The sequence below is a fragment of the Colossoma macropomum genome, unplaced genomic scaffold, assembly GCF_904425465.1.
Source record: "Colossoma macropomum unplaced genomic scaffold, Colossoma_macropomum, whole genome shotgun sequence".
In the NCBI taxonomy this organism is placed as follows: domain Eukaryota; kingdom Metazoa; phylum Chordata; class Actinopteri; order Characiformes; family Serrasalmidae; genus Colossoma; species Colossoma macropomum.
Genome location: NW_023494786.1, coordinates 9,548,279 through 9,671,010, shown reverse-complemented (window position 1 = coordinate 9,671,010; position 122,732 = coordinate 9,548,279). Strand labels below are relative to the sequence as shown.

At 39.5% G+C, this 122,732-nt stretch overlaps 1 protein-coding gene across 2 annotated transcripts; it reads right to left on the bottom strand.

The window, feature by feature from the left end:
• Positions 1 to 4,502: 4,502 nt before the first annotated feature.
• Positions 4,503 to 108,985, bottom strand: igsf9ba (immunoglobulin superfamily, member 9Ba). 2 transcript variants are annotated; one of them, XM_036560507.1, is made up of 21 exons: positions 108,749 to 108,985; positions 88,866 to 89,063; positions 78,549 to 78,695; positions 54,852 to 55,003; positions 45,708 to 45,825; positions 35,739 to 35,880; positions 31,805 to 31,950; positions 26,681 to 26,823; positions 26,444 to 26,584; positions 25,918 to 26,037; positions 24,515 to 24,665; positions 21,305 to 21,428; positions 20,241 to 20,416; positions 18,105 to 18,331; positions 17,561 to 17,645; positions 16,131 to 16,292; positions 15,944 to 15,989; positions 15,168 to 15,254; positions 12,930 to 14,591; positions 10,761 to 10,891; positions 4,503 to 5,168 (listed from the first exon to the last, which is right to left on the bottom strand). In XM_036560507.1, exons 1-21 carry the CDS (start codon positions 108,810 to 108,812, stop codon positions 4,966 to 4,968), a joined length of 4,425 nt encoding a protein of 1,474 aa, XP_036416400.1. In that variant the 5' UTR covers positions 108,813 to 108,985; the 3' UTR covers positions 4,503 to 4,965. The 2 variants fall into 2 exon arrangements, with proteins under 2 accessions (XP_036416400.1, XP_036416405.1); XM_036560512.1 differs by lacking the exons at positions 4,503 to 5,168; positions 10,761 to 10,891 and adding an exon at positions 12,046 to 12,336.
• Positions 108,986 to 122,732: the final 13,747 nt, after the last annotated feature.

The following is a 122,732-nucleotide window of genomic DNA, read 5'->3' as shown; positions in this document are numbered from 1 at the left end:
ACACTGGGTCTGAAAGTAGGTTTCATGGAATACCTCGAACCCAATACTAACCCCTTGTAGTCAAAGAGTAAAGGTTCGTTTTTACTGCAGTCTTCAGTAAAAAAGTAAATAAAATGGTCACCAACATTCCTCCTAGAGATCTATATTCCTGCAGGTTTCACCTCCAACTTAAATCTAACACATCTTATACAACTTATCAAGGACTTCTTCAGGCAATAATTAGATGGATCAGGAGCTGAAGTCTGCAGAAAGGAAGATCTCCAGGAGAAGGGTTAGTGACCACTGTAGTACAATCAATGACCACCCAAGAATGAGAAACAAATGACAAGCAGACGCCTCAATACACTCTTATGTATTTTATTATATCAAAATACAAAAATTTTAGAGGGTTATTAGATGGAACGAAGCATTGGAAAATGTCAACTTAATAGAACCTGCCAAAATGTGCATATCTGGGCATCAGGTGATGTAAACAATGCTATTTTAACTGCTCCACATTACATTACCTCAATTGGACCATCTGAGACAGCATACAGACATAACAGCCTAGATCTACCACAACCTAACCTGCTTCTGGAAGCAGACCTCAGACAATGTGTTAGGATAGTTAGGATAGCATGTTTGGTTTTTAACGTGCTCATATGAAAAGAAACAAAAAAACAATGGGATGCTTCCCTTGTTGATATATATATAATGCCATTACTTTCTACCAGATTGATCCCTTTTAGTTACAATGCTGCTCCACAAAGTCCAAATGAGTAAAAAGAGTGGAGACCCACGACATGGTTAAGGTAATGTTATACAGATATGAGACACCATTTACATTTACTCCTAGCAGCAGGCATGAAGAAGACACACCAGGCACCAAATCGTACTGTCTTACTGAGCATGTGGTAGTATTTTGAAAGTCCCTGACCATACCGAGAAGTATTATTCAAGGACGAGGAGTTCGAGGCACACTGCACCGGAGTCGTATCAGTCGGTTTGGCTAGCAACATGTCACGATTTTCTTGGAGAGTGTTCACTTGTCTTAACAGCAGTGGAAGAAGAGTCAAACAATACAGCAGAATAATATTTTACATAAGGCTTTGGTACAGCACCATACTGTTCAAGAATAATACCTGAAATAAATCAGATTACCAAAACAAAAAAGCCTCAAATTAATGAAGTCATTCAGTCATTCAACCATATAAATCAGAGAAAAGAGAGAAAAGAAAGTAAGAACGGTCTATTATTTGTGTGTTTTGTAACACGTGAACAGTCTCAGTACACTGCATTTGAGGTGGAAAAACGATGAGCAACTTATGCAAAATAAAAGTCAGCCCAGAAACTGTCTACGAAAAAAATCTGTAAACAAAATTAAAAAACAAAAAAAAGACACGTACGACACAAATCAAATGCAGTTAGAAAACGCACGATTAACGCAGTTTTGACATATGCTTCCAATGAGCACTATCTCTACATATGAGGTTTAAATCTTAAAACAGTCATAAATTAGTGCATAATGTAGTAGTACATTCTAGATTCTCAGTGCTGGTAAACATGAAAAGCAATGAAAAAAAAATATAAAAAAACAACGCATGAGTGGACGAATGAAAGCTGAGCGTATGCAAAATTAGTTAGAAATGAAACATAAAAAAAGTTTGAAGAGTTTCACACAGCACAGTAAATAAGATCATTAATTATAAAAGAAAGCACAATAAGCGAATTCAGGCAAAGAGTTGATATGACAATTCCTGCGAATGAGCCCTCTTAAGAGTTAGTCTTTTTTTTAATCATAACAAGCAAAAAAAGGGGGCGTGTCTACATGTACAGTTTTAGTTATATTCTACAAGAGAGACGTATTAGCTCTGGTCTCCATGCACATACTGGAGGCAAAAAAAGAAAAGAAAGAACAAAAGAAGATTCCCATCAACTATCTGAAGAACGCCTGTTTTGGATGGACAGCGATACTGTCACCGTGTAGCAGTGTGACAGCCGTATCACGTCACTGTGTTTGTAAAAATCACTGTAAAAACATTAGTACTGTATTTGATTCTCCAGACTGCCCTTTGCTAGGTCCTGTCCCTGCTCCATGGAACATTTTAAATATACCCTGCTTACACTGAAAAGCATCAGCGCTTCGATTTGCTCCTTTTTTGGTTCTAAAGGTCAGCAAATCTTCGTCAATCTTTCTAGAAATTCCTTGTAGCTTCAAGCAATCCCCTGTGTTTAACGCTGAAGATGAAATGCCTCGAGCCTTGTTTTTTCCGTTTCTGTAGCGAGATATGCAGTGAGAATGCAGGTTCTGTCCTGTTAGAATGGTTTTATTATTGCTTACAACCCTACTCACTATGAAACCTGGACGAGAGGAACCACAATGGAGCTATAGTTGAGTTAGTTTAAGACAGAGGACTGTGCATGAATCGTTACGTGTTGACCTCTGAAAACACAGCACCACGAGAGTTCAAAAAGACATAGCACCAAGTCATAATGCGTACGATGTGCCTACATCCTCACACGGTTATTTCTAAGTAATGTAAACATGTGTATATTTCGTAGGACTTCTTCAGCGGCATGTTTTCTTAACATGAATGGACAAAAACGTTCAGCAAAAGATGGACTTTGTCCTTAAGTTGTCCTTAGCTTTTTCATTCAGCGGGCTAAAGGCAAGTAAATGTGGGCGCCGTACTGCGGCCTCCACCTTCTACACATGTAAAGCAGCTTCACAAACTCATACATAGTATAATACATGAGGGAAAACGACAGGGACTTGTGCAGTCTATCAGCAATAGCTGGAAAACGCTAGACTGTTTGAAAATGTTGTGAAAAAAAAAGGAAAATGTGGGCACCTACATTAGCTCTCATGCAAAAACACTTCTTTTACTCATATCGAACATACTTCTTCAAGAAGCTCTCTATGCATTCAGTTCTGGCTTTGCCTCAAAACTTCTGCGGTTGAGTGGTTAATTCCCTCTTCCATGATCACTGACTGTAATACTGCAGGGCTTCTTAAAAAAGGGATTAAATGGGAGAGTCAGTTCAAACAAACAGGTACATGAACAGTGAGCTTTTAAATAATACATCAGCAGGCTTTCAAATGACAAAAAACAGGTCAGTAGTTCTCAAACCAAACCATACATTCATCATCGGTTAGAGCTAAACTGACCCAGCGCAGAGGGTTAGCTGCAGGTCAGCAGCTGTTAGTGAGCTCCAGACACAATAAAGCATTTAAGAGATTAGAAACTGGTTAGCTGTACTCCAGTGACACAAACCTTCGCTGTGCCCTATGAACAGTTGCAGGATGGATGGAAAACCAAAGATTATGAGAATAATCCATGCTTTTTTCCCCCCTAAAAATCTCTGTCAAGCTACTTTTAGTAGTTCACTTTGTCAGGAATAAAGCGTTCTAGACAACTCGCGGTTACGTTTTCAAATGATTAGACTGATGTTAATATCTCATTGGTATATGTCGTGTTTTCATTTGTCTGCACAATATCTACAGTACTTCCTTGGTGTATATCTAATATAACCTATGAATTAATACTTGATTATCTCTATCAAACTGATTGAAACAGTTCAACATTACACTAACAATGCATTTCACGACTTCTAATTACATTTGTGCAAGGGTCACAATACTTACATTACTTGAATGTTTGAAAGTTACATTTGTAATCGTCATATCAAGACGGAGCAATTTGGAATAAAGAATGTCTAAAGGCACCCCTCCATGTTGAGCGTGTAGGTATGAACGCAAGGGCTAAGCAGAACCCGAGAGACATACAAATCACACCGTTCTGACATCAGGATTTGGCAAAAAGTGAATTGCTCCCAATTTTGAGGCGCTCTCTTTCAGAAGCTGATTCTGAAGCATACACCGAGGAAAACTCAGGGCAGCGTTTCATGACACACTCTGAGTTTCTTGTCTTAGAAATTAATGTCGTTCCCCAACCATCTCTAGGGTACAAAAGAGAATTGGAGGCGTGAGCATTAATTCAATCAAAAATCCTCTGGAAAAGGCAGTCTTTGAAATATCTCAAGAAACAAAATGACTAGCAGTCTAGAGTTAATGTCACCTTTAACATGCCAAAGATTTTTTTTTGTTCACTGTAACTACATGTTTTCTCCCAAAAAGTACAAAAGTATGTATTTTTTTTTGTATTCCTATGTTCAGTCCCCACATTGACTACTCAGTATATCAAAAAATAGCACTGATCGTCTGTGTTCGAAAATAAACTACAAATAAAAATGGGTTTACACTGAGTTTTGATATCGTAGAGAAAGTGGGCTAAAGCGACTATATTTAGCACATAAGAGCCCCCTCAGAAAGGTTTATGACGAAAGATCCAAATATAGCAGCAGGCCAGTATTGCATCGGGATCCAAAGACTTTGTTGTAGCTTACAATTTCTATGAGATTCTGTGCTTTGCATTGGATGACACTGACACATCTAAAAAAAGACATGGCAATTCAGCACTCTCTGGATCAATGCCTTGTCACTGGAATAAATAATACTAAATATTATTGGAGGTTTGCCAAAAACAGACAGCGGAGGCCTTTGAACTCATTATAAAACACTGTTAGCTTGCACAAATGATGGTCTACGTGCTATAATATGTGCCAGAATTGAATTTTTCTGAGGTATATTTCATAAGAGGAAGAAAAGAAACCCTGTGTTAATTACACATTTCTGAGGGACAGCTTAGAGCTCTTCAGGTTTCACAATATGCACAATAATTCAGACACTTCAGATTTAGCTCTGGACAAAAGCTAACTCTGCAAGGTCTTTAAGATAAGTAATGTAATACTGATTTCTCTTTTGAAAACTTTTTCTCTCCTCTTTGTCAACGCACGCATATGTTGTGCCAAAAGGAGGGGAGTAAATCTAAAGTTACTGTTTTAAGTCAATCAAAGACAATACTGACTGCATATCCACTTCGTTGCTGCTAATGGACACGATTCTCTCTGCAGGATTTAGACTGGTCAGAGCAGAGAGCCATAGTTTGGGGGGGTGGAGTTCACGCTGGCCAATAGGGCTTTCTGGTCTTCTCTTGGGGAAGACCAGCGCAGCATGGAAGATAAGTGGACTGTTTTTTTCCTCCTCTTCCTGGTGGGAGAGCTGATCACTTGTCTTTGCTGGGGTGCCTGAGATGCGTGGTGCTGCTGGGTCTGAGAGAAGGACACATCTAGAGACAGCAGTGCAAAGGAGAGAGAAGGATAACACTGAATAATACTGCCACAGCTGTGAAGACCAAACAAGACAAGTGCAATGAGAAGGAACATAATAATAAGAATAACAATAATGATATATCCTATTTAATAAGCAGCTTTGTAAAACAAGCTTTAAAGTGCTTTACAAGAAGATTAACTATAAACCTTCTATTAAGATTTAATCTTACATTAAATCCTGGACATTACATTTTAGAGAATGAAATTAGTACTTTTGTACTAAACGTGTTTTTCCACTGCAAAGGCATTTGAATAATCACTCCAGACACGTCTTCTCTGATTTTGTAAAGCAAAAGTAAATGCAGATGAATGAGCATGAGTGATTTTATTTGACAATTAAAAAGCATGAGAGATTTTCTAAGTGAAAATAAGTTAAAATCCTCTACAGAGAACACATTTTAATATTTTAGTGCACAAGTTCTATTTTTTGTTGAGCTTAAGTTTTATGTTTTTATTTTTTTTCCCCAATATGTTTAATTCAGCAAATAAACAGTAACTGTGTGTTCTCTGTAGAGGATATGGACTTATTTTCACTTACAAAATCAACAAAATACACATCTGACTGGGGTGCCAAAAGTTTTGCACATAACTGTATATAGACAATGTATGAGGTGTTGATAAAAAGTTTTAAAGGTGTAATTTAAACCGTTAAAAATAACTACTGAGCTGCCCTCTCTCTGCATTGCTTTTTTCCATGGTGATTGAGCCACTGGCAGAAACAATTAGATGATTAGAGGACATTTCAGGTATTAGAGCAGGAGGAGCAGACCATCGAATCTCACTGTATGCGGATGACATTTTGTTGTATATGGCCCACCCAGAAAAATCTATTCCATCTATAATGAAGTGTATTTCAGAATACAGTAAATTTTCTGGTTATAAGATCAATTTTTCAAAATCATTAGCTTTACCTTTAAATATATCCCTTAACACACCTTGGGTAGTTGCATCCCCCTTTCAATTAGCGTTAGAGGGTTTTAAATATTTGGGTGTTCATATCACCCCAGACCTTAATAACCTTATTGACAAAAATTACCTTCCACTTATTAATAATATAAAACATGATCTTACATTATGGAACTTTCTCCCTATTTCCTTATTTGGCAGGGTAAACATAATAAGAATGAATATCCTCCCTCGCTTACTCTATTTATTTCAGTCAATCCCTTGCCATTTATCCACAATTTTCTTCAAGGATCTAGAGAAAAGTTTCTCAAAATTTATATGGAATAATAAAAGGCCAAGACTTAAATTTTCTAGATGGTGCTTGTGTGCCTAATATGCAGTTGTATTATTGGTCATCTCAAATAAAGCATATGATCAGCTGGTGTACAAATAGGTTGGATTCTCGCTGGGTCTCTATGGAAACAGGGGCATGTAGCCCTATTCCTCTTGATTGCTTACCGTTTATTAATGATGCTGCAAAGGTGAGGTGTGTCTCTGAGAATTTTATTTTACACAATACCCTTATGGCCTGGACAGATGTTAAGAAATATCTTAAGATTCCTCATTGTCTTTCACTACTCTCCCCTCTGGCCCACAACCCAGATTTACCTTCTCAGCTGAGTAACTCTGGACTCTCAGCTTGGCTTAACAGAGGGATCAAAAACATTTCTTATATGTTTTCTGGTAGTTTGCTCAAATCGTTTACACAACTGCAAGAAGAATATGAGTTACCTAGGTCAGATTTTTTCAAATATCTTCAGATTCGTCACCTGATCACCTCAGCCATTAAGGATGGGAGATTTAGAAAGGAATTAACCGATCTTGAAGTGTTGCTAGCTAAGAAGGACCAGACTAGAGGATTGATTTCACTAATTCATGGCATTTTGCTAAAGAGTGTTAAACCATCGTCAGACACTCTGAGGAGAATTTGGGAAAGGGACTTAGACCAACCTATCTCAGAAGAGGACTGGTGCAATATTTGTAAAGGTCTGTTTCCCAGGTGTACCTCATCTGGTGTTCACGAGCTTAACTTTAAATTCAGGAATAGGATATACTTTACACCTGTTCGCCTACAGAAGATGTTTCCAGACAGAACTAATTTGTGTTTTAAATGTAAAACTGAAAAAGGAACGTTTTTTCATGCCTTTTGGCAGTGTAAAAAAATTGGCATTTTCTGGGATAGAGTACACATCACGGTAGAAAATATCCTTCACACACAATTTCAGAAATCCCCTGCCCTGTATCTTTTGGGAATAGGAGCAGAACATATTTTTGATACTGATGGCAAATTTTTGTTTCTAATTTTTGTTTTCATTTCTGGCAAAAAAATGTATCCTAATTCGATGGGCCAGCCCCTCTTCACCATCTATTGAGCAGTGGCTTTCCCAAGCTGCAACTCTGCTTCCCCTGGAAAAACTGACCTACGATCTACGTCACCAGACGGACAAATTCTGGAAACTTTGGGTCCCACTGTGGACTTACATAGAAAATCTTTCTTAAAATCCTATGTATGTTGGCCTGCTGTGTGAGATTTAAATGTATAATTGTTAATACTGAATAGAGTGCAATAAAAAACAAACAAAAAAAAAAAATAACTACTGAGTAACAAATTGTTAAATATTTTGGTGTATTGCTTTTATGCCCCTGAAACTACTAAAATGCCACTGTAGTATCTTATATTCATTATGAATGTGAAGATTTTTGAATATGCTTCAATACGCATATTGCAAATGTCCCTGTGCTGTCCTGCCATGCAAAATATAGCATAAACAAACATGTAACATTATTAACCAGAAAATAAAGAAGCAAGGTTAAAGCAACTTTCAGTTCATTGCTCAACACACCAAACCACGAGTCTAACAACAACCACTGTTTAACGTTAAAGAGAGCTAACTGGGATTAGGTTGTGGTGCAAGTGCTAGCTTAGTTAGCAGGCTGACAGCTCAACATACCACAGAATAGATTAGATTCTGCCTGTCTGCTTCCTCAGATTTGAGTCCTTATCTTTCAAACTGAACCTGGGTGTGGATAACAGCAAACTACAACAATAGCAATCCAATTAGCTTTTTCAGAGTTGCCAACTATCACTTTTTGGCATGAGATTCAAGCTTTTGGGCTTTTTCTTACTCTTACGGTAGTGAAAGCCTATTGTGAAGGGCTGTTTTGTCCATTATGGGCACTGGGGAGCCACCCTACCATAAGCAAATAAACAAGAAATACTCATATTGAAATATGTAACTCTTTTCTACCAAATTCTTGAGTTATTTGTTTGATATACATTTAAGTTTTTGTTTGATAAATATAGGTGAAGCTGGCTGGAGGGTCAGGAAAATGAATGCCAGTTTATAAATCATATTTACAGCTGTAGTAACAGTCTCTGTGCTGTAGAGTGCCTAATGCTGCACTGACTCTGTTACTGAACAGGCTGGTTGTGATAGCATTCAGATGGTCTTTATCTCTAGGCTGATATGCTGATTACATGCGCTGTTCTGTCCAGCTGTCCTGTCACGTGTTTTCATTTGTCTGGCTTATACCTCACACTCACTGAAGTTTAGCAGGATTAAGTTTCTCTAAAATGGAACGCTCACATGGCTTGTGTGCGCATCATTAGAATGGATGAACTTGCATAACATATAATATGGAAAACAATATGAGTTATGATGAGGAGTATTCATATCATCAGGTAAGTTGTGTGTCCATAAGACAAGAAATGGCAGTGGTTCTATGGACGAGTGGAAGTAGTATCAAGCTGGGCCTACATTACCCAATGTTTTAGCCAGATTTTAACCCTGATTTGTCCCTTCCAACAAATGTTCGCAATCTAAAATGATTTTCCGGGTTGTGAGCTTGACTGGAAGCGACTGATAGATCCGATGATCTGGTAGCGTGAAGGAGAAACAAGTCAATCTTTGGCCTTCCGATCCCATATTTTCAAACATGTTTGATTTCTAACATGATTGATTTCTAGTGCGGGTCTCGCACTATGATGTGGTCAGCGATGTAACTGAATGAGAGATTCAGGCAACAGCTACTGAGAGAGCTAGGAGAAAGAGGAAAAAGGTGAAGAGACCCGCCTGCATGTGAGCAGTGGGACGTGGAGACAGAGGAGTTGCTTGTTGAGTTCAAGGGAAATAATAAACTCTCTTTGCAATTCCACGTCAGCTGCCAGTTTACAGTAAAACACAGAGTGACTCAAATAGATTCATCCGATTTCAAAGCGCCAGATTTTTACAACCGTGAGGCGCCTAGGAACCAATCACATACCAATTGAAAGAGGTGGTCATAGAGTTTCTGACTGTCACCGGAAGATGGCTCCCCTCAGTCTGTGAGGAGATGGTGACCCCAGAGCAGAAATCGTTTTGCGTTCTCCACTTCAATAAGAGTGAATTCGTCATAGCTGTGCAACGTGATTTTCATCAGCAGTGAACCTTCGCCAGCTCAGAGCGTTCGTCGTTGGTTCCACAACACTGGATGATCTACGAAATCGCATTGAAAGAGCCATATACAGTGACACCCGACATGCTCAATCGAGAGTGGGATGAATTTGACTATGGTGTTGATGTTGTCCGTACAGCTAGAGGAGGTTCATACTGAGCACTTGTAAAATTACATAATAAACTTTATGCTCAACTAAACCATTTACAATTTACAGCATTGTTCTGCAATGATTAAATGAAATGAAATGAAATGAAATGAAATAAATCATTTTGAAATCAGATGAATCATTTTTGAATCACCCTGTATTTCTCTAGCTTTGACTGTGACATCTGCTTTTCAACCCCATATTCATCCCCAGTTTGCATTTTCGCTATATTTCTTGTGTGCGCATTAAAGCAGAAACAAGTCTGGTCCAGTTTAGCTTTGTTTGTATCATATCTTAACAGGGGAGATGTGGGATGTGGGAGTCAAAATGTATATAAATTAGGACTGACTAATGCTCTTCTTTTACAGCACATTTGCAGTTCAGGCTTGCTGCTTGCAAGGCGTTGTTCCCGGTTTCAAACTGGCTTCATATATGCTGCCTGAGGAGAAGGTTATTGCAGAATCTCTGATTGTAAGAATGAAGAATATACAGCATACACTGAGTGAGTTTTTTTTTACGTCAGCGCGGTCAGCGAGCAGTAAGCGAGAAATAGAAAAACTATAGCAGAATGGCTACACTTCCTTCCACTCACTTCAATCTGACAGCACCAGAGGCAATATATTTACATTTACAGTGACGTTATACATGAGTGCTAATGAGAAACACATGAGAAAGATATGTTTACAGTAGCTAGTTAACGAGAAAACAGCCACCGAAATGGCCCCCTGATGTGCTCACAGCAATTAAGTGAATACATTTAAACAAGAATCAGACAAAAACATGGCTAGAATGTTTTGCAGTTTTGAAACTGCCTGTATTCCTTCACGCAAGCCTTCAGTTGATTTAAGAAATTAATAAATACAACCTCAAAACAAGCATCTGGGCTGACTGACAATGTGCCATTTAGGCAAAGAAGTTTGAAATTCACTCAAACTTCAATCTACGCAATGATGCTATTAATACAAGCCACTGTTGCTGCTCCAAAACAACCCGTAACGTTATCTTATGTGGAAAAACCAACCTGTTCTTTTCTTGGCTTTGGAGTTGTTGTTGTTGTTGGCCGCTACTTTCTTGGCTTTTTTAATACAATGAAAAATCAGTGCTTCGAAGCTCTCAGACCCTGCAGGGACTCTCACTGCACCTAGAGGTTCCCTAAAAGACAGGCAGGCAGAGGCAAAACGAGCTGCATTACTTTACACAGCCACCAGAGCGCGCCACCCTCCCCACATCTGTTACTGAGTTAAAGTGCCCTCTGGGACAGTGTTACACACTGACACAGAGATGCTTAATAATTACACAATTTACACAAGAAACCTCATTGAGTAACAAGGTAACATCACATCAACCATGATTCAACTTCATAAGCTGTATTACCTGTTAGAGATACTGATTCTGTGAATGATTCGTTTGTAATTTCTCTACCCACCAAATGAAAATACAAATAAAACAAAAACAAATTTAAAAATAAGCATACAAACAAAACAACAAATACCATAATAGTTTTCACTCAGATTGTCCTACAGAATTCATTCCGGTTAAGTTAGTTTTTAGTTGGGTCAGTTTTCAATTTTCTTCTCATTGAGTCTTCAGAGGGTCAGTAAATGAACATTAGCATTGTTTACCTCGTGCTGTAAGCTCCTGTCAAGTTGTAAGCACTCTCCCTTGTATAATAAAAAAGAAAAACTAGTCAAAATCAGCCGTTGCCCAGCGATCATATCAACGGGCAGCAATTCCTACGTGAGCTCCAGCACAAGTCAGGCTTTCCTGCAAAAGCGTTCCCCTTTTGTTTGTTTGTTTTTGTATCATAAATGCCATCCCTCTATTATGACACGGAGATCATGAAAACTGAAAAAATCCACATGGAAGAGTCAGCCAACAACTCATGGGTTTCACAAGGCATAGAAACACAAAGCGTTTATAGACAGTCTCCCCTGCTGCTGAGGCTGTGGAGAGAGAAAGCGAAAGGCATTAGTAGAGGGGGGAGACATGGCCGAGCACTACAGTCCGTCACATCAAACACACTCCGGTTACCATGAATACAGTGTACAGTGGCTTCACCATGCTGACAGGAGAAGAGATGGCAGGGAGGGGGGGAAGAATGGCGGTAAAGAACGGTCACATGAAAGAAAGAAACGAAACCACGGGGACGACAAATGCGACAAAAATTTTAGTTCAAGAGTCGCCATTACTGATTCGGCATCGAGGAAGAGTACTTAGAGAAGCATGCATGATATTTTTGGACATGGAACAAAAGTTTAAAGGGGAATATGCAAGTCTTCTGCTAAAATATCAAGTACCATCTTAGCATATCCTCATTTTTGGCTCAAAAAGGACCCAATTCTGGTTTATTATTTTGCCATAAAAATTTACAAGTTAATGTTAAATTCTTTCAGCACTTTCATGAATATTGTATTCATTTTTTAAATCTGTCCAATGTGTGATTTGCCAAAAAAAAAAAAAAATCAATATAACGTCATTCCCCTTTAAATGAGAATGATTTAAGACCCCGCCTGCTAACCCCTCCCCTTTCAGACATGGATTCAACCCTTACCTATTATGGTGTAGAGGACCTGGTCACAACAATGCTGCCCAGATAGCTGAGATCAATCAAAAACAAAGAAGGTAAGACTACCAGAGCCTAAAGAGGACAAAAAAGGACAAAAGGAAGAAAAAAAAAAAACAGCCGTCGCTACTCTAGATGAGAATGGACATTGCGAGAGACGAGTGCAGGCTCATCCCTGGCAATGAAGGCCGCCTAAGAAGGCCACCCCGATGGAGAAAGCCTTGAGTCAGTGGGAGTGCGAGACAGAGAGAGAGAAATGGAAGGAATGAGCTGGAAAGGGTGAGTGAGGTGGTCAGCCCACAAAAGAGGACAAAGAGTCATGAGGTCACCATGAATGCATTACCAAAACACTGAACCATTCAAAACACTAAAACCTAAAAATGTCACTACTGATACCAATGTTACACATACACAGACTTTCAAAAGAAAAGAAAAAAGTAAAGAAAAATTCTGCAACAGAAAAAGCATCCTGTATAATAATAATTTAAGAAAAACTTGCATATGTATATTTCTGTATATTTTTTGTAGTCAAAATTGGCAAAACGGAGAAGGTATTGCTTTTGCAGACTAGTTGGTGAAAAATCCTTGTCATATTTTTGGAGTCTTCCGATGGTACGGTACACCTACCCTGGCGAGGGCTCTGAGGGCAGCATCTCCTCATCCGTCCTCCTCTGAGACGGCAGCTGGCCGAAAGCATTGCTGCTCTCCGTTGGGGGTGAGGGGGACTGGGAGGGGTAGCTGGCCGCTGTGGTGGCAAAGGCCATGTGGGCGTGGTAGGCAGGGCCAGGCCGGCGGCCGGTGCCCAGGCCCTGGGTGGGAGAGGTGGCAGGGGAAGAGGACAGGGACCTCCGGGAGAACGAGACGCTGGCGGGGTGGCGGGAGGCGCTCTCGGGCATCTCCTGCGAGCGCGAGTGGCGAAGGATGCTGGGCCGGGGTGGTGGGCGCACCAGGATGTCCGGCGAGCCGGCGCGGGAGCTGGGAGGGGTCTGGGTGAGGGGCGAGAGGCGCGACGGCTGCAGCACCACCTGCTGCTGCAGGCCCAGATCCAGGCGGCGCGCCCTCGCCCTGGGGCTGAGCCAGGGGGCCGGCTCGGGCCGCCAGCCGTCCGAGCTCTCGCTGCGCAGCGTGCTGGGGCTCCCGGGGTAAGGCAACACCGGTACGCCCATGCCGTGGGCAGTGTGTCTCAACTGCCCCAGACTCTGGGCCTGTTGCATAGTTACATGCGTGGCTGCGAGGCCCTGAGGAGGAGGAGGAGGAGGAGGGAACTCACCGGGCGATCGGCTCGGGTGGGCCCGGGGAGCCTCCAGCTGCAGGAAAGCCGAGCTGGAGGGGGGCTGAGACGGGGCGCTGAGTGCACGACTATGCGAGGAGAAGTATGGTGGTGGCTCAGGGAGGTCCCGGTGGAGATGAGAGGGATGGTGGGGTGGGAGAGTGAGCCGGGCACCCTCCTGACCCAGAAAGGGGAAGTCAGGAGGCTGCCAGGTCTCGGTGGAGCGAGAGGAGGGAGGGCTGTGCGCCAGCGGGAGGGCGTGGCCAGAGGCGCCATACTGCGGGATCCTCAGCCCCTCCCTCTCCTCGGGGATGGCGGGATGGCGGAAGGGCCCCTCAGGGGGGTATGGGGGTGAGGAGGAGGACATGGCGGAGCTGCGCGGGCTGACATCGGGCATGTAGAACGGAGGATGGAGCTCCACCTCAGCGCCGCTACCTAGATAGCCGTAGAAAGGGCCTGGGGGGAAGACCCTGTGAAAGTGGGAGACCCGGCTCTGCCCTGCGGCCTGAAGCCGACTACCCTCCAAGATGCTCATACCTTCCATGGGCCTCTGGAACCGGGGACTGTAGGCTGGGGGCTGCATGTAGGACTCCTGGCTGGAGGACACAGGGGATATCTGGGGCCTGAGCGTGGCCATGACTGGGGGAAGGGGCCCGGGGTCGTCATTCTCCTCGTCTGACTGCCGGAACTCAGGGTATAAGTCCGACTCCTCGACGAAGGGGAAGCCCTCAATGCGCCGGGACTTCAGGGGGGTCTCGCCATCCGTCGGCTCCATCACGAAGCGCCCATCTGGCCCGCGGCTTATCAGCTCGATGGGTGTGGTGACCTCAGCCTCGTGCTTGGACACGCTGTACTTCTTGCCCGTTATTGCTCGCTTGGTTCTCTTGTACAGAGAGAGCTCCTTCTCTTTCCTTGGGCTTGGCAGCTTCTTCACATAAAGACCAGGCGCGCCCACGCTGGCCAAGGATGGGGGCCGGGAGGAGGCAATGCTTTCTGGACTGATTTTCCCAGAGGACAGCCTGCCGATCAGAGCAAACAAGGTACTTAGCATGGGGCACTCTTAGGACTACAACATAAGGAAATAGAGGCAGAAGGTATTGACTCATGTTCTCTTCTGAAAAATCAAAGCTCTGGAGTGGGCTTAGTGATCTGAAGCACATAATGGAACCCCCAAACCTCTCTTTAACATTGATGACAAACAAAGTAAAACCACACATTTGACCTTTATTTATAGGTCACTTGGACTGAGGATGAAAGAACACATAGTGTTATGGTACACCATGATGGGGACAACAGAATGAGACCAGGAGACAAAAATCATCGGAAACAGTCTGAGCTAATAGATGCTAACATTTTGTCAGCTCTACAGCTAATCTTCACACACAACTGCTGCGTTTAATATTCAAGAACCGTCCACCCCAAGATCATTAAAAAAATCAAAGCATAAGAAGACATAGGAGCAGCGGTGTATTATCTCCCCAAAGGGGCTTCGAACCAATGTAGCTCCGCACCACAAAACAGAAAACATGCAGCTAAGGCAGCTAGGCGCGGCCAGCGCCATCTGCTGAAAAAGGGGTGCAGGTGCAGGCACTCACTGAGGGCTGGTGGATGGGGGCCTGTAGCTGCTCCTGTCTGGCTCTTCCCAGTAGGGCTCAATGCCAGGCAAGGGGGTAAGAGGAGGCCTGCGGTGAGAGACACAATAGAGAGGGGGCAAGAGGTGGCCGTCAGACCTGACCAGGCTTCCAAACAGCGATGCGGAGATGGATGGAGATGGATGGGAGCATGGGGCTAAAACTACAAGGACCGTCATGAAATCGAGATGGGAGAATGACTTTCCCGTTTGGGGGGTTTCAAAAAATGCCATTTGCAGCCTTCTCCTCCAATGAAGTCCCCCCCCATGAACTTCAATATGGTGTCTGGATGTGGAGGTGACCCGCTGCCATGCCTGAACTGATCGATTCTCAGGAGCTGATGCATAAGCGTCAGGTTGATCGTGTGTTCTGCTGCTACTGATAAGGTTCAGGCCCCACCTGAGCAGACTATAAAGAAGCTGCATAAGATCGCTGGTAATGACAAATCAATGCATCTCGCTGCCAAAAAGCAGAGGTAAGCATAGATGCATTTATAGCAGCCGCTCAGTTGACCGCTCAAATCCCCCTCCATGCGTCCCTCATGGTAAGAGGGCAGCTGCTACGGTCAGCCATTTGGTCTAACTCCTCTGTACATGCATTAACGCCTTTGTTCTCTCTTTCTCACGCATAAGCACACACCCATACGCACATACACACACAGTGTGCTGGAGGGACCCTGGGAATCAACAGATCTGTTGCAATGCAAAGTATGATGAATGTTACCATGCATCAATACTTACGGTGACTCAACACTTTTCCTGGTATGGGTTATCGACAGAGGAGGATCTAGAGACACAGATGACAGAACACAAGCATGATTACACACCCTTGGATTAAGAACGCTCCAGTTAGCAACGGCTTCTTATGGTCGATACGAGTACATTACGACACGCTGTGTATCATGTGGTTCTTAGAGGCAAGACCCACCTCGTTTGCGCTTCAGCTTGCGACGGTGCTGCTTGTTGACAAAGCAGGCGGCCAGGGTACTGAAAAGGACAGCAGCGGCCAGGAAGCAGATGGTAGCCACGATACCGGCCACCACTGGCCTGGCCAGTCCTTCATCAGATATCTCTGTGGGAGGGAAGGGGTCTGAGAGAGGAGACACACTCCAGAGCATGAAATAAAATGGAAGCATGGTGGACAACTAGCATGCAGTTATTCACAGAGCAGCCAACAGAGCATCTATGTTATTTCACTGCAACAATCTACTGCAATTGTGGATGTCAGTGGCGTAACTGGGATCTTCTAATGCAACAAAAAGTAAATAGGAGCTGAAATGTGAAATTACAATGTAATTTGCTTGTTTATTCGTTCTTATTGCTCTGTCTAATGCAGGCTAATGGTTGAGTAGATTATTAAGGTATCGTACCTAACCACAAGTCATGGGTGTAAAACTAATAATAAGGGGCAATACTGACTCTATGGCGATTGTCCTGCCTGCACTGCCAATAGCTACAGAAAGTCTGGCTTGAACCCAAATACAAACAGAGAATTTGCTGTCCTAACCTAAACCTAACCTGACCAGAACGTCTTGTTTTGAATCAGAAACTGACACAAGCACAAAAAATTCTGTATGAAATTGACCCAAACTGACCCCTCTTGACAGGATAGTGCCGGTTACTGTGTAGTGACAATAATAGCATCATTAGATAACTAGATAGTCCAAAATTAGGTTTAAATCCAGCTTTAAAGAATTTATTCATTAAGCAGTGCTTTTGAACAATGTTCCAGATGTGTGGTTAAATGTTTAGTGTGCAGTGCAGTGCTGATCTGGCATGTTGTTAGCCTTCACCTGTTCAATCCTAAAGCTTTATTTCTTTACATAGAACACATTACATATAATATATTGAACATACAACATTAAAAATACTTTTGGCCAAACAGATTATGCATCCATTTGGCTGCATTAAACTGTACATCTTCTGAATCGATTTGCTATTTATTTCCCACATGTCCATTTTCTCACAAGCATGGGCCTCACGGACCTTTCAGCAACACGTGTGGGTGACTCCAGCATGCAGTATAAAAAAAAACTTTAAGTCAGTAAAAGTACGGTGGAAAAATAAAGTAAGGTGAAAAACAGATCAGGGATAAATACATGGTAAAATCTGTTCAAAGTGGGGTTGTTTGAACGTGAAATGTGAACCAGAGCCTGACATATATGTGGAAAACGACATTCAAATGTGACTAACAAATCGGACAAATATTTCAATCAGATAGCTACGCCTACTTGACGTCCACAGGCATAGTATGGAGAAGAAGCGCACTATCTATTATGATCAGCAGGGGGCATTGAAGCTCCACATGGTTAAAGCAGTGAAATCATGGGGTCTAAAATAGCTTCTTCTAATTCTTACCTGTGCTTGACACTCCCACTACATTACTGCTTTCACTAATGAGATCATCCATGACAGCCAGGGCACGGAATTCATACCACGAGTCCTGGAGGAAGAGGGGTGGGCAAATACATTAAAAGTGGGTTAACAGGATGTAGGTCAAAGTGACTAAAGCTTAAATAAATGTAATATTACAATTCCATCCATCACACAAATGAGTTACCAGTGAGCAAACTGCTGATGTTTCATTGTTCTGCGTAAGGAGATGATGAAGTCCATGAAGAAAAAAGACTATTTATAACACAAAATATAGGTTCTCATTCTGGTTGCTGGACGTTTTTGTCCTTTCCCTGCTCTAATAAAGCTGTTTCAGCCTATTAAGTAATTATAAAGTCTGTCTTGATAAGGTGTAGCTGTCTTTCAGAAAGGAAAAAGTGAGCCATACAGGTTTCTTAAACATCTACAGTATTTACAGGATGTGCCTTTTGCATGAGCAAAAGTGTCAATTTTCTGAAATCTTATTGAGCCAAGCAGGAATACACAGGTGTGCCTTAAACTATCTTACCGGAATGAGGTCTCTAGCCATGATCTCAGTCTCATCTGCAGGAATCAAGTCATCGAGCACCTCCCACCTTTCCCCCAGACGGAACTCAATGATGTAGCGGTCTATTGGTGAAGTGTGGTTGGCCGGAGGGAGCCATGTCAACAGTACACCCTGCTGCGTCCGGTTGGCTGTGAGGCACCGTGGTGGGGTAAGAAGCACCAGTGGTTCCGGGGTACTTACAGGGTACACTGGACGGAATGCACACAACAGGCATAGAAGTCTTTCTTAAATCAATATGATGAGAGAATAGGAGTGGGCGATATGGCGATATCATTATCATGATGAATAATGCCACACTAAATTTTTCTGAGTATGTCATGCGTGCGGTTTCAGTGTCTTAGCTCAAGCAAATATTAAGATTTTTGCCTAGCGTAAGCAATAATTCGGTCACAGACAAAATTCACAAATCATAAAAGAATTCTTTGAGTTAATAATCTGAATATAAATGTTTAATGTAACACGCTCCATGGTGGCGCATTTGTGCCTTTGCAACCAAAGTTCAAAGTCAGAAATTTTAGTTCAAAATCTCAAATTATCTCAAAACGTGACCACTGCTATGATAAAAGGCTTCAGCAGAATGTTGTCATTTTCCTTCATCAAAGATCTATCGCCAAAAAATCTGTGGCATATAATCTGGCCTACAGTACAATGAATTTGGCCAAGATTTCACTTGCAGCATCTCCTGCTGTATGACACAAAAACAAGACAGTTACTATCCCATCCAGAGCAAAAATGTATGCACAACAATTTCTTTACATCTAAAGTATATGTGCAATATATACCAATATATGTGGCGTCTTAGCACCAATACAACAAATGTTGACAAATATATATATACATAAATTTCTTTACGTTCAAAATAGCTGTGCAAGATATACCAATATATGCAATGTCTTAGCACCTGAATGACAAATGTAGAAAAATATATGTACATATAATTCTTCATATCCAAAATATATGTGTGCAATATATACCAATACATGTGATAACACCAAATTGACATATATAGAAAAATACATGTATATATTTTGGATGTGAAAAAATATGTACATATTCAATTTATGTGTAAACATACGTACATGTTCAATTCAACATATAAGCTGTTTAGCAACAAAATTTTAAACAAATAATATGTACATATATTTCATCATATCCAAAATATATGTGCCACACTGTGTATCTACGTAAGTCTATCTAAAAGACAATGAAATGGTAAATTATGTTGTCAGAGACATTAAGGGAGTTTTTTTATTTATTTTCCTTCCTTAAGAGTCTTGCTTGGTAATCAAGGTTAGTTGGAACCTTGACTGAAGCTATCAAGTAAAAATCAGGCTGTAAAAATCAGCCCTTATTATTATTTTTTAAATTAGCCTACACTCTCTTTTAAATAAATGATGCTCAATTTGTGTATGCCAATAAATAAAACTATTTCTTGACAACATTCACAGTTACTAGTGCAGCATTACTAGTTATCAGTGCAGTGGTTCAGACAGGATCTTGTGTCATTTTATTGCATTTAAATATATACCAATTATATGCCAATGTGTTGACATATATATGAATATATTAGAATATATCTGAGAATGTATGTATTGGTGTCAATTTCTAATATGTACATATATGTCAGACACATATATAAATATATATTGTTTGCATTTGAGATTGCACAGACTACAGGGGCTTCAAGTTTCTCTGGAATACATGTTTGCTAAATGTAAAGGCATCTTCAGTTCTGTCAGATTCATGACATGTTTTTAAGAACACTTAGTGAATGAGGCCCATTGCACTCATAGTTTGTGATAGAAGAACTTTAAAGAAATATCATGCTATTGTCACTGTCAGACCAAAACCGAACGTAAGGAGTTTAAACCTCAAGCAATTTTGGACCATTTCTGTTCATCTATTCATCATGAAAGTTTCACACAACGTAAAGCTGAGGGTTTCAAATGGAGATGCAAGGTTTTTTTTTTTCCAACAGTGACAATGTGCATCATTTACTGTGAAAAAGGTCGTCAATTATTGTCATTACATTTTTGCCATGTTGCCCACTAAATAAAGAGGGGGGGCATGCAGTACCCCAATAGAAGTGGCACCCACCTACTGTATTCACAGTGACTACCTCACTGAAGGGGCCCGTGCCTAACTTGTTCTGGGCCAGCACACTGAATTGATAGGCAGTCTTTGGCTCCAACCCCTGTACCACCAACCAGGTCTGAGAGCCGGGCACAGGGACGGAGAGCCAGTCGTGAGGACCCAAATCCGTCTTCTTCTTCCTGTTGGAAGACAGCACTCAACTCAGACAGCAGAACATCTTGTACTTGGAAATGAAAAGGAGTAGCATTCTCTCTCTCTCTCTCACATGGACACAACCTATTCTCTAATCTACAGAGCTCACCATGGGAACAGTGCTTTTAAAATTTCTCTTACTGACACAGCGCTGAGCCCGGTGCAATAATTAGGTCCTAACAAGGGCTCCTGATGTTAAATTCTACAGAGCAGCAAGAGAATACATGTAAACGTCAATATATCAAAAGTCAGACCTCTGATCTAAAGTGCCTCTTAATATACTGTCAAATAAATGTACTGTGCCTTTAACAACCACGGTGTCGTGCGTCTTGTCCCAACGCAGTTGCGTGATTTGTTTTCATGTATTTATTGCCATGCCGTTCCCCGGCAAAAGTCATACATTATTTAGGTGCACGAGAGAATGAGGCTTTACAGCGCACGGCATTGATTTAATATGTAATTCACCAGGAGTTTGTACCATCAGAGCATGACAGAACTGTAATGAAAATGATAAGTAACTGCATCACTCTACCAGAGCCAGCACTATTTTTTCAGAATACTTCTGTCTGTATATCACAACCCACTGAACATGCTAGGGAATACACTAAAGGGCAACTTATTACACCTCGTAGATGTTTGCTGCAAGGTTTTGTGTTATTTTCCACTAAAAGGAGTTCATGAGAATATCTGCAGTTAAATGAGACTAAATTAGCAAAGCTTGCTTTATTCCTATTCTGACTATAGTATTCATGCAGGTCAATGTTTAGTGACATCAGTATACAACTAAGACAAGAAATACCAACTTACATGCTATACATTAAACACTAAGGGGAGAGAGTACATACTGAAATCCTGTAAACGCTAGGGGGACCTACACAGGGCCGTACCAGACCGAAAAGGTCTGCTCAAAGCCGCCGTCGTATCCAGGTTCCCAGGAGACATTAGCTGAGGTTGTGGACGCTGAGACGTGGACGTTGGCTGGCGCATGAGGACTAGTGCCTGCAACACAGAGAACCTCTCTTACTGTCCACTCCGAAACCCGTGCAGTTCTGTTTAAGGCTCATTTCCTTAGCTTAGCTTCTGCAACCTTTCAATCAATACAGTGACAGAGTATCATAACTGCTGTAGAATGGAACCTGACTGGAAGGAGAAGGCTAATTCTAGTCAAGACTAATCAAAAGTTTGGCCACCCCAATCGATTGTATACGAATGTTCAAAAGTTTGGAATCACAATTCAAAGGTTTGGGATCATTGGGCCTCATTTACCAATATCTTCCTACGTTTTTACTTAAATTTATTTTTGAAAAAGGTTCTAAGTAAGTCTCTGTCAGATTCATGACGTGTTTTATACAGCAGAATTGTTCACACCTTTGTGCTCTTGAGTGTGTGTAGATTCTGTTCTTACCTAAGAACAAATCCCAAATAAGAAGACACTGGTGAATGGCAGAATCTAAGTAAAACCTGTTTAAGTGGGTTTTAAGAAGTATTTTCTTCTTAAAATCGGTTGGTGAATAAGGCCAGTTATTTTCAATAAAAACACTTTTTTTTTGCCAATAAGTGTATGAAACAATGCTATTACAATGTTACTACTCTATTATGAAGCTGTTAAAAATTAAACAGTGTTAGATGCCCAGAATAATGAATAGAGCTGTAGATGATTCCTTAATTTATATCAAAATTCACATCCAGAATGCCTTGTATTTTCAATGTGGTGACCATATCTCAAGTTACAGTATACATACATACATACATCATCTAAACCGCTTATCCTTCTGGGTCGCGGTGGGGTGCTGGAGCCTATCCCAGCTGTCATTGGGCGGAAGGCAGGATACACCCTGGACAGGTCGCCAGTCCATCGCAGGGAAGTTACAGTATATCAAAGCATATTTTTGTCACTGAATACGACATCTTGAAATACCTCCTGGTATCTACCTTACAGCATTTCAATATACACTGTAAAAGTTATTACTGATTAAAATACCAGCAGCTGTTAATATGACAAATGACTCTAAACTTTTGAAAGCTACTGCAAGTTTTTCATGATCTTAAAGACATTCTGATCTAAAGGCTTATACTTAAATGTTTGAGACTTGTTTCTTTCTTCTGATGCTTCTGTATGAATTTATTTCCAAAAGATTTTTTGAGAAAAGTAGTTTTTGGCCACTCCAAAGTGTATATATGTGGAACATCTTCAAGACTGTTTGAAAACTATCATGAAGCTGTTATGCCAAGCAAAGGTGCCTCAAGGTAAAGAGGAGCTATGTTTTCACTATTACTCTAATATGTGGAAGACAGTAAAAATCAGGAAAACTCTTCTATGAGTTGGTTCAGACCATTGACTAGTACTGGCAGATGCTGTATTGTTTTACACTGAGGTAGCAATTTTAACGTTAAAGAAGAAGGGCAGAATTAATGCATCTAGCAGCCAAGAGAATCTATTCATGAGTGAGAAGCTGAAAGAACAAAAACAACACTTAAATCCTGCATGTTGCCAAGAGCAGTACTTTCGAATGATTGCTGCTTAAACCTCTGTCCTTAAGCCTTTTTGTTTTTCTTACACAGAGGAGGAAAGAGTGGGAAAGTTTAACAAGAAGACTCTGAAAAAGGGGACATATATTTTGAACATAACACATCTGAACCTGTTCTAAAATTTAAATGAACAGCACCATATCAAAACAAACTTTCAAACTTTCATTACCACTCCAAAACAAGCCTTTCATACAAGCACTCAGGACAAATGTCGAACGCTTGTCAAAACAGCCACTAATTCAACAAAAATACTTTTTATTTGATGATTTTTTTCTGATTATCAGAGAGAGATAGATAAAGAGAGAGAGAGGGAGGTTTGTTAGGAAGCCACATGTAAAGTCTCTCTACGCACTTTAACGCTAGCTTTACGCACCCCATGGCTTTTACTTTACGTTAAGTTTAGTTCGAGTGCATGGAACCAAAAAACAAGGCTGATGTGCTCTAGAACTTCCGCTTCTGCTTCAGTGTGATTTGCTGCTGATAAAACAGCCAAGCTAAAGTGACTGGATGTACTACTCTAAAGCAGCCAGGAAACAGGATTAGAAAAAGGAACCAAATGATATTAAATTATATGTACACATAATGCCTTATTCACTTTTACTGTTCAAACACTGAGTTAATATGGGGCTTTGGAAGAAGATACAATTGCTAATTGAGATTTTTTTAACTTGAAAATATTGTGGTAAGTTTTTTTTTGGTTATCGCCCAGGCCTATTCTGAGCACCTGTACATGTACAAGCTTTGGAAACAGTGTAAGCTGTATGCAGTTTTCCCTATACAAACAACAACTGCATCATTTCAAAATCTGTGCAGGAATGCCTTTCTGTCCAGCCTTTTTTTCCAAGAACGACATTCTCTTTTTCCCCCGGTCACATCCAGAGAGTAACCATCTCTCTCTGTCACCTCCATCAATGTGTGCAAAAGATCTGGTGGACAGTTTGAACATGTTTAAGTGGAGGACTAAGCCAGGAGCTCCATCAGCTCTCTTATCACGGAATACCATCTGCACCAAGAGTCTTAATTACCCCTTCATTAAACACGAGCACTGGACTGTCATGAAACCAGCCTGTCATCAAACAAACAGCGCATACTAATACGAGCATATGTGAACAGAAACGTCACTTGTCATAAGAGGGCAAACCCAACAACATGACAGCTGGGATTGAGCACCCACAGGCCCCAAAGCCATTTGACACAATGACTCAATCCTGCCGCTTGGGTGCGCAGTGTAATTTCCCAACACGAACCGAAACGAGTCTCGGACCGGGCTGCGATGAAATCACAAGACTGACAGACTTCGTGACTCTCTAAAAAAGAGACTCTCAGAGTGTGATGTGCTTGCGCTGTACTGAGCCAACTACTAAAATAACACGGCACTTTGAGACCAATTTTTGGCTTCGACTGTCAGCCTTCAACTGTTTACACTGACAGTCTCCAGGCCCTGAAAACGTGCTATGGTGTTTTTGCCCAAAAGTTTTAACTCACAGTATGAGTGCATAACTTGCAGTAGTGTTTGTAAAGTGTAGGCAAAATGCTAGACGCTAGGATCACTCTACCTATTACAAAAAGTCGTGTGCTGGCAGTGATGCTCGTGACGACGTTGGTGGCGACGCACTCCCACTCTCCGTGGTCCTCTTTGCTCAGAGACACAAACTGTAAGCTGCCGCTTGGTAAGATGTTGTGCTTGCTTCTGCTGGGCTTCCCTACCTGCAAGCACACAAAACAAACCAGCACTTTAGCATCTGTGTCTTTACATAAATCATTAAAAATGATAAATACATTTGAACATTTCAAAATAATGATCAAATATTAAATATTCTGAATTTGAAGTTTGTGAATGTATAGTTCTTAATATGGAAGTGCAACACACCCACTTAAACAAAAGCAGATTTGTGAACATTGAGCAAGTTTTAATATGAAAAAATATGAAAAAATATACATTTACATTCACATGCTCAAGCACAGATGACCAAATACAGTCATACGCAAAAGTTTGGGCGCTCCTGGTCAAATGACATTTACACATCCTCTACTGAACACACTTCTGCACACTTTGTTTGCAGAATTTTACATATTGGGAAACAAAATAAAACATAAAACGTAGCCTGTGCAAATGGTTATGGTACATTTTATATTTGCTGTTTTATTTTCCAATATTCTAAACTCAGCAAATAAATAAAAAAATTGCTCTAACATTAGCAGAGAAAATGACATATTTCAGTTTGTTCTCTGTAGAGGATGTATTAATTTATTTTCATTTAGAAAATCAACAAAACATGTCATTTGACATTGTCCAAACTTTTGCATGCGAGTGTATACACAAATACCTATATGGGTACACACTCAAAAATGAATGTCCATATTTAAAATTTATTTTGTTGTCATTGTACGTTCTGTTTATTTGTCCTATTTGTCTGCAAATTAGCTTCACAAAGAAGCCCTGTATACAGTATGTCCTGCATTTTACATAAACATATTTATCTGTATTGTCACTGTCAAATAAATAGCTTTTAAAAAATAATATTATTTAACAATATTGGTATTAGAATTATATAGAAGAATACTTTAACATTACTACTCATTATTTAATGTTTACTGACTGTTACATGTTTTAATTACTACATTATGGCATTTATTACACGTACATATATTTAATATTAAAATTGTTATGATCATGTGACTCCTACAAACCAAGACAAAATTATTTTTTTTAAAAAACTGTCATTTTCTGAATATTCCTTGAAACAAAAACATCTCTAAAACTGTAATTTTAAAGGAGAAAGAAAATCCTTCTTAACTTTGTTTAATTAAGTTAAAAGTTAATTGAGCAAGGATAATCTCTATTAGTCTATTTATCACACAATTCTAACACAGTATAAGCATTTTAAAATTGTGTAAAAATATAAAAAAACATCAAAATGAAGATGCAAGGTTTTGTTATGACGGTGTGCTGGCGTACCTTTCTCCAGTTGATAGTTGGAATTTCAGGGTCTCCAGAAGCAGCACAGGGGATGACCAGCTCTCTCCCGGCCTCCTGACGGTATTCCCCCCCAGGCCTTACATTAAAGTAAGGGGGGTCCTATATGTAGGTGCACATATCAGTATCTGATTACAGTACCTAAGTTATGTGTTCTGTAATTAATCTATTTCCAGTATATTTCCAAAGACATGTACTTTTATTCCTTTGCTTAGGTAAGAGAGCACTGTGGCAGTTTTATCCAAGCTATTTGCTGCCCAGTGTAAATCAGGTGACAGTTTCATCTGGATACAATTCATTTCTATTGCTTATAGAAATTAACAGCTCATGTTTCTTTGTTTCATAGCAACAAGGTCAATAACAGTGCTTTTAAAGTAGTTTTAGTGTAAGTGTAGCCGTTAGCTTAGCTATTTTAACTCCCTCAACACTGGGCATCATGTATCAGTATAACAAAGAGTATATTAAAACAAACAAACCAGTAAGCAGTAAAACAAAGGCAGTAACAAACCTTTAGCACCAAAGTGGCTGGAGGGGATTGTCCCATGGTACCTAGGGCATTGTAAGGCACACAGGTGTAGGTGCCAAGAGAGTCTTCTGTGACCTCTGCCACCCGAATGCTTCCATCTGGCATTTGGCTCCAGCCTGGGTACTGTGAAAGACAAGATACAAGGGTATGACCTGGGAGCTTATTGCCATGCATAACATGCAAACTCAGGCCAGAATAGGTCAAAAGTCTTCAACTGACCTTCTCCACTCTTAAGGGATATCCATCTTTTTCCCATCTGACTGACGTAACGGGCGGGTTGGCATCGACAGGGCAGCGAATAATTCCTGGCAACTTCCTTGGGACGTAGATGACCGGTGGCATGTTGAGAACACGGGCAGGGTCTGCAGAAAGCACCGTCAATGAGGTTTACAACACAAGACCAATGAGGCTACAATAGCACTTTCTCTTTTCTGACACAAGCACCAATACTGCAACACTGAATATCAGCTGACACTGATACAAAACCAGTATTCCTTTCTTTAAAATTGCTAAACTTTAAAATGAGCTGTTTTCAGTCAAAGTACTTCACTTTAAGCTGCACTTTGCAAGATTTGGGGATTTGGAGACCTCTCTGGTGATAATGTGTAATTGCATGCAATGTGCGGTTGTACTTCGAATCTCTTTCCTGAGCAGATGGATCTAATGACTGAAAGCGCATTGAAAGAGTATTCAGTAAGAACTCAATTTTATTGTCCAGCTACTGTTTAAAAAACATTTTCTTTCTTTTAACTGTAGTTGTATCACTCCTGCCGTAAAGTGATGTTTCAACTAGGAAAGCAGATGTGATTAAATTTCACTATACCTCAACAAATACCCCAGGTTATTAGCCGTTATTTATCCTGTTAAAGTAAATATGAATTCAAAGCATTCAGAGGTATCAGCTCTGTAGTTTGTGTAGGTAGATACAGCTGTCACTTGTAAGTAAGCTGAATCAAACACTTGTTCAATGTATGTTTTTATTAAATTTGACAGCCTTGAATACAATATTTATTCTGCTGTGTTGCTAACTTACTATTGCTAAATGTTCTCAAAGGCACATATTTGCACCCATCTAGCCAGCAAAGTGTTTGTAGTTTAATATTGTTTACTGATCAGAGTTAAATTGGCTAGTGATGTTAGGTAGGAAGGCTGGAGTTCAGAGTAGTTTGAGAAACGTTTTGAAACATTTCTGAACTCTAACTGGATGGCATTGAACCCAACAGCGAAGTACTGCACAGAGGTGAACCATTAACCACAAGTGTCTGTACAAACTGTACTGTCTTTACTACCAGTCTCTTACAAACAGGGGGCAGCTGACTCAAGCAGGTAAAGGGACAGGAAAGGTTGGGGATGTCAGATGGGTGCCTTTATTTGATTGGAGCAGTTCATTTTGCTAATTTAAAGGCTTTAGTTTAACTTTTCAGAATCAGAGGATATCTTGATGTAATTTTGATTCCAACTGACAAAGAAGCATTACTTAAAACAGCCAGTGAATTAAGTGACTTAACTAAGTCATTAAACAGTGAATGTGATTCATTCAGAGTGGGCACCAAAGGCCAATAAACTTTTTAGCTATACCACATTTGCATCTGTAAGCAGAAGAGAAGACATTTTTATAATATGAGTTTGATTTGAGTCTTTTTTGTACAATTTTGTTTTGCAGAACAAAATTCTTTCTTCACATTTTTCCAGTAATTTGAACTGGAAGGAGCTATAGACTAATTAAGACTTGGTATTGAGGACAACTAGGTTTTTCGTTTTGCTTGACTTGGTCTCACTCATTCTCAGGCATTCAAGACCTTCAATCCTGTGCATGTGACGTTAATACATACGTACAATGTGGCAAAATCTGTCCTGAGTGTTCTGACTTATCATTATGTAATTTTAATATCATAAAGTTATTATTTCAGGCTTTACAGGATGACTCACAGCAGCGCACAGACACCATATTTTAGTGCACATTTTTCTACTGAACGCAACTTCTTTTGATTTTAACAAAAAAACAAATAAATAACAGTGCAGCTTAAAAATGATCATCTAACAGTAGGCTATGATGCTCAAACTACTCAAACACTCTCACTACCAGTGATATTTCAGGACAGATTTGTTACAGGATTTTTTGCTGATATCAGCATAATACCGATATCCATCATTGCCAACATGACATCTCTACACAAAACTGTCAGAATAAATCAGAACAAACATCACAAAATAGCCATAATGATATGCAAACAAGAGGGTTCAGATGAACTTGTAGAGCAAGTACAGCTGACAAACCCCAACATAACTTCAGCTTCACAGCTAATGTTGTAGCAGAGGTATTATTAAATTCCCTTGCTTGTGAGTGTTCTTAAGTACTGCAGCTCTGTTGGTTGTTACCTCATAAATGTTAATTACCAGTTATAATATGTCTTATTTCAATAAATCCTCTCACGATACAGATGTCATGTGAGGACTGAGGTATGTTTTGTCTCCTGGCTAATTCATTACATAGCCCGGGACACAACAACACATCAACACTATGGGAACTGCTTGCTACGTGCTATAAGCTGCATATATAGTAGAACAGGAAAACTGGTTGATTAGGAGTCTCAAACTTCCACTTTAAAGCATCAAATTTATGTGCTTCTGACATTCAAAATTCAATGACCACCTTTCAATTATTTAATTTCCAATCAAAACAGTCATTAAGTGTGAGTTATTCATTTTTCTGCATCAGGAAAAAAGTATAAATCATGTTTTTAACAGAAAATTACACAGAAGCCTCAACAACTAAATATAATATCACATTTTTCAGTATTAATGCGTCCACTCTTTGCCTTCACTACAGCTTCCATTCTTTTCAGGAGGCTTGTTTTCAGTTAAGAAATTTGAAAGAATGTTTTTCCACGCCACCAAAGTTCAGCCTTAGAAGTTGGGTGTATTTTCTGCTTCTCACGACCCAAACAGTCCCGAACATATTCAGTAATGTTGAGGTCTGGACTCTGGGGTGGTCAGTCCATTGTTCTCAGAACACAAGCTGCTTGTTTGTTTTAATTGCAAACTTTCTTCTTTTTTGTCTGTTTCCTTTTCTCAGTAATGGGTTCCTGAGAGCTACACACCATTTCAGACTCATAGTGTTAAATTCTCACAGTGGAAGGATGGACAGAAACACCTGGAGATTTTTTCAGATCTGAAGCAAGAGTGGAACTTGATTATAAGTTGGTCTCTGACTTTGCACAGTACAGTATATTTTCTATAAAAACAGAACACAAGTGTGTCACATAGCTGAGAGTACTCAGTAGCAGTAATCGTGAATCTTAAATTTTGTCCTTATGTCCATGTTTTATATCATACAGCGTCACAAGTAAGTCTATTAGAGATCACTTACTCTTGCTGGGGCCTAAGCTTCCATTAGCTAGATTAGATTAGTTTAGTTAAAAACTAAAGAAGAAAACCTGGCTGACCTAACAGTTCCTATGAACTAGATGTTTAATACTGAACAACAACCACAGAGTCCAGATATTTGCACTGTCCAAAACTAGCTGCCTTGGTGACGTTCCACAGCCGGCTGACGACAAGTGTGTAAAGGTCATGATGACTCGCACCCTGACTCCAGTGAGAGGCGCCAGCAGGGCTGAGCAAGATGTCTCACACTTGGAGCTTTATCTACTGCTCATACAGCCCCACATACAGCACAGTACAGATGGAAACAAGCCCTAGCGTACTCCACAGAGAGTCTGAAAACTAGGACAGCTCAGGCGCCAGGCACCATCTACAGCAACTCAGAGGGAGCCAAACAGCCTTGTGTCCGTACACGACAGACACCAATTACCCACGGCGACTGTATGACATAAAAACACCTTGAAGGCACAAAGGAAAACAGCGGAGCGGTGTAAGTAGGGGTGTAATGATTCAAAATACTGTTATTCAGTTTGTGTTTAGATTTGAGAGTCATGATTCACTTCGACTGTTGACTTTCTTTTCTTTGTTTTATAAAAACCCTCACATAGCCTTCCAGTTGTGTGTAGCTCACGGGAGTCAACAAAAGGCAAAAAGTGTGTACTTTACATCGCCATTCAAGCAACACTCAATAACTGCACTTTGAGCACATGACCATGTATGCAATTTTTACACCCCACATACATTATATGGCCAAAAGTATGTGGACAGCCCTCCGAATTATTGAGTTCAGGTGTTTCAGCCACACCCATTGCTAGCAGGTGTACAAAATCAAGTACATAGCCATGTAATCTCCATAGACAAACACTGGCAGTAGAGTGGGTCACACTAAAGAGCTCACTGTTATAGGATACCACATTTGCAGCAAGTCAGTTCATGAAATTTCTGCCCTACTAGATCTGTCAACTGTAAGTGCTACTATTGCGAAATGGAAGCGTCTAGGTGCAACAACTGCTCAGCCGCAAAGCGTTAGACTACACAAACTCACAGAGCTGTAAAATCGCCTAGACTCTGTTGTATCACTCACTACAGAGTTCCAAACTGCCTCTGGAAGCAACATCAGCACAAATCCTCTGTTCCCTTCATGAAATGGGTTTCTATGGCTGAGCAGCTGCACAAGAGCCTAAGATCACTATGTGCAATACTGAGTGTTGGCTACAGTGGTGAAAAGCATGCCACCACTGGACGCTGGAAAAGTGGAAATGTGTTCTCTGGAGTGATGAATCACACTTCTGTATCTGGCAGTCTGGTGGATGAATCTGGGTTGGTGGATACCAGCAGAATGCTTCCTACAGGAATGCACAGTGCCAACAGTAAAGTTTAGAAGAGGAGGGATAATGGTCTGGGGCTGTTTTTCAGGGTTTGAGTTCAGCCTCTTAGCTTCAGCGAAGGACAATGTTAATGCTACAGCAGACCAAGACATTTTGGACAATTATATGCTTTCAGCTTTGTGGCAACAGTTTGGGAAGACCCTTTCCTGTTCCAGCATGACTGTGCCCCTGTGCACAAAGCAAGGTCCATTAAAACATTGTTTGATGAGTTTGGTGCAGAGGAACTCCTGTGGCCTACACAGAGCCCTGAGCTAAACCCCACTGAACACCTTTGGGATGAAATGGAAGATGATCGTGAGCCGAGTCTACTCATCCAACATCAGTGCCTGACCTCACAAATGCGGAGTGGGCACCAACTCCCACAGACACACTCCAAAATCTTGTAGAAAGCTTTCCGAGAAGAGTGGAGGCTCTTGTAGCCGCAAAAGGTGGGCCAACTACATATTACAGCCCACGGCTTTGAAATGAGATGTCCAACAAGCTCAAATGGTTGTTAAATTTTCCTTTGTCCACACACTTTTGGCCACACAGACTATCGGGAGATGCTAGAAGGACAGGAGGCTGTACTTACACTGTACTGTCAGGTAGGCTGAGGCAGAGGGGGAGATGCCCAGGCTGTTGCTGGGGCTGCAGGTATATTTCCCAGCATCTTCGGGCTTCACACGAAAGATGATGAGGGTGCCATCGATAAGGATGCGCACTCGGAGCTTCAGATCACTGCAAAGACGCGGGAGAGAAACGTGTAAAACACACCACCAAATACCTGCTTGCACCCTAAACTGTAAAGGAATATAATGTGAAATACATGCTCAGTGCCTCAGAGCTCAGGCTCCCATCTCTGGTCCTGGAGTACCCACGGTTGTGCAAATCATAGTGTCTTCCCTGCTCTAAAACACCCACTTCAACTCAGGAAGGGTTTCATAATGAGCTAATTAGCTGGATCAGGTGTGATAGAGCAAGAAAACATCAAAATATGAAGCTCAGGGATACTTTAGGACCAGCAGAACTGGAAACTACTGCCTCAGGGTGTAAAACTAAGGTAAAGGTTCCCAATACTAGTTCTGGTGACTCCACGCTCTGCATATTTTCACTTTTTCTCTACACAGCTGACCCAGACCACACGGGGCTTGTTAATTAGTAACCGAGTTGAGTCAGGTGTGCAAGATGAGACAAAGCAAAAAATGTGCAGAGTGCGGCATAGTGTGGGGTCGGTAGGACTGGGATTGGGAACTGAACTAAAGATTAGGGCCTGACCGATATAAAACATTCATTACCATTATGATACCAATACTAAGCAGCTAAAAATTCCAATAACTGATTATGAGAGCTGATGTAATTTAACATGGTCAAAATTAGGCAGACTGCAGTAGTTTTGTTAAACACTTCTTTAGTGACTGATATGACTATCAGTTATTATTTTCAAATTTCATTGTTATTTCTCAACTGTAACATTACTTAAAGAGCAAAAACAAATTCTTAAGTAACTTAAATAAATAAAGGTAAGGTAATAATCAACTGGTGACTGTTAGTATTCTCCATACAGGCTGACACAAAAGTATGGAACTGCTCAGAACTCAGAGCTTCTATTCAATTTATAGGTATTTGTTCATCGTAACATAAAACAAGATTATGTTTGTGGTTTATTGGAGGGATTTTCATCACCACAAATTCATCTGTTGAATCTTACTACTGGCTGATTTTTTCAGCAAAATGATATATTGGTCAAGCCCTACTAGTAAGAAACAGCAGTGCAGATTCCTTTCAGTACTGGCTGCCATTTTGATTCAGAAACCCTCATGGCACAAGCAAGAAATACCATAGGACATCAAACTTTCCTAGCTGGAAGCCAAGATAAGTCTGTCAGGTTTGTTTTAATGTGCATCTTGCAGGCCCTTAGCACATGTTGCACTTTGTAGAAAGTAGTAAAACTAGCCATAGAAAATGGTTAAAAGCAACACAATTAGAGCCGAGTAATAAACCATGAGCAATTGTTAACACTTGAAGCTTGCTACGTAACATAGACATAACTGTGCCAAAAATATAATATCACATGCTATCATGTTTTGCATTTAGGTTAGTCAACATAGCTAAACAAATAACAACATATGAGTAAAACCTCTTGCACAGAAGTCACAACTGACAAAAATTCCAATAGTTGTGGCTAGTTTTGCATATTACTGATTAGATATATCTAGGGCCACACATAATGATGGAAAAAGGACAATGCTTTTATGGGCCCTACCACTAAGGGGGACCCAAGAGATTAAGCGTTGTGTTCAGAAAGCACGACACTGTGTGTGTGTGTGTGTGTGTGTATATACATATGTATATATGTATGGATGTATTTTTTCCCTCAAAGTTTAACGATTTTCAAACTGAAAATATTTGGATGCCCAAATGGGTAGCAGAGCCAAAGTAAATCAGTGTGTATACTCAGGGCTCAAATTGGGCCAGAGTGCACCATTGGTTCATGTGAACAGTCCTACCAGGTAAATGCTAATTTAAAAAGCAGGCAAAAACAGTATCAGCTTAGCATGTCACATTATGCCCATCCTAAAAAGAATGATTCTCCTGTAGCATTTTAAAGTAATTAGCAGCCTAGAATATCTTAACTAAATTGGATTGGTGTTAATTTTAATGTACTTGAAGTGTGCACTGTGACTGTTTTGTCTACAAAAATACAAATTTCAAATTGGATTTAGTATCAACAGATAGTTAGTTCTGACAACACAATCTGTTTGGTTAAGAAATGTTCTTTTTTTCAAAACAACTATATCATTCCACTGAGCACCTGTAGCTAAGTAATGACTGCTTTGCAGCTAACCGTTAGTACTTTGATCTGCAGCCTGTTTGGTCAGATTCTGAGGAAGAGTATGACAGCAGGACTACATAAAATAGAACTAAACCTGTTGCTGTCCCTAAGCAAGTTTTTTGGTCGGCACCTCTGACAGAGGAACAACTAAACAAACTTAAATTGGCCTGAAACAAGCAGAACACAATTCAGTGAACAAGATGGACAGTGAAATTCTTTACAGACTTTCTGGAACAAAATCATATTCAGGTTAATCTGGCAAGTACTGAGGTACTGAAAAAGGTGAGCAGAACCTCCTTTAACGACCTACATCTTAACCTCATGTCTTTGAGTTGAAGTAGAGGGGAAGTCAACAGAATTTTTCAGGGGCCCAGAGCATCTGGGGCTAAGACTGTTCTAATGTAAGGTGCTCCATTAGAATTAGTATTCCATGTAAGGTGTTTGGTGGCTGTGCTTTGAACTATAAGCAGCGGCACCCAATAGTAACACTACAGTCATCAGATCAGGACGTGATCAATGCATGTATGTTCCACAGCAACACTGAAGCTTCCTGAGTCTGCACTTTTGTTGAGATAAGAAGGTCTTGCTCAGCAGAAGTGGGGGTGAGGACGGGGTGGAGCAGGAGTTGAGGCACTTTGCTTTCAGCATATTATTTTAGGCTGCTGTCAGGGTGGAGGAATTAGAGGGGCAGTATTGCTCTGCTCGGGTGAGGAACAGCACCTCCTGGCTCCGCATCAGATGATCAGCATGTTTTTTTAGGCATGTGATGACACAAGCACACTGTCCCGAACTGTTCCCATTCCAGCACCAAAACCTGCTGTGTGTGCTTCTCCACACCGACGCCACACAGCTGCAGCTAGCCAGAGATTCAATTCTACGTCTACAAACGTATGCAAATCCTGAGCTAAACTCCCTCCTGAGCACTAAGGTACCATATTGCAATTATATTGCTAAATATAGCGATTGCGATATGGGCCAATGACAAATAAGGTTTGCAAAATGAGCATTACTAGCTTTTATAGTGTTAGAAATTCATTTTTAGCCAGGATAACTTTATCATGCAGAAAATATTACATATTTAAGTTATTTACGACTACTGACAATACTTATAAATCACTCTTTGCATTTGGACATCCTTATAGACATTTGTCCTTGAGTTACACTTTTTTAAACAAATAAACTATTATAAGAATAACAACTTCTCATGGTTTTCCTGGGGTCACACCACCTGACTTGGTAAACTAAACGAGCCTAACCAGGACTCAAGAGATGATGCTATTTGTGAAAGAATTACTGCTGTTGGTACTGCACCTTAAAAAGCATGTCGGAATAAAAGTCTTCTGTTGTCGGTTGTGCCATGTAATATCTGAGGAAACTAGAATTTACAGGCAAAAGCTTTTCAACAAATTCAATACTTCAAAATTTGTCCTATTTTTCCAACATGTTATGGTCTTAAGGGTTTCAAACATAAAATCACGCCAAACTCTTTTATTTACAGTTTCATATGACTCAATTTCCTTTTTGATAGTTTACTAAATATGTAAATGTGGCTGTACAGTCGTACCACCTGACGTTTTTAGATTTCAAGACGTTTTTTTTGGATGATTGTATTATACAGTGCAGCCTTAATGCACACACATAACTAGGCGGTAGCTAAAACATGGCACAGTAGTGAACTCGATCATAACTTTACTTCTTGAAGTAGACATTGTCCTCCTCCCAAAACCATGTGTAGGTCAGGTTGCCGGGGTAGGCCTCCGCTTGGCACGTGAAGAGGGCGTTCTGGGAGATGTTTACAGTGATGTTCTCAGGAGGAGCTACGATGTATGGAGGACCTGGAAGAAACAGCAAACTAGTGAGTTATTTTGAAAACATCCAAAACGACTAGTGTATATGTGTATATATATATATATATATATATGTGTGTGTTTTTCTGTATATACCTCTCCCCTTACCACAAAATATTCTTGATCAGCCAAGACATTTTTATCATCCAACCAAGTGTGCATCCTTAGTATTGCACTGAAGCCAAAACACTGTGTATGTGTGTTAGTTTAAGAGAGAAGGAAGCTGTAAACAAAGTCAAATTGAGTGGATTCATTCAGAAATGTGAGTGGACTTCTATAGTCAGTCTACCTACATTACGTTGCATGTTACCATACACCATGTGGTCAGCTGTGACATTGCTAGAATTTCTTGCATGTATGTCTGAAACTAGCATTTACTTCACAGACCAAATTAAACTACTGAGAGAGCTAATTAAGACCATATCAGCTACAAGATTTAAGCTCCATTAATATGAGTGCTAACTAGGCTATAATCCATACCCTTCATACTTCCATAATCCATGAAACTTTCTTAGCTCAAAAAAAAAAACCCCAAAAAAACTCATGATTTTGTTACATAAATATGTCACTGTTTCCACACAATAAAATTCCTCAACCTTCTGTCAGCTCAGGAGGGTGGTGGGTGTACACAGTAGTGATATCACCTCTGTCACTTACACTTACTTGATAACTTACATGTTACAACCCTGCCCGGTCTCCTTTACTCAATCAACACTGTGCAAATTGCATGGCTAAATCATCAAACACTAGACTCAAACTGTGTCCAGCTGTTAAGTAATCTTGCTTATGTGGTTTCTGACACTGTATATCACTGTATAATCCATACTTCCATCCACTTTTATAGACAACAGTATGTCATACAGTGTCAAAAAACAACAAATTCATAATGCAGTTTTGGGCAAATGTGTGAAGTTTGCACAATGCTTGTTAGTGTACAAGCTAAAAAGCAAACTTTTGGACAGAAACATGAAGGGTTTCATTTCAAAATGCGCAACAGACCATTTTCAAGAATTTTCTTTTTTTTATGATATATATTGTTGGGAACTGTCTTTACACATATAAGAGAAATAAATATGGATTTTCCATCATAAGTCAGCTATTCTTCTTTCAAAATCCATATATCCAAATTCATATAAATGGATATAGAACATGTGATATTAATCTCTTTATATCTTCACTGATCAACTATAATTAGTGTAAAAGAGACATAATGTAAATTTGATTTTTTCCTAAACCTTTCCTTTAATGTCAGTTTGCTATTGAGGTCAGTGTATCAGCAAGTTGACCAGCGTCAGTCTTTCCTCCCCACCAGAGGTCGTCACTGAAATTCCTTCTAATTGGACAAATAAGCAGCCCAGCACAATATCCTAAGCCTCAGACCAGTGATGCTTGTACACTCTATGAATGGTCACAGCACGGTCTTCGCTCATGGCATAAACAAATACAGCATTTGACTAGTCACGAAACACGGTGCTGATCTTAATGTGTGGAGGATGCCCTGAGCCTTCTAAACACTTCCTTGAAGTGCAGTAAATAACGCTGCAACCAAAGGGACTCCTGACAATACAGTGGGTTTTGCATATTAAAAAGGCTTCACAAAAGGAATCGCTTGAGCAGCCCTAAAAATATCAGACACAAGCCCCCGTGCTGTTATTGCAGAAGACTTATGCGGAGTGTCTCTCTGGAGGCTCAATGAGAATATTGCTTTTTGTAAAAACAATATTGCCAGTTTACTCAAAATCTAGGAAAACAAGCCTTAGGCCAGCAACTTGGCACGGCTCGGTCTCGTCTCCATCTGACTCTGAGGCGCTGGAGTGCGCCAAAACAGCATCTGTTCTTGCAGGTAACAATAATAATAATAACAATAATAATAATAATAACAATAATAATAATAATAATTTATCAAAATCCTGCCTTTCCCAGGCCATAGAAACAAAAGAGTAAAATATATAGCACTGAGAAAATGACGCATAAAGCTATTTATGTGGGTACTAAGCATTTACTTGTTTAAATAGCAGGATTAGGATAATTACAAATAATTACAAATAAGAAAATGAACAATACATTATGATTTGATATGTATCAGTATGTTAGCGTTACCATCCAACACCTACCGCAGCTAATCAGTCCTTCATTCAATTAAATCAGGTGCTGCTGATGGAAGTGAACAAATCCATCCAGTGACTAGACTGCACTAAAAATCAGGAACCAAACCTCCGTTCTTCTAATTATATTCTTCTACTCAATATATTAATTTTTTGAAATCCAAAAATTCTTTTTATGTTTCACTGTTTTATGTTTGTTTTTACAGTATTGCAGAGAATGTATGTATTTCTTCTAATGCTATACTGTTTTTTACTGGTAGACACACTAGACTTTAAAAAAATAGATATTTATACTGTACTGTATAAGGCATAAAGTAAAGGGAAATGGTCCAGCTCAATCAGCACATTTAGGCTAAACAAAATGAGGAGTGTAAATCCCTGATCTCACAAAAATTACATTATAAATTTTTAAATTAATGCATTATGAAATCTGATTACTTCTGTACCATTGAAAATTATTTTTAAACAACATAAATACAGGAAGTATTCACCTCACTTCCAAAAAAGTTGGGTGTTGAATCCAACTAAAAATAGAAAGCATATGTCACCCTCTATGGTGATTCAAAGAATGTGAAGAAATTTCTGTGTCTAAAGGGCATCTGAAAACTACAACTGGATTCCTGTGACTTTTGATTGCGCCAACAACACTTTGCATCAAAAACCAGCATGTTTCTGTGATTCTTCTGTGGATGTTACCACATGGGCTCAGGAAGACTCCACACAGTGCAAACCATATGTCTACAATATCCAGAAACTTAGAGACTCCTCTGAGGCGAAGCCAGGCCTGAATCATCAAGTTAGAGGCCCCTGGACACAAACATTTGGTGGTACCCTACCTGGCTACCTGTTTGTGGGAGTCAGTGATTTTTTCTTTAATATAACAGGAGGTTACATGAGACCTATGCAGCACCACTACGGCAGCACACTATCTGCTGTGTTTTTTTCCAATTGAGGTAAAACAATAGCAAAATTACTTATTACACATTAATGAGAGCACAAGCTGAACAACACAAGGACCAATGCAGCACATCTATATAAATCATGTGTCTGCTCTTGGCAAGCAAAACATTTACCTCAATGCTGTGCTGTTAGTAAAGTTCCTACTGCTCCTGGCACCGGGAGTCAAAACAGCTGTTTAGATTTTCTCATAATTGCTAGTAGAGACCCTGTAGTGCAGGGGTCGGCAACCCAAACGTTAAAAAGAGCCATTTTGTCCTTTCAACAAAAATTAAAGCACCATGGGAGCCACAACATTTTATGTTCATTTTATTCAAGTAACGTTTTACATTCTTGGCTGTAAATATGTCTCAATATGTGCTAATGTCCTAGTGTAGAATAAAAAAATATATAAACATAAATCCAGACTTACTTTGCTCTGCTTTAAGCTTTAGCCCAGCTATAGACATTTTTCTCAAATGTCCGGCAGGATACTTTTCCACAAAAGTAGAAGTTTCTTGTGAAATATCGTTCAACTTTTTACGAGGCTTTACAGTTTCTCGTTGCAGATTAAACGTATAAAGAAATCAGTTGGAGTGCTTATAAAAGCAAATAAGTCCATTCATCAGTAAAATTTTCAATGTTCATCTTAAATCTTTCTCTTTGCCTTTTCATTAGCTACCAGCTAAGCAAGACTGTTGCCTGCACTGCTGTGTGACCAGCAGTCTAAATGCTGATCTTCACGGTTAAACATGAATTAGCAGTTATACATGAACTCCGGCGTTTAAGACAATTTATTGTTAAAACTGTGTTAGAACGATCAGTAGAGCTTTATTTTACTGCAAAGAGGGATTATTTTATTGATAACAAAAATCTAATTCTGCTGCATGTGTCTCCAGAGCTGCATGTTGCTGACCCTTGCCCTAGTGGCTCGGGCCCCAGGGCATGTGCCCATAAAACCCTTTGGATGATCCGGGCCTGGTTCAAGCTCATCTGAAATGGGCAGTATTTCACAGTAGAAACGTATTGTGGTCTGACGAGTCCACCTTTCAGACTATTTATGGAAATAATGGCCGTTGTGCTCTCTGGGCCAAAGACAGAAAAGACCATCCAGATTGTTACCAGTGTAAAGTTCAATAGCCAGCATCTGTCACTGCACATCTGTACAGGCACCATTAACGCTAAAACGTACATCAATGTTGTGAGCAACACATCCTTTTTTTCAGAGATGTCCATGCTTATTTCAACATGACAATGCCAAGCCACATTTTGCATGTGTTACAACAGCATCAAAGACTGCTGGTGCTAGATGACCTGCCTGCAGTCCAGATCTGTGTCCCATTAAAAACGTAGAGCATTATGAAGCGCAAAATACGAAAATGAAGGCCTCACACAGCTGCACAGCAGAATACTTGTATAACAGAAGAATGGTTTCCCTTTCAAAACTGCACTATTTTGTGTTTTCAGTGTTGTTAAAAGGAAAGATGATGTAGTGGTAAACATCCCAACATGTTGCCATTGACACAATCTGGAATTAATGTACATGTATGTACATTACTGCTTTTTGTTGTTATAAACATTTCACATACTGTCCCAACTTTTTGGAATTGAGATTTTTACACAGTACTTGAATACAGGTAATAAAAAAGCATACCAAGCTTTTAAAGAAATATTTGCAATTAGCATGAGAATTTTATTTTAACCAAAATCAGCACTTTTATTATAATTGATCATAATCAATTGTAACATTTCCAAACAGATACAGTTGAATTGCCACCATTGACTCACAATACACTGAGGCATTTTTACACCCCTAAAATGAGCCTGCATGTGTGGCTGGGGACATGCTGTCTAACATTACTGGCCATCATAAATCTGACCACAGTGAAAGCCACAACAGGCAGGCTGATGGTGTTTGCCATGGTTGCATGTACAGAGCAGGGGTAATAAACGTTTAGGGTGCCTAAAAGATTCTGGCACCCTAAATGTATTCCTTTATTTTACTTTTATTTCACTGAATACGTCTTTTGAGGTTACAACCTCTTCCAATTACCTATGGCCTCTCTGGTCATGTCATGAATTTCCATGAAAAGAAGAAAGGGGAAAAACATGCAAAACTGCTGTGCTCCCCATAGTTTTAGGTATAATTTTATAAGTGCTATCAATTGATTAATTCTGTAAGCAGTTAAACTCAAGATGCAATTTAAAATGTAATGGGGCAAACTTTAATAATGCATTACTGAAAAATAACCGGAGCTCAGCTCTGAAATTTTGCATGGTTGAGTGTTAAATTAAATTGAATTTAATTGTTCTTTTTTTTCATCGAAATTCAGGATGTGTATGGACAGTCCCACTTGTGAAAAATGTTTGTATGATTCTAGTGTTGGCTTACAGATTGCTTATTAGACCTATCTAAGAAATACCTGGACATAGTCCAAATATTCTAATCAGCACATTTTTTTTATTATGATTATTTCTCAGTCCAGCCTGTTACGGCACTGAAGCAGAGTAGAAATGAGTAATGAGTCAGAGAGGAATGAGTAAAATGGGCTCTAAAGGCAAGTGGTCACCATGTTTTGTCCCATTGGTGTATATGGCATATGTCATGCTACTAACATGTCCCTATAAACCATTTCACAAACAATGTCAGTGTTAGTTTTGACCCAGCGCTCCACTGAGTTCAGCCAGAGACCCCCCAGTGTTAAAAAATCTCTCGTTCAACTGAGAAAACTCAGAAAACTGCGCTAGCTAATTAGGAATAGGATTTTTTTTTGTTTTTTTAGTCTTATCTAATTCAACCCCCTGGTTAAGTGGTTAAGACTGCCCCAATCACATGATGCCACCAGCACTAAGAGGGTGAGTCATCTGAAGCAACACTGCCTCTTTTTGAACACAACATCATTGGACAGCTGAATGCACTTGGAGGACAAGGCTAATCACCAGTTCTGTTATGTCAGCTAACAGACGCTTGCGCTGGCTAGCATCACACTGAGTGACAGTCAGAAGGCCAGAGAGAACAAGGCCAATCATGCTCTCTAGGACTCCTGATCTCCAGATGATATAGCCAGTGCCACTGAGTTTGACTGACTGTATCTTTAGGTCAGTGGTTTATGCGGTTTAACAAGAGTAGAGTTTTTTAATGTAACTTGGTTCTGGAGGCGTGGGCGGCACGATGGCGCAGTGGGTAGCACTGTCGCCTCACAGCAAGAATGGCCTGGGTTCGATTCCTGGCCGGGTGACCAGGGTCATTTCTGTGTGGAGTTTGCCTGTTCTCCCTGTGTCTGCGTGGGTTTCCTCCGGGTACTCCGGTTTCCTCCCACAGTCCAAAAACATGCAGTCAGGCTGATTGGACATGCTGAATTGCCCCTAGGTGGGAGTGAGTATGTGAATGTGTATGTCTGTTTGTCTGCGCTGCAATGGACTGGCGACCTGTCCAGGGTGTATCCTGCCTTTCGCCCAGCTCCAGCAACCCACCGTGACCCAGAAGGATAAGCGGTTTAGATGATGGATGGATGGATGGTTCTGGAGGCTGTGAGTTTTGCCCAGAACTAAGACTGCCCAGCTTACACTGATTTAGGAGAAATATAGTGTTTACATTCAAGAACATGATTAATCTAGTTTAAAAGAAAATACAGACTTAGGTTCCCTGGTGATTTAACCTCAAGAGACTTGCCCAGTCAAATAGAGATTAAATAAAGGAATAAAATATATTATAAAGCTGGTATGCTTATTGCCAGAAACTTCTCCAGATCTCTGTACAAATAGCACATGAAAATAAAGTAGCCTACCTTGCCCTCCTAGCTTACTGGGATAAGACATGGAATACTTGCTTGTGTGTATGTATTTCTGTATGTGTAAATGTGCGTGTAAAAGTGCATCAGTCTCTGAAAATGTTCCTGGAGTGTTTCCCCCATCTGCCCCAGTCTACTTGGGAGAATGATGAAGTGGTCATGTTTATTACCTCTTTTCTGTATGTGCAACCAGAACAACCACCATGAGCCAATGTGCTCTTTCTGAGGGGCTCAGCAGGAAGAGTTCGCAAATTTTCATGATATAAATGTACAAATTGTACAAAAATCTGAAAGGTTTGCCTCAAAACAATTTAATTCAGACTGCCATACTCTGGATTAAACTTTTCCTGTCGTACAGACAAGAGATCAAAAAAAAGAAAAATGAAATGAAATGTCCCCTTAAACTTTCATCCTTCTCACAAAAGGGCATTCCTTTACAAAACATGCTGTTCCATTTCTCCTGTGCAAAAAAGAGTGCAGGGAAAAAGATACAACTCTGTAGTATCTTGGGGTTAAATCCCTTGCTCAAGGCAATGGCGGCAGCATACCAAGCCAGAGTCCACAATGCTCCAAATATAAACTCATAAAACTAGCATCTTCTGCCTGATTCATAGAGCCAGATGCACATACAAGAGCAGGTGCAGCACAAAATGTGCCTCGATGCGCTCATAATGTATCTGAATTTACTATTTACTAACACCGAATACATGCATCAAAAAAACCTCAGTGGGAATATTAGCTCTTTTTTCATCCTTTTGTTTTCTAATTAAAGAGTTTTTAGCATGTTTAAAACTTTAACAGCATAACAACAGATCTGTTTTTTCCAAGTTTTCACCACTGTTCGTGTAAGATAACAGCCATTATAACAGTAGCCACCATAGACTGTTAGGACAGTGCAACTACTGGGCCAAAAACAATCATGACCTTTTATGGTTTTAAATATAGATAAGAATGATATACTTAGTGGGACTGTGTGATTCGACAAGATGTCAATGGAGTTTAGGCTTCACTTTTGCAAAATATTCAACGTGCAAAAAACGTGGCAGATTAGAATGACTCACGTTTTGAAAAACACACGTCTGGCAGAGCACAGGGTTTAAACTGCACAGTGAATTAATGCAGCCAACAACAAGCTAAAGACAAAACAGAAAATGAGAGTTCAGTGTTGAAGAGATAGCGGTGTTAATAAATGCAATGGATTTGGGCCTGAAATGCTCAAAAGGATTAGTAGATTGGGCTCATACTCTTTCAAAAAAACATTAACATTACATCACTTAGAAGAAACAGGTCTGATGTATGTTTTAAAGATAGAAGAGTAAAGTGGATCGAGAGTTTGGAAGTTTGGAAACTGGAAGGCCCATATCGCTGCCATCTAACTGATCAGGGCTGTGAACATGCTCTGGTGGAAGGCTCCATTAGAGTCTGAGTGACAGGCTGTGATCTATGCGCGCTGAATGGCTGTGAGGGTATTGACCGCTCTGCTTAGAGAGGGCAGACATGAAAGAAAGACATCAATGAGTCCAGACACGATGCAGACAATTACACTAATTCATGTACAGTGAAGACAAGTGGACTAACTATATCTATTGTAGTACTTCACTCAGGCTTTCAACTGTCTGTTGCTATTCTGTATGTTGGTCAAGAAAATAAAAACATCAGGCTCTTTTAACCAACAGTAAGTCAACGATTTCCCAAGATGTTAGGCAAAATAATAAATAAAAATTAAAAAATACCCTCTAAGCTATAGGAGCTGATGAATAAATATTAAACAACATAATCACCAGCAACAGGGGTGTGTTGTTTTCACAACCCTGACTATTACAGCAAGGCTTTCAGTTTGGATCATAAATGTCAAAATTTAAAAAAAAAAACCCACCTCTCTACAATAATGCTCATTTCTGCTAGTGCCCCTACTGGATTGCTTATAGTATGCTAAGCGTTACATTAATGCTGGAGCACAAGAACATATTTTGTCAATTCTAGACTAAATGCAGAGATTGGAAGCTTGTTAAAAACAATTCCAGTTTTACAGTCACTCCTTCAGTATCATTTCTCTGGCACAGAGCTGCCTGCCTACGTTCCGGACTTCCAGAAGGCCTAGAGTGACTTTTTCCTCACTAAGCTGGTCATATTCATTGAAAATCAATACATAATTGGTTGATTCCACTGTCAGTTCCTAGCTGGTAGTTAATCTAACATTTAAGGCCTTCTGCTTAGCTCCTGAAGTCCTAACCAGTGGGGGAGCTGGCTTGGCTGTATTTGCCTAGATACCAAGCAGAAACAAATACCAACTGGATCATTTTTCATTGGATGTTTCAAGATTTTAACGCTTTTGCTGCAAATAAAAACTTTGTGAAATAAGAATACTGCTGCAAAACTTGCAGAGTGTAAATAACACGCATAAAACATTATGTATATTTTTCACTCCCTTCAATATAAGAAAAAAGCTTATGAGAAAATGTCCACTTCATCCAGATTTATGAGAATTTAAGTGCTGTTTTTGGCAAAGGAAGCACGTAGTAAAAGGTGGCAATAATTGTAAAATATGCTTCTAAAAAAACTGAGATATTATAATCTGTAATTTCACCGCCATTTCTCAAAAAAAATGCCTTTTTGAAGAAAAATCCTATATACGTCAAATGTGGCCGTTCATTACTGTTATCTATGAAATTACCACAACCTACTACAGTGCAACATGCTTTTGTCCATTTTTATAGATTACCATATGTCATACAGTCTTTGAAACCACATAAGCAAGTCTATTTGAGATGACTTAACCACTTAACACAGTTTGAGGCAAGTGTGTGATGATGTAGGCATGCAGCCTGCACAATGCTAATTGTTGTCCATTACTTGTACATCAGCCTTGTGGCTCCAGTGCAAAACTGAAACAAACTTTGGACATCAAACATGTCTGACTGACCACATTTGAGATAAGTGGAACAATGCGTATCACAGAGGTGAGCCGGAGAGCGTTCCTCACCTTGCACCAGCAGGCGTGTGGTGTGAACGGCCTCTCCCTGGTCGCTGTGAGCACGGCAGCTGTACGCTCCTCTGTCCTCCCGTGCGATGGCCTGCACCGTCAGACTGCCATCACTCACCTACACACACAAACAGCCGAGACGACAGCCAGATGCATTACATCCATTATAATACCAGCAATAGCAGCCATTAGAACTGGGTGGTATCAGAATTCTTATACCATGCTTTATAGCGTTTCCCAGAATTGGGCTGTGGGATGAATTGCAGTACACAATGCAGATGGTAAGAGTGCAGATTTCAAGCACATACTTGTCATAAGGAGTAACAGATGGCATGTAATGTAAAGCCTCGGAATGAATGCAGGAAGTACAGTAAGGATGCATATTTCAGATATATCAACTTCTACGCTGAAAAATGATACTTTGAATGTGCTCGATTCAGATGCGTACATAATTTCCACATGGAGAAAGTTGATTCTGTCATTCTGTCTACTTACTTTTGACAATGTGTTGATGTAATATAACTTCCCAAGGAATATAGTGTAAAATATTACAAATGCTTGTAAAATACTAAAATGAAGTGTTACATTAAACATCTAGCAAAGACTGAACAAAAAAAAAGCAAGGAATATGATAAACTGCTGAACAGACCTGAGAACTGTCTGGGATTGGTCCTAATATTCTAATAAGCATATATGATTGACATCCCTTAGTCCAATAATCCTTACCCGCTACGCTACCACAGCAGAACTGAACCACGCAGCACAAGCAGGGAGAAATGAGCGAAACAGGCTTAACATTTTCAGGCTGGGACAGATTTAGTGGTTCTAGGGCTCTAGGCAAAATACAGGACTGGGTCCCCTTGATTATATATTTTCAAATTAGTGATACAATCATCTACACTGCAAAAAATGATATCTTAGAAAGTGAAGTCATCTTAAATCTAGTTGTTTCTTATCAAAGAGTTAAAACTAGATGTGCTGATTATTTATTTGCTTAGATTGTACATTATAGCAAAAATACGAGATTTTCTACCGTTTCTGCATAGAAGCTGCTAGGTTGCTGCACGGGGCACGCATCGATATTTATTGGACATCCTTTATACCTATATATTGTACTGCCCACAAAAGCAGGATTAACCAACCTAGAAAGATAACATGTATTTAGGTTCCTTGAAGATTTGTAAGTGTTTTATATTTTAATCAAGTAAGCAAGTAATCAGGAAAAAAGATTATTTTAAGACCAATGACATACAAACTATTATATAAGGCACAATGAAAACATCAATTCTGAATCATACACTGTTGCATGGTATTTCACACATACCCCCAAGTCTTATACAGTCATTTTTGAAAACAGTTCAAATCCACAGTGAAGGTGCTCCTCTATGCATGCTGTTCTCTGCAGGATTATGATCAGGGCACGTTTACAATGCAGGTAGTTATCTGTGTAGGAGTGTGTACATCTGCGCAAGGCTATATTAAGCACAGCAGCTATACTCTAAACTCAACAGCCAATCTCTGAGCCACTTGAGTTCATATGAAGCAAATTGCCTCATGCTGTAATGCCCTAAATCCAAGCAGAAGCATTTGGTGGGTTTTTCTATGCTTGGTCTAAGTGTTCATTTTTACATATTCATAAAGCACTGCATTCACTACATGCGTTGGAGCACAGCGTTCTGATAAAAAAAAGAGATAGAGAGAGAGAGAGAGAAAGAGAGAGACACAGAGAGATAGACAGGGAACAGTGATCCAGAGATTTATACACTGGGTTCTATCTATGCCAAAATCTAATGCCAGAAGACACTTTATCTTAACTGTTCCTGCCACACCAAATACAAGGTATGGCAAGCCTTGTTGGACTATCAGCACTTTGTCTTGTTTTTATACCTTTCTGAACAGTGTCAGCATATGGGGTCATACCTATGTCTATTATACTTTACAGTGTATATATATACTTATGTAATAAATAATAATCTGTTGTTAATAATGTTAATAATTTTCTGATCCAGATACTAAACCCAACCCTACTCTTAAGTAAAGATTACCTGATATCAACTGTGTGTTAAGCTGGCCATGACCATTGGGATACTTTTACATTCTGATTGGCTTTCCATGTGTGCACACTTCCATGCAAAGGTTTTAATTTGTCCAATGGGGAACACAGTTTTGTAAACCACCCACCATCATGATTGTTTTTAAATTATACACAACCACAATAACTAAAACCTGAAGTGTTGAAGTTAAAAGGAACACAAAATAGAAAATTAAAGTTTGTTATGCTTACTGCCCCATTGTGGACTGAAGGCTACAACACAGAAAAACTGATTTTTTTCTACTGCATTACATTACATACACCGACCGGCCATGTCATTAACTCCATCTCCTTGAGTATCTACACTCAATGCCTATTTTACAAGCTCCACTTACCATATAGGTGCACTTTGTAGTTCTACAATTACAGACTGTGGTCCATCTGTTTCTCTGCATACTTTGTTAGCTCCCTTTTAGTCTGTTCTTCGATGATCAGGACCACCACAGAGCAGTGTTAGTGTGTGTTGCAATGGTATGAGTGGATCAGACACAGCAGTGCTGCTGGTGTTTTAAACACCTCATTGTCACTGCTGGACTGAAAATAGTCCACTCACCAAAATTTTTCTTGACATTTTTGACCTGAAGTGAAGGCTTTACTCTAATAGCCACGATTCACTGGAAGTATATTGTCACTATCCAGAGAAAAACAAGTATCTCCAGAATAGTAACTTTACAGGAGAGGGCAAAAACACTCTTACCTTTCAATGTAGGTTCATGTAAAGAAATTTTATTCCAAGTGATTTTAGAGCATTTTTATTGGTCCACACATCATGAAATTTTCACACAACGTACAGGACAGCTGGTGTGTTGAAATGATATAGAAAAATAAAAATCAATAAAAATGGAGATACATGGTTTTCTTTGGACAGCGATGATATGAGAGCTTGATTGGTCCTGCTTTAAAGAAATTCCACAGATTGTTTAAAAATTCTGAATAATTTAATGGTTAAGAAGTAAAGAGTGTCATTCAGAGTGGTTTGATGTGAAATGTTGATTAGAGAGAGACTTACTGATTCTACTTTACAATTTCCTTACAGTGGTGGTGATAGGAACCAGGGCTCGCGATGTCTACAGCACAAATATAGCCCTTTTTTTTACTATCCAAAACAACAAATGAACCTACACATCTCTGAGCTTTTATATGCAACATTGATCATGGTAAATTAGTGATGAAAATATATGAAAATATATGAAAATACATATTAGGCAAAACCTTGCCTTAAAACTAGGCAGTGTGTTCGTAACCATTTCATTGAAAAACTTTTTGTCAAGGAGCTTTTAGAGGCATTAAACTCTTCAGACGTCTGGTTCCTATCACCTCCACTGTATATAATTCTGACTCTGAAATTTTCTTTATAATGGTGAATTTTACAGCGAACCCCTCGGAATGACTTTGTTTACATCTTAAACATTTTATTATGCAGACATTTAGAAAAATCTGTTAAGGACAGCAAATCATTAAACAAAAATAACTGTACTTAGTTTTTGATAGCATTTTTACAACGGCACTCTTGGTGCGATCTGTCAGTTCCAACTTCAGAAAAACTAAACATTGTGATACATATTGTTTTGAAAATGTTTTGTGTATCATGATACTTTGTGCCATATTGCCCATCCCTAATGCTCACATACACACAGCACTCCTCTTATTGCCCTGTCATCCTGGTGTCAGTGTCCGACTCATCAGACTGAAGACCCAGACAAGAGTGAGTAATAAACTCCCACAAACGCTGCTGGTGCCAAGAGCTCCATTTGAATACATGCAGCAGTGTGGCAGGAGGGAGAGCGGAAGGGTGAGAAAGGAGGCTTTCTGCACACACCGTGAGCACAGAACTCTGGGAGATTAAACAGACGGCCTTTCTGAGAGCAGACTCGTCCTTCCTGGTCTTTACGCTTACTGCTCCATCCTCACATTCCTTCTATTCTCCGCCTTCCGGCCATGGCAGCCAGGGTGTCGAGCGCACATCCACTGGCCGCTTCTCCACTTCTCTTAAAGGTGAGGTCACGACACAGCACTGTTGTGTAAATGCCTTTTACCGAAGCTGTTGTGCAGTGGGAAAGACTTTAAAAGGGAAAAGCCAGAGGCTGAGCCAGGCTTCCTCTAAGCCGAGGAACACATGAAATGCAGATGATATCTAAGACTATGTGTACATTACAGTGCTGAAGTGGCACAAATCAGATTTCTTCCTTCACAGCAAATGTTACAGATCTGAATTGTTTAGAACAGTGTGAACAGAAGAAATCTTCTGATCTTTTCAAATCAGATTTGAGTCACTTTACATGTTGTAATGTTCACATTACAAGCCCAATTGCTCAATTCAGATTTTTTGCTCAGATCCACTAACATGCATTTGTGCAGGTAGGTGACTCAAAACTGTTATTAACGTGACGGACCTGTGTCCTGAAACAAACTGCATGTATATATCGTAGTCAATAGTGTGACATGAATAAACAACATGCTTCATGAACAACAAACTAACCAACCAGCAGAACAAGCCTTCATCGTAAAGATCATTTGCTCTAAACAGCTTTTAGCTGTTCCTTATTAGAGCAAGACAAAGATGAAAAGGTGCTTTTGCATTGTTTACTGGCACTAACTTCAGGTTAGGTGCTACTGCCACATTAACACTGAATAATGGTGCGTGAGCAGTGAAAAAACCCATATGAATTCCAATCTGATCAACCTCACTGGCGTGGTGGCATGGCCATGAAATCAGACATGCATCCGATCTAGGACCACCCCAACGATAATGGTACTTTCTGCTAGTATTTATACAGGATTCAGTGCACTGAACTACAGTCCCCAGCATGCACTGCAACATAATGTGCGCTCCGACTCTCCTACCCCAACAACAGTCTATGGGGACAGCGGTTACACCTTAGTTCTACACAATTCTACACAGTTCCACACCAGTTGTATCACCAAACAACTAACTGCAGTTCAGCCAATATAAACACTTTACATTAGCTCAGCAGCTCAGAAACTGAGCCCAAGTCTTAATGAATTTGCAACATCAAAAAGATGCCAGGTGTCAAGTTTAAGCAAATAGGTAGGTTTAAAAGACAGAGCTCCTGGGGACATTAAAATTTTGAATATTTTAAGTATTTGTGTAATATTTCAAGGTCTACTACAAGAGCTTATATTTTACTGTTTACAAACTACACAAAATTGTAAATTTTCAAATATAGTTCAAAATTCAAAATATAGTTTGAATAAACAATCGTCAGTTTGGTTTATTGCAAAATGTTCATTAAAAATTAAATAAAACATAAGGTGTTCTCTGGCCCACTGATTTATTGAGATCTTTTAATAGTAGGCCCTTTTAGTAGTTGAGTTTGCCACCCCTGATCTAATGTAATGTAATGCCTTCAATCCAGCTCCTGAAGTTCTAACCAATGGGAGAGATTCCTTGGCTATTTCTATGTAGCTACCGCAGAGGAAAAAAACTTGATTGGATCATTTTCTCTTCAGCATTTCAAGAATTTAACCCTTTTGTTTCCAAGCAAAAAATGAATTAAGAGTGGTAGGTAGTAGTATATACTTTCAAAGCATGAAGATTCTATTAAATAAAAACGAACTAAAATGACTAATAAAGTTTATTTTTATTTTACAGAAATCATTAAGCCTTTTCTGAATCATTAAGCCTAAAAGGTTCCTCTTTGCAAAAAAGTAACAGGATTTCCATAATATAAGCCTTTAAGATTACTGTCATTTGGATTTTATAAAGGCCATTTCCCTCACACTTCACCACGCATGCATTGTCTTCAAAATGCAGTGTTCAGTCTAGGTAAAACTTAGGGAAAAAAAAAAAAGATTTTTGGAGGCAAATGGCAGTACTGAGTTCTTAAATTTGCACATCAGAGTAGAGGTGTTTTCACACTAATGACAGAGTTGGCTCACCTACAAACCGTAAAGGCAGAAAGGTAACTGCAGCAGAATCCAGACGTTAATTGCTGCCATTACTGCACTGGATGGAGGCTGTTTTGTCGTTTAGATGCTAACGTAACATGAATATTTATGCAGAGAGCCTGCGATGAAGCATATGTAGGAGTTCCAAAGCTTTCAACTCCATGGCCAGCTCACTGCACGGGTTGTTACGGACGTGACCTTTTGCGGGCGCTTCTCGCCGCTGCAGCAGCAGGAGAAAGGCCAAGAGAGGCTACGGGGCGGGAGGGCGCCGCTCTCTGAGAGCAAACGCAGGCCAGAACAGCAGCCAGCCTTCACTTGCTGTTCATCACACACCGGTGAGTAAGAGTGGCAGCGCGAGTAAGGCTAATGCCACTCAAAAAGCTTGCAGTGCAAATGTTAGCTACAGCCAACAGCACGCTCGGAGATGTACAACAAGAGGAACACACTAGAGGTGAGGTTTAAAGGAGCCTGAGCATTAACGCTTAGAAGCCCACTTCAGCTTTACACTCAATTTACACTGCAGAATTATTAAGAAGTGATTGCATAATTAATTAGCTAACTACCAATGAATCCCATTCATTTTTAAAATTCTACACTCTGAAAAATGATGGTTCTTCAAGTAAAGAAAATGGTTCTATATAGAACCATGAACACTCAAAGAACCCTTTGCGTGATTAAAGGTTCTTTGCACTGTGGAAGGGTTCTTTAGATTGATGGAGAATGTGCTGTAGATGGGTCTACATAGAACATTTTTTAAAAAAAGTATTCTATATAGTACCTAAAGAGTTCTGCTATTGTTTCGATGTCAAGCTTGTAACAATAGAGCAACCCTTTTGGTGCTATGTAGAACCCTTTTCTTTAATCAAGAACCTTGAGGAACCATCATCAAGTGTGTGCATAATTAAATGGTTCAGATGTAAAGTCATTCAAAGAGATTTCTAGATCTCTAGAGGTCTAGAGGACTTTGCAAAGTCAGAATTATTCACAGTGGTGGTGACAGGAACCACGTTTTAAGTGTTTAATGCCTCTAAAAGCTCCCTCACAGAAAGCTATTGATGAAATGGTTCCGAATTCACTGCTTGATCTCGGAGATGATAGTTTTGAGAAGTTTCTGGTTCATTTCTACATTCTAACATCTTTTAAAATCCATACATGGTGGTGAGGTAGTGTCATAAGGAAAAATGGTACCCAAAGAAAACGTATTTTAGCGTGCTCAACATTACCTACATCTAAAAACTCATAGAGGTTTGCTTGTGGTTTTGGATAGTAAACAAAATGGCTATATTTGCACTGTAAACATTCAGACTCCTGGTTCCTATCACTACTATTGTAAAGAAATCTGAGTCAGTAAACCTCTCTACAATCAAACTACTCTGAATGTTTACATCTCTTCAACTGAATTATGTAGAAATGTTGAAATATTGTTGGAATTCCCCTTTATTTAGTCATGTTACTAATCAGCATTGACATATTCGAGCCTGTACTTCTAATTTCTTCTGACTTTCAGCTACTTTTGACCAAATTCAAATTCCAATAAATTATCAGTTTAGAATCTGTATATTCAACAGAATGTATTCAGATGTTTCAATGAGCTACAAGTGAGAAATATGTAAATGTTTAAAACTACACTATGTAGGATTTGGGGATTTGGAGACCTCCCTGGTAGACTAATTACACACAATGTGTGGAAAAACACTTTGTAACGTGGGTTGTGCGCACTCACACTCACACCCACTCGCTGCGCACTCACACCATATTTTAGCATGTTCTTGTTTCTCCTGACTCAATAATGCTACTTAGGTATTTAAAGGTAAAAGGTGAATATAGGCAATGGCAGACATGTTTGGTCTGTAATGGTGATTTATCTACTCCCCAATGCTGGCGCTGTGATGTGCTGTAGACGATGTTCCTAGACTGCATGAATGTTCTGTCTTTTCCAACAGAGGCAGCGCAAAGTGGAAATATGCTTGTCAGTTTTTCAGACCACTTCAGCGCAACTGTGTTTTTCATCTGTCAGTGTGAGCTGTGAGGGCAGCAGTGATGAGCTATGTCTGAGGCAAACTCCTGTTAAGTCCAAAGCGTATAGACAACCGTTCCTCTATTGCAGTGATGCCCAATCCTGGTTTCTGGAGAACTAACGCGCAGTCACGAATTGTTTAGCATGTTCGTGGTCGACTAGCAACCAGAGGTCTAAAGCATTTAATGTCTCTAAAAGCTACCTCACAAATTTATTACATGAAATGAAATGGTTACAAATGAGCTGCCTGATACACTGTTTTTATGAGTTTTGAAATAAAACTTTGGTCTAAAACATTATCAACATTTCATGTGTAGGTTTACTACACTACTACTAGTTTTTATAATGAATGAAATGGCTACACTTTCGTTATAGATATTGTGTCCTCTGGTTCACCACCATGACAAAGAAATATGAGCCAGTAAGTTTCTCTGCAATTAACCATTTCACATCAAACCACTCTGAATTACTTTGTTTACATCTCAACAATTCATCCATCCATGCATCCATCATCTAAACCGCTTATCCTTCTGGGTTGCGGTGGGGTGCTGGAGCCTATCCCAGCTGTCGTTGGGCGGAAGGCAGGATACACCCTGGACAGGTCGCCAGTCCATCGCAGGGCAGGCAGACAGACACACACATTCACACACACACTCACACCTAGGGGCAATTTAGCACATCCAATTGGCCTGACTGCATGTTTTTGGGCTGTGGGAGGAAACCAGAGTACCTGGAGGAAACCCACGCAGACACGGGGAGAACAGGCAAACTCCACACAGAAACGACCCTGGTCACCCAGCCGGGAATCAAACCCAGGCCCTTCTTGCTGTGAGGCGACAGCGCTACCCACTGCGCCAACGTGCCGCCCTCAACAATTCAATTATACAGAAATATTGAAAATCTGTAGAATTCCCCCATCAATATACTCCCAGTTAGCCAGAGTAATAACATTTTGTTTCCAACAACCATTTTGTTTTTAATATTTCTACATATAAATTCACTTACCTGTCAGTCCTCTGCTCAACATGGCACAACATCAGCAGCTTCTGCTGTTTCCTGACAGTTAACATTAGCCTGCTCATAGAGATTACAAAAAGAAAGTTTGCAAAAAAGAGCACTTAGTTACCGTGTATTTTTTGTTGCTGGTCAGCTGCTCCCCCTCCCGGAGCCACGTGACCACAGGTTTGGGGTTCCCGAAGGCGGTGCAACTCAGAGTGATGCTGCCCCCCTCCCTCGCCTCCACGTACTGCGGCGGCGTATCCGTGAATGTGGGGGGCGCTGTGAGAGAAACAAAAACACACAGGATCAGATCAGAGTCCGGTACACCACAGACCAGTGCTGTAACTAGGATTTTACAGGCCCCAGTGCAAAAACAATTAATGCCCCTCTCACCATACAAAAATCACTTTCAATAAAAAAATGACAGTGTAATTTGCATGTTCATTTGGTATTACTGTTATGTCTCAAATAAGTTGATGCTAGCAAGGCATCCTTCTCCATCCAAAAGAATCTAATGTATTTAGTTTGTTATAGAACATTAGCATAAATACAAATAAACACAAATACAGTAAAATTAGTGTTGTTTGGTAGTGAAGTGATTTATTATGTAGGTTAGATGAACACAGAAAAATACTGGTCTGGTTCATGACTTCTCACTGTACTTTATTTGTTTTAGTTCATCAGCAGCACCTGATTTAATTTACTGAAGGACAGATTAGATAAACTAGGTATTGGATGTTAACTGTAAATCAGAGAGATTTATAAAATGATTTGGCTAACACATCAAATCACTATAGATTTTTTATTTGTTTGTATTTATTCTAATGTTAGTGTTTCTGGAAAAAAATAAACACTTACTGCCTATATAAATAACTTCACATATCATTTTTCTAAGATGCCTGTTTGTTTAGAATAAGAAGTGATTCCAGACTTAAAATGCGGATCATGTGACGCTAATTAGTCTATAAATAGTGAACATAATCAGCTCAGTCACTTAAACATTCCAGTGTAAATAATCCTCCATTCCATATGGTTTTTCAAATACTTGGACATGTGAAGTTAAAGCTCAGCAATACCTTCAATCCTTTAAATGTAACAGCATGTTTGTACATATGATGCAACATCTGTGTTCCCTAGGTAAACTGATTTAATACCATTTATTAGGTATATACCCTGTACATACTTTAAGAAGATCGATTGGCTGAGAGATAAGGGGGCAGGGGGTGGGGGAGGGTTATTTCACATAATAATGGATGTAGCTCCTCTGGTTTAGTCACCTTTTGTGCTACTGGTCTGGACAGTCCATTTGACATGTCAGGCTACCAGCCGGACAGTCTCCCGGTACTCCCAATGGGCAGTAAAAAAAAAAAATTGGAGGCCTGTTACTGTGGGCCCCCCTTTGCAGTGGGCCCCAGTGCGACAGCCCACCTTGCCCGTCCTGTAGTTACGCTGCTGCCACAGTCTGGCTACTTTATACAACTTCCTGAATATTCTGCAGCTACACTTTTCAACAGTCTGCTTTTGACCATAGATCTGCTCTTGGCTGAATACTCAAGCAACATCTTTAGCAACATCACTGTGTTTAATACACTTCTACACTGCTGTGTCTGATCCACTTGTACCAGCGCAACACACACTAACACAGCACCACCTCATCAGTATCACTCCAGTGCTGAGAATGAACCTCCCCAAATAATATCTGCTCTGTGGTGGTCCTGTGGGGGTTGTGACCATTGAAGAACAGGGTAAAAGGGGGCAAACAAAGTATACATGTGATAGTGGGGAAGCAGGCTCTACAGTTTTCAAAATAATTCTGTAAGTGTGCGAGTTTGTACTGTAGTTTAGTGACAAATCAGCCTACACTTCCATCTCCATAGTAACGCAAGTTTTTATATAAAGACCTACATATAGAACGTAGCAGAGCTATCTTAGTCTATATATAATCAGGTACATGCATGTGTATTTTCCATGTGTTAGGAGTAATACAAGACAGACTGCCCTGCAATATGTGCAATACATATGTTTGGAGAAATGTTTTCCAAAGCATTTGGGTCACAGTCAGCCTATGGGACTTCTGCCATCACCTGAAATGGATCACACACCTGGTGCAAAACAAACAAAACAAGCAATTAATACCTCAGAACATCTGTCCATCCGTGCTTACGTGGTGCTTTTTTTCATCCACGCAGAGTGTGAGCTCACTCTCCCACTGTCAACGTTAAACACATACTCTAAAAACACAAGCTTGCTTTCATTTACTGAAGATATACAAGAGATCTACTGTCTTCACTCTTCAGTAAATCAAACTACCATAACAAAACATGTATCTCTATGTACAGCAGAAGGAAAAAACTTTCTTAACGTTTAATATAAGTAAATATAACACCTTGTCCTAACAGCAAGCATCCATCAAAACCAAAACGCTTCCAAAAACAGGTGGGGAGAAACTAATCTGCAAATGAAGAGAACAGAGCTGTATATCCCTTCTTCTAATTTTTAAAAGGATATTAACAGAAATGAGAGCTTGTAAGGGAAATGTTCCAATAATACCAATGATTATGTTGCTGTTATCTGTTATAAACTACTGATATTGCTTTTATATGTGTTAAACAAATGTCAAATGTCAAACTACTAATCGCATTAGTTTGTGTAGGTATTCACTTTTTTTTTTTGCTCAATTTGTCCTTAAACAAAGAGTTTTTTCCATTAAAAAAGCAGTGCATTTTGTTATAACTAAATGAACGGACAAAATAAGCTTCATCACAATGTATTTATTACTTTCAAAAACTTCACCTGAACATAAAATTATGTGAACGCAGGATAAACAGAATGAATGCAATTTCCAATGTTAATCACTAATGTCTGGTAGAGGAACAGAGGCTGCATGTTCCAACTGCTCCACAGTTGTAGTCCCTGGCTCTCATACTTCTACATTACATCTTGTTTCAAGGAGAACAGGAGCTTTCCACTTTGCTGTTGCTTTTGTTAGTTTGTGGGTAGTTGTTTTATCCATAGCTCTCCTGTGGCCACTCTCCAGCGTAGTCTGCCCAAGGCATCCTCTGCCAAAGCCATCCAACATTACTGATATCACTCATCACTTGACTTGACACATTTTAATAATAAACAAATTCACAGCATGGCAGTAGCTGGACACAACTATCAAGAGAGCCATCCATGGAAACTGCCATTTAGAAGCTGTATTTAAATAAGTGGGCTACAGTAGAGTTATATTCTGCGTTCATTAAAACTTGGAGTTCGGAATTTTCCAACTCGGAATCTTCTCTTCAGGATGCTTGCAGTAAGCTAGTGCTTGGCTGCTGTGTGTATAAAAAGCTCTTAAAAGCATTTACAGCTGAATTAAAGTGTTGTTTGGTTAGCGCTTCGCATGGATGTGGGCTGCGGCAATTCACCATTAATATAGTGTCTAAAAATGACACAACAGCATGCAGTTTGATCAAAAAGCTTGCACACTTAGCTTTACAACTATTTATGTATCTCCAAGTGCTTATCAATATTATACTGAAATAGCACATCTCATAAAATTAGAAACTCTAAAGTCTTAAAACACGCTATTACTTCTTGTTCTTTGGGCACTGCCATGTTGAAATGACGCCCTGGATCAGCAACTCGGAGAAGTCGGCGCTCTTGATAAACTCTGCCTTTCAGAGGGGAAGGAATACAAGTTTGTGGGATGTTCCAACAGATTTTCCCTGCTTGAATTCAGAAACTTCCCGGTTCCCACTTAGTCATGAATGCAGCAATAGCGCAAGAGCAGCTGGGCTTTAGGCTGGAACTATGAATGGTTCAAACTAGGAGTGGGCGATATGGCAAAATATTATATCACGATGCTTCAAGATATCTTTACATGCAAAATATACTAAACTAATGTAATAATAAACCTATAACTAAAATCATTCAATCGTTCTATGTTTTACAAACTGCACTGCACTAAATCCAATTAAACAGGCCTTATTATGCTCACTTTGTAATGAACCATGCAGTTGGTCAGTGTTCTTTAAGTACTGAGGATTGACAAGGAAATACATTAACACAAAACTGCGTTTTTAATAATTTACTGCATTATTACTTTATTAACGCTTTGACACCACAAGTGAAAGATGAACGTAAAATTTTCTAGTCTAAAAAATGGATTTTCACTTAAAACATGCGCCCAATTTGTAGCTAAAGCCAATTTGTTCCTAAAGGTTTTCCAACACAAATGCTCACTTCCTGTTAGGAAAACGTGTGAGATTTTATCCCAAGCCATTGTGGATCATTTCTCTTAATCAATTCCTCATGAAATGTTCAAACAGTGTGGAGGACATTTGTTTTCAAATGGAGCAAAACAACAGAAAAAATAAAAAATACAAGGTTTTGATATGACAGTGATAACCCTTGTGACAGTGAATTCTGAAAAGCAATGATCTTCATCCTTAAAATCTTTGGAGCTCCTCATCACACACTTGCCCTACTTTCACTCGTTCCTCTCGCTCTCTGTTTTGAAGCTCTGAGCGGGGCTGGTACAGAAGAGACGGAGAGCAGACATATTTCAGCCTGCTCCTCTACGGAGCCCTGTCCATGTGAACAGATGGTCTGGATGGAGCTCAGTGAGTGAACTCACAGCATTGCTCCTTCTTTCTCCAGTCCACTCCGTTCCAAGAGCTGATTCCTGACTCACCCTTCATTCTCGGAATGCTCCATTCACTGGTGTTTGACATCAGCGAAGCAAACTAGGACATGAATAGGTAAGTTCTAGATAACACGGCAGTGAAGGAACAGCCCAGACAATGCAGTGTTCTGATGTCATCCATGGAAAAGTTGGAAGTTACAGTTATTATTCTCAGAATTGTGCTGTAAAATGATATTCTTTAATTCTCATTCATAGCTTAAACTGCAGATAAATTATGATTTAAATGCAGATTAAAAACTTTCAAGCAATCCTGTGTCTGTAGACTGCCCTTCAATTATTTAATATCCGGTCAAAACAGCCTGAATAAGTACAAATAATCCTATTAATTTTTCAGGAGATATTTCTGAGGAGCTCAGATTGAAGATAATCCACTGGCATAAGGAAGGGGAAAGTCAAAGAAAAATAAAAGGAAAGAAAAGGCATTTCCAAAACTGGAGTAAAAAAAATGACTGAAAAATAGGAAAGACAAATCAAAAAAGAGAACTCCTTAATATCTTTGTAGTGTGTCCTAGACAACAATAAGATCAGATAGAAAGACAAAGAATGTTTTCTCACGTCTCCTCTTGAGTTTCAGTACATATTGTGCTCAGATTTTCCAAGATATTTATCTGCAACTAAACTCACATCTCTACTTTATCTCTTCTCCAAAATGACAACTTCATAGAAAAGGCAAAAACGTTTTTTAGTTTTAATGTAAGTACATGTAAAGATGGTCCATTCATCGTGAAATTTTACACATTGTGAAGGGCAGTTAATTTTCTCAAATTAGGTCAAAAAAGAAAAACAGAGAAAAACAGCGATATATATTTAGTCCAACCGTTCCATTACAAAACAGTGACACTGAATTTGTGCCTTGGTTAAATGTGTGGTCTCTGCAAAGCAACAAACATACAGCACAGGCTAAAATAAACACATGTACCAACCTTGAGTGGTTGACAATTTCACCCAATTGCCTCATAAATATAGAAATGCGACTCACAGTGCCAACAGCGTTAATTTGGGCACTTTTTGCTCAAAGGTTCCACCCTAAACGTGTCCCATTGCCTAATGTGTCTATGAGGACCATCATCATCGCTCTCAAACTGTCTCCCACGCCTGGCAGATTTACACTTGGCATTAGCGCTTAATGACCTGTGGCTGCAGTGGGAGTTGGGCGGATGCTGGGGGAGTGAGGAGTGCAGTGACAGCACTGATGAGCAGGGTGTGTGTGTGTGTGTGTGTGTGTGTGTGTGTGTTTGTGTGGTGGTCCAAGAGGCTTCCACAGACCCACTACTGTTCTGAGCACAGCTACAGCTGCCCATCTGACACCTGCTGGGCACCAGAGTGGACAGACAGGCTCTCTCTATCTCTCTCTCTTGTGCTCCTCTCTGGCAGGAAGTGAAATGCTGCCCACATAAGATCCATACACAAGTGCATGCTAATGCAGCCGGCCACAGGAAACCGCCACTGTTGGGCCTTTCAGCTTCAGTGAAGGCCAGAGAGCACCTGCCCCAACAAAGACACTTTTGACAAGAAGAGGAGTGATCTGAATGCCAATATAGGACCCATCTCAGTGTTTCATAACAATAATGTTGCAATAGAGACAAAAGTCTACAGTTAACATGGCAGGCGCAAGCGCAGTCTTATGATATAACACCAGTGTATTGCTAATTTGGTTGGGTGCAAGCGCTTTTTTGCCTGTTTGCACACAGTTGCTTATGTGGTAGTCAGAAATTATGTCAGGGAGAATGACATTCAAAATCCATGGGCGCAGTGCTATTCTCAAACTTGTTGAAATTTGTGCTGTTACAGCCTAATACCTACTCAACACAAACACAGGTGCAAAATAGTATTTTCCACAAACACATATCCAATTCAATATAAAACATACTTTTTTTCACATACTAAGTATATAAATACAACTGTAAATTATTTTAGTTCAAAGCCAGAGAGTCCGCTGCTAATTTCTAACCTTTAACAGAAGCCCACCTACTCTTGTGTTTGTAGTTAGAGATGTGTTAAGGCCTATCAGGAGGCCTGGAGTTAGATTTCCTCTCATAAATTTAAACCCACCCATTGGAAATTGGAAGGACTGTACGATTCTACATTATGTTGTGGTCAATAGACCTTTTTCACACTCCGATGCTGTTAAGAGGAAATAGTGACGAAGCAGGTAAAAACACATCCAGTTAGCTGCCATTCGTAACTTGCTAACCTGACTGGAAATTGTTGGCTTGTTTTAATATATATATATATATATATATATATATATATGTAAGAGCCAGATCGTACAGATCAATGAGGATGAACGATGAACCTCACAAATGACAGGTCTGACACAGTTACAGCTAGAACAAGAGCGAGAGTAGCGGCTGCAGCGTTATTGTACTGAGTTGGCTAATCAAAGACGTCAGCTACCAGCACTGACCAACAAATGAGTTTAATCCTGCGGTTACAGTGCTTACTTAGGTCTGGCTGCTTATGTAATATCAGTAAACTGATAGACTTTGAACTTCTGATGAATATTCTGTTCCACCTTAAATGGTGCGGCAGTTACATTCTGGCGCCTGCACACCATTTGACTGCAGTATCGTTTAAGGTGGAAAGGAATTTTGAACAAGAAGCCGACTTCATTCTCCTCCTTATCCTGGCTGTTAACATTTGTTCTGAACTGTGTGGATGCTCCTGAATAGATTCTTGAATCTTGGACTTTTGAAAGTTATTCCAAAGGAAATGGCCGAGTACAGCGCCACCTCTGAGCATGAATCAACCTTGTAAACAAGGGATCTTATAAACAGTGCTCTCGGTAAAGCGATGCCTGCAGACATGAACGCCAGCATTTACTCTAAAATTAGGACCCTCTACCTTTCATATTCACTGGATCCATTTTGATCATAATGTGCGCTTGTTCAGAAATTTATGAAATCCCAGGTATGGCTGTTTATGTTGTGGCACTGAGGAACATAGCAAAATGCCTTTAAGGCATTTTAAACACTTCCTTTTTTTAACAAGCCATGTTGTTGCTTCACTACTCAGACCACAAATGGTAGATAAAATTGAAAATCTTTGAAATTATTCACCTCATGATGTGATATTCAGCCCTGTAGAGGTTCCAATGAGTGTCATTTATGTAGGCCTGCTGCAGAAGCCATGCTGATTTGTATTCATTTTTATATTTGAAATATCACCATTTTTTACGTGTTAATCGGCTTCGATTATGAGGCTTCTCAACTCTTCGATTCAGTCCGATGAAATGCTTTGCCAGGTCTGCATCCAGACCGCGGTCGCCAGTTGATGAGCCGTGCCCTAAGGGCTCTCTTCTGGTAAAATGTAATTCCTACTCTGTTTCACAACTCTTGCAGTGAAATTCATTCTAAAGTCATTCTTGGCCTTATACACCAAGAGGCAGGGGAACTAAATAGGTGAGGAGTAATTGGATTGATTTTTGGACACGGATATTTTCAACCCAAAATACCCAGATGGCCACATCCAGATGTTCAGAAAAAACGCATAATGAACACAAACAGGCGTGTAATAACGCACTACGGGTCATTTCACATGATGAGGGAAGACGTGATGAAACAGAAACGACCCTGATTCGAGCAAGATGAACTCTCTTATAAAACAAGCTGATAACACCAATTTACTGCTTAACAACATTCCAACACACCCTGTCCCAGAGCCTGCTGGGCAGAAATACAGCGGCTTCCCCCTCTTCTGTTTCAGTCGGGGGGCTGCAGCCCAGACGCCGCATGCCACTCCTGCTGCATTCACGCTAGTATCCCCAGCAAACACAATGAATTTCAAGCAGGCTTTGTGCAGTTTAGATGCAATGCAGCACTGCTGGCACATCCAGCTCTGAGTAACGCTGCACAGTTTAAAATGTCCTCATGACATATAAAAGCCACATCTGCATTGAACAGTCTCTGATGTTGACATTTCACAACTGTTTCAGGTGGAAGGTTGATGGGGTGACTGTGCACATGCATGCATGCGTTTGTATGTTATCCGTGTGAAAACAGCATGAATAGGGTCAGTTTTTAAAACAATAGTTTGAAACTGTCATAAGTATAAATGAAACGGACAGGCTTTTCAGTGATAAGACATAACGTGGCAAAATGCTCAGTTTTATATGCAAGTGGATGTGAATTGACAAAACACTGAAAGAACCATATTTCTGTTGGGTTTTGACATTTGCATGATTACACTTTAAGCCAGGATGTGTAATAAACAGAAAAATGACTGACAGAACCAAAGTTTTCATTTCTGCCTGCAGTTTCTTGCCTTAATGCAGCAATGCAGAGGTGGTGTGTGTTGGCATGCACTGATATGCATATGTGTGTGTGTGAGCCAGCTAGTGCATTTAATGCAGCACTGCAGGAATGAAGCGTGTGTATGTGAGCATGTGCATGTGTGTGTGAAAGGTGATGTGAGTTGAAGATGGAGAGCGCTTTTTGCAGCACTGCAGAGGTGAAGTGTGTGTGCACAAGTGTGTGTGTGGGTGTGTGATGTGAGGGTGGAGGAGTGTGTGCTGACCGTGAATGTAAATGTGGCGGTCAGGAACCTGCAGAAGTTCCTGCCGCAGCTGCGCAGGTGACGATTCACCGCCTCAAAAAAAAAAAGTGCTGCCTCAGACAGAGGACCATTTACATGCAGCCAAACACACACACACACACACACACACACACACTAACATTCACACCAGCTCTGATCATCTACAGCTGCATGCATCATACACTATAGTTCTAAAAATTATGAATTTGTAGAGAAAGTGGTGATGATAGAAACCAGACATCTGAATAGTTGTGTGGTGTAACACATTTTCAATGACTCCTTCTACATGGCCTGCTGTTAGTGTGTGTGTGTCTGTGTGTGGGGGTGTGAGGGTGGACAACATGGACAGGCTGCTAACTGGCTACAGCTGCAAAAGGAGAACCATACGCTGGCCACTTGTGATATTTCAAACATCAGGTATTTTTACATGAACTGTTAATAAAATAATAAAATAAAGAATAAAACAATAATACGTTAGGTCCACCAGACCCACTGAGTGACAAAAACATCAATACCACACAAGGGTTAACACCTCTAAAAACCTCACAGCAAGTTATTACTTGAAATTAGTTATGAATATGCTGTCTGATGCCTGAAATTTTGTTTTACGATAGTTTGAGATATAATTTTGGCCTAAAAGGTATTTTATAAAAGTCATTCATGGCACAGGGGTGCATGTAGCGTGTTGTAAATGGCTTCCAAAGAAAGGTTTAGCACTGTTTTACCAAGATCAACATAAAAACTCAGAAGACACCTTGAGGATAACTGCTGGTTTTGGATAGCAAATGATGTTGTTGACATCACGAACCCTAGTTCCTATCACCACCACTGTAATCTGAGTCTGTAAGATTCTCTGGAGCATTGGAGCATTTCACATCAATCCAGAGTGAATGATTTCACTTACATGTCAGTGACTGAATCATGTAGAAATTTTGCAGAAAATAGGTGGAATTTTCCTTTAAGCACGATTCCAAATATCATTTAAAAGACAAAATTCTTGTATTTCCTTAATGTTTGATTGAAATGTAGTAATGTTTGCCCGCCTTCTGATTTTTTGTTTATGGCACTGTGCGCCAGTGAGTGAGGAGAAATAATATTAGCCAATAATATCTTCCACCTATCATCGAGTTAAACGCTCAGCTAGCTTAGAGACCTTCCCTGATACCCTTCCTGTTTTCAGTTGGAAATGTGTCAGGGTACGGAAGATTTACACTGCAGACACTGTGATGACTTTAATAACTGTGGTTATTGTACTTCATTCCAAAAACTTGCTAACATGTATTAAAACACTCCTGTTTTCACATGACATTATGGTTATGGATAGTCGGTCTCACATTTACATAAATGCATAAATTTAAGCGCAGTGTTTTTTCATTGTGCATCTGCTTCCTCCTAACTCCACTGAGCACTGCACACGGCACCTAAACCGCAACCGCTTTCTCGAGCGCGTGCTGCTCTGTACATTGCTCTGCCATGCAGGTACTGTGTGCCCCTGTTGCCCTTGCAGGCGTTACTGTTTCTAGGTTGGAATATGCATGAGCCTCACCTCACAAGCATATGTTTAGTGAACAAATATGGAGTGCATACTGTGAGCTGACAGCTCGCTGCACACTCCTGTGCTAATTATACTGTTCCTGTGGATGGCACCTCAGCGCCTGACAGGAGACAAAGAAATATCAAGAGCTGCTAAGCTTCCTGATGAATAATGAACACGACTCAACAACTAAATTCAACGAGTAAAGACACTCAGCAGCTGGAGAGAACATGACAATGTGCCTCAATAATGAAGGATGTGAAAAACTGAATTCAAGGATCAGTTGACGTAGCCGCACTAGCTATACATAAGCCAGGGCTGCCTACTATGACACAATTTTTTCCAGCAGGCTGGGCTGGGGGGGGGGACTGGGGAGAGATTTTTAAATGTCTGTATACACAGACATAGAAATTCCATCTCATATCCTATAAAAAAGTTGTAAGTTGTGTCTTGGATAATACAATACTCTCATATATAAAAGTACAAAACTGTCACTGGGGCGGTATCCCCTCTTGTCACTGGGGTGGTACCCTCAAGGGTACATCTCAGTACCTTTATTAATTTCAATGGATTATTGTACCATATTGTACCACGAAAGTTGTACTGACTCCACATGCCCCGTCTCGTCTCCAGGCTTTTTATTTTATTGTTCTGTTTTAAATCATCAGCTTAGGAAAAGGTACAAATATGTACTTTTCACCTGGGAAAACTTATTCAAGGTAAGGCACACTGTTGGACCTTAAATTCACTGTTGTATCTTTGAGGGTGCATTTACTTTTCAATTAGCGTGCCAGTATCTCCAACTGCAGTTTATTTCCTACTGCAGTGTTTGAATGAGGCTTAGCAAACACTTGAGTTAATACATCATTATATTCTATATCTATGAAGTGCTTAATGTGACAAAAGATGTGAGGAAACCGGAGGAGGAACGAATGATTAATAAGCAAAAGGGTCAGTGCACGAGAGAATCCATGTGCGATAGATGGTAAAGGTTTGTCTGCGAGAGCAAGGTTCGGTCACGCTGGTCACGCCCCTACTGATCTACAACACACACGGTGACTGACTGGCTAACATGATAAACCGCCGCTTCTGCTCGAGAAAGTTTTTAATCAGTGAAAACTAAGCAGTAGTTGGAAACCGCCAGAGCTCTCCACTCTCCACTGAAATGAACTGGATGCAGTAAAGCAAAGTTGCAAGTGGACATGTACTGTTAGTAGCAACTGAATATTACCTCCCCTTAAGCAGGTTTAAGTTGCAGTGAAACCGCAGTAACCCAACAAGAGAAAAACAAAACCTATGTATTCTTATATTTTAAGTCCACTAGGCTATCTTTTCCACATAAACATTATCTGTAAGCTCTGGGGTGAATCCAACTTAGACAAGGCCCCTGCCTACATTTCAGCTTCACAACACTGAACAAACCAAACAAATGCAGACTTGGTAAACTCATTTTACAACCAAGGTTAACTCTCTCTGTTAACCAAGGTTTAGATTCTCCAGGGTATATTTTGGTTTTTCCATCTGAATTTACAAGACCAAATCTTAAGGCAAATTATTCAGTAACTGCATGAAATAACTGTAAATTTTTATCTTATTTATTTATTTTTTTTGTAAAAGCTCCCATCAAATTAACAGATCATGTGTTTTATGATCATACACATACTGCTATATGCTTACAATTTACTGCTGAAAGCCAAAAATCTTAGACGCTCTTTGTATTATTTTATAAAAATCATTTTTACAGAGCAGATCACTGAAGAGACACCATCTGTTTATAGTTTATAGCCCAGATTTGTGGAAAAATGGGTCGACTTTCAGTAGACAAAAAAATTTGAAGTTCAGCTTCTTTTATTGTAAGGGTTTAAAATTACATTACCCATCTATTTGCCTGGAAAGAAGACAGTTACAGCTCTCATACGACACCCACCTTTTGAATGTAGCTTATGAAATATGAAAGTTATGAAGAATATGACGAAAGTGCTTTTTACAACCACCGGTGGTTTCAAGGAGTTGAAGAGGTTAACCCTTATGCACATGCACCTGAAATCCTGACTTCATGTATAGAGCATGTTTCACAACAGTGGCAGCACTACATGCTTTACAGGTGACAAAGTTTAACAGTAATGAAAGAAAGAAATGATCTACAGCCAAAACCTAGTCCTAACCCTCAACTCGGTCCTTAACCTAACCCTGGTACTAATCCTAACTCTAACCCTACCACCATTGAAAATCAGAAAGTTTGTTAATATATAAGCATCTACAGATAATGTATTGCGAGCTATCCAAATGCAGTGGGACTGATTCCTCCTCTTGTTTCTTCTGCTGAAAAGCAAAACGTTTTATGTGATTGACATCATAAACATCCTAAAAAAAAAAGTGGCCTGAGAAGGACCAGAGGTGTCAGACGATTGTCCCTAATAGGTCAGAAGCTTAGCCCTGCCACATGAGCGTACCGCATAAGCTGCCCTGATGATGTAGCCCAGTAAAAAGTGATCCACTGCTGCTGAGACAGAAGCTTAAAGTTAGCTAAGCATGATATCCTACCTCGTGAGACAAGCTGCTGGTTTAACCTTCATCATAGCTCCTTGATTGATTCGTTATGAACTTGTCATCATGACAAGGCGGCAATGTTTACCTCAGTGTCGGTGTACTTAATAGTTTTTTACGAACTGAGCATTACTTATTTAGTTGGTGGTGCAGCCAAATGTAGTAAAGCGAGCTTGACACTAATTAATGCTAACTAAGGGCTTAGACAAGACTTAATTGTTAATTTACACAGAACCTGTGCCGCCCGGTACTGGCGACCATAATGACCACGTTTCGTTCCTCTCTCTTCCTGCAGCTCCAATGAGCAAAGTAATGTGTGGTGAAGATTTAGCAGGCCACTGCTTTTTTTTCTGTGTGTGTGTCTCGTGCGGCCAGAATACAAAACACTCCAGTGTTCAAATTAATCTGCCCTGTCAGCACATACGCAAAGCCTACGGCGATACTATTAATATGCGATGGAGGGCCTTTTAAAAACTGACCTTCAGGCAATGATTACAGAGCCATGAGGCATGATAGTTTACATATTGTCTTAATGGATCATATTAAATTCATCATCTAATAAAATGCAAAGACCCGCTGTGAAGGAGATCATATATTTCTGGCAGCGCCGAATCTGCACTATAAATAATAAATCAGGTAAAATGCGATGCTCAAAAGGAGCGAAAGGGACCGAAGCCCAAATTTGCCTCTGTGCTTTGGCACCACGACGGACATCTCCATTAGTTTAATGGAAATTTTCGATACTCTGCCGGGTGAAATATTGCTCTGTTTATCTGATACCAAAGGCGGACTGATTCCAGGAGGGGCTAATGGGTTTCTTTAGAAAGTAGGGCTTCCCAAAGAAATATACACTAAAAAAAACAGTTACAGTGCAGGGACAGCTAAGCATTCACTATCATTTTAACAATATGTGGGACAAGACAGAGTGTATCTCTTTTTAAAAGAAGGAAAAAAAAAACAAAAACTGAACAGCACTGTAATCCTGAACTTTGCTTTGATACACTGTTTTTTCAAGCCCCTCTTCTTTTTCATTCACCAAAGACTACAGCACGGTGTGGAGAAGTGTACTTCTGGGGGGGATTTTATACTATACACTATACTATATGACAAATTAATAATTGCTGTTAATGTCTGTGAAGGTCAGTCACTGAATCCAGTTCACTGAACTATTTAACAGTGGTTAGTCAAACTAACTGGCCACATAAGAAGTATTTGGACACCCCTTCTAATTAGTGGGTTTGTGTATTTCAGCCATGTGAATTGGGTTCCCATGGCTGAGTAGTGTCTTGAAGCCTAAGACACACAATGACCAGCATCAGCTGGAGTCGTGTAAATACATCGTCTTTGCACTCTGGAGCAGTGGAACGTGTTCTCAGGAGTGATGAATCATGTTTCACCATCTGGCAGTCTGACAGACTAATCTAGGTTTGGCAGATGCCAGAGGATCGCTACGTGTCTATGCATAGTGCCAACTGTAAAGTTTGGAGGAGGAGGAATAATGGTCTCGGCTGAGGCTTTTAGTGAAAGTAAAGTCAATCTTAGCGCTACAGCATACACTGACATTCAAGTGAATGTGCTTCCAGCTTTGTGGCAACAGTTTGAGGACTGCCATTTACTGTTCCAGCGTGATAGTGCCTCCAGGCAGAAATGGTTTTCAGAGTTTGGTGAAAAAGAACTTGTCAGGCCTATATAGAGCCCTGACCACTGAAAAGTGTTGTACGAACCATCAAATTTGGATATCCAGCTGATAGTGTCCTGTGTGTCTCACTCAGTACGTATGGTCTAACTGCAGAAATATTTTTACTTTGAGCTTCTATTTAACAAGTGCCTTTTTAAACAAAGTGAATCAAATTAATCGTGTTAAACACTCAAATGTGACATGGCTTTCACTTGTTGAGTAAAGCTGTTTGCAATGTTGAATGTGGTGCAGCTGCTACATGGAGTGAAGCTTTTGTGGCCTTTTGTCATAAATTATCGCAAAGGCAAAAAATAGGAAGGCCCAAAACTGTGATTTTGACTTCAATAAATTGCACAGCCCCACTTACGACATCCAAAAAAGTATGCTTTAGTCTGCCATAAACATTCTTCACTGTTTTGAACGGCAGTCAGAGGACGGAGTGACACTTCATCACCCCCCCACCACCTTCTCCAGCTCCAGGCAGCTCTAATTCACCGCTTCTATTACTGATGAATATGAAATCAAGCCATGATTACTTATCTTATCTTTCAGCCCCACCAACAACACACATCCATTACACATGAGCAGCAGACTGAGAAAGAGTATAGAGAGAAAGATCCCATAAAGGCAGGCCTGTAGGCTCCTGGGGTGATGGCGGGGGGGTGGGGTTCTCTGAAAACCCCCCCACTGCCCCCGCGTACACACACACACACCACTCTCGCAAATATATTACACACATACACTCAACTGCCTGAGCTTATCAAGCCTCAGGAGCAGCAGAACAAGCCTCCATGTTAGATGTGCTTTAGGCAACATCTCTAAAAAACACACACTCCAGCCTGATAAAAGAGTGCAGAAAGACACTGCTGCACACCGCTGTGAACAGCATACAACAACACTCACGACCAGATGAACGTGAGTGTGAGACAGCACAGCACAAAATATGTTTTGATGTGGCAGTATTTACGATCACAATGCATCTGAAATTAATGTTCTATTTACTATGTTCAATTTGTAGCTGATCACGTAAACTCAAGTCTCTGAAGTGCGAGTTAGAGTTTGGTGTTTTTACGTTGCGGGTCTAAGCAGAGTCTCAACTCATTAGTAGAGAATTTAGAGAGTTTTAGTCGTGTTATTAGCTGCAGGGATTGTATTAAAAAGTCACCCCCCGACTAAAACCTGTCAGGATTGACATGGGTTCAAATGATGAGCCTTTCATTACAGAAAAACATCAGTCTGAGGGACAGGACTGAAGCACTACACATAGGAAAGAGCCAAAACAACTTGAAAAAGTTGGTAAGTCTGTAGTTCATATAGCATGCATGCTAGCTTGCTAACACCACAGCTAATCCAGCTGGATTTTAGTAAGTTAGTAAGTAAGGAATGTGATGTGTAACTTACTAAAATACAGCTAGGTTAGTTTACAACTTCAGGGACATTAGCTATTACACTAGCTAGCATATTTGCTATCCAAAGTACATGCTAACCAACTACTTCAAGTCGTTTTACTTCTTTCATTTAAATGCAGCATTTATTGCATCTAGTGCTGTGTTCAGTCCATCAGCCCATTGTTTTTCTATGATGAAAAGCTCATCATTTGAAGCCATATTGAACCTCAAGTAGCTACAAGATGTGGAAAAATGTAGCAAAAGTTGGAAACTAAAGGTTTTATTCATATACTGCATTAGCGATCCATATTTTTACAGTTTTTTCATTTGTTTTCTAAGGCTGAAAGTGTTCAAGTTAAGTTGCAAGTCATTTAAGAGCGAGTCTAAGTCAACATGTGACTTGAGCCAGAGTTGCTGATTCCAGTCTCGACCTGCTTAAACCGTAACCATATCCCATAACTCATAATCTATAACCCAATTTAAATTTTTACTGAACAGCAAATAAGTGCTGGGAATGTAAGACTTACTGTTTGATGTTCAATAAACTCAAAATTTTAAGGCAGCTAAGTTACTTACAAGAGAAAGTTAGAGCTGCCAAAGTTAATGTGATCATGCAATAACGCAAAGCATTATTAATGCAACACAGAATCAGCAATTTTAGCTCTCTTGTTCAAATACAGCTTTTTAATGGAATTTTGGCACTGAAGTCTAGAAAAAAGGTGCTATATAAATAAAGTTTATTATCATTATCGTTATCATAATTATTATTATTATTATTAGGTGAGTTCTGAGAGTTGAAACAGTGTTACTTTGTTGGCAGTTCTTTCAGTCTGTGTGAACAGTTCAAGCTGGTGGAGGCGGTGTAATAGTGTGGAGAATGTTTTCCAGGCACACTTTGGGCTCATTACTACCAATCATCATCGCTTGAATGCCACAGCTTGTGACATGGACCATGTCACAAAGCAAAAATCACCTCAAAATGGTTTCAGGAACATGACAATAAGTTCAGTGCTATTCAGTGGCCTTTCCAGTCACCCTATCTGAATCCAATAGAACACCTTTGGATGTGGCAGAACAGCAGATTTGCAGCATGAAAGTGCGCCTGAACAATCTGCAGGAACTGCATGATGCAATCATGTCAACATATACCAGAACCTCAAAGGAATATTTCAACATCTTGTGGAATCCATGCCATGAAAAATTGAGGCTGTTTTGAGAGGGAGGCCCTACCCAGAATCAGTACAGTGTTCCTAATAAAGTGCACAGTGAGTGTATGTACACTTTGTTTTGGGCAGAATGTGTTCTAGGTGACAGTTTACTATAGGGCAGAGTTCATAACACTACATGACATTGATCTATGTCAACTTGACATCAAAGTGGACAAAAGTGGCCTTTATGACAGACAACGCCTGTTTGAACAAGCCTTTGTAAAAGTGTATGCGGGTTAACTGTCAGTTATCATGACGAGCTTATGATGGTGTCACATAGCCTCATGAACACTGCCCTACAGTGAAGTGATACCGTGTCCTATTTACAGCAGAAACCTGGCACAAAACGGTTGGGTACATGTAGTCCTTAGTGCAGCCAGCCTCTCCAGCCCCTCGGCTCCACCATCAACGTTGATTTCACGTTATTCAGCTCCCTGAAGGAGCAGAACAGCCTCCTCATCACACGCAAACACGCTACAAAGGCGGCACATGAGGAAATGCAAATGGGCATATTTTTTCTGTCCTGTCATCAGTTGGGAGGCTTGCAGGCCCTCAGAAGGAGCTCCAAAGCTGAAGGGGTTTGACAGACTCTAATCAATTCTCTATTTTCAGCAGCCTGCGATCTGTTACGAAATTGAGCAAAGCATCCCAGGCGATTCCGCACAGTCATTAGGATCTGTGACTGCAAACCTGCCAAAAACTGCCCTTTCAAAGCTGTGTTTTTTTAAACACAAGATTGAATGGACCCAGTGGGACATCTGATCGGTGATGTACTCGATCAAACACGAGACAGGAGGCTGGACAATTTAAACACTTCAACAGAAACACAGCTTTTTACACGGGTCATATGCAACAGTATTTAACAGGGAGCTTGTGCTGAAGCGGCAATAAATGTAGTGCTTTGTTGAAATTTGGCAGAGGAGTCAGAACAGAACATTCACATCAGCAAGACCTTGTTATATTTGTTTTGTCAAAGACACAAGTTATGTAGCGCGGTAATACAGGCTAGAAGCTACAGCTGTATGCGAAAGTTTAGGCGCCCTTGGTCAAATGACATGTTCTGTTGATTTTCTAAGTGAAAATAAGCTAACACATCCTTTACAGAGAACACATTTTTGCATGTTTTAATTACTGTTTATTTGCTGAATTTCACATAAAATAAAATGTAAAACGTGGCATGTGCACAAATTATGGCACATTTTATATTTAATTTTTTTTTCCAGTGTAAACTAAAGAAATTCAAGAATAGAATGGAACATATATATGTATGTATTTTCTTCTACATTTATACATATTTAATATACCCATTACATATTGGGTACACATGTTGTAGAGGACGTGTTAACTTATTTTCACCTAAAAACTTATTTTCACTTGAAAATCTACATTTTTTAATGTATGAACACATACATACCAGGGGCTTTTGAGGAAAATTACATAACCATATTAGCTAACGAATTCATTGTACACACTCAGAAGTTTAAGTGCTAAATTGTTACAAGAACAACACAAAGCAACAATATAATGATGAAATTCTGCATAGAATGAGATAAAACTGGTGGTTTATCACTTCATTTACATCTGTGGATAAAAAGAATAACTATTAATAAAGAGATTAATACTAAGGTCACTAGAATGATAAAAAAAAACACTTAATTTCTTCATACTGAAATACAGGTAGGTTGTAATAAAAGGTAGAAAACGATCATTCAGTCTCAGTCCAAAAAGCTCTCACACACTCACAGGAAAAAAAAATAATATTCAGTGGTTTCACACTGTGAAAGACAAAAACTGCAAGGAGTGTTTTCAAAACCAAATCTACCTCAAAGAAAATCATTAACAGGATAAATAGATGACAGAATCTTAAAGTGAGTCTCCTTAACTTTGGGAGGGACTGGAAGTTTGAGGTGTTCTGTAACAGCACTGACCCACGTGAGGGATCGTTCACTGTTATAACATAATGCTCTACTGAACCCTGCAAAAAAGTTTCATTTACAGCCCTTCTTATCTCTGAATTCTTACATCCTAATACCAGCAATCCCAGACTATCAACTTGTAGTCTAGGGAGACATAAGACTGTACTAGAGTATTGCATGGTACCTTTTATCAGCAGATACAAGGCAGGAGGAGCAGCTTTACATATTTTTGCAAATTCTTTATAGTTAACATTAAATTAAAATTTAGTTATAACAAGTCAACATTTTTAACCAGTAAGTCACATACAACTTGAAGCTTACGATCAAACCGAAGTGGTTTACAAATTGATTTCTTATAAATACTGATGAATTTATTATTCCAGAGCAAAGTACTATGAGGACAAAATTCTGCCTAAAGATCATTTTCCAGAAAATCAACAATATATGTCAATTGACTGGGGGTGTTCAAACTTTTACAACTGTATATCATATTAAAAATGTCAATACCTTAAAGCGATACTCCAGTGTTTTTCACCTAATTTCTATCTGCTACATCTATGGCATATGGTAACTTACCATGGACAATGTTTTAGATGTGTTTCCCTGTACTAGTCATTTGAAACAGACTTTTCAGACTAGAAGGCATTAGTGGTTGCTGAATTCTGTCAGTAGAGGTTCATGTAAGGCATGTAGTTCTGTAGAATGCTGTAAATATTTCAGTCAAAAAGTAGTGTTCCCTAAAAGCTGTGAATCTGTATAATTCATGATATGGGATCCCTTTTTTAGAGGGAAGAATTTGTGCTAACATGTTGCCAGTGTTGTGGTGTGGTGGAGTTTTTACAGGCACTTGCCTCATTATGCATGGACAGTTTCTGTCATCCTAAAACCTGAACTGTTAAGAGTATATCAACTGTAGTTTCCAATGCATGTTATACAGTTATGTAAACTTGACGTTAAGCTTTTCCGAGGAAATGCAGTTTTTCTTGTCGGAAGCCCAAAATGACTTGTACATGGAGAAAAAGTTATTAAAAATTGCAAATGACTGCTGTATTGTTTATTAAAATGGTTCAAATAGCACTTAACAATTTATAAAGTGTTTGGAAGAATGAGAGAGAGAAAAAAAGAGGAGAAAACAAATCAGTCTTCCATTTCTTCCAGCTTTTATGACTTAGGAGAGAGAGCGACCCAGAGACAGAATTATTAGCCAACTCAATTTAGTTCATTTCTCCAGTTCATTTCTCAGTTTATTCCAACCATCGTGACTAAGCCTCAGCCAGTCTTATTATCTCTCTCTCACACAGACGCTTACTCTCTCCTCTCCCTCATTCACAGTATTTTCTGAGGTAAATCAGCTAACGCTACGTGACCAGCTAGAGTGTCTACATTCAGTAAAAGTCACCAAATTAAAGACACAAAAAATATATATCTTTCTACAGAACTAGTTCAAAGTCAGAGTTGAAAACACATTTGGGATGTTTAACTAAGTTGGACTTTGGACTAAAAGAGTGGTTTGAGTGATCCTATATCTTAATTATGTAATTAAGGTTGTATCTACCTTAATAATTTCACTACAGAAACTTTACCAAATGTTTCGGTAGTGATAGTTTTAGCTAATTTTAAGCGGAACTGAAAAATGCTAGCCAGTACATGACCAGCAAACACAGCTCTGAACAGTTGTACACACATAAAATCATAATATTTTTTATTAAAACACAAAAAATGTTTTAATTGCAGGAAGTATGCACTTTAGTAGTGACAATTCCTAATGTTCCATACTGATTTTCAGACTTTGGGACATATTTACTTCAAAGCAATAGGATCTAACTGCTCACTGTGTGGCCAAGAGGGACAGAGATCCAGTCTCACTCCTGACTCATGCAGGGGTGTGGTTTAAATTAGGCTCCACCAATGGACTAAACCTCTTTGTGTTTGGATAGTGACACGAAAAAGTGGGACAGTATTTATTGATTAAATTCTTTTTATTTATAAAAATTTCACTCATAATAAATTTTTTTAACTTCATTCAATCGAAAGATTATGTATGTCAAATGTTTATTCACAGAACTCAGCAAACGCCCATGGGCTTCTATTATAAACGTAATTTGAGTCGGTGGTTTTAAATTTATTCACTTAAGTGACAAAAACTGCTACATTTCTGGGCCAAGAGAACCTCTTTCATTTTCTCCAGCCTCTTCCACTTGGGAGAATGTATGCGGCAGCAGGGAAGCACAGAATGATCTTTAAAAAAGGATGCTGCTTTTTCTAATTTTAGATGTTTTTCCATTTGCAGCCGATGTAGCCACAATACTTTAATGGTCTGAAGACGTGAAAGTATTAGGGCTCATTCGAATACTTGAGTACTCACTCGTTATGCTGGTATTCAATCCATTATTAAGTATAGGAAAACTTCTTTTTTAAGCCATAAAAATAGGAGCCTAATATAAAAGTAATTATTAAGTCAGTCAGAGTGGTTTGATGTGAAATGCTCCATTCTAAAGAAACCAAGTTAGAACTGTTCACAGTGATGGTGACCGGAACCAGACAAATGAAGCACGTAAAGCCTCTAAAGCCTCTAAAAGCTACTTCACGGAAAGTTACTGCACAAAACGGTCACAAAAAAATGTGACAACTCTCAAATAAAAAAGAACATTACTTCATTTACAGGCTACTAGCAGTGCTCTGGAGGCGACCCTGACAGTCTGCAGTGACAGCAGAGGAGGGTAAAGTTCAGCAACCTCACTGCTGGGCTTTAGTTAAATTTAGGGCATCATCTTCAAAGAGGGGGGATGCAACAATCATTATCGCCCACCTCTAATTCTTCGGTGATATGAAGCTAAAGTCAGCTTCTTGTTAGAATTATCCCGTTCCACCTTAAATGGTGCAGCAGTTGTGACACCCGAAGCTCCAGAATGTAACTTTTTAAGCTACCATTTAAGGTGGAACGGGACATTGAGCTAGCTAACTACTGAGACCCCAGTGTACTACTAGCGTTTTTTATGCTTGTTATGAAGAAAATGACCATAATACATTAAAACAACATTACACTAAGATAAAAGAACAGTTATTGTTTTGTTTTTTTTTACAGAGAAAATACTCACACATTTGTGGGTTTATTTAGTCGCTCGCGCAGCCATCTTGCCATTTTTTCTTTTTTTTCTCATAACACTCCTTTTTGGAGTGTGCCTTTGAAAAACCTCCGTTTGAAGGATCATGTAGCCCTAACACATGGCCTACCCCTCTATTTGAACAAAAATCGGGACACCCTACCCCTAGACGTGAATGCGCAAAACGGACGGGTAAGGGCTAAGTGATAGTGGCAAGGGGTGAAAGGAGATTGGGCCATTGTGGTGCGAGTGGGGAAAGCCTTATTGTGGAGATCTGTGCAAGTGCAGTAGCTAGAACAACCTGAAAAAATCATGTTTTTGAGTATTATTGAGCCAAACGCTACTAACTATTTATGAGGCTTTTGTCAGATTTTATCAGTGATTTCAAATATGTTTTTTAAACGGTAATTTGACCTTCGGTTTTGAGTATTTTGGTCTTAGTCTGGTCTTGAGTGGCTCTTTCGTAAAAGCATGTCAGAATAAAAGTCCTTTTTGGTTGTGCCACGTGACATTTGAGGAAGTAAGAACTTGTGGACAAAAGTTTTCAGTGAGTACTTTTAATGTTGCCTTATTTTGCAAGATGGTTTTTATTTTAAAGTTTTCAAACGTAAAATCATGACAAACTGTTTTATTTAGAACTCTATAAAACTAAATTACCTTTTTTGATAGTTTATTCAATGAACATATATGCCTGGATGCTTGCACCACTTGACATTTTCAGACTTTTGGAGGCAAAAAGAAATTAAAATTAACTTTATATGGATGCACTGAAAATTGTTTCACATAAAAGAGGTTTTGCTGAATAATTATGTATATGTCGTGTATTTACTAAATTATTTTTCGGGAAAATAATAGACTTGGACACAAAAAATGTACACCATGTCAATGACCTATGTGCGTTCTTGACATTGCGACCTTTGGTTCCTATAACCCACCACTGTAAAGAAATCTGAGTTGGTAAATTTTACTAAGTACCATTTCACATCAAACCACTCTAAAGGAGTTTGTTTATATTTCAACCACTGAATTTTGAAGAAAACCAAAAACCTTGAAATTTCCCTTTAATGATCAGAAGATCATAAGCACTCGTCCAAAATGAGAAGCTAATTTTTAAATGGATCATGGGTAAGCTGAAGAGGGGAGCGCAGGGGAAGTGAGCAGGAGTTTCTTTCTTGTACAGGAACAGACGTTAACTCTTAAGGTTGCGGATCTGTGTAAAGACTCACCGTTGACGGTGAGGTGGACCCAGCTGCCGTTGTGGAAGGTGTCATACTGCTGCTCCAGCATGAGAACCCTGCACTCGTACCAGCCCTGGTCCTCCGAGCGCACCTGCTCGATCTGCAGAGATGCCTTGCCATGCAGGCTGGTCCTACCTGCAGGAGGAAAACACAAGTGGACAGCATTCTGTAAAGCATCTATATAACGAAGTCTACACAATATGGGCACAATATTAGTTTTCTGATTATATTGCTTTTCTGATTATATTGCTTATATAAGCTGATTGGTTGAGAAGCGTTCTAACCGTGCTGATATTTCACTGTTTTTTCACCAACACTGTATCACTCCGCTGAAACCCTGTTGCTAAGCAACGACTTTGGTAGCTGTAGGAGACGCTCAAGCCATCTGAACGTTTTTACTTCTTACTTTGCACAAACAGAAAATGGATACTTTTAACATCACATTTGACCGACAGCCGATTTGGTCAGACTCTGAAGTTGAGACTACACTAAATTCCCAAACTGTCATCACCACTGAGCAGCTTTTCAGTCGGCAGCTGTGACAGAAGAAAACCTAAACAACCTGTAATCAGCCAGAAATGAACCGAATACCATTTGCCAAACAAAATGGGCTGTAAGATGCTTTACAGACTGGCTGGAACAAAACAGCATCAATAATGACCTAGCAAAAAAAAAGAAAACACTGAGCTAAACTTGATATTGTGGCATTTTTATGGCTCAGTCCGTACTTCAAAAGGCGAGGCTTACAGCAGACTGTGCAGCAAGTGAGCGGAGTTCGTTACTCTGACGTAGCAACAAGCTGCTTGTTAAGGAACTATAATTTGGCGGAAGGAACTCCTAACATTAAAACATATTACATGCCACGTTCACAGCCCAATTTATTTATTTCATACTTTAACTGTTGTATAAAAGCTTTTTTAAATATTTAAGCAATAGAACACTCAAGGTTGTGTTATCGCTATAACATCACGACTGTGAATCACAGCCATGATGTTATTTCACAATAACACACTCCCTCTCGTGTTCTATTGCTTAAATATTAACAACTCACTGCTGAAACAAGAGTATGATGGTTAAGCTGCACTACAGAAGTTTCGGGGGTTTAGAGACCTCTCTGGAGGAAATGCACACAATTTGTGGAAGAATATTTTGTAGGATGGGTTGTGTTTCGGAACCCTTTCCCGAGCAGATGAACCTGATCATTGTGAGTGCAATGAAAGAGAATTCAAAGACAACTCTTGGTCAAGGATGTGTCTTCCGAGGATGTAAGTGAATGATCTACTACTGTCAAATAGCTTCATCAGGGGAACATTGATTTTGCATTTATGTCCTAAATATCAAGCTGGACCTTCTTCTTAAGAACATTCTGTTTTTTATTTTGTAATGTTCAACAATGACAACACAGTACAGTATTAGCTAATATAAGACAACTCCTTGTTTGGTTTCCTACACCCTTTCCCATGAAGACCCGTCCTTGTCTCTCAACTCCACTCACAGCAATATAATAAAACAGTGATAATAAGCATAAGTACAAATACAAATAGGAGATAGATAAAATAGAAAATAAAATTGGCAGAATATGCAAACTAACTATTGGACCTTCTTTTTGAGCCTGCGCATGTGACTTTAGTATGTAGAAATGTATGACATGGTCCAAAAAACTCCTCAAAAATCCGGCCTGATGCCTTGGACTTTTAAATGACAATTTCTGGCTTTACAGGATGAATCATAGAACATAATTTTTCTCCAGTAAGGTTACTTCCTAAATTTTAACATACAATCTTACACACTGCAGCTTTAAAGAACAGCCAGCACTATTTTGCTTAAAAAATGACTTTTGTTGGATTACATAAACACCTTATTTCATTAAAATGCCCATAGAAACACTCGTCTGGAATTGTGATTGGTCAAGATGCTCACGGTACCCAGTAAAAACACTGTGATTGGTTGGAAGGCATTCTGTGATCAGTACTGCAGGATAATGTGCCAATAATTACCAAAGAATATTCGTGACTCTCCTAAAGACTACTTCAGAACATTACTCATTCTTTTTATTATTATTAGAATTACTACTGTTATTATTATTACTATTAACATTATTATTATTAGGTGCTAATTGTTCTTAAATAATACAACAGGGTGTCCTAAGGCCACCACACACTGGATGCACCACATTGCATAGCAGACACAGTACAAAGTGCTACTATATTATATAGACTATGCTGCAGAAAGAGTGCAGATAAATGTCAATTTCAAGTTCCTTTTTACATGTTACTCCTATCAGTTCAATGAAATAAAACTTTCAGCATTACTTATCATGTTTGGCAGCAGTTTGCTAACCCTTCACCAACTCACTGTTTTATGTCACAAGCATTTAACCCTTTCAGACCCAAATTATGTTAGTGATGATCTTGTATTCTTATTCTAAAGACAGCTATAAATTATAATAAATCAAATGTAATAATTTTTTACAATTACTGTTGACTTCTGTTCTTTCTGATGACCATTACAATGCATGCTGGTTCTAAAAAGCAGCAACGTTCCAGTATTAGCATATAATAATTTTAAGAGTTATTGCAAGAAAACCTGAATGCAATCCAAATTTACTGATTTGTTCTGCATTTCAAGAATGCAGTTCATCACAAGGAATAAAGAGATGCTTTAAAAGATTAGATATTTAGTTACAGAGCTTTTGATACACATACGTTTCATAGATACTGTATATACATAAAAGTATTTAGATATAGATATGTTTGTAAACATTGTGTGTACATGCGTACATGCATGCATATGTGCTATTGTGCATGTATACTTTGTATTAATATCTGACATTTGTCATTTTTGGGAATTTGTAACACGGCAGTACAAAAATTATAGAGAAAAACTTATCATAAGTTAATTTTCACTTTGGGATGATTGACAATATTTTTCAGGACAATTCTGGGATGGTTCTGAAAAATGTTAGTCTAGAGCCCCGAAGGATTACTCACACACTAAATTATCTTAGGACAAAGACGCAACTGATTTTTAGATGTTCTTCTATCCTCTGCAATAATAACTACCTGGAATAGTCTGTGTCTCAAACATTGTGCTTACCCTGACGTAACCTGCCATACACTGCTAGCTGAAAAAAGTCTTGATGTCTTTTTGAATATGCTTATGAAAATAACATCACAACCAGCATACATATTATGAATTCATAATCAGTCAGGTGCATTTAGCCTTAATTGACATTCAAACCAGCAAACAGTGCAGTAACGTTCAATAGCAATCTAGTAGGGAGAAAAAAATCCATTTGGACTCCAGCATTTTCTCACTGACAGTCTTCTTGCGTTGCACACAAAGTGACTAGAAGCAGCACCGCAAGCTAGTATGAGGATCAATGTATAACATTACTTGGAAAGCAATCTTCCCTTGATTTCATCCCTCCCACGCTATCAAATGAGAAGTGTACTGTACTTGAAATAGAAAAAGAACGAGATGTCACAGCTTGCAGGAAGAATGTTACACTTTCTTTAGCTAAGAGGCTTAGCAGCACTCTCAGGAAAGGCAAGGAGCTTCACATGATTGCATAAATCAAGCATTGTGCTGTTCAATAGGCATATATGGACCAATGCATCAGTAAGGCATGCACCAGCGACCAAGCGAGATGCAATCTCTCATCTGCCTCCCAGAAGACTGTGGCTGGGATTAAATGATTGCAACAAAACTTCAGGGGCTGCTTTAGCCTGGCCTCCACACACTTCCATATTGACGCTGCAGCTAGCCTTCATGCTTCACAGTGCTGCTGTATCGAGCAGTAGATATCATAGGCCTGGGATCAGAGGCAGCACCTGAGAGAGGGAACTGTAGGTTTCCACAGCAGAAAATCAATATGCAATGGGGAAACTGAGGCTGCAGCCTTGCAGTAAAGGAAAAGGAAAAAAATAACAGCTTTGAAAAAATCACAACGAATTTTAATGGGGTGATAAAGTGCTGATGAGGAGAGGAAACGACACTGGGGTTATAGAGTGTCTCCACGCTCTCTTGGCAAATGAAAAAGATTATCTCAACCGCTACACAGGAGGCTCTTTCCTCATCACCACCACTATGGACTATGGATTACTCATAGTGATGGTCCAGTTTGATTCAGCTCAGCGAACCGATTCTTTCAAACTGTCTGTTTCAAAGAATTGAACATAGACGATTCATTGATTCACATTTCAAGTTCACTTTATCTCATCTCCTCTGCCTGCAAACATAACAGAAAGAAAGATCCAGCCAGTCTACAGAGCAAAAATATAAAAAATGTTCTTCTAAAAGCTGCACTACACTGCAAAATATTAAGTGAAAATATCTTAAATCTAGCCAATATATGGATCATTACACCAAAATGGTTCAACAACATAGTTGAAAACACATTTGGGACTTTTAACTGACTTGGACTTCAGACTAAAATCCTTTGCTTTGACTGACTCTGTACCTTAATTATGTTTATTTTATTAAATTAAATGACTGAACGTTCCATTTTATCACTACCAAAACAATAGTAACTAAATGCCAAATGTTTCAGTAGTGACAATTTTAGCTCATTCTGAGCAGAAACTCAAGATCACCAGCCAGTACATTACTAGCAAACACAGGTTTGAACAGTTGTACACACATAAAATCATAATATTTTTATTAAAACACAAAAAGTTTATTTAATTACAGGAAATATGTCTTTCAGTATTGGCAATTCTCAATGTTACATCCTGATTTTCAGACTTTGGGACACATTTACCTCACATCAATGAGATCTAAATTCTCACCATGTGGCCATAAGGGACAGAGATGCAGTCTCACTTTCTGCTTTAAAGTGCAGGGGTGTGGCTAAAATACGGCTCCGCCTATGACCTACAACTCTGTGTTTCGCTAGTGACGGGGACAGAATTTTTTGACTAAATGTTTTAAATGAATAAAGTTTTTATATCATTTTTAAAACTCTTTAAAAATCATTAAAAATACAAAAAACAAATATTATTTGAACAAGTTGAAATTTAGGGATTAGGGTTTGGGACAATCAATATTAAAAACTCTATAAATGATGATTGTGTATACATTTAGCTTATTACTATCTGAAAGCTTTGAGTTTAAACAGGTCATAAGATAATCTAAATATGTAAGGTACTATCTAATCTAATCTTATCTAATATATTACTTTTGAGTAAGCAATGTTATCTAGTAAATTTGTCGTATTCCATTAGCAGTAATAATATCTGAAACGTAAAATTATCTACCAATGGAACAAGACTTCTCAAGGCAAAATGACTTGAAATGAAAAGTAAGTAAAGTGTGAGACATATTACAGATATTGACTAGATTTAGGAGGAGTTCTCACTATTCTGCAGTGTATGTATGATTTTTTTTGTTAAAAATGAAAGTAGTAGCATAGCTGAGTCACTTGAGAAAAATATGATGAAACATGGTGCACTCACGCTGCTGTGAATCACCCTGTACAGCTTAAAATATTCATTCGAAAGTCAGAGATGTCAGGCTGGACTTCGGACATCACAGGTTTTTTCTGGACTCGTAAGGCTCAAAAGGCGGTTTGGCTGAATGGCCTAGATACCAAAGTAGCGGGGCGTAGCTCACAGTGTTAAACAGAGTAGTGACAGGCAGGGATGGGAGGGTTACTTTAAAAATGGGAGATAATTGGGTTAAAAACCCAAAAAAATGTAACTTGTAACCTAATCCAAAGGATTGTTATATTAAAGTAATATAATCCAATTACTTTAAGCTACTTTTGGATTACTTTTCGTTTAAAAGTAATTTATTTAAAAGTTATTAAATAAATGTATTAATGAATTTATTTATTATTTTTAAATATCCTTTGCTTCTCACAAAAAAGGCAAAGCCACTGTATTGTGTTACTGCCTAAGTCCGATGATAGCAATTGATAAAACCATGTAAGGTTTGATTCCCTGTCGAAGCAGATATGCCACTGCTATACCAGTAAGAGTCAGGCTAGACTTCTAATGCTATATTCACCTACTGCTCGTAGGCTACTTTACATCTTGGAAAAGCGAAAGACAAAGCGCACAGAAAGACTGGAGCGAGTTCATGTCACCTGCAAAAGCTTGCAAAAATCGAACAAAGGGGGGAAATAAAATAGTTCTATTTTTGTCATCTGAAAAATGGCGTTGCTGTGCAAAAGTTGTTTCAAAGTAAACCTGCTAGTAATCCTATTTTCATAATGCATCTGCAATCTGATTGTTAAATTTTTTCTATAACTGTAATGAAATACAGTTCATTTTTAGATGCGAAGCACTTCACTGACCTGGCTTGTAATTCACACACTCACTCAATCATGTTTAGCAAGCTGAAAACTATCCACAAGGGGGCACCATTAACAGTAAAATGTTTTTTGAAACTTCATAAGAGCTGTGCTTTGCATCAGTGACACTACATGTTCTTCTTTTTTTGTATCCTGATTGTGTAACAATGTTACATGTACTGTGTTCCTACCCAGGTCTGGTGATTGTGTAGTGGATAACACCATGGAAGGTTCAAATCCCTTCTGAAGTATGAGCCGTACATTGCTTGCAATTATGTTTCCACCAGGGAGGGCTCCAAATCCCCAAACTTACATAGTGTTGTTTTAGTAGATTACAATAAGATTACAAATATTATTTTATGTTATGATCTTATGAGGTCAATTTGGAAAGATTAGAACTTGAATTTTATTAAAAATGTCTGATTTTTTCAGGGTTGCATTAGTGCAGTGTTGCATGCATGCTGTTATCAGGAGCACAGGCCAAGCTTTTTAGCTGCTTAATGAACATAATCCTGCAGCAGGCCGCACACGAGCACTGATGGGGGAGGATTTGTGATGGCCATGTTGCACTTTAGGGACTGTATGCATGGCCTGCTTGGAGTGAAAGTGATTTCCTGCTATCTGAAGATCATTTGAACAGGACACATTGGGTAAACTGCATGAATCAGTTGGTTAGAATGAAATTTTAATGTCATGGCAAGCATTTCATGTTTATGAACAGGAAATTCTGGTCTTTGCAGTTGGAGCGTGGTGTAAACTAAATATTACAGAAACCTAGAATGGAATATACTTTAACTGGATGTGTTATGTGTAAAGTATACTGGTGGTGAATGAAACTGCAGAGATGTTTAAGTGCAAAAAGCATGCAATCATGCTCCTCTAATTGTCTGGCTCATATGATTAGTTATTGTTACGGCCAACAATGTAAGCTAGCCAGCGAGCACTCAGTGTATTACATTTTAATTCATGCAGTATTAAGATTAATTATAAAGAAAAACAATGGCATTAATTAGCTGTCAGATGTCTCTGCTGGTTCAAAAACACTTCACAACATGAATGACAGACACTTTTTGAGCCACTGATGAAACCTTAGCCTACTGAGGCACTGGTAGTGCACCGGGGCCACAGTTTCAGGCCTCTGTAAAATTTCTAGGGTAATATATTAGAAAATGTTACATTCCCTTTCATTTTACTCATTTAGATTGACTGCAATCAGTTCAGATCAAGCAAGAAATGCCTGGTGTCTATAGCTCGCTCCTTTAGTATAATGTCAAGAAACAGAAGCTTACACCAGTTAGCATAGTGCAAAACTTCATGCCTAAATTGCCTCACAGCCTAAACTGTTGAGGACCCCCTGAGCTCCTCTTATAAGTAACGTTACTGGTATTTTTATTTTTCAAAACGCACATAACTCATTTTTACATGACCATTTTCCAACCTCTCTTCATCCTTTAACATCAGTGTGAATGGGCAGAGCTAAAGTGCTACAGGCTGAATAGTCGGTGACTTGCCTTCTGTTACGGGCCTTTTAAAAGGTGTGTACTACATAATATAAATGATATTTTTTGTTTTCTATTGCAAGAATGTATTGAGCTTCACCAGCTCAAATTACATACAAATGAGTGTTGTTGTTATGGCAATCGAATATGTAACTTGAAGACGTGAATATAGAAAACTAAACCCAATGCTCTTTCAGTGCAGAGAATAGAGAGGAAATTCTGCACTGGAGAAATGCCTTTGTGAGCCCTCAGCATTAGGCTGTTGAGCTGCTCGGTAACTGCATGAGGCGAACGCCACGTGGAAGAAAGAGCGGTTGTGAAGGATGAGCTGCAGCACAGCCATATTGCAGGGGTGCGGAAATTGAACGTGTGACTTCATACCTAATTTAAAATGTGATGAAGCGGCAACCAAACAGCAGGACAATCAGTTCATTTACTTCCCTCTACTTTCCCGCTAAAAATCAATTATTTATTTTATGCGAGGTGCGGATTTATGGGAATTGCAATATAAAGACGTGGATCAGAGAGCCAATTCAGACTCCCTCCGAACGGCCGTCTCTCATTTAGATTCACAAGGAGAGGGCGATTTTCCGATTAAAATTGCATGCTCTCCCTGTGGGAGTGTCTAATCAGCTATTATAGTATCTTTGTGTCTATTAGGGCTGCAGCGATGTTAAATTGTGGCCTTTTGCATGCTGCATGCTCTTCCCGGCGCATATCCTTATCTGCATAACAGATGACGAACTTTTTTTAGCCCTCCACAATCTCCGGTCTGAGACAGATTATGCAAAAACCACTCGCAGGCCAAGGTAATCGAGAATCGCTCGGGCAACGGGTCGGCAGCCTGAACCGACAGTTTCTTCAAGTCTGCCGCTGTACTTTGCACATCGTGATGGCTGATGACGCTAGTGTGGGTGAGTGTCTCACGGCTGCAGAGGATGTGTGTGCATGTAGAGAAGTGTGATTCTTCACCAGATCTTACAGCAGCCGTGCGATAATTAAGGCAGTGCAATGCATTTTTAACAGGAGCAAGTGGCAGGCTAGCAGGGGGCCTTGCTAAAGCCTCATTGCTAAAGCCTTGCTAGTGCCTGACAGTCACCCCCTCTGGCCCCAGCTCCTTCGGCCTTAGGATGAAGGCCTCCCTCTTATGCGGCTCATACTTAGTGGGAAAAGAAATAAGCTAAGGCTCTATAAACCTTTGACCAGTAAACACTTTAGATCAGATTCAAGTAGCTTCTCATTAGCAAGTTCATGAAAACACAGTCTGCTTTATGTATATCGTATAATTAGCTTTGTAATGCATCTAAATGGAAGTTTTTAGTAGAAACTGACGTCCAACAGAAAAAACATTTTTAAGACATGCTGGCTTCCATACAGGCATGAGGGCTTTAATCAGTCCTGAATTTTTTTTTTTACCAAATCTGAATATAGCCCGTGAACATTCCTAACTTGACCCAATCCTGACCAGAACCAACTAAGGGATGCACAATGATACTGGAATCATATGATTATCTTCATTACCGGCATTGGATAGATATATAGGTTTGACGTTTTAAACTGATACTTGTTATTGCATATGTATTTTTTGTACTCCAGAAGAATGGACAGTTTAGGTGGTGCTGGGCTACTTAAATATCATTCATTGATTTTACTGCATTTGCAGCCCATCAGAAATAAATAATAAATCACTCTGTAATCTTAATCCAGGTAGACTGAGTAGTCTCAATTTCTACTTTTTCTAAATGTTTATATATCAGCATGGGTAGATATGCCCATGAAAAATAATGACTATTGGCAACGGCCTACAAATCAGCATCCCTAAACCAAACAAAACACCACATTCCAAAAGTGCAGGTTCATTCCTAATCATTTCAAAGGATTCCTAATGACTTTGCACTCCACAAACCCAGTAGGTTCACTGTTACTGTGCACTATGTCGAATTATTTCTGAAATGTTCTTTTGGATGCACTAAACTCTATATTTTTGAATAGATTTGCTGTTGAACTTCAACTTGCATCCATTTTTGCTCAAGCATCGAGTCCCAAAACTGACAAATATATAAGAATGATGTGGAAATCTAACAAAAACGGCCAGGTCCTGTCAGGTTCAGACAAATGGTTAAAGCTATCATAGGAGCTAGGGCAAATACATTATTAGTAGAGATAAGCAATAGTTTGATATTTTATTGATATTGTGATATATTTTATTATTGTGATAAATAATACTTTTCTTAGCATATTGTTGAAACCTGAACAAGTGTTTGTTTCATTAAAAAGATAACATAACTAGTCCTATTTATTGGATTTGGTGCAGTACAAAATGTGATACATTGAAAAAAGGCATGGCAGTTCTTAATGTGCATTGTGCCTGTGTGTCAAAATATCATGATACGCATGGTGAATTGTGAAAAAGTTTAGTGATATGATATTTTCGCCATATTGCCCACACCTTAACCATGGAAAACGACAGAAGATCGAACTCATTGACTAAGCTATGATGTCCAAACTCACCAGCATACTCTGGGTCCACATGAGGAGGATAGAAGCGGAAGTTGATGAAAAAGGGAATAGGCACTCCGAACTTGAACCACTCCACCACGTAGGGGGTCTGCTGGCCGTTGAGGGGGTGGCTCACATCACATCCCAGAACTACGCTCTCTCCTGCACGGGCCGTCACAAACTGGGGCTCCTCTCTCACTCCGTGGGCACCTACAGGCAAGCAGACACACATTAAGGGGCTGAATGATGGCACACCAGATGTCTTAGATGTCACAAATGTTGAAACATCCCAGAATAAAGTGAACATTTTTCAATTTAACATTAAAAATGAATGGAGTCAATCATCCAGGGACAGCTTTTGAACTCCACTTTGGGCTTTTTTTTAAACGAAGCCAGACATTTGGAATTTACTCCAACATGGACACACGGTATCAGTAATGCAAGGCACTGCTCTTATGAAGCATCATGAAGCTATTTGGCGGCTAATGGTGCCACCTTGTGGAGAACTGTCAGCCTGCTTACCATGAATGAGCGAGTGAGTCAGTGAGTTAGTTATAAGCCAGTCCCACAAGGTGCTCTGCATCGAAAAATGATCCAGATTCAGGATTAGCTATTTAGGAAAATTGTTGTTGACAGTTTCCCAAATACTTAAGTAGCACTCATAGACCCTGATACATTTTCATTTTAAAATGAAACAGCAGATAAAAGTTACACAGCATTAACGAGATGACAATCAGCTAGTCCTGCCAGCACATTGATCACTGCTACTTCACACTTGAATGGATTTTACAATAAGGGAGCCAGAGTTTTAGCCAATCAATGCTCAGGCCCATCACACGCCTATGAGTGACCTATCGGAACTCTAAAGGTCATTGTACCTGCCTCAGCAAAAAATATACTTAAGAATGGATTTTCCCCCCTTGGCTCCACTACGGGCATTGAGCACTTTCCCCTCTATCAGAGTTAGCATGGCTTCATCGCCTCAATGAAGGGGAAAATCACCTCCGGAATCATAAAACCTGCTGATGGTGCATTTTCCACCTCTGAGACACTGTGTGGAAAGCTAAGTGGCTCAGTAACAGTGAAAACTTCTCAATACGAACCACAAAAAGAAAGCTATAATGTGTCTTTAGGAACAATGAAAAAGTTCCATTTTTCCCATCACCAGAACTTTAGAAGTTCTAAAGCAAAGCCAGATGAATTCCATCCATACCCCAATGAAAAAATGTTTTCTATTGTATTTACAGGGTTCTCTGCATTAAAACAGCATCTATTTCCACATAGCACTCCTATGCATCAGTTAGTGATTGTATTTACCAGTTTAATCTGCTTTATCCGGTGGAAGAGTTAATCCACTTTATTTGATTTAGCCAGCACAGCTTTTGGGCTGAAACAGAGCAGATTTAATCAAATTATGCTTTTTTTAAAAAAAAAGTGGGGCCCAGGGCTGTCCAGCCATGGGGCCAGGCCCTGAAATCCTCTCGGCTATTGTGAGAGCAAAAGGGTGTAATTGTGGGCCACGCGAAGGGGTGGTTTTAGGTTTAATAAAAGGCCAACTGGGCATGTGCTGCACACTTTTCTAAACCCAGCAGATCCTGCACATGACCGGCCCTGCACAGGCTTACACCCTCTCTCCATGAAAGCCTTTCAGCAACACACGCACAGGATGTAGGTCAAGGAGCTGCAGGTTTACACTTGTTAGTGAAGATATTGTACACTCTAATTGGAGCCTCATTAGAAAATGTTAGCAGAGCCATTTATTACACATAGATTATTCTTAACAAGGAATATTGTATGTTTGGAGCTGCTACGAAGGCAACTGTACATGAAAAAAAGCATTATAATTTATTGAGGGTGCATCAGAGGGTGGAAATTTAAAGCAAGAGCAGAACCAGGGAAGGAAATCATTTTTAAGGGACATTTTTGCCCTCAGTGACTGAAATTTAAAGACTTTTTATACACCAATGGAGACACTTTGCGTAATATACATTATATTTGAACTAAATCAAAAAATTTATTGGCAATTTAATTTCAACATTTAGTTAACATTAGCCAGTTGGTTGTCAGCTAAGTTAACTCATTCATAAACAATCACCAAATGTAATACCATCAGTACTTGCAAAGTATTCTGCCAACACCCATTTCATTCTCAATCCAATCTAACTCAATTTTTTAAAGGTAGACAACATGACTCATTTAATGTTAGCAGTTTTGGCCTTTGGTGGTGGTGACGGTGCTCACAACAGCTTTCAATGTTATTTATATGAGACTTTGAAACACTGATGACACAAAAAACGATTAACAAGAAAGTTTATTTATACTCCACACAGGTAAAAGCATTATAAATGCTGCTAAATTGCATTGCGTCACAAAGCCTTCAGGATGGCTCAGTACACACCAAGCCAACTGTTGGCTGTTGGATGCCGTCAGGCCATTTGTGAGTGTCGGTGGCTGACCGTTGCCTGTAGTCAGTATGGTGTGTACAGCACCACTGGTGCTTGTAGGTTCTTGTCAGCACTTTTTTGGATGATTGAGCATGTTGAATTGGTGTTGGCCGTATGCCAAAAGAGAGGATGTTTGAAAAATTCAAGCAAGAAGCAGCACAAGAAAACGGCACTCTCAAGAGGACACACACAGAAAATAGCCTAACTTTTTAATGTCAGCTATTTGACATAATCATAATGCGAACACACATTAAAATTCACTGTTTAATGTATAAATGTTAATTTTTCACCTTTTTAACGACCCAGCATTGCCAACGATAGTTAATATTCACTTTCACACACCTTAACCACGTAAGTTAAGATAACCCCATCAAACATAGATATGTAGCTAATACTTACGTCTACAATCACAATGACATTTGATAGTGTAGTTAATGGTACAAAAGACATAATATCGCTGACCCTTCCACAAACGAAATAAAGTTAATTATTTGATTCCAGGGATATTAGGGATTCTTGTGATGTGTAGGCTGATGCAGTATTTACAAACAAATTATAGATGCCTGGATACATTATTGCGAACAATAACACACATTTGGGGCTTAAGTATAACTTATCAACACCTCCAGTCAGACTGACTTTTTCTTAACATCTTGATTAGGAATTCATAGCCGGCACTGACTACTTACACAGAATGCGTTAAATGCTTAAAAAACATCCTAACATGATAGATATGTGGGACTAAATAAAAATACAAATAATCTTTATTATTGGTATGCTGGCTGAATGCTTTTGTGCCGTTGTTTGTTATCGATTTGTCAATAGAAACCTGAACCTGCTGAGGAGAAACACTTCAGTCAGAGGATCCTATTTATAGCCTACACATATTACTCACGCCAATAAAGTCATTTCATTACAACTTTTTAATTACGTTTACACTGAGAGTTGGATACAGGCAGCAAATCATAAAGCAATGGTGTTCCATAGCAAAGTTTCATGTAGAAATCTGTTTGTTAAATGCTCCTTGTGTGTTATGGTATGTTAGCATCCACCTCGCAGGGATAGCTTGGTACTCTATTGGATTTTGAAGTCAGCTCTAATTTAAATACAAACATTTTAATCTGGTGACAGGCACACAAGTACCATTCTTAACTCTCTATGTCTCAGTTTGTAAGTAAATCCTTCTTTAAAGGCTTGAGGTTGTCTTTTACGATAGTGGCATTAGCCTGTTAACTGGTTGGCTTTCTGCCACCTGCTCAGTCTACTCTAATACAGGCAGAATATTTCCAATATAAGAGGATATAAAGTGTACACCAGTTAAAGAGAGTCTTTTTATGCTTATAACATTGCAGAGACACTTCAGAGACATTTAATGGGACAAAATGACAAAAAGTAAGCAACATTTTCATTCCCTAACCAGATATTTCAGCTATAGCCTTGAAACACAGTGGTCACATGAAAAAAAAAGGTGGACAGAGAGTTGTTCCCTTTCACACAGACATGTTCAGAAAGTGTGTGTAGGCTGTCAGCTGTACTCACTGCAGTGTGTTCAAGTGAAACTTTTGAGAGGAGACATTGTGGCGAGCTGACAGAAGCTTATCATCAGCTGGACATTGTTGGTGCAAGTTCTTGACATCTGTTTTTGGCTAGTTTAGCCATGGTTTCATGACAGGCAGCTTGCTTAACCACAGCATTTGTTGAGGTGGAACATAGAAAACAGAAAGACGGCATATGTCAAATCCGCCCCCCTGCTGCTCACAGCTGGTGTAGACTAATTAATCAATATTCTAATGGAATCAATAGAATGGTTAGAGTATTGTTGGTCGCGCTGACTGCTGTTAGGATGAGATGTTATTTGTGATTATTTGTTTGTAAACTTGTACCTTTGCTGTGGCTGTTGGAGGGCACGTGCTACCATGAGCCTTTACGTGGTTATCTACCCAGCCACACCTTCACAGTCTCAGGCACTAGCTCCAGCCAGTTGCAGTATGCTAGAATATTGTATGTTCGTTCATATTCACATATTACATTTGTAGCACATTGTTGTGGGGGCATTTTACCACTGTGTTTTAAGGGCCAAAAAAAGTTGAATATAGGTGAGATTTTGCAGGTTGCCCTGTAAGCAGAAGTGTAGGAAGCCTCTGCATGAGACTCTGAATGAGAGTACAGAAGGCCGAGTAGGTCAGTGGAGCTTCAGTATTCCAGTGGCTGCTGCCTCACTCGTAGGAGCACTCACCTTTTAATCCACTTTAGCCCGCTCGTGCTCCCACAGGCACAACAAAGTCACATGAACCCTTCAGCACACATCCACACACCCATCACTCACACTGCACATTTGCACTGCGAAAACGTGCCCGCTACAACCAGAGCAGGGCAGCATGTATATCTCATCCCCCCAGGGCCTGAATTGCTTTGTCCTATTTGCTCCTGTGGGACACTGAATTACAGCAAATATGCACTCTGCCTCAGTTCAAGCACAGACTGTCATTGCCTGCATCATAACGCCCTTCTTCTGAAAGTCTGTATACAGACACTGAGACAATTTCTGTACATATATTGTGAGGCAGTTTAGTTTGGGCTACGTACTCCAGAATATTGGATTTGAAATAAAACAATCACTTTTTCAGCTTAAAGTTGAGGTTATTTGTATAGGGGTGAAATGTTAAAGCAATGTCCTTTATATATAGCCCTATTTTAGAAGAAAATAAGTAATTAGACAAATTACCATGATCTCAGGGTGCATTTATACTTGCAGTTCAGTTCACTTGATCCTAGCCGAGGCAGAAAATGATACATCATTGCATTTTAGTTCTGACTCACTTCGTGTTCATACTGACATATTTAACATCAAACCAAAAGATGTAAACAAAAGTCATATGAGTAGAAACGTCACAACTGATTGGCCAGATTTTATGACATGCAGTAACTGTGTTGTGTATGTATTGCGTACTTATGTAAAGCAGAGTGAAACCCCTGTAACACAGCCTTGAGTGTCTTACTGCTTTTATAAAATGGAGAAACCTTGGCACCTTAATACATAATATAATTTATGTGCGCAGTCAAATTTGTATACTGATTATTTATGTATTATAGCTTCAAGCGTGCCTAATCCTCATTTTAAAACCAAAACTATCTATTCTATAATTACAGATTCAGAGCTTATGAAGGGACAATAAAACATGCAGAAACACCTTTTTCATATACCAAAAAAGTGGAGACGATGCTTAATCCTGTCTTTGGTCCATTTAGACTTTTTTTGGAACCAGAGTTATTTTTAAAGGGACCTGAGACCGACCTGCTGAGGGCATCCTGGTCCGCTTATTTGGTCTGCAACAGAATTTGAATGACAGCATTCTCACTTGCTCTAATGAACCGCACTAATAGAGCAACCAAACCAAACCTGCCAAATCTGTACACACCTTTAACTTGTCAGAACTTATTTTTAGTTCATGTTTGTTAGGTCATTTGCAATTGTTGAGTCTGCAGCCCATAGACATCATCAGGTGTTCACTAGTAATTAGAATTCACTAGTAAGTAGCTCTTTGTGGCCTACAATGGAGTCACTCTTGATTCTGGTTTGCTTCAATGCTTTTGTGTTTCCCCTTGTGTTCAGAAAATGAAATGAATGCTCAGTAGCTTCAGATCGGTTGAAGAATTTAACTAGTCTGGAAAGTCCACAGCTGCTTTAGTATCGTCATTGAACTGCAGAGTGAGGCACCATCTACTGAGTGTTGAGGCGTGTGGTTGGAGGAGAGCAGTTAAGATGCTTCTGTACACTTCAGAATTCATCCTGCTACTGTTGTTAGTAGCCACATCATTAATTAAGACAAGTGACATATACGCCCATGGCAACATGTCAAAAGTGGTGTGCTTTGGATTACAGGCAGTTTTTACTCATTCTGTCATTGTGGCACAGGATAATCTTCATCTCATCTGTCCAAAAGATTTTGTCTCAGGACTCCTTGGGCTTTCTTGATAGGGAAAGAAAATGGGCAGATCCCCCCTGCTGTTTTCGTTCAAGATGTAGGTTAACAATTAGAGATGCTGAACAACACAGGTTCTGCAGCATAATGTGCCGTGTCACCCCATATTCAGTTACATTTGCCACTTTAGAAATCTTCCAAATCAGTTTCTGACAGTAAAAGATTTTTAAGAGAATATGTCCAAAACGGGCTACAAATGAATGACAGTTGAAAATGTTTTGAATGCAACCAGCTGGTGATGGTGTAGGTCAGCAAACTGAAACATAGGTTTGCATTCTTCTTTATGGTGGACACATCAATGCCTAAATTTTTCATAGCATTGTTCTGTTTTTTCCACATTTATTTATTTTCCACAGTGTTATCAGCGTTATGATAAAGCTAATTTTCCCTAGCACCACAATGGGATTTGCTATGTTACGTTAGTGGCAAGCCAACATTGGTGTATGTTCACTCTCCCACATTAAGTTGGCATCTCTTATGGCAACTGTGGCTTAATTACAGGCACTTGAAGCGAAAGACACTCAGGTAGCACAGTTGATTTTGACATGCATTATATTTTTTGTTCATATTTTTGCTGTAACACCATTTACAACAAGAAAAGCCTCTTCTAAACTATACAACAGACTGATTGCTATATTAAATATTATACAGATAAGAAAAACCTTTAAGTTAAAGCTGATATTCTGCACTTTGACATCATTGTTTCATTTCAAATTCAATGTACTGGAGCACAGAGCCAAAAAAAAACAGAAACTGTCTCACTGTCCAGTAATTACTTATAGGCAGCACTGTATGCATTTATTCATTTCTTTCTCTGTGCCTAACCCTATCAACAATACAAACTATAGAACCTTATATTACTTTATAAGAGAGCATAACCTGCATAATTAGAGTGGGAGCTGCTCCAGAATAACCAATTCTTCTGAGCATGGTCAGCTGAAGGAATAGCCTTGACTGCCTGCACAGCACCGAGTTAAAAGAATTCCCATCCAGGCCAAGAACAATATACTGCCTGTCTAATAACTCTGCAGAACCTTTATGAGATCATAACAAGGAGAAGATCAGCACACGGCAGGCCGCTACTATTGCTGTTTTCATTTCCTTAATGGAAATACAGTGACCCAGGCCTTTTTTTTATAAAGGCAGAGAGCGGGTACAGAGAACATTTCATGATATAACATCTCAGAAATATTAAATATGGAGGTCTTAATGAAAGAATGTGAAGCTCACATAGTTTCATGTTAACACAGTTAACATTAAGTTCCCTGTGGACTTTGAAATACAACTGTGAAATTGTGAGAATAAAACAAATACTACATTAATTCAGTCTTTGTATGATGTATTTTACTCTGGTATTTACTTTTCTATGAAGAAAAGGCCATTTAAACCTGTGTTGGTTTTATATTCTAATGAACACTACTCTCACTGGCTGTCTCACTGCAGGGGGCGGAGTAGTTGGTGTGGATATTGTTCTGTGGTGGACAGTACATCAGTGCAGTGGTGCACAATATAGAGAGGCCACCCATGTTTGACTTTTTAAGCTTGTTAAGCTTGTCTGAGAGCCAGATCCATTAACTAAATCGCGGGCATGTGCCAGCCAAACAGTGTTTAATGCAGAAAGCTTCATTTAGTTTGTAAGTAACTTTGCTTAACCATTCGCCATATTAATTTCTGTTCATTTTTAACTGTTAATAGGGCTGGGCAACAGGATAATATTTATCGTTATTGTGTTAAATTACATCATAATATGTAACAACATGCTTTTCTGAGCATATCACGGATATCGTCAGCACTTAAAAATCACTTTACAACTGCATGCTTGAATAAAAAGAGAGCAGAATTTGTCCTGTTTTATTGGATTTGGTGCAGTGTGTTTAATGCTGAATACAAGCAACTGTATTCATAGCTTTTTCTAGTATTTTTTAAAATGCAGCACTACTTTGTCTGTTCTAAATTATCAGATGTCAGAAAAAATAAATATAATGACAAACTGTGCATCATAAAACCTTCTGAAGTATTGTGACCTTACATTTTGCCATAGTGGCCACCTCTTAACTGTTATTCATGTTATATGTTAATGCTAATAATGTTTGCTACTGCCCCAATGAGGAAAATGAATTTCAATGTTATGTTAGCACCAATCTAACAGAAGTGTGCACTTTAGCTTTAACACAGACATTTAACGGTCATAACAGACAAGTAACACATGCTTCAGCTTGAATGTTACAGTGTGGATGTTAACTCCTTCAGTAAAGATTTCAATTCAAAGCCTGCCTCTGAATGTTTTTGGAGCCTGTTAGCTTAGCAATGTGCCCAGCTTACGCTAGTAAGGACAGAATATGGTTCAATTAGCCCACAGAAAGGCTGTTAACACCAACACTTTTTCAGATGGAAGATACTGACAGGTGACAAGTAACGTATGTGTGAGTTGGCAAAGAAATGCGGTTTTGGTAAACTATTGGTGTGCAAATCAGTGTTAAGTAATACCTAAACCTCTAATTTTTCATTCTGTTCCCTGCATACACCGAGTTGCCAGTTTATTAGGTACAGTTACCTTGTATCTACACTTATTGGACATTTTTTAGGAAACATCTACCACTGTCCACTACTCAAGTATCTGGTCAGCTGTGGGTTTGTGGCGGTCCCTTTCCATTGATTCCACTGAAGTAAAATGTGGCCAATAAATCATGCAGCAACAGATGCTGCTATAGTCAGTAACTGTAAACCTACTCAGTGCACTTCTACAGTAACTTGCAACTTAGCGAATATATCAAGTAATCTATTCTTAAAACATACCAATTGTTACTTTCAGTTGCTGAGTGACTCAGGTCTTGTCCTCACACTAGTAACATGCAGGCTGTAGGATCTTTCTGTGGGGCTGAACATGGAGAGTGAGATCAACCTCAGTCTGCACACTACGATTGCCAGTTGGGGCACTGAGGCCCACTAGGAGTAGGTAGTCAAGCAGTGACTGAAGCTGAGGTGGACTCTCAAGGACGGAGGGCCACCCTCCACTGTGTGGGCCATTGATAGATCTGTAATTGAACGCCAGCCTGCATTTAGTGAAGGTCACTTCACAGAGAGCGGTCAGAGCAGTGCCAAGCAGGCAACACATGGACATGCATGAGAATGAATGAGTGACCAGGCCAAAATGGCACCATGAACCCAGCAGATTTCTACCAACAGAGACTTTGTTAGAATGACCTTACCATCCAGAAATGGCAGGACAAATACAACAATCTAAACCGATGTAGCTACACATTGTTGTGCTAATATATTTAATGCATTCTCTTAAAAGGTTTAATTTTATTTACTTAATCTGTAGGCTTATTATCCAGTTATTACTTTTAAGAGTTATAATTAAGCACATATTTAAAATTAACTGGTAAGTTGTATTAAACTAATAGGTAAGCTATGTAGTTTTTAGGCCGGTCTCAATTAATACGTAATTGTCTGATCGCAATTATTTGAGTTAACTGCAATTATTTAAGCTGACTGCAATTATTTTTCTGGGTTGTTAGCTTTTTAGAAAGTGAAAAATGTATTTATTGATACATGTCATGGGTCTTACAAAAAAACCCAAAATGTCTAACTTCTGACAGGTGCAATAGAGGGCAGGGGTGAGTAATGTTTGTTTATTTGAGCTTGAGCTGTCTGTCATCAGTTGGGAGCTACTAAATATCGACAGCTAGGAAACTAATTAACCAGTTTGGTCATTTTAGGCTTGTACTTAACAGCTGCATAAAACGAACAAAAAAGACAACCTCATTTATTTACAAGAAAATTAATCGCTAGCTAAAATTTTATGAGCATGACAGGCCTAGTACTTAAGAGTGCAAGAAATGAAAGCGGTCTATGTAGACAAAAAGCTTAGATAAAATAACAACATCCTCATAGACACATTGTACAATACATAGAACACAATAAGAACTGTTACTGCAACAGCAACATTTAGCCCCATTTAACCCCTAGGGGGAGCTGGGTGGTATAAGCATAAAAGGGGATTTAAAAATGATGCCAGTATTCAAAAATGATGATAGTATTTCAAAATTAGGATGTATCTATTCTACATCTGAACAGCCAAATAAACACAGTCCAATCATTTATATTTTAGAGGGGTTCACTGATAGGAAAAGGGGAAAAATCAGAGCCAGGAAAAAACTAAGCATGATAATAGTCAAGTGATAGCTAAGAGTTAAACACACCACAGAACTATTTTAATTTCAGTCACTCGACTTTGTGCTTTCAGACATACTCTAAACGGGTGTCATTTTAGATTCAGTTACCTAAAATCAAGCCTGCGCTGTGGTGTGTGGCATGTTTTTGCCTGCTAACTAAGCTATCATTAGCTTAGCCTAAATGCTACAGCTCCAAACACCACAGAGCAGGTTCAATTTTGACATTCTGTCACTCCAACACCAGTCACTCGACTGTTCCTCTCTCAGACATTAGTTTTCATTATATACAGTTGTTTCAGCAAAGCACCAATCAGTCAGAATCAAACCTGTACTGTGGTGTGTGGCACTGGATCTAAATCCTGCTTGCTAAGCTAATGTTAAGTTACAGATTCAAAGCCGCAGATTCAAACACCACAGAACAGGTTTCATTTCACCTTTCTGGCCCTTCAGCGCCAGTTACTCGACTTCACTCCCTCAGATTTGAATCATTATCTAAACTTGTGTCCCTTAACTAGAATTGAATTTGTTTCTATGGTGAGTAGAGCCATTATCATGCTAGCTAAGCTTATGCTAACCCGCTGCTCTCTCCTAGTTAGCACTGTTTAACGTTTAGCAATTATTAGATAGATGGTTTCATATTTATTGAAAGAGGCTCATTTACTGAAGGTGTGAAACAAGTGCCCAACCCTACTTGATGATCTTCAGCCTTATTACTCAGTAACTACTTAAAAATGGGCAACTACTATGAAACTAATATTTAAGCTAAAGAGTTATGAAATTGAACAGTTGAAGTGCTGGCCTAACTACAAGTCCTTGCAGTTTAATAGGTTAAACTGAATAGTTTCATTGTTGCATCATCAAATTTACAATATCTGCAGAACACTTTCCTGAACTCAAGTGCACAGGATAGAAAAATAAAGTTAGTAAACTGCAGCTGAGACATCAGGGACACCAGATGGTCACTCAGTTCTTTGGAAACACAAGACGTGGTCACTTTAACAGGGTCATAGGTGTTTGTCTGACGGAGTGCACTTCGCACTCTTCCCATCACCTCATCCCATCTGGAGTCTGGTGTCCCTGAACATTCCGATCTGTTCCCGGCCTCACCATGGATTTGATGACACCATATATTAAACAGTCCCCTCCAGGCACCGCTTTGGAGAGACTTTTTGAACATTACTGCCTTTTTTCGCAGCAAAAAAGACGTACAGGACCATAATAAAAAGTGACAGTTATTCTGAGTCATCTGCTCAATCACAGAGCATGGCAATATGAGAGGAAGGCACATGGCAATCATTCCAGGCAGGATGCACATCTCCCTCTCTATAATCCATACAGAGGCATTTGATTACAGTTATAGCTAAAACTGATGACAGCAGAGAAAGCAATGCACATTCTCAGCAGGAAACCCCATCTTGAGTAAAACAAAGCAGAGCAAGCTGCGACCTTCTCCACATTAGACTAAAGTATGATACGATCAGCAAGAATGACAGCAGAAATGCAGTGAAGACCTAATGTGGAGTATCACCTTATTAACAATAACTCATCTGGAACAAGGCAAATTATAAAATAAACCTAATAGAGCCTGGAATATAGTGTCTCTAACCCTTGTTATGCAGCAGTTTCCCTTCAGGAACAGACATTATGAGATAATGAAGGGTGTCGCGAGATAAAACAGAGTCTTCAATCTCGCAACCTCTACAACACAAGGCAACCAGTGTAATGCTTCACCAGGAGAGAGAGAGGGAGGGCCAGCAGAAAATCAACTGACTGAGCATCTCCTCCTGGAACCAACAAGGACATGCAGTACCACACAGTACAAAAAGCACCACTCTTCCATGTGAAAAACCTATAGTAGCCCTGGTGCTTTTTTTTGCCTGTGGTCTTCTCTGTGAGCTAGCTGAAATACTAGAAGTAGCACCTATGTACTTACTTTGGGTATATGTTGGGTCTTTTACTACATATATATGCAGTATGTGACTGGACAAATATGTGCATTCCTGAGATCCTGCTGGTGAGGGTTCATGCCAGTTTTTTTCCCTTTCAATTACACACACAAAACCTACTTGAGTGCTTGAGTACTTGAGCACCTGTAGTTGGATATGGATCAATCTAGCAAATCAGTTCAAAGTCAGAGCTGAAAATACATTTCAGACTTTTAACCAACTTGGACTTTAGAAAACATTCTTTAGCTTAGAGTATTTCTATACCTTAATTATGTTTATTTATTAAAATAAATGACTGAACATGTCATTTTGTCATTAACAAACCAAAACTCCAAAACATGACCAACAAACAGCTTTACACACATGAAATCATACTATCTTTCATTATAAACACAAAAATGATTACTTAACTGCTGAAAATGTGTTTCTGTGGTGACAATTCTTAATGCTACACACTGTAAACTTTTCAAACTTGAGGGCATATTTACATCAAAACAATGGGATGTAACAGCTCACCATGTGGCTATGAGGGATGGAGATGCAGTCTCACTTCCTGCTCTAAAATGCAGGGGTGTGGCTAAAATAAGGCTCCACCTATGGACAAAAACCCTATGTTTCGGTAGTGACATGAAACTGAATAACATAATCCTTGTAAATATCTAAGGTCTGAGATTTGTTTTTTTAATAATGTTTTTGTTTACTGTGAGAACTCAGTTTGAACTAGTTTGTTAGGATGGCTGATTCATACTACAGATGCATTCCGGTGCTTCTATTTGGAAAAACACAGATACTCACAGAAACGTTTATATAGATAATCATGCAATTTAATAAGCATCTTCATTAACGTTTTGTTGTTACAACACAGTTCCATGACAACAAATGATATAAAAATTGATTGGTGACTTAGGTGACCGTTCCATTGCTCATTCCAAGTTTCGAGTACAACAGAACGCAGCCCTAGTCCTTCCTAACGTGAGTGAATGAGTTGTAAGGTCCATGAGGTGCTTCACAATTAAAAACCAGGCCAGTGAAGCTTATAACGGCATCAGAAAGAGAACACATCCTGAAGAGGAAGAGTTTACATGCTTGGCTGTTCAGAAGTGGAGAGTGCAGAGTGCAGGCCGGTCTCTGTAAGCAGCCTGCTGAATATTTAATGGCCCTGAAGGAGACAGCACGGGCCGAGTTGACACAGCTCCAGCTGATGGAGGGCTGGAGGAGACAGACTGTAAGGTGAGACAGCAAGAGGATGTAGAGAGAAAGCGAGAGAGAGAGAGAGAGTGAGAGAGAGAGAGTGCAGTGGCAGCGCGCCCGACTCTGGCAGGAGCTACTGTCCCAGCTCAGGCGAGCACACACAGCTACAACTCAGACTGCTTCAGCCAGCGCTGACAGCAGCGCTAAAGCCACGCTGAGCCACGCGTTTGCAGGCGCCCGCGCAGGCCAACCGGGGCCACCCACAAACATAGGCTGACTTTTAAACACGACTCACTACCCACATAACCAAGCAGTACAAAATGACCTTGATGAGATGTACTTACTAAAATATACAACTGGGGTTTTGTAGAATCTTTTGTTGTTACTAGAAGTTGTAATCCTGCTTTATACTCATGTTGAACATAGTCCTCTAGGGATGCCATGAAATTTCGGCCCCTGAAACATTTCGGCTGAAAACAGTCAAAAGTGGCATTTTGGGTTTTTGGCCGAAAGAGAAAAAAGGACAATTCTGGTGAAAAAAGGACTACATAAATAGGACTACAAATGTCAAAATCTAACACTTAACAAATCATTTGGTGGTAAATAAACGATAAGAAGCAGAAAGGAAAGTTCACGCTAGCACAACTGTAGCATCAGATTTTATATTGTAATTTTTATATTTTGCATATTTAATCAGAAGCATAAATATACTGTCAAATTCAGGAAAAAAAACTTTCTTTGTGTACATTATACCATTCCATTCCATTCCAGGACTATTTGTGAATGATGGATGTATAAACAAGACATAACCACAAACAACTGCAGTTGTTTTCATACAGCTAAACTGCAGAACAGGCAGAGACATATTGCAGAAAGTGAAGCACTACATAAAGCCAGAAGGTTCTACTCTAACTAAAGCAGGCTAAGCAGCCTATGTAATATAGACCCATCACGTCAGAAGGCCACAGGTCAGACAAACTTTGCTTGGCAGAGTGAAGAAGGAGGCTGCTTTGCCAGAGGTGTCCATTACCAGCAATCAGCATGTTGTGCCAAGAGCTCTTCCTCATAGCTCTGCATTGAGCCATTCCTCTACTTCTCCTCTGCTTTTCACATATCACACTGCTTCATTAATGTCCACAGTGGTCATATATGTTCAGTAAGTGACCTTTATTTCCTCTTAACCCCTTAAACCCCAAGGGTCTGTAAGTGGACACATAATTCAGTTCCTCACTCTAAAACTACATAACTTATATAATCACTTGAAAGTAATTACCAAAAAAACTCACAATAGTCACTAAACAAATGAATAATACATCTAGAGTCAAAGGGATTAACTACCGAGTTAAATTCCTAAATTACAGAGGTTGGAAAATGGTCATGTAAAAATGAATTATGACTTGGCTAATTTCACATATTTTTCAAAGCAGCAACGGGCTGCAGCCATTATATGGTACAGCTAGACTAATGACAGCTGACATACTGGCTGGCAAATGCACCGATCAGTGGGCTAGCCTCACTTTTAAGCAAACTTAAAGTCAATAATGTCATGGTCATATTTTCATATTTTTAACTGTTTTTCAGCTGCTTCTATCCAGAAGATCTGTGGTAGACACGGGGAGGTCAAAATGACCATAAATTCTGTTGTTAAAACCAACAGCTGTTAACAGGAAAATCATAAATGTTTTGGCTTTTTCCAATCATTTTACAAAAGGTATCAAGTTCAGTTTGTATGTCATGCATTATTTTTTTAAAAAACAAATAACTAACTGCACACTAAGCAAAATTTATTCTGACATAACATTTTCAAACAACTGAAGATATCCTGCACAATAAACACGATCATTTGGACAGCGAAAATGCAACCACCCCCTTTTTTTTAATTTTTGCAAACTTTGAACTCACTGACCAATCACAGTTGTCTCTGGCATTGTTATAGCCTACCCAAGGTCAAAATTTTTGTGATCAATTTTTTATTGATTTTTGGCAAAAATCAAGCATCAAGAATTATTACTCATTAAAAACAAATACAAATAGGCAAATATAGCTATTGTCACACTAACTGAGAAAGACAAAAAGAAGTATACAGGGCTGGTCATTAAGGGCAGCTGTTTTTATTAGGCTAAAATTAAGTTCTTAAGAGCCAATGCAACCACATTATATCATAATAAAACAACAACCACTGTCGCAACAGTTGTATAATTGGATTAACCAATTATGATCAGTAGCCTTTTCAACAACAGAGGTGTCTTAGATGTAATGCAAGAAATTGTCTGAATGTTTCACCACTTTTGTGTTGTTTATTCACGTTGTGTTTGGTGAACACACTCACCCCTCAGGTGATGAACATACAAGCATTCTAAAGTTTGGCATTATAGCTTTAGTCATGAATACTAGTGAATCTCTGCTTAATACACCTGTGGCATTATTTCTTGTTTAGATGACATTACCTCAAAAACCTATAGGCCAACATTTCAATAGCCTGTCACTTAAAAAAATGAAATCACTCTGTTGTTGGTTTTGAACAGTTTTCTCTCATTTATATTACTTAACAAAGGCATGTGAGTCAGTGAAACTGAGTCAGTCAATGAAACTGAGCTGTCCAATTTACTTCATACATGTTTGTAAGTTCAACGCAGTCTAGCTTACTGGTAAAACTCAACATCCTTCCCAATGGCTCCTGGCAACATATATTTGCATATTGCTCTACTTGTTTCACTCACCCTCTTCGTATCTCTCCCTCTGGCCTACCTTTCGTTTAGTGTGTATATTGCTTAGTCTCCGAGGTTGACTAATTAGCCACTTCACTGGCTGTAAGTGCAAGTTACCATGTAACTTACTGCTGAGCATAATTCTACTACAGCTCAGTAGCACAGAAATAACTTGACAAAGTTATGTAGCTCTGCCTTAAGCTTATTAACTTCATGTTCTATTCTGATTTACTTGAATTTACTGAGTATGTTATTGAAGATATTAAAAGCTACTTAACACACTTACATACCACTTGACATACCATTAAGTAAATCCAATATTTGTTTTTTGAGTAATACATAAAATAATAGAATTTAATCAAATCACTTTAGGGTGATTTACATATTGATGTAAATATTACTTACAGACAGCTGTAAGTAATATTTATTCAGCATATCGAAAACATCAAAGGACCTTTTCTTGATGCTTTAAAATGTACTCCAGTTAATAGGTCCTCTGTAAAGGAACCCATGCTTATACAACATGGTCCCTCCCCTGAACTGTCAATATGCTTATCAATATGACTGCATTACTGAATCTCTTTAAAGGTGTAGGATGGAATGACTGTTGCCATTATTTCTCGCATTTACATCTTTGAAACCTTGCAGCTTGTGATGAAATCAATTTTCTCCTTGACTGCCTCAGCTGTATTTGCAGTGCATAATCCCTCCCACAGTCCCGTGAGCCTGTCAGGTGCTCGCTCGCAGAAACCAACAGCTCTGATTTTTGGTTTTCACACATGCACACATCAGCAGCAAACGAGCATTCTGACAGGCCGCACTGGTACATAACCACAAGCCTCTACATGATGAGTTCTACATGTAGGGCCCTGAAATGACTCTGCCAATAACAGGAGCTCAGTGTGTGATGAGTGGATGTCCTTGTTAGGCTCTAATTCACACCACTCATTCTCTTCATTGTCTCATTGGGCTAGTACTTAGTGCTTGATGTTCCGGAAGCAGTCTCTAGCTGCTCATTTGTTGATTTGCAGAAAGCCTCCAGTGACTCCTATTCCTTTTAGCAACAATGATTTCAAAGTTATGATGCTGAGTAAATGTTTGTGTAAGAGGTTTTGAAATTTATATAATCACATTTCTTGGCCATAAATCCCTCCAGGCAAAATTTCAAGCAATGAGTAGCCTAAAAGCTGCGCAAAGAAGAAAGTATACAACTGAGAACTGATTTTGTAATCACTGGTGTTCTGAACAGCTGATTGTAGCTGTTGGTCTGCCTGTACCTGATGCTTTGTGGGGTCAGAAACTGGGGAATACTGATTTTCTGTCTTGAAAATTGCACCTGAACAGCCAACTAAGTCATATTCTGCTTTCAGGTTCAGGTCAGGCTGTAGACTTTGCCAAAGAGGAACAAATTTATCCAACATGCATGTTCATGCAGTTTATGAGGGAGGTAAATAAGCCATGGATAATATGAAATGGCTGTAGTTCTTAGCTAGCTGGCATCTGTCATTTCTGAGGAAATACAATATACAATGGGTTAATAAGATGTGTTTAAAATGTATCCAACCATTACCATTTATTACATTTGCACAGTATTATTTGTTTACTTCATGTTGGTGTACTGTTCACTACCTTCCTCTGCCATGATGAAAAGGGAAGTGACGGCCAATTTGAGCCACACTGAAAATTTTGATATACCTGACTTCATTACTTGACATTCACATTGTGGGAACCATGTTTTTCCGTTAAACCCAAGACCTCCTGAAAGAAGAGAATTGCCTTCTCAGCTTGACCCCAGGCTGTTTTAGCTGTATAAAAACTAAGACATATCAACATTTTACACACATTTTTTTTTGGTTGATTTGGATGATATTTACTGTTAACCATTCCTGTAGAAAACCATACCTGTAGCAATGCATGAACCACTGAGAGATCACACAAAATGGGGGGAGAGGGGTTGGGGGGGGCTTAATTTCCACCAGAGCTTTGACATTTCCTGGAGGTCTAAATTGCTGGGGTCAAACTGACTCCAAAGATAAATGATGTTAGTAAATCTGAAGATAACATGAGGGTTAAAATGGTAAAGAAAAAGCAGGAGACACATTCTCCAGACCTTCACGCTTTCTCATTAACTAGTTAACCAGCGGGTATGAGCAACCTTCTGATGATCACCCAAATACAACATTACTCCTTCATAAGTTGGATCACGTACCTTGAGACTGAGCAAAGCAGTGAGCCCCAAGCCAGGAGATGAGAAACTCTCTTCTATAACGTAAATGAATTACCAGTGTTTACAAAATTCAGAGCCAGAAATTGTATACCTCATACCTCTGGCCTACACGGCGCCGGGCTACAGGCCAACGTCAATATCAATACAAATCAAAAGAAAGAGGTCTGCCTTGCACTTTGATAATTACAAACTGAGTATTTGTGAGACTGCTGAACCATTTAACGAGTTCAGTCCCCCTACCACACCTCCCATTCAACCCATGCACTAATTACATAGATTCAACCTGGCAATTACAGAGGCGAGGAAACCACTCCCTCTAGCGGACACGGCTGGAAATGCAAGGTTAAGTAAGTCCATTGGTCAACAGGCTACGGCGTCCACGACACTAAAAAAATAATAATAAACACATGACTATGAAATCACCTTCTATCCCACAACAGCAGGCTCCAGAGCACCGCGGCCGACTACGGCTGTAGTGCAACTGAACGGGCTGGTAAACGCAGCCAATGACGACTGCACAAAATCCAGCCTCAGAAAAGCGAAGAAGGGCAGAACAGGCACTGATTTAAAGACAACATCTGAGGAGAACAGGCTCTGGAGCGGGAGAACAGCAGTGTGCAGGCAGTAGTAAATAGGAGCAGGCAGACAATGGCATGTCCCCCAGTCAGCTGCGGGCTTTAACGTGATGATGCACGCCCCTTTTCAGCACTAACTGGATTTTCAGATGTGGCTCCTCACTGGACAGACAGTCTTCCATCACGGCTGCCTCTCCGCTGCATTTCACGTTGACATATTCGTGCGGTGCATTTCGCCAAACAGGGCGACGACTGCAATCGATCGGTTCTTAAATGGTTCAAACGGCACCTAAAATGCTCTTAGAGGCTCATTTGTCCTCAGTGGAGAAAGGTGTGGGAGAGGTGGGCTACTACAGCCGATGTGTGCACGCTGCAACACGCCTTGTGTCTGGCCGTCGCTCACTCACGGCCTCGCGCGGAGAGAGAAAACACCGACGGCTCGTGCACACTGTAGTGCTGCAACCCGCGACAGACAGACGGCAACCGAGCGCCTTTCAGAGAGGAATAAATACACCACGCTGACACCGTCTGCTCACGTTTTCGCCCAGAGGAACAGCCCAAAATCAGCCCCGCTTAGCGCCGCTGCTCAGAGAGGGAGAGAGAGGGAGAGGGAGAGGAGGGAAAACGCCGCACTTCGACTCACCTTGAGCTGTCGTTCCTCGGGTGCTGAATACACTTGCTATCAAAGTGGCCACATACCAAATCATAGTACTGTTGCCGACCAGAGATAACGGCTCAACGTGCCCCTTTCAGCGATGTGCTCATATTCGTCCTCCTCGGCATTCACGTCCTCTGCTCTATCCTCTTCGCTCCCTTCATGCCTCCCCTGCCCGTCCGTCCTAATGGCATCCTCCCCCCGACACACACGCGCGCGCGCACACACACACCGAGCACCTGCGAACACCAGCAGCTCTCGGCGGAAGACTGGCGATGTCCGACTCGTGAACGAATCGTTCTTTTGAACCGGGTTTTTTCAACAAGCCAGACGAACCGATTCAGTTCAACGGGATCTTTTTTTTTTTTTAGCATCTGCAGTTCCACTCCTGGAGGGTCCGAGTCCGGCACGATTTGGTGGCTTAATTCCTTCTTCAAATACATGATATATGATTCAAATACATGATGCAACTGATAACTTTACCTGGTGTTTGAACAGGGAAACCATCAATGCACTGGAATGACCCCTGACCTAACATGTCCATATATATATATATATATATATATATATATATATATATAATTAGGCCTCGTATAATTACGGAGCAGTAACATCCTAAAAAAACATCTTTTAATTTTGTAAGCATTTAGTTTCTCTGTTTTCTGACATTTACTTAATATTTAACTTCAGAAAATTATAACATGTATTATTAACAAACTATTTAATCTCATTTATTTATTCATTCATTCATCCATTCATTTATTCATTCATTCACTGGGCTTGTAGACTGTCTTCTTACTGTTATGTTTGTGCATAAAGAGTGTTGACTCCCTTAAGTAGAACTGGCGACTCGTTGAACCGAATCTCATTGTACATGAAGGAGAAGCCAACGATGAAACTGACTAAACTTGGGAATCATTGAATGTGACGCTCGGTTCATTGAATCGAACACTTCGAAAGAGTCGGTTCGATAAACGGAATCGAACTTCCCATCACGAGAAACGAAATCCAGTGCGGGAATTCGGAAGCTGACTCCGCCCCCGTGCCGCTCTCCGATTGGCCGCTCGGCCGTGCCGGAGCGTGTCTTGGCTTCCCCCTTTTGGTAGTAAAATGGCGTGGCGGCGGCTCGTGGTCAAGGTGAGTTGGAGCGTGCTGTGCTGGTGGAGTACAACCGCAGTATCATGCGCACTGCCGGAGCCGTCAGACGGCGTTCCCTGCCTTCCCGTCGTGTCTCTGTTCGGAATGGAGCCTACCTTACCTCACAGTTTCATTTCAGTTTACCTGATAAATTCACTGCAGGGCTTGTTAGTACGTGGAGCTCGTATCGATAGGAAACTTCAGATGTGTAGTCAGCTCCAGCGCTACACACACGCGGCTTTCAGGGTGTGGCGACATCCCTCAGCAGCAGGGACACAGTTCCACAGTCACTGTAGGTTCCCTTTTTTGGCAGCATTTTGCACTGATGCTCTGTAGGCACTGGCCATACATCCCACATAGGAGTCCAGTTCTCTCTGAGTCACTGAAGGTACAGCACACCTCGCCACTGCCATGATCTTGAAGATACTGGCTTAGCTTAGTTATATTCCTTTTAGTATTGACTGAAGCCTGAGTGCCTCATTCCCTGACACAGTTGTCCTTTGTGCTGTGCTGGTTCCACAGGGAAAGCAGGAAGATTCCCATGAGAAAGCAATTATCAAGCATAATGATTGCGTGGAAATAAACAATGGGCAGTTGTACACTGCACTCTGTGCTTTTGTTTTGACTGGCACTGTTTTCATGAGGGAATTCACAGCTCAGCATAATGTGATCTACACATCAAGTTAATCATTTCTAATGGGAGATGATTAGTCCACAGTATCGCTGCTACAAATAGCTATGGAAAATAGGTGAGATTTGGTTTATGCTACTTGTAAGAACAGCATAATATATCATGCTTTTATGGATGATAATGTATGTTTAATAACACTAATAATATAGAGGCTGTTTACATCTTGCACCAGCATGAGTTTTTCTGTGATCGAATCATATTCGGATTTCACCTGACCGGATGAAAAGCCAGGTGTAAACACACCGGGGACGCTTGGTGACCAGATTCTGAGGTGTCAAATCGAAATACAGATTTTGACCACATTTAACAACGTAAATGTAATGCGTTTTTGCATAAAATTGTGGAAGTGGGAATGCATTGATTATGTAAGTAATTACAGCAGCTGCCAGATAAAGCCTTGTCCTCATCTGATGCAGATGATTTGTTGCCTGTTTTAACCATTTTCTTCCTATATTTGAGAGTGTATAATATACTGAATGTGACAGGTGAGAAATGTGTTGATGTGCTTTTTATGTGGGCAAATAAAATCAGATCTGATCTTACATTTTAGTGAAAGTGTGAAATTCGGCCAAACATATCCAGGTACGACCCAGGTACGACATAAAAAAGCAAGGTGTAAAGAAGCTCATAGTCTTGTCTGTGTCTGCTGGATGTACAGGAACACTGCAGTGAAACACAAGTGACTGATTTTGCTCTAGCAAATCAAGTAATTGCTGGGACGTGAGGAGGATTCATTTGCTGCATGCATCCAATCACAGCTGCTCCACTCAGTTCCACTGTGGAGCTGCACCAAATCCAGATGGAATTGGATATAGACCTACTTATAGCCCCCTTGTACTCCTATAAGCACACCTTTATATAGAGCTGTGACAGTGGCCTCCCTGTCAGGCCGCTAATAATCTCCTACAAAACACATTCACACAAATGCGCTCGCATGTCAATTAGAATGACCGTCTTCAAACAGAATGTGGACTGGTGTCATAAGCGGAGCCAAATATTCACACAATGGGAGAGCTGATAAAATCCGACCTCACAGAGGCCTCATTGAGGCCCGAGCATAATTACATAGTTATCCAGTCCCTTGGGTTTGGACTGATTCCATATCCATTTAGTCCAGGGTAGCTTGGCATGGCAGCCCTGCTCTGGTGCTGGCGTTTTGGAAGGCGAATGTAGGCCAGTCAGTCAGCGTGAACTGCTGGGTTAATTCGTTTCAGTTTATGGGTGTCGTAATATTCCCATTTCATAACAGACGCTGAGATCTTGGGGATTTATATGTGAAGTGTAACCTCAATTATTGAAGTTCATCACTACCTTCAAAATTAACTCAGAGTGTGTTTTATGGGTAAAAAACAGTTTGAGTCAGTAAAATTTTAAAATTCAAAATGTAATCAGTATTTAAATCCCTTTTCATGAAAAAATGTATTTCTTCACTTTTTTACATTAGAGTTTGATAATAAACACTGTTAATTCATAGCGTACCAACATACCATTCAAACTGATGATTCCATTTTCAGTTTGTACAATGAAACTAAGGTGCCCAGTTTTGAGTTAATTGTATTTGTATTGTCACAAAAACCCAAACCATTCACAAATATTTACCTATTTAGACTACAGCAGTTTAACCCCGCCCTTTTACGCTGAAGTTATAAGGAGTGTTTCAGCCTGGAGTTTTTTTAAAAAGAGCACAAAACAGGGCCAATCAGAACAGGTCATTTGCATAAAGGCCTTGTAACAAAGACATTTAATTATATAGCCCACACAAACCTTCACAAAAAGTGAATCTCAAGAGGAAAATAAAAGACGAAAAATGTATGTTGTGAGCCTTTAATGTCATTTTAATGTCAATTTAAAAATATCTATTTAAGGCTTGAGCATGAACGTCAACTAAAGAGTATTTTTATTGACAGATTCGCAGTTTCTTTCTGGTACGTGTGCAATAATGATATCAAAGTCCAAACCACATGTCATACAGCAAAAATGTCATACAGCCCTGAAGCAGTTAAAACTCCCACTTGGCGCGTCTGTGGGTCGTAGCGTGAAACAGAGTTTGATGGGTGGATTCCATTCATTGAACTGCCGCATTGAGGATGGGGTGCAAGGTCATTTCCCTCCATAGGCACTTTCCCCCTCCAAAGCACAGCGCAAGTTCAGAAGTGCTGACACATCACCTCCTGACCAGAGACCAGAGCAACTCTCCTGACCCTCTGGGGAAACAATCTCTGATAAATGGAAGCCTGCTTTTCCTTGTACGCAAGTGTGCTGTAATGGCATTACACCCTGTTTCATGGGCCAGGAGTAACAGACTGCTTGTTGTCTTACAGTCCTTGGCCAAGTTGTAGCTAGCTGTTTTGTTTTATATCTACAGAGTAAGTGATGCTGTTCAAATTAGTTAGCGGTTTGTGTAAAAATCGCTAGATCTATATTTAACATGATAGCTAGCCTAGCCTTTAAATTAAATTGTGGTTAAATAAACATTCTGTTTGTCACCCTAAAGCCCATTAAAATGCAATATGAAATAATCCACATCGCTGTTGTCAGAAGAAAACCTTGTATCTCCAAAATGGCAACTTTACAGGAGAAAGAAAAAAACTACTTTACTTTTAATGTAAGTCAGTGGAACCAGACGTGGTTTAACTTGGGCGTGCTGAAATTTTAAGCAGCATTCAGTCATTTGCAAAAGTTTGAACATTTTAAATTTTTATTGATTTTAATTTTTTTACATCATTTGAACACATCAGCTCTGCTTTACGTTGGGTGAAAATTTCATAATGAATGGACCAATAGAAATGCTCCAAAAATGCTTGGAATAAAATCTCTTTACCTTAACTTAGTAAAGTAAAGAACATTTTTGCCCTCTCCTGTAAAGTTTCTATTTTTTCTGTTTTTCTTTGGACAGCAATGGTACCGTCTACAGCATATTTTAATGCACAATTTATTTGCCGAGTTTAATTTTTTTTATGCAATTTGCTGAGAAAAACATAAAATATAAAATGCCATAAAATGCCATAACTATTGCACAGGCATATATATATATATGTAAAAATAATATGCCAATCTATTCAGCTAACGTTTATCAAATACAATGTGTAATAATGGTCTATAATGTGGCAAGAAATGATAACATACACACATAACAATCAGGTGGTTCATATGTGGCGCAGTAACTGATTGCGTCATGTCAATAACTAAGCTACACACTGAGATTTAATACTTAAAGGCACACCAAACTGGAGATATAATAGTTGGAAAAAAAACTTGTGTTTAAAATGTGGGACGTTATCATGTTTACAATATTAGACCACTAAACTTGCTTGTGTTAAGCGACACGCCCCCAATGCGGTTAACTGTTAGTGAGTGAAGTGATGGACTCACTTAATGAAAATGTAGTGTTAACAAACAGTGCATGGCTATTGCAGATTTTGAACATAGATAAAACATAAAATAAAAATACAAACTTCAACACAAAAAACACAAACCTTTTAATGCTAAGTTTAATAAAATCAGGGCAAATGATGGAGAATAGAATCTAAAATTAAAATTGATTTGCAAAATTAGGTCAGTCAGATGATACTCTCACCAAATGCAAGGCAGTGCTTACATCATCAGCCTTTCTGCATTTAAGGCTTCATCTGCCTTGGCTGGAGTGCCAACACACAATGGCTCCAATGCATGTAATCCCCACACACCCCACCACCATCACACACACACACACACACACACCATGGCCACACGTGATTCCTACTCAGGCAGCTTGAGTTTGGAATTAAGCAGCCTTTTCCAAATGCTTACAGCCAAATTTCCCAAACATCTGCTGTCCCAAGCAAGGGCATGTACGGTACAACACCAACAAGCAGACACTAAATCTGTTGCAATGGAGCTGCATTATCTCCATAATTCTGAGGAGCATTTGTTTTATTTTCTATACTATAGCCAGATATAAATAAAAGAGCTTCAAAAATGTGTATATGTAATATTAAAGTTATTACAGCCTCAAGCATTCACAATTTTGAACAATGAAATTCACATTTACAAGAATAAGACATGAGACAATACTTTTCATTTATCAGTTAAGTACTACAGTACAGCAGTGGAAAGGATGGCTGATCCAGTGGACACTGATACAAAGGACACTGTTAAAGATAACGGTGCTGAAAAGATTTCTTTAAAACAAACCTTTTAAATGATCACTTTGGTAAATGAGATGTGTGAACAGTCTCGCAGGGCCAGACGTGATCTCATAACAAGTCTGCGGACAACTTGTTAAACTTTTGTTCCAGGATTGCAGCTAAATCTGCTGCTAATAAGGGTACGTCTGCTCTAAAACCCACCTCTTTTCCTCTAGCCTCTAATTTTTTATTTTTTTTTTGCAAACTGTATGTCTAACACAGTTTTAACACAATGGAAAAAACAAAATAAAATGTGCTTTAAAATTGCAGGGGCTATACTTATGTTTAATTTTTTTCCTATCTGTTCAACTAAAATAGACAGTAATTGTGCATTAACATGTGCAAAAGTGTGTTTTCTGTAGAGGACATGTTAACTTGATGAATGAAACCTGTCAACTGACCAGAGGCACCCAAACTTTTGCATATCATCCATCCGTCAGGTCGCGGAGGGTGCAGAGCCTGCCCCGCTGTTCATCGGGCGGAAGGCAGGAAACACCCTTGACAGGTCACCAGTCCGTTACAGGGCAGACACAAAGACATACAAAATCACACTTAGGGGCAATTTAGCATGTCCAATTAGTCTAACCGCATGTATTTGGACTGTGGAAGGAAACCGGAGTACCCAGAGGAAACCCACACAGACACAGGGAGAACATGCAAACTCCACACAGAAAGGACCCTGGCCACCCAGCCAGGGAACCGAATCCAGGCCCCTCTTGCTGTGAGGTGACAGTGCTACTCACTTCCTCACTGTGCCACCCTTTGCATAAAATTTATTTTTGTTATTTGTAATATATCTCTGTCAAACACCAAGCTTACTTAAAAACACTCCAGACAAGTTTTCTAAGTTACAGTTTTTGTGGCAGGTCCCCAGTTTTGGCAAAGGCATGCCAGGAATGTCCTTTTGTCCTTCTTCCTCCTGTGAAGGCTTAGATGAAAATAAGCATCCAGCGTTTTCACCTTGTGCATTTATTTGAGACTCAGTTTCTCAGCACCCTCATCTTTTCAGCAAAGATGTAAAACTGCCAAACAACTCACAACCACAAGCCATCAAAGCACATACTTGGTAGAAAAAAAAAAATTACATGTAAGCATGAGCATCACTGTCATGAGTCATGCAAACTGTACCTACAGTAATGTGCACAAGAGATTTCCCTCATGTTCACAGTTCAAGCATTAAATTGTAATCATACAACTGTTTGCACAATGACACACACATAAAACGGATTGGCTTTAGCCTCTAACTTCGCATTTTAAGTCACTGGTGCGCTGCCATTCAAGGCTGATATACCTAGAAGCAGCTGTGTATTGAATGTTTTTCATGTCACGCTCACAAAAATTCCAGTTTTAATTAAGGAAATGTTAACCGCATGTATTTTCTTTAACAGGTGCTGCTATACTCGATATGACTGACCTGAAACTGAAGCTTCTCTTTGCGCTTCAGACATATAACTTACTGAAAGGACACTAGGTGCTTAAACAGAAGCGTGGCATTCGACCAGCATGGAAGAAGAGCTCTATAGGTGCAGCTTTGGCTCTGAACACAGACTCTGCTAACATTTACCAGCGCAGTCTGGAATGCAGCCTAGAGACACTGCAGGACACGGCCAGCTGTTACCAGCTCTGACTGAACAAGAGATTCCCAACATACTGACCTGTTCCCTTGGCAGAACAGAACATAAAGGTGACTCTGCCTTATTTTAATGATCTATACACTCAAACATATGAATGCCACATAACAACCACTTTGGTTTCAATTATACACAGAACAGCCACTTCATTAAGTACTATGTCCATTTTATCAGGTCCAGTCAGTGCAGGTATTATTTGGCTGGTGGATCATTCTCAGCACTGCGGTGACACTAATGTGGTGGTGGCTTATTAGTGTGTGTCGTGCTAGTATGAGTGGATCAGACACAGCAGTGCTGCTGAAGTTTTTGAACACTGAGTCCACTCACTGTCCACTCTATTAGACACTCCTACCTTGTTAGTCCACCTTGTAGATGTAAAGTCGGAGACGATAGCTCATCTGCTGCACAGTTTGTGTTGGACTCTAGTCCTTCATCAGTGGTCATAGGACGCTGTCCACAGAACGCTGTTGACTGGATGTTTTTGGTTGGTGGACTATTCTCAGTCCAGCAGTGACACTGAGGTGTTTAAAAAAATCCAGCAGCACTGCTGTGTCAGATCACCTTGTACCAGCGCTGGGGACCTTCTGGGCCAAAGTGCTGTGGAGATTAGCATTTACCCTCATCACTCAGTTCATGAAGGCATTGTTAATTAGCTGATAAGCTTAATCAGGTGTGTTTAATGAGACAGTGTGCTGAAGTCTGCAGTGTTTTGGCTCGCGAGGACTGAAGCATGACACATGTGCCTTGACACATCACTGAAGGGCTGAGAATGATCCACGCCCCAAGTAATAGCTGCTCTGTGATGGACCTCTGGGGGTCCTGACCATTGAAGAACAGGGTAAAAGGGGGATAACAATGTATGCAGAGAAACAGATGGACTACAGTCTGTAATTGTAGAACTACAAAGTGAAACTATATAGTAAGTGAACATAATAAAATGAACAGTGAGTGTAGAAACAAGGTAGGTATGCTTAATGAAGTGGTTGGTCGGTGTATATAAAAAAGGAGACTGAATATAACAATGACTTTTCATCAGGTTTAAACTGTAACACATGATCGCCTCTTCTACTAGCAGACACAAATGTGCTAATGATTGAACATTTAAAAGCGCACTTTCGACAGAATTTCTTCACTTGTTTTAATGAGCTACAAGAATTAATATATAATTAATTAATATAATATACATCTGAACCAGGACGTTGCAGTTCCGAGACATCACATCAGCATGGCCACACCCATAAAATAATACCCTCCTGTGCATGATATTTCTAAATAATGGGGATACTTGGATACTTGAAAGCCTGCTGTGCAATATTTTTGGTCAAATTACGTGGTGTCATATAATTTAAGGCCCTGTGTTAATGGTGAATTGCCATAGCCTACTAAAATAAATGAAACACGAACCAAACAACTCTTTAATTTCAGTGTTAATGCTTTTTTAAGAGCTTTTTATACACATACAGTAGATAAACTGGGGCTAGCCTACTGTGAGCACCCATTTGTTTGACCTCAAACAGCTTAAGTTTAATGCTTTCAGGTAGGAAGTAAGAGATGCTGAGTTGGAAAATTTTGAGTTCCCAGTTTTTATGAACGCAACATAACTCAATGCAAAACGTCTTGCAAAAAACGTTGTCAATATCTCATTGATTACTCACTGCTGAAACCCTACATATTAGTAGTTCGAGATGTAGAATCACTTCAGTGTAGCATTTTTCTTCTAACAGGGTGATTATTGAGCAAAGAAACAAACTGTTTACAGACAAGCAGTTTATTGCCGTTTGATATCATAACTATAAATTGAAAGAACAAAATAATGCCCACAAAGACCTTTAACTTAACTGTGAACTGTCCATCTTCAAACGATCAATATTTATTGAGGACTTTAGTCACGCTGCAAAGCTGCACAGATGCCACGCTGCCACAAGCCCATTTCTTTTCAATGTCATGGCCCACTGAGCAGGTGGCAAATAGTGTTTCAAGGGCTCAAATACTGACTAATGTACTTATTCAAGTAAGTCCTACATGCAACTGGCCATTCATTGTCACTATGCCAGCAATACAGTCGATTACAGAATGGGCAAAGACCACTGCAGTGTTTAAGTGATAGATCAACAAATCAAATGTGCAGTATATTTGCTTCTTAAGTTTTGCACTGCAGTTACAAGGCTAATGTAGCTAACAAGTAACTGGCGTTGTCCTAACTGCATGCCTAAATCATCACACACTTGCCTTACTGGAATCACTGTACTCTGTCAAAAGCAAAGCGTTCTTCTGCAGGCGAAGCAAAGTCAATCTCATAAAACCAAGTGCTTTCTTTATTGTTGTGGAATAATCCTGTTAAATGTATACTCTGATGAAAACACAGTTCATTGTCTTACCCCAAAGAGTTTGGGGTAGACTCAAACAGACTTGCTTATTTGCAAAATATGTCTCAAACAGATTTGCAGATTTGCACACATGCATTCATAGAATGATATGTATAAAATATGCAAAAATAAGCCTTGAAAATGGCCACTGCTGCCCAATGTTATGCACTGTCATGCTTATTAAAATCTTCCACTGTTAGCTGCATTAGCTTTTGTAGCCTCAAAACCAAAGAAGCAAACTTTGGACACCAAACATGTCTTAGCCAATCAACTATTTGGGGTAAGAAGAGAGTATTTTCATCAGAGTATTCATTTAACAGAATTATTCCACTACAACAAAAAGGTGGTTGGTTATATGAGATTGACTGTTTAACCTGCAGGAGAATGCTTTGCTTACAGAGTTCAGTCATACTACACTCTCAGAAATAAAGGTACGAAACTGTCACTGGGGCAGTACCCCTCTTGTCACTGGGGTGGTACTCTCAAGGGTACGTCTCAACACCTTTACATAACTGTACCAAAATCCATTGAAATTATATTTTCTAAACTGTATTCATTCCACACACCCCGTCTCGTCTCCATGCTTTTTATTTTATTGTTCTGTTTTAAAACATTAGGTTATGAACAGGTACAAATATGTACTTTTCACCTGGAAAAAACTAATTTAAGGTGCACAATTGGACCTTAAAACCACTGTTGTACCTTTGAGGGTACGTTTACATTGTAGCCTGCAGAGTACCTTTATTTCTAACAGTATACAATCTTAGGCAAAACTCTGAACTCACCTGTTCAAATGATCCGTTTTGTAGTTTTTCTAAGTAAAAAGAAGTTAACACACCCTCTACAGTAAACAAACCCAAATATGGGTTTTTTGTACATTTTTGTACATGTTAGTCCACAATTTCTTTGTATTCGCTGGGTTAAACATATTGAATGGGTGGATGAACCTTACAACCTCTCCTTTTAGCCACATTGGTTAAACTATAAAGGTTTAGGGCTTCATTTCTGGAATCATTTCGGACCATTTTGGAATCTGAAATGTGGTGAAGAAGGTAAACCTAACCCTTACCCTAATCCTAGTATTATTTTAACATTTTCTTTTCTTTCAATATCTTAACAGTTCAAAATGTCATTTCATGATTTGTACTTACAGCCTTGAAAATGTACTTCAGCATAATGTTTTGATTTATATTTATTTATGGATTAATAAAAATCAGTGTGTGCATTTAGATTAAATAATAATAATAAATGATAAAGCTGTACTTTAAAATTTGGTATTACAATGCTGACCACTCTGTGTATTTCAGTTCCTCTGCTCAAGAACTCTTTATTACAAATAATACAGATGAAATAAACTGTATATTAAATGTGTCACATTGTTAGTGTCCCTGTTTTATATTACAACAATGTACATTTAAATATTTGTTGAGTGTATCATTGCATTTTAGTGTAAACAATAGGCCCCTCTTTTTAAGGTTTTTACACTCTAAAAGAGTCCTGTAAATTGAGTTTAGGACAAAATCCCCTGTTACCTGGCAACCACAGACACCACCAAACATATGGCAAAGGAAAAATGTATTAAACAGTAGAGTGAAGGAACAAGCCTAATGATATGGCAAATTAAGTCGGGTACCATTTTGAGCTGGTACCATTAGCAACAAAGACAGGATATCAGGAAAATATGTTTTGGAACAAGGACTAAGAACAAGAACAACAAGATCTGGTAAACCACAATATAACATCTCTACGTGATTGTTATGGGCCTCACTGATTCCCCTACACAACCCTCAATACACAAGAATAGGAGAGCCTGAATACCCATGAATAAATCTCTAATCCACTTTATACTGTAATGATGTGTCTCATAATAAGCCAGCTGTGTTACTGTCCAGCCATGCTCACGACTGGGGTCCATGATGAAGGAACACATGATCCTGGAAACATGAAGCAACCAGCAGCAGTGATTACATTATCAGCAGTGCCACACACACACACACACGTTGGCAGGTAAACAGAGCTAAGCATTGGCTGGTTATTTTCCATTAAATGTAGTATTGTTTCTGGTGTGCTTAGCAACTGGCGGACAATTAACCAACAGTGGGGCAGTTATTAAAAAAGGTTACTAATTACTTCTCTCAAGTAATCAGTAATGGGATTATGTTACTTATTACTTCCTGTGCTCGTGCTGTGCTGCACACATTCACAATCAGCTCTAAGACAATCCTATATAGAGGAAATTTACTTTCTTAAAGACATATGAGTAGCACAAGTAACATAATTCTTATTATGTCAGTAACTGTAATGCGTTACACTACTTAGTTACAGGAAAAAAGTTGTAACGTGTTACTTGGATAAGACTGTTGACCAATTGATGCTCTACAATCATATGAAAACGTTTCAACTCTTCCAGTCAAATTAAATGTCTTGTTGCTTCTCTAAGAGAAGAACAACCCTAAATATTGCATTTTTAGTTTTTTTCCAATGTTTTCATCTATTTTTTCAATGTGTTTAACACACTGGAAAAAAGTAAAATATAAAATATGGCATAACATTGGACCTGCGCAAAAGTTATACTGTATCTTTTTTCCAATATGTTAAATTAAGCAAATAAACTGTAATTGTGCATTCAAGTACATTAAAATGTGCAGAAATGTGTTCTCTGTAGAGTATGTTTTAACTTACATGTAAAAACAGGACTGGGGCGCCCAAACTTTTGCATGCGACTGTAACTTTATTTTGCATATGACTTTGTAACTTTAATTAATAAGTATTAGTATGTTTAGTAAAACATAGAAAATACAGAACATAGAAAGGACATAAAAGAACTCAAGGTAACCACAGATACTGTTAAAACCAGTAAAAATGTACCTCATATATACGGACATTTTAATGTTTTCTTGTTCTAATACGCCCACTCGAACTAGCTTGTTAAACGCACGGCAGAGGGCTCCTAACACCAGGGATATGAACCATGAACCATGTGCTCAGTTTTATGGTAGCAACTGTCGCGATGTTGCACACATTTTACAGAAATTCTGCTAAAATCCTGTCCAAACTAATGAGAAACTGTAGCACACTTAAGTCAAGACATTATGTTGTTTCCAGTTTAAAATGTTACTGTTACCTTTATGTTGTTGTAGCCAATTGAAGCTGGGCAGGTTGGAAATGATGATTTAGCCACCATGCTAACGCTAGCTTGATTACATAACAAAAAACTATAATCCACAGCTGTCAAGTCTCAAGGTTTACCAATGTTTTTGCTTTTTGTTTTTTGCCTCTGTTGCCGTCTCACGGCCATGAATGTAAATCTCACAAGGTTTTGCATTCTTAAATTAACTTTTTTTTTTCCCACAAAATTTGGGTGTGCTAAGCAGCATCATTGCAGTAACAGCCACCTAAGATTAAACACCAGAGCGCTGATTCTGTGTGCTGACATTTAAAAGGCCCTAATTCTGCCAGCACCTAAACAGTAAACATATGCAGTTGCCCTGAATGCAGCCCTGGCTCTTTTCTTTATCAAACTTCCATCAACCATCTCTTTATTTCTATAAGGATTGAGTGGATTTGTATGATAACCAATTGATCATAAAAATGGGATTTTGCATGCATATGCAAAATAAATATAATTTCAAAATAATTACACACTATAAACGTATGCATGCTGAGAAAACCTGAGTTGTTCAGTACAGTTTCCTATTAGACGGAATGGTTTTTTTGCCGGTGTTGTGTTGATGTGTAGAATAACACCATTTCGCTGGTGATAAAGGCTTGTGTCACACCTTCCCAGGTCCTTATTTTAGCCCGCCAAAGCACCCCAGAGATGGTTGCCATGGTTTCGCGGTGACATTGTGCTCCAGTCATGAGATGCCATCAAGCAGCTGTCGAAATTACCTTCATATCCATTTCGTGCTCTTAAAAGTTCAGAAATCTTTCTCAAATATTTTAAACGTAAAAGTGTAGGAACAAACACTGAGACCATTA

Bases quoted from the DNA above. Each gene is read 5' to 3' on its own strand.
- igsf9ba (XM_036560507.1), bottom strand. From the start codon at position 108,812: ATGATTTGGTATGTGGCCACTTTGATAGCAAGTGTATTCAGCACCCGA. The intron at 26,585-26,680 runs GTCAGTTGAAGA...TGTCTTTCACAG, and splicing joins ATCCCTTAAGAGTGGAGAAG to TACCCAGGCTGGAGCCAAAT. The intron at 18,332-20,240 runs GTGGGTGCCACT...CATTCCGTCCAG, and splicing joins AGTCACTGTGAATACAGTAG to TGTACCCTGTAAGTACCCCG.